Source organism: Hippoglossus hippoglossus, chromosome 3 (assembly GCF_009819705.1).
Source record: "Hippoglossus hippoglossus isolate fHipHip1 chromosome 3, fHipHip1.pri, whole genome shotgun sequence".
Taxonomy (NCBI): domain Eukaryota; kingdom Metazoa; phylum Chordata; class Actinopteri; order Pleuronectiformes; family Pleuronectidae; genus Hippoglossus; species Hippoglossus hippoglossus.
Window position 1 is genome coordinate 31586296 of NC_047153.1, and position 102574 is coordinate 31688869.

Genomic DNA, 102574 nt, shown 5'->3' on the forward strand with positions numbered 1-102574 from the left:
TGATGTTGTGAACTATAAGTTCATTATGTTTGTTGTTTATTGTGACTCCTGACTTTTATGCTGTGCTTATAAGAAATGCTATCATCATATTTTCACTTGCATTAAAAACATCTAGCAAGCTTGATCGAATGCTTTAACTGACTAAGGATTTGAACTTTTTTATTATTATTATCAGAAAACAAGATAACAATTCATCTTAACATGGAATTCAGACTAAACTATAGCCTGTTATCAGCTAAATCCACGTTTTCTATCATTCTCAGCTTGTTGGCTTTCATTAACCGACTGTGGCTGCTGGGTAAAGAAACACAAGTAATCAAATGTAGCACTGTGGTTGATAAGCCTTTTTCTGGCCACATAAACAAACACACCTGTAAGAACAAGTCACTTTTTAATCCTGTAAATATATTGAATTTACAAATAGTATCCAGTACAGCATTCTCAATGGAATGAGCCATGTATTAAATAGCAATTCAGTTTGTAGGTTTTCTTGTAACAGACTGCCTTAGATTATATAGTTCTTCTTTTACTTTGTCCCTTTATAAGAGGTGGGAAAATGGAAAGAAGCTGTATTTCATTACACTGTACATATGTTGCTGATATTTTGTAGAACTGAAGTGTCAGTTTCATTAATAAAGTATAAAATGCCTGAGGTCACCTGAGAAATAAACACGCATCACACTGTGTTAAATAAGGGCTACCCATGAATACTGAGAAAACATTGAGGACATCAGTGACTTTCAGCCATTTCTCCACCTGTTATGATGGCAAATGCAACAAACGTCCTTTTTCCCACTGATAATGCTTTGGGGGTATTTCTGTCTCTATATCTGTCTATATGTAATGAGACTGATAAGCCTGCCAGTTTCCGCTGACTCTACAGGTTTTACTGTACTCAGATAATCCATATTTGGTCCAACCAACAAACCTGAACATCTATAAAAACCTGGAGCCAAACCACAGATACACAGGTCCACATAGAGGATCACAGGTGAGCTAGGCTGCTAATGTCTACAACAGAGTCAAAGTTTGATTGTTTGGTTTTGATTCAGTTTTTCCACTCAAGAGAAACTCAATGCTTTCTTTTCCTGCAGGTCTGCTAGGAGGTCTAACATGTCTGTTTTCAAGGTCTCAGCTCTGACTCTACTGTTTTTGTCTGCCTGCTGTTGGGCCAGCAATGAGGTAAGCCCATCCAAAGGCCCATTTTATCGCAGTATAGATGTTATTACTCGTTAAAAGATGCATGTTTTAGACATAATTAACATTGAGTTAAACTGCTTGTGAAACTTATGTCTTACTGTCAGTCTCAACCATGATAAGCTTCCTGTGTCACAGAAGAAGCCTCTCATCTGTCAGTCACAAACATTTAGTTAATTCTCTGATTTAAGCTTAAGCCTTTATTTACTAATAAATGAAAGTAAAATGTTTTTTTGACACAGAGTGGCTTTTTTTACATCTCTAGACTGTTGTTTAACTGTACAATAACTTTATGTACTATTATGCAAAGTGGGCATCTCTTAACCTCCTGTCTTTATTACTTTTGATGTGAACGTGCCTCTTTAAGACACATTTTTTGGTTATTTGACTGAGTAAGTTTGTTGACTGTAATTCCATGTTGTTTTTCTAATAACTCAACATGTTTGTTTCTTCTTTCCTATTTGCAGGCAGGTATGTACAATCAGACCTATTGTATTGATATGCACTGTATTAGGACTGTTGTATTTTTCTGCAAAATAAAATTGTGTTGCTGTTGATGATTTCACTGAGCAGAGGAGATTACAGAGGTGGACTCAGGGGAGCTTTCTGTCTCTGAACTTCTAGAAAGAGCCAACAGTAATCTGAGTGAGTGTGAGCTGATGATTTTCATGTAGACTGTTGATGCTTAAATTTCTTCAACTCATTATTTATTAGTGATACTTTAACAGGTTTTTAAGAAATTGTATAATGTTACATGATGTGTTTTAGTCCGCTCCAACAATGATCCCATGCTGATTGGAGGAGACATTGCCATTGGCAGCGAGGCAGAGAAAAATGCTGACCCCTGCACCAGCCGAGGCTGCATGTGGGGCAAGTGGAGTGACGGGAAGGTTACATTCCTTATTACATCACTAATCACTTCTGTGAGTATCAGATGAACTACAGTGTCAAAAGGTTTGAGTGAGATTGACCATAGATCAAACAGTTCATTTACCAGCATCAAACATGTTTGCTGCCAATCATCAACTGTAAACTCCTGCATCACTCTTGTCCTCTGGAGTCATGACTTGAATGACTTTAAAGTGTCCAAACAGCTTTCTTCAGTATACTTTTGAGTAGATCCTTGAAACACGGGTCTGTGTTCAACAACCTTACACATATACCGTATTAGCCCAAATATGAGCACCCTGATGATGAGATACCCAGCCAACGTTTTCTCAACATATAAGTAGGGTTGAGTTTTGAAATTCCTACACAGCCGGTACCTACTGGGTGGTGGACCGAATCATAAAGCAGATTTCCATGCCTCTTTGTGGTGCCTGAGCTACGTACTGAAATAGTTGCCCTGCTTAAAGACATAAACATCACAGCACACGCATGGCTCTGGCAGCACGTAGCCTACTAAATGTAGACAGGTTAGCTTTTATTTAGAATGTGATTATGTTATGTTCATTTGTTAAGAGTTTTGCACTTATTTATTGAGTTAGCTATACTTTAAAGAACAGTTAATATATTAAATTTCAACTTCCAATTAGCCCTAGCATAGCCACTGTTATTGTCAACTGTTGTTTGTGCTTTTAAAATGAAAATACATCTGACACTGTTAAGACACCTGAACCTTTCAAAAGAAACAATTTTGTACCAGTATAAGAAAAAATCCATCCTGAATTAAAGTGAAACATGAATACTTCCATTAGTGCAGAGCATAATTTCCACATAGCTTATAAAAGCATTATACTGTATATATATTGCTGCCACCATGTTCCTCTGTTTTTCTGTGCTGTGGGATGTTAAAACAATGTAATGCTGTGTGGTACCATACTACCAGCCTCCCGAGAGAAGGCCATCATCACCCGTGGACTGCAGTCCTTCTCCTCCTTCTCCTGCATCATCTTCAGGCCCAGCATAAGCAGCGACCGTGACTGGCTAAGCATTGAGTCCAAGAATGGGTGAGAAATTGATATAAATGAAGAGTTTGACTTGAAAGCTGTTGTCAAACTTCACTGATCTTCAACTTATGTCTCATCCTGTCCAGCTGCTACTCCTTTGTTGGACGTACTGGTGGTAAGGCAGGTGGTGTCTCTGGCCCGTAGCGGATGCCTTTACCATGGAACCGTCCAGCATGAGCTGCTCCATGCTCTGGGATTCAACCATGAACAAACCCGCTCTGACAGGGACAAGCACATCAAAGTCCTGCTGCACAATGTTCAGTCTGGTAATGGAGTTATTCATTTTCCCCAATGGTGAGATAGAGAGGGAACTAAGTAAACTGCAGACTGATAAGATCAAATAAACTCAGATATAATGTACACTTCATGAATAAATAACTGGTAAGCAACACCGATGATAGACAATGCTGCCAAGTATACACTGTGGTATTGTACAATCCAGTCAAAGAAACACACATTTTGAGATCAAAGATCAAAGAATCCTAATCATACATGAAACTGATGCTCATTGTTTAACTTCAGGTTTCTAACAAAGATAATCTTCGACCTTTTTCATTTTTAGGAATGGAGCACAACTTCAGGAAGATTGCCACCCTCAACCAGGGCACTCCCTACGATTACAACTCAGTCATGCAGTACCACAGGTGAGAACAACTGGCTGAACATCAGCCCTGTCATGTTTTATCATACATGTGTGTGTGTGTGTGTGTGTGCAGCACATGCTGTTTAACTACCTAACTGCTGCTGTCTTGTTGTAGGACTGCCTTCTCTAAGAACAACCAGCCCACCATGGTCCCAATCCCTAACTCCAATGTGTCCTTTGGCAACGCCAGGGAGATGAGCCGCAATGACATTGCCAGGCTCAACACGCTCTACAAGTGCTGTGAGTGTCCACATGCATAGTGCCAGTCTCCAGTTTGTGTTGAATACTTTTCAACATGTTGCACACTCTTACTTATAAAAGTGCTAAGTAGAACCATAAAGGGTTCTTTGTCTTGTCCACAGGAGAACCCATTTTTGTTCCTGGTAGAATATTTTTAGAAAGGTGCAATCTAGAACCCTTTCAAAGGTTTCTACCAAGAACACATTGTAAAAGGTTATACCTAGAACCATCTATGAAAGGTTCAACCCAAAACCACCTAAGTGAGGTTCTACAGATAACCTTTCTATGGTGTCATGGCTCCACTAAGAACCCTCGCTTGAGGTTCCTTTTTAATCAAGAATTTCAGGTGGAACCCAAACATGGGGTTCTATGATGCCCCTTTTTATTCAGAAGGTTTAATCTGGAATCCACCCCAGTGGCTCAGAAAGATATGTTTTTTTAAGGGTTTTACGTCTAACCCTCTTTTCAGAGGTATCGAAAAGGTTGGCATATTCTACAGATTAGGCCAAAATCTACTGAATCCCATATATTTATGTTCATTCATCACTTAAACCTTTTTACAATAACCAATGTTTTGATTAAGAAAATATGTCTAAGTCTTTGAACACTGGTTGATAAGAAGGGGAGACTCTGATAAACTGATAACCACATTTATTTACTTAATAATCGATGGTGTTGGATCATGAATTGAGATCGTTCCACTTTAACACTGATGTCCTGGCTGTGTGTCTCAGATATGCACTAGACTCCGCAGATCCTCCGTATTTTCTCCAGAGGAAGTGCATGTGAGAACACAAATGTCGGAGTGAGATGCTCTACATGTTTCTACAGCCTTTCTCCACCTGACCTCCTAGTATAAAGTCCATAGAAATCCAGGAGAAGTTGATGTGAGAACACAGCAGGGAATCCCCGCTGGATTCACCGCAAGCGAGTGATGTCAAGAGAGTTTGTGGTGATAAGAGCTAACAACGGTGTCGGAGTGCTTTAAATATATCATGTGATCTATGCAGCGGAATTAAAACGTCACTTGCTGCCTCTGCTTTTTTGTTTTACAGGAAGCCTGCCCAGATGTTCTGTAGACCTGTAGACACCAGAACAACATTCAATCATCACCTAATAAATGTATTATGACTGAATCACGGCAGACTGGTTTCATTCTTTCATAGCATCCTTTTTGTTTGCTTTAACTAAATGAGGCACATTCATTCAATCATCTATTCTTTCATAACACCAACTGGATGCTTTTCTAGCATGATCTCACATGAAATGTTGACATTATCATATCTCAAGTTGATAGATGAAATTCAGAGGAACATATTCGAATTTTTTGGTTGAAAAGAGGGGAGAGAAGAGAGAGAGAGATGGGGGGAGGGGGAGGTGAGGGGGAGAGAGAGGAGAGAGATACCAGGAACACTTGTGCAGCAGTGTAAAGACGGTATTGATAATTAATGATAGCAGCAATACTTCATATAATAATGAATTCATAATAAGTATTATTATTAATAAGAAGAAGAATGACAACAATAATAACAATAATTATGATGATAATAACAATATTGATAATAATAATAGTTGTTATCCTGCAACTCAGGAGGCAGAGATACCTGTGAAGAGAGAGAGAAAGAGAGAGAGAGATTATGGGAGGAAAAATACATAGTTAGTGATATGTAGTAAAATAAATAAATGAATGAATGAATGTGGGGGCAGAGAGACAGAGAGTAGGTGAGAAGTGCTCAGTGCATGATGGGAGTTCCCCCAGCAGTATAATATTTGATGATCAATATTGTCGAATGCTGCACTTTGCAAGTTCTAACAGGACGAGAACAGACACAAATCCTTGATCTAACACTATTAGAAGGTCATTAGTGACTTTTGCCAAGGCTGTCTCCGTGCTGTGATTAGCTCTAAACCCCGACTGAAAGTCTTCATATACATTACTTTCCTGGAGAAACTCACACAGCTGATTGGCTACAACCTTTACAAGCATTTTAGACAGGAAGGGGAGGTTAGATATCGGTCTGTAGTTGGCTAAAAACTCCAGATCCAGGGTGGGTTTTTTGAGAAGGGGTTTGATTACAGCTAGTTTAAATATCCTGATGATAATTAGAGATTGATTGTGTTTAGTAATGTACTATCAATTAGGGGCAGAATTTCTTTAAGTAATTATGTGGGAATGGGATCTAAGATAGAAGTTATGGGTTTAGAAGATAATATTATTTTGGTCAGCTGATCAAGGGTGATCAGAGAGAAGCTGTCTAAATAATTGGTAAGATTCTCAGCTGTTCCTGAGATTTCTATTCTTGATAGGGTATTAGTGTCAACTGAAGGCAGGAGATGGTTGATTTTATTTCTAATAGTTAGAATTTTATCATTAAAGAAGTTCATAAAGATATTGCTATTTAGGGATCGAGGAATACTGGGTTCGATGGAGCTGTGACTCTCTGTCAGCCTGGCTACAGTGCTGAGGAGAAACCTGGGGTTGTTTTTATTGTCTTCTATTAATGTGGAGTAGTAGGCAGCTCTTGCTTTGTGGAGGGCCTTCTTATATGCTTTAACACTATTCTTCCAGGCTAGGTGATTTTCAACACAATTGTTGGAGCACCACTTCCTTTCGAGTTTTCTTGATTCTTGTTTTAATTCATGTGTGTTGGAATTATACCAGGGAGCTAATTTATTATGTTTAACACATGTCATTTTTAGAGGCGCTATTGAGTCTAATGTTAATCGTAATAACTTTACAGAGCTATCAACAAGATGGTCAATCTCAGTGGAGCTAGGGTTTTTAAAGAATTCGTTGGTTATATCGACGGATAATATGGGTTTAAATGTAATTGGAATCATTTTCTTAAATTTAGCTACAGCACTATCAGGTAGACATCTAGAAAAGGAGTTTTTTATTAGTGGCATATATTCTGATAATGACAAATCTAAGTTTATTAAATTGTGGTGCCCTTGGGCTCCAGAAACTGTCCCGACAACGCCATCTCCCGCTAAGGGGCAGGAGGAAGCCTTAAAACCCTTACTCCTTATCAGTTAATGTGGCAATGCTCTGTGACTTCCCCAAACAGGAATGATGCTAACGAGGCAAACTGTGATTAATTAACTTTATTCTAGCAGTATCAAAATGATTTAAAATACCAGAGGCATGAGGTAAATAACAATATAACAGACATTTGTATTCATTGGAGTTTACCTTCTTCCTTGTGATAAGGTCGGGTCTGCTGGGGCACACCTTCCTACCCGACAACTGTGGGAGACAGAAAGGAGGAGACAGCGAGCCTACGACAACAACATGCACTATACCATAAAATAAATAATAAAAAGTTCATGCAGTATTGAGGTTTGAAAATACACATCACTACAAGATTGTCCCCCAGTGCAACCTCACCACAGGACGGAGACATTGTGTCGATATGGACCCGGCCTTTTACAGTATCCTCTACAGAGAGGAGGAGAACAGACTTGTTACAGGCAATCACGAATAAAGAAAATAAATTAACCAACACGGGCACACCCTGGTGCCTGTGTTGTTCATGAAGGCTTTTTAGAAGTTCCTGGTGAAGGCATGTGGGCAGAAGTAGTTGAGTATACAACTCACCATGTGGGGTAGTGGCCTGCCTATACAGCAGGCCGTCCTTTTCTTGGATATGATTCCGAAGCTGGACATCCTCTGGGAGTTGTATGCGCTGTTCCTTATTGGGTAGCCTTCCTATTCTCCAGAAAGAAAGAAAAACTTTCAGAATCGGGTCCACGTTCTGCAGAGTCTTCAGTTTAGCCCCGGATCGACTGGGAAATACCCCAATTTGATGCTGTGATACCACCTCCGGGCCCTGAGGATCCTGTTTAATCTCTGCAGTGCTCCCAGTCTGATGGCCAGGCTCTACATGTTTTTCTGTCTGATCACTGTATTGGCGGGAAAGAGAGTCAGCATTGCCATTATTTTTTCCTGGTCGATAATGCACTGTAAAATCAAAGCTGCAAGTTCGGCCATCCAGCGTTGTTCAGTGGCACCAAGCTTAAGGGTTTAAAAGTGACTTAGGGGGTTATTATCAGTATACACCATGGACTTACTGCCTAGCAAATATTCTCTGAATTTCTCTGATATTGCCCATTTCAGTGCTAGAAATTCTAATTTCATAGAGCTGTAATTCTCCATGTTGCGCTCGGAACCTCGCAATGAATGGCTGGCATAGGCCACTGGTTTCAACTGGCCCTGCTGGTCTTGTGAAAGGACAGCCCCCAACCCCTGATGACTAGCATCAACATCCAAGACAAGAGGCTTGATGAAGTCAGCAAAAGCTAAAATAGGTGCACTTGTGAGCATCTTCTTTAAATCACTAAAGCTTTTCTCACACACCTCCTTCCACATCTTGGGCAGGACTGCAGCTGGCCTTGTTCTGCTTTGCTTGTGTAGCCGGAGGCCAATCGGCTTGTTGCTCCCTCACTGCGAGCTAAACACTCAACAAAATCACGACTGTTTGCTGTCCTGGCTCCTAAATGGTGGAATGAGCCCCCCAATGACATCAGGACAGCAGAAAGTCTACACATCTTCCACCGCAAACTAAAAACACACCTCTTCCGACAATACCTTGAATAAAAGTTAACGCCATGTCACGTGAACCATGTCACAGGAGCCAGTTATCTAGATTCCCAAAAAATGATGGTCTGATAGAATCGGATTACAGATAGGGATATAGTAGGCCTTTCCAACATTGCCATGCACAATTAGTGAGCACGGCGCTACCATTGATTATCCTTTAATTTGAGGAGAAACCTTCATCGTACAAATAAGTGTCACAAGAAGCATTTCCTAGGGATTGGCCTGCAGAAACTTGGCAGTAGCACATCTTGTAATGTCGTGACAGTAGATCTTATTGGTGTGTTATCGGGTATGTGGATACATTTACTGGTTTATCGTTAAAGAAGGTGGATCTGGCGGAACAAACCAAGGGGACGCAGCTGGCATTCCCCATGAAGGCTACAGTAGTCATCCAAAGTGAGAGTGTAAAGGTGCAGTTTGGGGAAGACAAAGAAAAACAAGTCATATCGCACAGGATGCCTGAAGCCCAACAAAAACAGACTGGCCTGGGAGATTGGCTTGAACAGTCCAAAAAAGAAATCCGTACTAAGAGTTATCAGTCAGCGGGAGATCGCTGTCATCATTATTCCAGCTCCAAGGTTCCCAGGGGGTTCTTACAAACAATTCTCTTTTCTTAACATTAGTGGTGAGCGTGCCATTCTCAAGATTACAGAACTTGAGCCAAATGATAGGAAAAACAAATATTACAGTCATCAATAGGAGGAAAAGAACAGTTCCTCTAATGCCACACAGGCCCGGCTGACTGAAGGGATGCCAGGGAGGTCGGCGTTCCATCGTCGTCCACCGGAGGTATGTGTATTATGTGATTCCCCGAAGCAGCTCTTACCAACAGCTGTGCTGGTCAACGCTGCCCCATCTTCACTGATCCTATGTTTTAATTATTCAGTGTGGGTGCACCGGGTTGATGGTCTGGTTCTGGAACTCTCTTGCAGTGACTGGCATGAATCCACGTTGTCCTTTCAGCGACCTTTACTGCTGTTTGTGTACGGTCTGGTACGGTCCTGTCCAGCGTCTATGTCGCCAACTTTTCCTCCTAAGATCTTTCACTACCACCCAGTTACCGGGCTTCAGGTCATGGAGTGGTCCAGGGAGTGGGTAGGGTAGGGAGTGCATCTTTAACATGCTTGTGGATGGCAGATAAAGCAGAAGAGAGGTTTGTACAATAACACAACATTTCATCATCGCAGAGAGTTGTTGAGGGAAATTGCCTTCTTTTTTAGTGTGCCATTTTCTCTTTCCACCGCTCCACCACTGGCTGGGTGGTAGGCACAATGTTGTCTCAAATCAATGCTCAAATATTTACTTAATGGTTTTAGTGGTTTCACTAACAAATGGAGTTCCGTTGTCACTGCTGATTTTACTTGGGATTCCCCATCTGGGAATAAGTTCAGTGATCAACGGTTTAGCTACGGCACCTGTGTCTTGTTTAGATGTGGGGAAAACTTCAACCCATTTAGAAAACATGTCAACTATAACCAAGCAATACTTTTTCCCTTCACTTGATGTTAGTTCAATAAAATCCATCTGTAGATGGTCAAATGGTCTGTCAGGTGGAGGATGTGCAGCCTGTGTGGCCTGCATTCCTCTACCAATGTTGTTTGTAGCACAAATCATGCATGCGTGACAGAATTTCTGAGAGTAGATAGAAAACCCCTTTGTGAACCAGTGTTGTGAAATTGCAGCCAACATCGATCCTTTCGAAACATGATCCATCCCATGCGTTAACTTTGCATAATAGGGAAACAGATATTTTGGCAGACAAGGTTTCTTATCAGGGCCCACCCACACCCCATCTGTGTATGTGCACGCTCATCCGCTGTGGCTCTAAGTTGGAGTTCCTTCAAGTCAGCCATGGGGGTGGTTGGGTCGACCTGTAAGAGAATGAGTGAGACAGGTAGTGGCTGGCGAGCAGTTGCTCTTGCTGCTGCATCCGCTCTGGCATTACCTTGTGATACTGGGTCATTATTAGAAGTGTGAGCATCACATTTACATACTGCAACCTGTTTGGGGAGGAGGACAGCATCAAGCATCAGAGACACTAGAGCATGATGTGCAATTGGTTTGTCTGATGATGTAAGGAATTGTCTGTGTTTCCAAATCGTGCCAAAATCATGTACTACACCAAATGCATATCTACTGTCAGTGTAGATTTTCACCCTTTTCCCCTTAGCCAATTTGCATGCTTAAATGAGAGCAGTGAGCTCTGCTGCTTGTGCAGACAGAGAAGCAGGGAGTGGTCGTGCAATCAATGTATCAAGTGCTGTTACCACAGAGAAACCAATTTGAGTTGCTCCTGTGTCTGAATTGCGAGATGCTGATCCATCCACAAACTGTTCAAAGTCTGGATGCTGCAAAGGTGTTTCCTGTAAGTCTGGTCTGGGGGAACAAACTTCAGTTATTGTTACTACACAGTTGTGTTGTTCACCATCTCCTTCTGTTGGAAGAAGAGTAGCTGGGTTTAGAACATTACATCTTTTCACAGTGATGTTTGGCATTTCCAACAGAATAACATGATAACGAAGCCAGCGTGCAGCAGACAAATGAGATGTCTTTTGTTCTAACAAAATCATAGACACAGCATGTGGGACCAGCAGGGTGAGTGGGGAGTATCCTACTACATCCCTGGATGCCATTACAGCCTTCTCTGTAGCTGCTACAGCTCTAAGACAAGTAAGGAGGCTTGTATCAACAGGATCAAGTTTGGCTGAGAAAAATGCCACAGGTCTCTGTTTGCCACCATGTTCTTGGAGTAGCACTGATGTCATGTAGCCCCCCTTCTAGTCAACTGCCTGTGTGAAAGGTCGGTCAGGATTCGGTAGTCCAAAAGTCGGGGTCGTTTGTAAGGTCAGTTTCAAGTTAGCGAAAGCTTTCTCTGCGTCATCAGTCCATGTCACTTTACTATATGCTTGTAGGCCTTGCCCGTGTGCGATTGCGTTGAGGGGCTCCTCGAGGACAGCATAGTTAGGAATAAATGATCTGCAATACGAGCACATTCCCAGGAATGACATGACTTGTTTCTTTGTGACAGGTTTTGAAATATTTTTAATTGCTGTTACTCTCTTAGGGGAGAGGGATTTGCCCTCTGCTGTGATCACATGCCCTAAAAATGAAAGTTGTTCTTTTACAAACTGCAGTTTTTCAGGCTTGCCTTGTGGCCTTCTGCAGCTAGATGTTTTAAGAGAGCCACAGTATCCTTTTCACATTGTTCTTTAGTTGGAGCACAAATCATTAAATCGTCAACATATTGTAAAAGTGCACCTCCTGGTGTTATCTCTAATGAGCTTAAGCTTTCTTTTAGTGCCTGGTTGTAAATGGTTGGTGATTCACAATACCCCTGACATAGGCGTGTGAATATATAACTGTCTCTGTTAAACTCAAACGCAAACCAATATTGGCTGTCTTTATCAATTTGAACGCTGAAAAATGAATTTGCCAGAACAACAACAGAGAACCATTTACTATCCGGCGGAACTTGTGAAAGGATTGTATAAGGATTTGGAACTGACAGAGCGCGCTGTTGTACTGCAACATTGACAGCTTTCAAATCTTGAACGAATCACCAATCATCAGGTTGTGATTCATTACAAACTTTCTTGACCGGAAGAGTGCGCACCGGTGAATCCTTGCAAGGAACAATTACACCTGCCTTCAATAGAGAGTTGAAAACTGGTGTAATACCATCGATGGCTTCCTGTTTCAGTGGATATTGTGATTGATGTGGTCTGTAGTCAGATTTTGGTTTGATGATCACAGGTTCCATGTTTCGAATTAAACCCACATCATGATTGCCTTGAGCCCAAAGTGTTTTAGGGACCTCTTTTAGAGCTGGGTGTGTTTCTGAAATGTTTTTTTGTATTATGTAAATATGCATGTGCATATTGGGTGTCTGAATGTGTGTCTGGTACCAGTTGAACAGTACTGAATGTGTGAACAACAGATGTAAATCGTTTTCTATACTGTTGGGACCTGGTATTTGTGAACTACAGTTTGGCCTACATGTGTAGTCAAAAGCCTAAGGCCGCATGTCCTTTGTTCTGGAGAAAACTAGAGCCTCCAGAACTCAGTCTCCCAGGGTGACTCAACGTCACACAGAGGTGTGAAAACCGACCGGAGACACAAGTGTCAACCACTACTACTACCCTGGGCCCCATGACCTATGAGGTCACCAAGCCAATATAAGGCCAGGTCTCCCCTCTCTTCTGTCTCTTTCCATGCACCTCTCTGAGAGGAGCACACCGCTCTTCTTCGATTCCTCAACTCAACGCAACCCTCCGAGAGGAGCTCAAAGGTGCAGCTTCCACTCACCTCAACAAGGAAACCTCCTCCAATCCAAGCTCTACCAACCTTCAAGCAGCGACACGATGTCCTGCTGGAGAACTTCAAACAGCAACTGAGCTGCACCGCACAACAGAACCACAAAGGCAGGAATCACAAAACCAGCAAGACGACTTCACAGAACTTCGAACAGCACAGCAACCTTTTTTCCCTGTCCATGGACGGGTAACACAACTGGGCTTAATAATTATACTAGGCTAAGCAAAGACTGTTTATTCGATCCCTTGTGATGTTTATAAGTTTGATTTGTGTTGCTGTGATATTTTGGTTACAAGTTATCTGAAAGTTAATGTTAGTTATGCTCTTCAGTCTTTCCTTGCATGCATCTAGTAACTTTCTCTAATTTGGCACCAACACAGACACACGCATATCTCTGACCCCCGATACATGTCGTAAACATTCCAAAGGGGGGTCGTTATCTTTGGAGTGGCCAGCCGCCATTTTGGAAGCACGCTCACTCACACAGACACACAGAGACACAGACACACACACACACACATATACTCACATACACATCTTTGTTTAGTAAGTACACCATTAGTAATTTGTGTTTTTATACTTTATTACCTTCATAATAAATGTTTTTCTTTCACAAATGTTTTTTCATTAATGTTGCATAAGTGAATTTTGCCAACCTCTACACTGTCAAGAACTCTATATCCTTCAACTTAGCTAACTATCTATATGGTAATTTTGGTAATAGTTATTAATGTAATTGTTAATCAGAATTCCAAATTTGTAGTTAGTACTTTTATGAGACTTAATCAATAAATTGGCTATCTTTTCCCTTCCTTTGAAGGGTGGTGCCCCGACGTAACTTTAATCAATTCAAGTTATTATTTAATATTCATATTTTTAAGATTCATATTCAATATTTTATTTTGATAACCAAATTTATTGAATGCCGAAAGGCACACCATTTTATGGTATCACGTTTAATGCATTATTGCACAACAACACACTTGGATTATACTGAACCATAGGATCTGATGTCTTTTCCCAAATGTCAGCATTGACACATTTTTGTATCCATGGCCCCAAGTCTTGCCATTCATCATTTTTGTGCTTTGACAGCAAGACATGTGGGTGTGAACCAGGAACGTCAAAAAAGGAAGCAGCCTCTGAACATCTGTGAAGGAACTGAGAGGGTGACTTATTTTCTGGTACAACTTTCTTTCCAACTTTCTCTAAACCATCTTTTTTTCAAAACCTGCATCTTTCCCTTCGTGTAAGTGTGCAGTGCAGTGTAAATCTTCTGGATGAATATATGTGGTGTCTATTCTTAGTGTGACTGAATGTGCCTTATCCACTAGATCAGTGTTGATGGATGTGACAACAGATTAACAGAGCTTCCACTCATATGCATAGAACAGTGAATCAGCATTATACTTAATGAATGTTTAAATATGTGGTGGATCCAGATCAGCCGTTTGGACCACTACGACTCCTGATGGGGTGGAAACGAGAGAAATGCCCACAAGACACATTACATCTCTTCCCATCAAATTAATTGGACAACATGAGGATAGCAAATATTAACACTTGAATTTTCCTGTGACGCTATCACTACATATTAACGGAGTCGTGAATTTTTCAACCACGGTGCTTCCTGAAGCCCCCACAGATCTAGCAAATCGTCCACTCATCTTAGGAGGTGTGTCAAACATATTATTCTTGATGACCACTCAAAGGGCTTTACAGTACAGTTTTTGTCATTTACCTATTCACACACATATTCATATAGTGCATACAGCCCAAGGACATTTAAGGACAAGTATTTCTGTAGTATTGAGACAGGCCCTTGGCAGGAATTATCAAACTATCTTTACACTATCACAAAATCTCTGCTGGTAGTCATAGATAGCACAGATGTTGGATGTTTCCTTGACTACTCCTTTTTTTTTGCTGCCTACAGTATAGTTGTATTAACGAAAATAAACCATGTAGTAACAATCATGTAGTGATTCATGTAGCCAGTTTTTAAATGTACACCACAAATTGTTTTCCAAAAAAACACATTATTTTGTTTCAAATTATAAATTGGCTTTATGGGACCCCTACAGATAAGGATTTGAATAACTTGATAAAGTGCATTAATACACACATTGTAAAATATTAATCAGTGCAATGAAACAGTTATATGATTTTTTTAAATTTGTTGTTGTTTATTTGTTTCACTATTCATTATTTAAACCTACACTTGGGTCCACTATTTAACTGCCACATAACATTAAGTTAACAAAGACTCAACACATTTAAACTAGCTTTGCAATGCCATTTAACACAGAGTCATTGAACCAGGGTTTTTCAACCTTGAATTAATTTGTTAACCGCAAGTTATATCAGAGTGGTCCTTCTGAATTCAATTCCTTAAATTTTGTCAGAGTGCACACCTCAAGCGTTTATGCTGCTGCTAAGTTTATTGGATTTCACTATTATCCTCACCCAGTTCACATTTGTCATCAGTCTTTTTAAGCAAAGCAATGCAGAATTATTTTTGCGTTTCGTTATTTTGCAATATCAGACTCTACCAAGGAATGGTAAACTTTCAATTTAGACATAATACTGGATGCTGACAACTGGCAACCTTTTTCGTGCCTACTTCTCACCATTACAGTTGTTGCGGTTAAGACAAATTGGACCCACGTGCAGACGTCAAGGTGAGCTGGTTTACAACAAAAAAGCAGGCTTGCAAGCAGACAAGTATTAGGTGCTGGAATACAGAAACAAACAGCAAAAACCCAATCTGGAAGTAGGAACACAAGGAAAACTCAATGGAACAAAAGCCAAAACATGAACAGAATCTGAGGCAGAGGAAATTTAATCAACATGTGATTTGGCAGAGAAAAGGAGACTTCCCTAGTGAGTGGAAGATGATAGAACCCATGTAAAACTAATTAGGTCAGGGCAAGCAATCACACAGGAAAATTACAAAAAGAAAAATCATAATGGAAATGAAGAACAAAAAGAAGATAATTTCTTTAAAAGATTGTGACAATAGTTTGTAATGACTGGGAACCTGGTTGTCCAAATAATCTCCTTTCCTGACCACTAGTCCTTGACCATGATGGTATACGTGACAGGGTCCAGGAAAGATGAGAAGGAGAAGCTGTGAGGAGTTAGGAAAGGAGAACCAAGGTGCAGCGACAATCCGATAGACTCACATTTGGCTTTTTTTAAATACAACATTATTTATAAAAGAAGATACGTACAAAATGTACAGTGCTAAAGGCTTTGTGCTGTCAGTTATAAAGTTTACTGTTTAAAACAGAATGACATGAGTATTTACAGCATTGGTTAGAATAAACAGTTTGTATTATAATTAGTGGTGCACCGATGTATCGGCCGTATATCGGTAGCGGCCGATATTCGCCTCGTTTACTGCCATCGGCGTATCGGTAATAAACTTGACTTTCACCGATAACATTGGCCGATATTCATTGGTATGTTTTCTGCAGCCTGCCAATCTGGCATCCAGATTATGGTACACTGACGCCGGGTTTACACCGGGCGCTGAAGCGCCGCGCCGCGCCAAGGAAAGCCAGGCGCCTCCCATCCACCCCCCTGTTAAACCTTTGTGCGGTTCACATGGGTTGCGATGCGCCGCGCCAGCGCCCTTCACCGATGGTTTCGGCGTGCGAGCGAGCGTATCGCGCCAGGAAACAGACTGAAAAATGATTTTAAACGATATAAATGACATATTTGATATGATATAAATGATCAAATATGCATCCCATACTTTGTATTTCCCTTCTGTTGTCCTGGAGTTTTAATTTTCCCAATTTTCCCAATCACATAATTAAATGTCCCCCTCTGCCCATCCACTACAGCCACACAAGCAGTCATATAGATAAAAAGAGAGAGAGGGGGGGCTAAAGGCTTGCTTGGAGAATACGTCATTTACCCCCGACACCCGACATTGAACGGGTTACATACAACAACAAGCGGAGAATCACGGGCTGACCGACGCGGAGAAATGCGGGTCAGGTGTGAACAGCCAGGCGGCTGCGCGCTTGAGAATAACGCTGCGCGGCGCGGGGCGGCGCTTCAGCGCCCGGTGTAAACCCGGCGTTACACACCAAGAAGGCCACATGCAAGTAATAAACAAATATCGGTATCGGCCAAGAATTTCCATATCGGTGCATCCCTAATTATAATGGAAGGTAAATGAATTGATGAATTATTGTAATGGTAAAGTATCTGAGTAGACATTTTGCAGTCTTGTTGTTATCATAGTCCACGATCAGCAGCCCCCACGATCAGGATCCACCATCACAATCCGCAGCCGTGGCCCTGGATCTGCGGACGATAAGGCAAAGGGACTCCAGGGAAGAAGTCAAGTCAGTAACATGTATTGATGAGATATTCATTTCTTTGATGTGATAAGGCAGGACAAGAGGAAGGAGAAGCTGGGAAGAGAAGCTCCATGTGTCATGTGTCCTTCGACATTCTAGACCTATAGCATCATAACTAAGAGCAGGTCCAAGACAAACCTGAACCAGCTCTAACTATAAGCTTTATCATAAAGGAAGGTTTTAAGCCTACTCTTAAACGTACAGATGGTGTCTGCCTCCTGAACTGAAAGTGGGAGATGATTCCACAGGAGAGGAGCTTGATAGCTGAAAGCTCTGGCTCCTACTCTACTTTTAGAGACTTTAGGGACGACAAGTAAGCCTGAATTCTGGGAGCGCTGTGTTCTAGTGGGGTGATATGGTACTATGAGCTCTTTAAGGTGTGATAGTGCCATATTATTAAGGGCCTTCACAAGATTTCACAAGAAGCCAGTGTCATGAAGCTAATACAGGAGAAATGTGTTATTCACATAACCTAACCCTGTCAGTCTGTTTCTGTGTGCCACTACATGTACATATTTTAACCTGGAAAGATTAAAGTGATGTACCAGCATTAAACTTAACAGGATTTGAATTTTTATTATTATCAGAAATCAAGATAAAAACTCATCTTAACATGGAATTCAGAGTAAACTATAGCCTGTTATCTAAGATCAAACTGAGGACATCAGTGACTTTCAGCCATTTCTCCACCTGTTATGATGGCAAATGCAACAAACGTCATTTTTCCCACTGATAATGCTTTGGGGGTATTTCTGTCTCTATATCTGTCTATATGTAATGAGACTGATAAGCCTGCCAGTTCTGCTGACTCTACAGGTTTTACTATACTCAGATAATCCATATTTGGTCCAACCAACAAACCTGAACATCTATAAAAACCTGGAGCCAAACTGTTGAGCAATTTTTGACCATCCTCACACATTACTGTATATGCCACTATATATTATGTATATTATCTATATTGTCTATTAAATCCGTACAGGAGAATAGCACCTGCCTAATTCCACAGATACTCCCTTCTCTCTTTAAGCAGTACACAAGGTCAGGTTATAGATAAAGGGCCAACCAACAGTACATTGTAGTGTCTACGCTCATGGACTTTCATATCTAACTGAAATGCCCCAGACAGAGAGACACCAACTTCAACTCTCACCAACTTTAATTCTTTTGCGTATTTCACCAGTGGCAAGATGTAAGGACACAATGGGATTTAGTTATGCATACTTTAGATTTAACTATCCAATAGGATGTGAACACCTACATGTAACATAGAGAGTGACAGCAATTCTAGCCTTTCATGGATGTGCTGTTAGCATGGGTGACGCAAGTTGAGGAAGATATATGTGGATGCTGTGGGAGACATCTTCAGACTTGGGGGTGACAATTGCTCATGTTACTCTGTTAGCGTTTGTATATTGTTTCACCTTCTGGTCTCCTTGATGCATCAAGTCTACATTAAAATCGTCTCAATAATATATCAGCTGCTGCCTGAGTTCTCCTTTCACCAGCTTCCAGAAAACTTCCATAACCCACCTGAACCGTTTCAAAAGAAACAATTTCGTACCAGTAGCAGAAAAAGCCCAAACAACACCCAACCCTACACATTAGTCTTCAGCGAATTCAGAGCCTGCACTTTCAGAGTCTGTACATGTAACCGAATGTGGTAGCATCTCTCAGTCAGTACAAACACTCCCATGGCAGCATAAGAGTCGACCACAGCAAGACACTGCAGAAGATATGAACGCAGCCCACAAACCTCTGAAAACCTTAGCCTAACCTGCACCTCAAGTGAGTGAGAATCTATCTAATTTACCAGCCAGTCAAGCTCCTACAGCAACTTTATCTGCCAGTCAAGTGCCCGAAGTTCTTCTACCTGCCAGCCAAGTGCCCCCAGCTCAAGCAACTTTCAGTCATACGCTGCCTTTCTATGCACACTCCAACCAACTGTCTTCAGCTCCTGCGCTTACTAACCAAGCCCATTTAGTCTAAGCATCTTCCAGGCCTATAACCACAGTGCATTTTAGTAAACATCCTGTAGCCTATGAAACCCCAAGCCAAATGCCACTGACCCATGTGCATTCTAGTCAAGTGCCAATAACTCATGCACAGCATATTCATCTACCTCCTCTCCAAACACCACTAGCTTCTTTACAATCAGCTCCTTGACCTTCAACCCACGCTGCCCAAATCCCACTTCATGTTTACCCATACCAGCCTGTATATCCAACCCCGCCTGCATCTTCATCACAGCCTGCTCCTACAATCTATCCTGAAACTTCCCAAAGTTCCCCCTGGTAACGCAGATAGCTTCCACAAGTTTGCGGTAAGAGTGAGATCCATTGTGGGTATGTAACAGTCCCTATGTCAAGAAGGAGCAGCAAAACTTGGCTGCGCATCACTCGTCCAACGTTTGTTCAGCAAATTACCAGCTGAATTTGTAGCCAACTATGCAAGATATGCATGTGCAGTTCATCCAAATGCCCATTATACTATAGTCAATTTCTTGCTATGGCTCCAAGGAGAAGCAGAGTGCCAAGCAGTGGCGGCCCAGATCTCAAACTTCCAAATGGGCAACTCCCAATTCCCCATCATTAGCTACCATACTGCATGTACCTCGGGCTTCCAAAGGAGCCCAAGGTATAATTGCTCGAGACAAGGCCAGACCTAAATTCAACTTTTCATGTTTCTATTGTCAGTCTCCTGATCATTCCATGACTCATTATGAGAAACTGAAAGAACTAAGTACAGAAAAAGTGGCAAAATGGATTAAAGAGGAAGGAAGATGCTGGAGATGTGGAAGGTCACATATGGCCGCAAACTGTGACCTGAGGAAACCCTGCCCTGAATGCAATGGAAAGCATTTGGAAATTTTACATGATGTGAATAAGCAAGCTCCTGCATTTAAAGTGCTATATATGAATCCTCAAAGTAAGTCCCCCAAAGTTCTACTTAAAGTGGTTAAAGTTAAACTGAGTAATGAGTACCGTACCCTTGATACCTACGCCATCTTAGACGATGGCTCAGAGCGCACTATTTTACTGCCCTCAATGCCAGGTAGGTCAGTCACCTTAAAAATAGCTGCAGCATCAAACCCAGAGAGAACATACAATAGAGGGGGGCATTTACCTGACCAAAGGAAGGCCTGAAGCATTACTTCTTAACCTAGAGGATGCATTAATATAAATCATCAATTATACCATCCTTCCTACCCTTCCTCCATCCCTTCATCAACCTCACTACTAATAAATGTCCATTCTACAGTCAGGGGGTTGCAATAACATTTATATTTGTATTTAGTTGGGATGATGATGTTGTGAAAAATAAGTTCATTATGTGTGTTGTTTACTGTTTCTCCTGACTTTTATGCTGTCCTTATAAGAAATGCTATCATCATATTTTCACTTGCATTAAAAACTTGATCGAATGCTAAAACTGATTAAAGCGGCATATTCAATCAATCAATCAATTACATTTAATTGTGTAGCCCATATTCACAAATCACAATTTGTCTCATAGGCTTTATCAAGGTGTGACATCCTCTGCCCTTTATCCTCAACAAGAGTAATGAAAAACTACAAAAAAGGTCGGATAGAAGTGCAATAGATGCCACGTGTAATGGAGAACATCAGAAAAATAAGTGGATTTACAGCATTAGTTAGAATAAACTGTTTGTAGCATAATGGAAGGTAAATTAATTGATGAATTATCGTCCATAATGGTCGAGTATCTCAGGAGACATATTGTATATCAAGCAGTCTTGTTGTAATCATAGTCTACAATCAGCAGCCACCAGGATCAGGATCCACCGCCACTATCCACAATCAGATGCCAACACGATACAGGATCCGCCATTACTATCACGATCAGCCAGGACAATACAAGATCCACCATTACGATCGCGATCTCTGGTTCGCGATCCACTATCATAACCCACGATGTGGCCGCAGCTACGGTCCTGGATCTGCAAACGATAAAGCACAGGAACTCCAGGGAAGAAGTCAAGTCAATAACATGTATTGATGAGACATTGATTTCTTTAATATGATAAAGAAGGAGAAGAGGAAAGAGAAGGTCCATGTGTCCCCCCACATTCTAGTCCTATAGCAGCATAACTAAGAGCAGGTCCAAGACAAACATTAACCAGCTCTAACTATCATCTAACATGGAATTCAGAGTAAATTATAGCCTGTTATCAGCTAAATTCATGTTTTTTTTTCATTCTCACCTTGTTGGCCTTCATTAACAGAACTGAGTGTCGCTGCTGGGTAAAGAAACATAAGTAATCAAATGTAAATGTTTACAAATAGCATCCAATACAGCATTCTTAATGGAATGAGCCATGTATTAAATAGCAATTCAGTTTGTAGGTTTTCTTGTAACAGACTGCCTTAGATTATATAGTTCTTCTTTTACTTTGTCCCTTTATAAGAGGTGGAAAAATGGAAAGAAGCTGTATTTCATTACACTGTACATATGTTGCTGATATTTTGTAGAACTGAAGTGTCAGTTTCATTAATAAAGTATAAAATACCTGAGGTCACCTGAGAAATAAACACGCATCACACTGTGTTAAATAAGGGCTACCCATGAATACTGAGAAAACATTGAGGACATCAGTGACTTTCAGCCATTTCTCCACCTGTTATGATGGCAAATGCAACAAACGTCCTTTTTCCCACTGATAATGCTTTGGGGGTATTTCTGTCTCTATATCTGTCTATATGTAATGAGACTGATAAGCCTGCCAGTTCCGCTGACTCTACAGGTTTTACTGTACTCAGATAATCCATATTTGGTCCAACCAACAAACCTGAACATCTATAAAAACCTGGAGCCAAACCACAGATACACAGGTCCACATAGAGGATCACAGGTGAGCTAGGCTGCTAATGTCTACAACAGAGTCAAAGTTTGATTGTTTGGTTTTGATTCAGTTTTTCCACTCAAGAGAAACTCAATGCTTTCTTTTTCCTGCAGGTCTGCTAGGAGGTCTAACATGTCTGTTTTCAAGGTCTCAGCTCTGACTCTACTGTTTTTGTCTGCCTGCTGTTGGGCCAGCAATGAGGTAAGCCCATCCAAAGGCCCATTTTATCGCAGTATAGATGTTATTACTCGTTAAAAGATGCATGTTTTAGACATAATTAACATTGAGTTAAACTGCTTGTGAAACTTATGTCTTACTGTCAGTCTCAACCATGATAAGCTTCCTGTGTCACAGAAGAAGCCTCTCATCTGTCAGTCACAAACATTTAGTTAATTCTCTGATTTAAGCTTAAGCCTTTATTTACTAATAAATGAAAGTAAAATGTTTTTTTGACACAGAGTGGCTTTTTTTACATCTCTAGACTGTTGTTTAACTGTACAATAACTTTATGTACTATTATGCAAAGTGGGCATCTCTTAACCTCCTGTCTTTATTACTTTTGATGTGAACGTGCCTCTTTAAGACACATTTTTTGGTTATTTGACTGAGTAAGTTTGTTGACTGTAATTCCATGTTGTTTTTCTAATAACTCAACATGTTTGTTTCTTCTTTCCTATTTGCAGGCAGGTATGTACAATCAGACCTATTGTATTGATATGCACTGTATTAGGACTGTTGTATTTTTCTGCAAAATAAAATTGTGTTGCTGTTGATGATTTCACTGAGCAGAGGAGATTACAGAGGTGGACTCAGGGGAGCTTTCTGTCTCTGAACTTCTAGAAAGAGCCAACAGTAATCTGAGTGAGTGTGAGCTGATGATTTTCATGTAGACTGTTGATGCTTAAATTTCTTCAACGCATTATTTATTAGTGATACTTTAACAGGTTTTTAAGAAATTGTATAATGTTACATGATGTGTTTTAGTCCGCTCCAACAATGATCCCATGCTGATTGGAGGAGACATTGCCATTGGCAGCGAGGCAGAGAAAAATGCTGACCCCTGCACCAGCCGAGGCTGCATGTGGGGCAAGTGGAGTGACGGGAAGGTCTACATTCCTTATTACATCACTAATCACTTCTGTGAGTATCAGATGAACTACAGTGTCAAAAGGTTTGAGTGAGATTGACCATAGATCAAACAGTTCATTTACCAGCATCAAACATGTTTGCTGCCAATCATCAACTGTAAACTCCTGCATCACTCTTGTCCTCTGGAGTCATGACTTGAATGACTTTAAAGTGTCCAAACAGCTTTCTTCAGTATACTTTTGAGTAGATCCTTGAAACACGGGTCTGTGTTCAACAACCTTACACATATACCGTATTAGCCCAAATATGAGCACCCTGATGATGAGATACCCAGCCAACGTTTTCTCAACATATAAGTAGGGTTGAGTTTTGAAATTCCTACACAGCCGGTACCTACTGGGTGGTGGACCGAATCATAAAGCAGATTTCCATGCCTCTTTGTGGTGCCTGAGCTACGTACTGAAATAGTTGCCCTGCTTAAAGACATAAACATCACAGCACACGCATGGCTCTGGCAGCACGTAGCCTACTAAATGTAGACAGGTTAGCTTTTATTTAGAATGTGATTATGTTATGTTCATTTGTTAAGAGTTTTGCACTTATTTATTGAGTTAGCTATACTTTAAAGAACAGTTAATATATTAAATTTCAACTTCCAATTAGCCCTAGCATAGCCACTGTTATTGTCAACTGTTGTTTGTGCTTTTAAAATGAAAATACATCTGACACTGTTAAGACACCTGAACCTTTCAAAAGAAACAATTTTGTACCAGTATAAGAAAAAATCCATCCTGAATTAAAGTGAAACATGAATACTTCCATTAGTGCAGAGCATAATTTCCACATAGCTTATAAAAGCATTATACTGTATATATATTGCTGCCACCATGTTCCTCTGTTTTTCTGTGCTGTGGGATGTTAAAACAATGTAATGCTGTGTGGTACCATACTACCAGCCTCCCGAGAGAAGGCCATCATCACCCGTGGACTGCAGTCCTTCTCCTCCTTCTCCTGCATCATCTTCAGGCCCAGCATAAGCAGCGACCGTGACTGGCTAAGCATTGAGTCCAAGAATGGGTGAGAAATTGATATAAATGAAGAGTTTGACTTGAAAGCTGTTGTCAAACTTCACTGATCTTCAACTTATGTCTCATCCTGTCCAGCTGCTACTCCTTTGTTGGACGTACTGGTGGTAAGCAGGTGGTGTCTCTGGCCCGTAGCGGATGCCTTTACCATGGAACCGTCCAGCATGAGCTGCTCCATGCTCTGGGATTCAACCATGAACAAACCCGCTCTGACAGGGACAAGCACATCAAAGTCCTGCTGCACAATGTTCAGTCTGGTAATGGAGTTATTCATTTTCCCCAATGGTGAGATAGAGAGGGAACTAAGTAAACTGCAGACTGATAAGATCAAATAAACTCAGATATAATGTACACTTCATGAATAAATAACTGGTAAGCAACACCGATGATAGACAATGCTGCCAAGTATACACTGTGGTATTGTACAATCCAGTCAAAGAAACACACATTTTGAGATCAAAGATCAAAGAATCCTAATCATACATGAAACTGATGCTCATTGTTTAACTTCAGGTTTCTAACAAAGATAATCTTCGACCTTTTTCATTTTTAGGAATGGAGCACAACTTCAGGAAGATTGCCACCCTCAACCAGGGCACTCCCTACGATTACAACTCAGTCATGCAGTACCACAGGTGAGAACAACTGGCTGAACATCAGCCCTGTCATGTTTTATCATACGTGTGTGTGTGTGTGTGTGTGCAGCACATGCTGTTTAACTACCTAACTGCTGCTGTCTTGTTGTAGGACTGCCTTCTCTAAGAACAACCAGCCCACCATGGTCCCAATCCCTAACTCCAATGTGTCCTTTGGCAACGCCAGGGAGATGAGCCGCAATGACATTGCCAGGCTCAACACGCTCTACAAGTGCTGTGAGTGTCCACATGCATAGTGCCAGTCTCCAGTTTGTGTTGAATACTCTTCAACATGTTGCACACTCTTACTTATAAAAGTGCTAAGTAGAACCATAAAGGGTTCTTTGTCTTGTCCACAGGAGAACCCATTTTTGTTCCTGGTAGAATATTTTTAGAAAGGTGCAATCTAGAACCCTTTCAAAGGTTTCTACCAAGAACACATTGTAAAAGGTTATACCTAGAACCATCTATGAAAGGTTCAACCCAAAACCACCTAAGTGAGGTTCTACAGATAACCTTTCTATGGTGTCATGGCTCCACTAAGAACCCTCGCTTGAGGTTCCTTTTTAAATCAAGAATTTCAGGTGGAACCCAAACATGGGGTTCTATGATGCCCCTTTTTATTCAGAAGGTTTAATCTGGAATCCACCCCAGTGGCTCAGAAAGATATGTTTTTTTAAGGGTTTTACGTCTAACCCTCTTTTCAGAGGTATCGAAAAGGTTGGCATATTCTACAGATTAGGCCAAAATTTACTGAATCCCATATATTTATGTTCATTCATCACTTAAACCTTTTTACAATAACCAATGTTTTGATTAAGAAAATATGTCTAAGTCTTTGAACACTGGTTGATAAGAAGGGGAGACTCTGATAAACTGATAACCACATTTATTTACTTAATAATCGATGGTGTTGGATCATGAATTGAGATCATTCCACTTTAACACTGATGTCCTGGCTGTGCGTCTCAGATATGCACTAGACTCCGCAGATCCTCCGTATTTTCTCCAGAGGAAGTGCATGTGAGAACACAAATGTCGGAGTGAGATGCTCCACATGTTTCTACAGCCTTTCTCCACCTGACCTCCTAGTATAAAGTCCATAGAAATCCAGGAGAAGTTGATGTGAGAACACAGCAGGGAATCCCCGCTGGATTCACCGCAAGCGAGTGATGTCAAGAGAGTTTGTGGTGATAAGAGCTAACAACGGTGTCGGAGTGCTTTAAATATATCACGTGATCTATGCAGCGGAATTAAAACGTCACTTGCTGCCTCTGCTTTTTTGTTTTACAGGAAGCCTGCCCAGATGTTCTGTAGACCTGTAGACACCAGAACAACATTCAATCATCACCTAATAAATGTATTATGACTGAATCACGGCAGACTGCTTTCATTCATTCATAGCATCCTTTTTGTTTGCTTTAACTAAATGAGGCACATTCATTCAATCATCTATTCTTTCATAACACCAACTGGATGCTTTTCTAGCATGATCTCACATGAAATGTTGACATTATCATATCTCAAGTTGATAGATGAAATTCAGAGGAACATATTAGAATTTGTTCCTATAAAACACAAAGGGGGTTGTAAAATGAAAACAAGACTTCTTCTCACAGGAATTAAGGTTGTCCAAATAAAACGGCCACATTGGCTTATCTTTATCATTTCCCCATTTCTTTTAGATGGTGGGACATTCTGCTCCTACTTGTCTTGTCTTAGGCCATGATGCTTGGCCACAATGACACATAACAGCTACCTGTGAATCCTTTACCCTGACTTTACCCTGACATAGACCAGAATATGTTTTTGTTACATGTGATTGGCTTTTGTGATTCCCTGTACTTGATTTACATAATACCCAAGACATTTTTTTAGCTTAAAGAAATTTCCACTCTATAAAATGATATCTCAGCGAAGGGTTTATAAAATGGTTTTCAAACACATATCCTCTACTTCTCTTTCAGAGGGTGCTGCTTTTAAAAAACCTTTCTCATGGTTCCAATGTTGCAATTCACAATGTGGTAGAATGCACAACAATTAATTCAGGATTCACATTCAGTTCAAATGAATTTTAAGATTATATAGATTACACATCTAATCAACACATTACATTAATCCATCCATTATCTATACCGCTTATCCTTTAAGGGTGGCTGGAGCAAATCCTGGTTGACATCAGGCAAGAGGCTTGCCAGTGTATTGCGGGGCTGACATACAGAGACATACACACTCACATCCACATGTAAGGGCAACTTAGAGTCTCCAATTAACCCAATCCGCATGTTTTTTGACTGCCAGAGTAAATGTAAATGATCTGTATTTATTTGTGCTTTTATAGTCTTGATGACCACTCAAAGGGCTTTACAGTACAGGTTTTGTCATTTACCTATTCACACACATATTCATATAGTGCATACAGCCCAAGGACATGTATTGTATTGTATTGACATGTACAAGTGTTTCTGTAGTATTGAGATTGGCCCTTGGCAGGAATTATCAAACTATCTTTACACTTCCACAAAGTCTGTGCTGGTAGTCATAGATAGCACAGATGTTGGATGTTTCCCTGACTAATCTTTTTTTTCTTGCTGCCTTCAGTATAGTTGTATTAACGACAATAAACCATGTAGTAACAATCATGTATTAATGTATTCATGTCATTCATGTAGCCAGTTTCTAAATGTACACCACAAGTTGTTTTCCAAAAAAAAAGATATTATTATCTCTCAAATTATAAATTGGCTTTATGGGACCCCTACAGATAAGGATTTGAATAACTTGATGAAGTGCATTAATACACACATTGTTCCATATTAATCAGTGCATTGAGACAGTCATATGATTTTTTGTTGTTGTTGTTGGCTATTTTTTTCACCATTCATTATTTTAACCATCATCATCATCATGAGGTTGCATGCTGTGGGAAGTGCAGAGGTTGATTAGGTTTTTCAGACATAGGCGTGATCTGGATGCAAAGCTGCTGAACCTCCTTGGAGACTTTACATGTCCGGTAAATGTCTCTGGACTGCTGATGAAGACGAGGGGTGTGTTTGCAGCTTAATGGTCCATTCACTCTTTCATATTGTGCACTAAGACTTTTTCAGGACACCACTTCACCAGCCACTGCATCTCCTCAATGCAGGCTTTTTAATATGGTAGAATGTCAGACTCAATGTGTTGAACACAGGTGGGGAAAACAGGAGTAGCAAAATATTTATTAACACAAAGCAGGATGAATGGACAAAACTGAATGAATGTGGTTTTATGTCATAGTCCCTGGTTTCTATGATGCCCCTGCTCTAATGGCTGGCTGATTGGGGCTGAATAAGCAGAGGCAGGGTGAATGGCGGCTGATGGATAAAGCAAGAATCTTGAAAAAATACTGTTTTGGAAATAAATCAGGCAGGTAAAAAAAAACAAGGCAGAGATCCACAGATACAATAACTGGTCTTCAGGTTGGTTGAATCATTTCACCACTATGTTCTGATTTAGAGGTAGTACTGTCACTTTCACGTTATTTAACCTTTATGTTATCATTGTGAGTGTTTATTTTAAGTTCTGCCAGTGAGTGAGTTCTGCCTGTAAACGCTAGATGGCAGTACCGTTATAATCAGACGCAACATAGGCGCTGTGGGCTCCTCGGCCGCAAGAAGAACGAGAAGAGTTTCCTGTCTCCCCTGGCTCTCCAAAGATGGCGGACACGTGTGGCCAAGTATTGCTGGGATCAGGGCTCACCGTCCTCTCCCAGCCTCTGATGTACATCAAAGTCCTGATCCAGGTACGAGGGGAAATATTCGTGCTAACGTGCAAACGTTCCAGGAGCTACTTTAATAACTGTTTGCTCGCCATTGTAAATCCCATATAACTCAACTAGCCAGTAAGCTAGCAAGAGGAGAGTATCAAACTCCATCGAAAATACCGCAGTTTAATGTTGGCTCGCTTATCGTTAAAAGCACGTACAATGCAGAGCATCACCACCACATACTGTTCAATTCAGCATCTTTGTGAAAAGCAGCAGCACAAGTTCTGATACAAATTCTAACTACATTATCGCTGCGGCTATTGTCCCAATGACCTTCTGTTTCCAAAACACTCTGTAGTGGGCGGAAGCGACGCGGCTGAACCCATTCTTGAAGTTCACACCGAAATGCAGTGCTGCGTCTTTTAATGTGTGTATGCACAATGTTGAGCAGCAATCAATCGCCCCGTGACATATTCACGGAAACGGTTTCATTGTGTCTAGCGAGTCAAAGCGTAATAGTTGCTAGAGATGAGAGCTAGTTAGCCGACAGTTTAGCAGCTCCGTCTTGCTGTCTGACCTCACAGCCTCAGTGTGGCTGCTGCCGCTTTTGAAGACATTATGATGTGATTTGTACTGTCCACTCACAGTGGGTCACAGTGAAAGGTCCGGGATCAGTTCATTTCCCTTCGCTAGCTTTTATTTGTATGAACAGTTGTCTTATTAGTCTGCGGTTTGCCTTCTGTCTCTATGCATCTTAGCCGTTAATCCTACATAGCGATACATTTTTTTTAATCTCTCTTTAAGAGCCTTGTATTTGGGGACCTGCAGGCCTCTCTCACCTTTGGCCCACTAAACTAGCTAACAGTAGCATCTTAAAGCAAACGTATGGAATGAACTTACAAAGTGAACTAAACAGAGAGGGGGAAGTGGAGAGTCACAGTGTGCGGAGATGTGATGAAGGTGCATTCAAAGAGCAGCTACACTGATCTCTTACTGTACATGTCTTTCACTTGTTCCTATGGTTTGTGTTGGTAGGTAGGACATGAGCCGCTCCCTCCCACCATGGGCAGGAACTTGTTTGGCAGACAAGTTTACCAGCTCCCTGGACTGTTTGCTTATGGTGAGTCTGACTCTCGAGGCCTTTCCACAATTGGAATCAGTATTTGTATTTCTTACAATTCTTCTAAGAAGGCAGTAGTAGATCTGTTTAATGTCCCTCCATTGTTATTTTATTGGAATGTAATCTTGTGCTACTATAGCCTTTACTTTAAATGTACCAATTTGGTTATGAAAATGTTAGAGATGTGAACTAGTTGGATTTTAATTACACTTTAATTGATAGTCTCTGTGGGATTAATATAATTTGACCATAAGGCTAACTTGTAAAATTCCTATCATATTTATGAAATGTGCTGCATATCAGAACTAGTTGGGTTGGTTTGTGCAGAAATGAGAACCTTCAGACATTCTTCCCCATGTAAGAATTTTTTTCGTTGGAATGTAACTGGATGTCAGTAGGAATATGAAGCTCCTATAAGTAAATATTTGTACAGTAATGACAAAAGGTCATGGAAGTCTCTTGAGTTGTAATTTCCCTAAATGGTGCCGCGTGGAGTTTTCTCTAAAAAAATATTTGTGTAAATTCTGTGTTTCACCCTGAATTGTCCGGAGATACGTGCAGTTTGCCGGTTGTCTTGTTTTTAAACTATGTCTTGTTTGGGTGGAAAAGCTAAGTGGTTTATTTTAACCAATGTTATTTTAACCAACAATGAATAAATTATTAATTTGTAATGACAAGAAATGCTTATACCTGCAGTTCAGTTCAGTTAGAGTCTCACACAAAGTGATTTTAAACAAAGTTAAATGTAAATCATATGATAACATGAATAGAATAGAAAGGAAACACTCAATATAAGTTTTGTAGTTATTGTGTATTTACAACCCCAACTCAGAAAAAGTTGGGACGGTATGGAAAATGCAAAAAAAAGAGACAGCAGTTATTTCAAAATTTTATTTGACTTGTATTTCATTGCAGACAGTATGAACATAAGATATTTTATGTTTTGTCTGGTCAACTTCATTTTATTTGTAAATATACATCCATTCCTCCCAATTTAGGGCTAGTAATCAGGTAGAATGACAAAAAAATGAAGTGATTTGAAATAGGAGATGTCAACAGGTGATTGTAATCCTGATTTGATACAAAAGCAGCATCCAGGAAAAGGCCTAGCTCATTAGAAGTAAAGATGGGCCGAGGATCGCCAGTGTGCCAACAAATGTGTGAGAAAATTATGTCAATCTTTAAAAACACTGTTCCTCAAAGAAGGATAGGAAGAGATTTGGATATTTCATCCTCTACGGTGCATGGTAAATGGTTTTGTATTTATATAGCGCTTATCTAGTCTTGATGACCACTCAAAGCTCGATGCATAACATCATTAAAAGATTCAAAGAATCTGGAGGAATTTCAGTGCATGAAGAGCAAGGGCGCAAGCCTAAGCTGACTAACCGTGCTCTCCGATCCCTCAGACGACACTGCATCAAGAACCGTCATTTATCTAAAAGCAATATAACCACATGGGCTCAGGATTACTTTGGCAAACCTTTGTCAAGCACTACAATACGTAGTTACATCCACAAATGCCAGTTAAAACTTTACTGTGCCAAAATGAAGCCTTATGTTAACCGTGTCCAGAAGCGCCGTCGTCTTCTCTGGGCTCGAAGGCATCTGGGATGGACCATGACACTGTGGAAACGTGTATTGTGGTCAGACGAGTCAGTATTTCAGGTATTTTTTTGGAAGAAATGGACTCTGTGTACTCCAGACCAAAGATGAAAAGGACCATCCAGGCTGTTATCAGCAAGAAAGCCAGGGTCTGTCTGGTATGGGGTTGTGTCAGTGCCCTTGTTAAAGGTAACTTACACTTCTGTGATGACACCATTAATGCCGAAAAGTACATAGAGATTTTGGAGCAGCATCTGCTGCCTTCAAGACGACATCTTTTCCAGAGACATCCATGCATATTGCAACAAGACAATGTAAAACCACATTGTGCACACATTACAAAGGCATGGCTGCTGAAGAAGAGGGTGGGGGTGCTGGACGGGGGTGCTGGACTGGCCTGCGTGCAGTCCAGACTTGGCCATAACAGGGAATATGTGGCATACCTTAAGACTTGTTTGCAGGAAGAATGGGACAAAATGACACCTGAAATGCTTCATCACTTGGTGTCCTGTGTCCCTAAACGTCTTTTAAGTGTTGTGAAAAGGAATGGCAACATTACAAAGTGGTAAATGCTTTACCGTCCCAACTTCTTTTGAAATATGTTGCAAGAATCCAAATTTAAATACATTTTGAAAAAAAGAATACAATTCATGAGGTCAAACATCAAATAATGTGCTTTTGTTTTTATTGTAATACAGGTCAAAGATCATTTATAAATCACTGTTCTCTGTTTTAATTTTAAATGCAACATACCGTCCCAACTTTTTCTGATTTGGGGTTGTATTTATTGTGATAAACTCTCCCTCTGTTTATTAGAGGTTTGTTTTAAAATTAGAATGGACTCATGGAAAGTCTGGTACATTAAAACCACCTCACTGATCAAATATCTGCTGCTATTTATCATTTCTTACTTTAATGAAACTCTGTTGTCCCTGTCAGGATCCCTTTAGAATGATGAGTCTGATTGGCCAGGTTTTGATCTGCGTCCTCAAACTAAACCTGCTTTTGAGCAAATTTGCAGTACAATGTAATTTACCGTGGCAATTTACCCAGATAAGTGGTAAACCTGTAGTTACCGCAATAACCACAAATACTGTTTGGTAGTACAGGCCTCTGATCATCCAATGATAATGCACATGTGAGTTTATTAGTCTATTTAACTGACTTTCAAATCGCTGGCAAGTTTTTATGGCACATCTGATCATTGTTAGTGTTGAATTGTGAATGTTGATAAACCTTCACTTGAGCACTTGAGGACACTACACAGAATGCCAGGATAATGTTGTCATTAACATTCTTGAAAATCTGCAATTTAAATCAGTGCAAATGTGTCCTTCATTATGACGAGTTAGCTATTTTGAGCTAATTTCAGCTCTCAGTATTATCATAGTGTACTATCATGTCAGTGGACCAGGAAGAAAGAAAACAACATGCTTAAAGATGTGAGAGCCAATTGGAAAATGGTTCTAAGAAATGTAACTGACAGGTACTGTGCTGATCGTGTAAAACGAGTGGTCTAGTATCTGTTAGGTACTCTCAGCATTGCAGTTAACTTTAAATTTTTAAGTTTGTTCATAACCGCATTAAAGTGCATTGATACACAAATTGTGTACTTGTGTACCAGTCCAAGAAATAGAGATATACAACACTTTGTGTTGTATATCTCTTACAGTGACAGCACAGATCTTAGGTCACAGTTTTTATCTAACTAAAATGTCATCATTGTTTTTTAACTACCTTTCTTACATCCTTCTATTTTCTGAATCTTTTAGCAAAACACATAATCCAAATTGATGGAAAAGTGGGGCTCTTCAAAGGACTTGGTCCAAGGCTCTGTGCAGGCACCATTGGCACTGTTGTGCACAGCAAAGTTCTGCAGGTAGGTCTGACTACATTGAGTTCTCCATGCATATATGTTATTATACCCACAGCTTGTTCCTCAGATTAATACAGGGATTCAATGATTGTATAGTGCAACTGGTATTGCCTGAAAACAATTTCTTAAACTTTAAAATTCTCAGTAATTCAGGTCTGTACTCCTGGTGTATGTCACACATGCACTTAACAACTTGTGGAGAGGACTCATTTGACTATATCACTGTTTCCCATATCTCTAGGCCAGTGGATTCTGACCCACTGAAATGTCCGATTTGCACTCATCTCAATAATGAGGGATTCATGCACTATAACTCAACATGAATGAGTGGTCTTGCTGAATGCTGACAGTCTGAAAGTGTTACTCTTCTGTTTTGCCACACATGAGTAAGGATGGCCACTGAAACCAGCTATTAACCGGCCTCAGGGATAAATTATTAAAAATAGTATTGATAAGTTTACACTTCTGCTCTCACTATTGGAACAATTCTGAATAAAAGATATCCTATCTATGTTTAATATATTCATGAGTTTTCTCTCTCCTTAACATTGTAATTAATGTTTTTTTTAATAGGAAGTATGAGATTGAGGGCGAAAACTAATTGTTTTTTAGTTTAATATTTGTATTAATACTGATTTATGTAGATTCTTTTCTCCATTAATGACTTAAAGCTCATGGATCAAGTGTATTGAGGATTATAGTTTAACTGTGGGAAAAAAGGTCTTTGCTCTAGAGGCATGGTTCAAAAGTGTTAAATTAAGTGTCTTAATTACACTTTGGCGTCTTTGATGTAGCCCGGCATTAACCATTCCATTTTAAAAGTAATGTTTGTGCTCACCTTGGTGGATTAAACTGATAGTGGTGGATTTGCCAGGAAGTAAGAGAGCACACTTCTATAAAGAGGAAACAGATCATCTCTGTGTCTGTGTGTGTAACAAGGATAGGTTGTGTACCCTCATTAGGGATGTCACGATACCCAAAATTTGGTTGTTGATACCAATACCATGAAACTTCCATGATTCTCGATACCCAATTCGATACCAAGGCAAAAAACAAAACAATAAATCCCATTTACTTTACTACACACACTCTGTCGGGTCTAGTTGGTACTGCTGGGACTTGGCTTACTTTTGAGCTGCAGAAAGAGCTGTTGCTGTTAAACTAGATGGTGAGAAAGTTAAGCAGATTGCATTTGAAAGATGCAAGATGAGGCAAGAATATGAAACGGAGATGGAAAAGATGAGACGCACTGAGAAATTAAAATTAGATTTTATGCAGGAAAAGCTGAATTGAATGAGAGAAATTTCCAAGACTCCTGCTCCTCCCTGTCAGTTTGTCCTGTGTGTACGTGGGTTTCCTGGTGGGAGGAGCTGGACCCAGTGTCCACAGTCTATAAAGTGTGGCCTTCACTAACAGTCTCTCCTTGCCCATTTCCTTCTCTGCAGGCACCGGTTGGTTATGTTGCAGCCTTAGTTGTCTTCAGTTGGATTATTACCCTTTGGTTTACATGCAACACATGTTCACTCACACACACACACCCGACACTACTGATGGCTCACACTCCACTTGGATTAATCAATATACTTTTGTTGGTGTGTCTGCCGTTTTGTGCTGGCCTTATGAGCCGGGTTGCAACACCACATTTTGCTTTGGCTTGAATATGTTGTGTTCATTTCTAGGATTGCTAGTCTGTTACATTATTGAATGTCACTCAATACAGACCATGAGTTTGATGGGCCTTTTAATGAATTATAACTGTAGGCAAATTCAGTGTATTTTGTGCAAGAAGCAGCTCAATATGCAATATGGCAACACAAATAGAAGTGGGTGTAATGTGTACTATTTGAGATTAGATTCCACATGTGTGTTGCTTGATGTTTACACCTGACAAACTACTGACTATAGCCTGGATAGTCTTTGGTGTCTTCACATCTGGATTTATTTGGTTAAGCAAACATTCAGGATGCATTTTAGTAGTGTGAATGGGTATGTATGTATCTAAATATAACTCACCAACTGTTATTTCACAAGTTTTAAAAATGTGAACTGCTTATGTCTTACAGAAATGTCAGGAACAAGGCACATCTCAGGTAAGATGTTTTTTTCTTCATCATTTGAACGCCTCGCATCTCACTGTGTAGCGGAGTGATGTGTGGGGAGTGAGCTGTCTGATGTGAAAGGGATGCACATGGAAAAAGCTCTAATACATTTAGTATATTTGATGTCGCCCGCCCCTAGGTGCAAGTAAACCTCTAACTTGGTACATTGTTAGATTGTCATGACCCTAACCCTATTTTGTTGGATGATATTTTGTTCCAGAAATTATTGCGTCAAATTATATTACTGTCATAATTTTAACACCATTATATACCACTGGTATAATGATATTATAGCTAAATCATGCAAGTACAGTTTTTCAAAAAGCAAATTCTTAAAGAAAAATTACAATAAGAAATGTTAAGATATCTTTAATACATAAAACATGAACAAAATTCACTGTGTGTGTGTGAGTGTGAGTGTGTGTGTGTGTGGGGGTGGGGCATGTGTGTGTGATTGTAAACTCTGCAGATGAGAAAGAGCCGATTCGTCTTGATCAAATACAGACCGATAGATAGATAATCATAAGGTTTGTCTCTATCCAGGTACTGGGCAGCCAGCAGAAGGCGGTGGAGGGCTCCCTTCAGCATGTTGTTAACGAGGTAAGATCCTTGTACAGACATGATGAGATGTTGCAGGCAAGAAACACACCAAGACAAAGATTGAACTATTTGGACTCAGTCCTCTGTCTGGAGGTTACCAAGCACATCTCATCACCTGCCCAATACCATCCCAACAGCATGATGCATCTTCCTTGCTTCCCTGTGTGGATGTTTTAGGGTCAGGGAAACTGGTCAGTGTTGAGGAAAGCAGAACGCAGCAAAGGATCGAATTAGCCTTTATGAAAACCTGGTCCACAGTGCACAGGACCTCAGTCTCGGCTAAAGGTTCACCTTACAACTGGACAGGACCAGGGACAGGGACAACTATGAATGTCACCTATACCTATTTTACACCTAAATAAACGGGTATACTCAGATATTTTTAAATACGGCTAAACAAACTGACTTCTTGCCAAAAGAGGAGTTTGCCTTTCTTTTTTCCCCCCCAGGTGCTTAACACACCGAAAGCCGAAGCCAGTCTCACCTAGCTGTCTTGCCAAATTAGCATGTTCACCTGGGTGTCACCTGTCCATCACTGCAAATCTGAGCCGGAGTCAGTAATAACCTAAATTTGACCCGAAAGTGGATGCTTGTCTAATCTAGGGCTGCACAATATATCGAAAATGTATCATCATCGCGATATCAACATGTGCGATGTACATATCGCAAAAGACTGCTTGACCTTTGATAAATGGTGTTCAAAATGGTATCTATATGGTGTGTAGTCATAACTACTACAAATGTGCATAGTCACACAATGGTGAATAAGATGTAAACCACTGGCTAGAAAACCTGGATGTAAATAATACACCATTTATGGTATTTAAAACACATGACACATAACAAGGATACAGTGTTTTAGTGAGAAATACTGCATGTGAAAAGAACTTGTTTGTGTATAGGGAACCTCCAGAGGGCACCTTTTACCTTTTTGTATGTGAAATGGCTTTGCAAAAACAACATAACCTTTCATTATTACATTAAATATGAGTTAATTATTTTCCGATATATTATACATAACATTTTTAGTTTTAAGTGTTACTGACAAATGCATTTTGTCTCCACAGACAACTAAAGAAATGATCGCTCGTTCCTGTGCCACGATTGTCACACATCCCTTTCATGGTATGTCATGAATATGTGCAACAGCTCAAACAGATGCTTTTACCTGACTCACTTCAACTGTGTTCATTAGATGTCTAGGGTTGTATGAAAGCAATGATGTGGTTTCAGTTGAGACATTCAGGTGTTTTCTTTCTTTATGTTAGCATACGTATCTGTGTGGGTAGATATTTCTTATGTCAGTATGTTTTCCTTGACTTGTGTTACAGTGATTACTTTGCGGTGTATGGTCCAGTTTATTGGGAGAGAAACAAAATACAGGTAATGTTTTGACATTGTAGACAAATGTCACAATGAGAGGAGCCAAATTTGAAAGATCTTTTCATCTCTCCATCTGTTCCCAGTGGTGTGTTTGACTCCATCATCACAGTCTACAGAGAAGAAGGCGTACTGGGCTTCTTTGCGTAAGTTTGACACTCGTATTTCTCTTTCTCTTCTTTAATGGTGAACCTTAAGTTGAGTCCAGTGAGTCAGTACAAAAGCTCAGTATGTCCCATCAACCTGGTTTTTATATTCCAGTAACACAAGCAGGGAGCCATGCACAGCTCCACTAAGTCCCCATCTTCAGTAGTCGTCGATGTAAACAGACAGTTTTGCCAGAGATGTCATTGTAATAACATTGTTGAGATCTTAAAGAAACCAATGCTATTCTTTTATCGCTACTATGCTAACACGAGCGTGCTTGCAATCTTTTTTTAAAATTTTTTTTTTAAGGTTGTTGTGAAAAAAGTGACCATAAAATATTGAAATGATATTAAACTAAGATATTTCAATCATTATTGTAATTTTGAAATCTTTATTAATGGAGAAAATACAACAGGGGTTAGGCCTAAGTCCACCTACAGTGTTAATTTGGGGTCTTTTCATACATATTTGGACCGTGAAGTTATTTTTGATACAGTTTTTAGCAGCTCTGTCAGTAATGTGCTGCTCCTCTCTGTGTCTCCATCATTCGCGCTGTGCACTGTCTACTGCATCAAACCAAATTGAGCGCACCGCCATCTCCTCCAGCTCTACATACATTTAGCGTCAAATCTCGGTTTTGAAATTCTCTGAAATTTTCTCTCTATTGTCTAATTATTCTCTTCTTCCGACAATGATTCCTTGACGGAAAACCTGTCAATGATCTGAATATCTTTAATTTATTATCTACGGCAGTAGGCTCCATCTGATGGGCCAAATATATTGACAGGCCCGTGGAACATTATTTACTGCAGTCTTTTGCGATACGTATACATCACGCACATTGATATCGCGATGACGATAGATTTTTGCAGGTGTATTAGATTATATTCGACCCCATTTAGACCCTGTATTAATATCCGTCCTGAGTGATCTGATCACAAATGATCCGAGCTAAGTACTCATCTGAGTGCGTCCTGATCCGATCACTGAAACCACATTCGGAGGTGCTCTGGGATGGATGTGGCCACATTCTTTTTCCTATGTGAATATCGGGAGAATGCATATGGGCCACATATGAAGCACTGCCGACTCAGCTGATGTCCTCTGACCTGCTACAGTTTCACAATAAAAAGAAAGTATTATCAGTATTTTTTGTATTTCTCAGTGCCCATATGTTGTTTGTATATCAACACTGACCAATGCATAATGTTCTTTCTCTCGCCAACACACACTACGCTACCCACACAATGTCATTGGACACATCTGTAAACTCAGACTGGGTTAAAACAACCTAATTTGGTCTTCGCGAACAAACATTCCACACATTATTATTTGCATATTGAGTGGGGAAGTCACATTAGATCTCAAGTTGTCACATTCAGGACACATTTTAATGCCAAATGTGAACACATGAGATAGATGGGATGAATATAAATGAACCTGGCAGGTCTCATTACATGGCCAGAAAGCCTGAGAAAGGGAAACCGGATCAGTGGTTTACTAAATTGTAACCTAAACTTTGTCTGATGTGATCTTGTATCCAGTATGTAAGATTCTTTGATCAGATATTATGTTGCTTTTTTTTTTTACCCTAGTGGTTTGATTCCTCGCCTGCTCGGTGATGTGCTGTCCCTGTGGATTTGCAACCTACTGGCACACCTCATCAATACATACGCCATTGATGACTCGGTATGCTGCTTCTTGTATATCACAGTTCATTTAGGGGTTCTGTATTCTGTAGGGGTTAGGTTTAAGGACTTGATTGCCTTGTGATCAAACTGTCAGGTAGCACTTGGAGTAATAGGGCTGTCGTGAAGGGTAAATGCACAAACACTTCCCACTAATACAGGAGATAAAACAAAGTAACCTTCTGTGCTGGAGGATTGACTAGAAAACTTAATTCAAAACTTAATTTCAAAGGACATGTGCCATTAATTTAATGACTCACATTCTCCTGTTGAATTTCCATTAATATCAGATCAATAAAGTTGATAAAAACTTATAGTTTTGTAAATGATAAATGGTCTGTATTTTTAGAGTACTTTTCCAGTCTTAACCACTCAAAGTGCTTTATAATATAAGTGGCATTAATGCACAGATTTAAGGCTGCAAAAATATATAGTAAATAATTACATGAAATATATATAGCCTTATATATTAGGGCTATCAAACGATACAACATTTTAGTCAGATTAATCACAGGGTAGCTATTAATCACCATTTCTAAATGTGTTTTTTTAATTGATGACAAATCCAAATGATAGTTAAGATTGAAAAATAAAATCAAACTAAAACATACCACACCATAATTAAGTTTGGCTGTCTCTTTGCTATTCCTCTGAGCAATCATAGGATGATGTTATTTAGAAAATTGATTTATCAAACTTTTTTTTCAACTTTTTTTGTTCCAGTATTATATTCTTTCATAGGGCCCAAACTTTCTAGCGGTGCCCCTGGCTATACACTCTACTGACTCACATGAGTGGAACAGCCTGTGATTTATATTTTTTACTTTGATTTTCTGTGTTGTTTTGAATCCAGTCCTCATTTGGTTGATGATTTTGGTTTCCATTGACTGTTATTACATTATTTTGGTATAAAAAATTATCCAATGTACATCATCCATGATTTTCAACATGAATATATATAACAGTGAATCTGTTCCTCTGCTCAGATGAGTCACACAGGCGAAATTAAGAACTGCTCCCAGGCTGTAACAGGGGTGAGTCTGACACACGGGCATGATCTTAGTCCATCTGTTTGAAGCTTGTTTGGTCATGTTCCTCCTCTGCTCTTTCTTTCAGTTCTTTGCCAGTATGCTCACATACCCTTTTGTTTTGGTGTCAAACCTCATGGCTGTCAATAACTGCGGGTGAGTACACGTTATTTGTAAATCCTCACAAGTGTCCGATCAAACAGAGTAACGCCTGGCTGTTCACACCGGACCGGCATTTCTCCGCACCGGTCAGCCCGCGATTCTGCTTTCTCCGCTGGTTGTTGTATGCTCCGTTCAATGTTCTGGGGTAAATGATGATGGTCTTCAAAAGTGCCCCCCCTCTGTAGACAACCATGCCAGGATGCTTTGTTGTTAGAGGAGCAGTTAAGTTCAGTAATGTTGCTGCTATACACTAATTCAATTAAGTGCATCGTGTATCTTCAAAGAGGGGGGGGATGCGACGTGTAAAAATAATTATATAGGGTTGTCGTGAAAATAAATGACCATAATACATTGAAACGATATTAAACTAAGATATTACAATTATTATCGTAATTTTTAAATCCTTATTAATATTAATGAAGAAAATACTACATTTGTGGGTCTATCTCCCATCTTGCCGGTGATTCACAAGGTATTCTGGGAAATTCTCATAGCCCTCGGTTTGAAGTGTGGGTCTGAATAATCTCAGCCCGAACACTTGGCCCTCCCCCTCCGTCCCAATAGGGACAGCCTTCCCCTACATGCGAACGTGCAAACGGAGGGGAAGGGCTAAGGGGTAGGGAGAAAGGGTGACATGGGATTGGGCCTTACATTTCCACTGTTCTTCAGGCTTGCTGGAGGCCTGCCTCCCTATGCATCAATATATCCCACCTGGGTGGACTGCTGGAGACATCTAAGCAGAGAGGTAACTGCATCATATATCAAACAGCTGGATAGAGATGTTCCAGATGTAGCCATCACATAAATCACTGCATGTTGTCATCTTCAGTACTTTTCACATTGTACATGGTTTTCACTTTACAATTTTAATGTTCAGAAGTCTAAATTAAAGCTCATCACATTAGACAAACTCTAAGAAGATAAAAGTTGTTAATTTAGCTTCTGTAATGATGTTTTTGGAACTTGTGTTTTTATGCAGTACAGTATAACCACAGGTGGTCCAGGAATTCAAATTTAATAGTATTTCCCTTATGTACAGACCAGATCTTTTATGTGATAGTGCTTTCACACCTAATCTGTTTTGGTGTGTCATCATTTGTTTGAATATTTATAGAGTTATGGTGTTATCATGTCAGCTGTAGTCCTGACTACAGTGAACTCTGTGATATCAGAGAAGGATAATGAAAATCAAGTCTTGGTCAGTTGTGAAGTTCACCCACGAAGGGATGGGTTTCTGGACTAGGGTATTCTATCCAGAAATGTACAACTTCAAGGCACTGTCTGATTAAAAGGCTCAAATCAACTAATCAAATCAACAAATGGAATGATGGTGGAACCAGTCACAATTCAGACCACTGAGTTACTTTAAAGTTTATGATACATTAATGTAACTATGTATTAGATACACTCAGTTATCCAAATGTGGTGTTAAAAGGCCCGTTGATCTCCTCATATGCCTTCACCAAGTTATTTTTTCATGATTTACAGACCTGAAACTGATTGGCCTTTAGTATACATGTACACTGTAACATCATCCCCACTAAACACTTGTTTCCTCTCTTCATTCCAGGGCAACATGAGCAGAGGAAACAGTTTATTTTTTCGGAAACGTCCGGCAGGAAAGATGTATGCAATTGAACAGAAGAGATTTTTTTGAAGCCTCAAGAGAACTAAGCTGAACATGGCTGTGATAATGAAACAGAAAAAAATCAACAATGCCTGAACTCGTGTTGGACAGTCGGCACGTCATTCTTTGTATGCACTTGTTTACTCTGAGGTTTTTTTTTTTTCCTAAAACTGGCCACCATGTGATAAAAGAAAAAATATATAGTTTCCAGTTTACCTCCAGCAGGTTGTTTTATTAATAGAAATGTATTAACTGATTGAAACTGCAGGCTCATAATACAGTGAGATGGATCAGGATCTCTTCCTTTGAAACCCACATGTAGTAAAAAATGATGGGAGGATGACTTGTAGTTGCAAACAACCCATACATACTGCATACTGTTATGACAGACCAATGTGTTAGTAACCCCCATGTTTTTAATATCTATCGTGATCTATCAATAATAACTCCTCTTCCTCCGTGTGATGGGATTTGATTGTTGAAAAAAAAAAAAGCACTTCAGTCTGCATGTGGTAATGTCTAAAAATTCACACTAATGATCAAGTGGGACCTCTTGTCATGTGGTATTGTCTTCTTGTGTTAGTTATTCTAAAGCTCATTGCTGGATGGGCTTGTAATGCTTATGAAAAGGAGGTGAAAAACTCTGAGGTGGAGGTTTTCCAGGAGCATGTGTTCTTGTACAGGGGCATGGAGAAGAGCCTATACTGACCAAAATCTGACACTGAACACTCAAGTGCTGGTATCAACTCATCCTGACTGACCAAATAAAAAAACAGCTTTTGGACCTTGCTTCTCTTGTAAAGGTGTTTGATGTAGATTTTGGAAGACTATAAAAACCAGGGTACTATGTGGAGAGCTGCTTGGGTACAGATGTTCAATGAGCTGAAGGACTGGGGAGGTTCTGTTTCTTACGGTCAACAGAGCCAACCATGAGTGTCAACAAAACCTGTATCCAAATACACAGTCACTTTTATTCACACGTTACAATTTTCACTTGGATGATTTTGTAGATATGTTGATAAGAGACATTGTTACACCCAGCCTCATCCTTTAATCAGTATACTACAGAATAAATGCTCTATTTATATTATTTATATATATATTTAGATTTTCTAGTCTTGATGACCACTCAAAGTGGTTCATAGTACAGTATTGCCATACACACAGCTGAGACACAGCCCTTCATTTTTGACATGTTGTCTTCCTTGTTATTTTAGCCTGATAAACCAGTGCTTATGCTGCCCCAGATCACAAACTGGTTTTGAAACTGATAACTGCATGTCTGGGACCACTGATCTGATTGTTTATTCTGGCCCGCTTGGCTTCCGCCTCCTGCAGCTGTTTCCTGTGTTCAGTTCAGCACCAGTGTGGACCAGTACCAGTGGAAAAACAAGTTATTGGTATGTTTGGGGTCATTTCTGTTTTTCACTGTTCCCTCAGGAATTAAAACCTTTCCATGTGACTGTGTAATTATGCATCCATGAACTAGAATCAAAGGTGTGTGTGTGTGTGTGTGTGTGTGCGTGTGCGCGCGCGCGCGTGCAGCAGCAGCACGTTACAAATGAGCTTTTTGCCTGTAGTTTTACATTAAAATGACATCATGTCGTGATATTGTTTTAGTTGAGTGGCATCAATTAACATTGTGGAAGCTGTTGCCCTATTACATTACATTTAGCTGATGCTTTAATCCAAAGCAATTTACAATAAGTGCAATCAACCATGAGGGTACAGAACAAGAATCAAGGAAGTACAATTTTCTTCAAGAAAGTGAAACTACAAAGTGCTATAAGTAAGTGCTACTAAATTGTAACTTTAAAAAAAATTATTTAATGTTTTTATTCAAGGTATATTCGGAAGAGACTTTTTAGTCTGCGGTGGAAGATGTGTAGACTTTCTGCTGACCTGATGAGGGAGCAACAAGCCGATTGGCAAAGCGGAGTGAACGGGCTGGGGTGTAAGGTTCCGAATAAAGAATATAGTTTTAAATACATTTAAAAAGCACATTTTAAATTGAATTTGATTTGTATTCATTACATGATGCATTGACTACACATACCTGCTAGTAAAATTATCAACTATCTAATATACCTTTTATTTATAGCCTCATAGAAAAAAATGTGCTGTCCAAAGATGCACTGTATGAATGTTTGTAAATAGGTGAATGGCAAGTGCTTTGAATGGTCATCAAGATTAGAAAATCCCTACATAAATAGACCATTTACCATATTATGCAGGGACCTTGACACACACGGCAATGGGGTGGAACCTGAACCATGTTTGTTGGGTGGAAATAAAAAAACAAGTTCATAATATACATGAAACATATGAACATATAAAATATCAAGATTTATTGAAATATAGCACTATAATTGTACATGTTATGTTTGTGCATGGTCTCTAAGTTTAATGGAAGTATATCCAAGTTTGTGAAATGAAAGTCTCTGTGGCTGGCAGCAATATAACGAATTAATTCAATGTTTATAATGAAAACCAACAATCAGTGAGCACCTTACTGCTGGAGGCTCTCCTCTCAGAATGATGGGTTATACATAAACCATGATCAGTGTTTGGTTAAACCTGTCCCTTCCATCATAAGTTTCATGAGGACAAATGAGTAGTCTCATGTTTATACATTGTGTTGGCTGAGCTTCCAGAATCTTCTGCATGCTTGTTTCCGCTGTGCTGATCGTTGATATGTTGAGTCATGTCCTTGCGGTTGAATGATGTGTGACCACACTGCACACACGTGTAGCATCCTTTAGTGTGCTCCCAAAGGATGCGTCTGTTGCACACCATACCTAGCATAAGAAAGGACAAATTGATTTCTGAACAAAGGAATCATTTCAAATTAAAGATATTCTTTCATCATGACCTATGAGCCCCTTCATATATCAAAGAGCTCATAACACCATATTTTTCAAATACATCACTTCGCTCCCAAAACACAGGCTCTCTTGTGGTTCTAAGAATCTGTAAGAGTAGAATGGGAGGTAGAGCCTACAGCTACCAGGCTCCTCTCCTGTGGAACCAGCTCCCACTTCTATTACTAAAGGGATAGTTCAGTGAAAAATGAAAATTCACTCTATCTACTCATAACTACTCTTCTTTGACAGACAACACGAACAACCAATGATAATGAGAACAGCGCAGCACCAAACCAATCTTCTGGCTGGAATAGAGTTACAGCCAAGTCAAGTTAGGTGACGCACGCAGCACAGAGTGTAGGAGAAGGAGCAGTACACGTGCTAATGTTTGGGCTCCTGCATAGAAGTGAACGACTCATTGATACAGTCACTTATCATAATTGATCAATGTTTTCTGCTACATTCATTGTTTTAGCAGGTCTGGTCGTCCTGTGTCAGAGTCTCTGTCAGAGTCTGCTTCCTCCTCACTCCTCCTCTGACCTGCGCTCACTTCACACTTTAACAATAAACACCATCACTGATGGTGGACACAGTGAGTTTTTAGGACAGTTACAGGACTGACCTTTACTTTTATGAGAGTTTATGAGACACATGTTTATGAGTTTATGAGTTTATGAGACACATGTTTGAACCTGCTACACAACACGAGACGTAACGTGGCGCACACAACCAGGACATCAGGGTTAAAGTGACGGAACGATCCGGAGTCATGATCCGACATCATCGATTAATAACTATTTTACAATATAGGACTAGATGGTGAATATCCCATGTTATTGTCTGTATGTGAAGAGGGACAGAGAGGAGCGGACACACACACACACTCCTGCAGGCAGAAGTTTCCTCCGGCAGGTTGTGAGGTAAAGCAGGGTTTTAACTTCTTTGTTGCAGAAGAAGCGAAGCCCCGTTTATCCAGGAACATAAATATAAATTCAGCAGGTTTTTATAAAAATCTGTTCTACGTGTGAGTGATTAGAAAACATCAGAGGAGCAGAGTCACTTGTTGACCTTCAGAGTAATGCGCCTCACTGCAGAGGAGCTGATTTAAGATAAGATCCTTACACCAGGAAAATTCTGTTGTTACAGCAGCAGACAGTTCAGAATGAGATAAGAGAATAAATAAATAAAACAAATTGAATTTTTTTAATTCAATAAAAAAAAAATGCTGAGTAAGTACATTATGTTCACCTTTTCACTGTAGGGGTTTGTATGAAATGTTTTAATTGAAGTGCAGTGGCACAGGATGATTGTACAAGCAACTAAAAATCAGTTTTCAGCATAAGAAAAAATGTTTGTACATAAGAACATTGTACATAAAGTAGGGCTGCACCTATCGATTAATCTAGCAAATATTGTTTCGAGTAATATAACTATTTTTTATATAATACAATATATTAATCTACATTTAGCTGTCCAACAACAAAATACATGAAAACCAAAGTAAAATTCAAGTAACCTTCTGGAGGAATATAAACACTGTAAATTCAAGTTAGTAGCCTAGTAGTTTTATCAATGTCTGTATGATGTCAGAAACTGACAAACTAAAAAATTAAATAAAGTACAATTCAATAATATTTCAACCACGTTTATTAATTTTCACACTGAACTGGAGGGTACTCTAATAATAAAATAACATTTATTTTCTTGTTTCAAGTAAAATAAGGTTGTCCTTTAAAACAAAATAAAGAGCTTTTGAAAAAGGCATCTTAAAATAAAGTGCAGATTTAATCCTTTTCTGTGTTGAGAATCCTGTCTATTATTTTGAAATTGGCTATTCTACACTTTTACTTTAAGTACATGATTAGGGCATGGTATTGCCACTGATTTACCAAATCAATATATATATATATATATATATATATATATATATATATATATATATATATATATATATATATATATATATATAAATAAATAAATAAATAACAGTCTCTCAGAGCTGAAACATAATGGTTACAGAACTGCTCCTGGTCTCTCTCCCCTCTTTTTCCACCTACCTCTCCTCCCTTCCCCATTTTTCTCCGCTCACCCCAACCGGTCGAGGCAGATGGCCTTGTGTAACTGGAGCGGGTAAGAGGCCGTCACCACATGCATCCCAGACAACCTCCGAATAAAAATGTAAAGCCTTATATTATAGCACTTTTTGTGGACAATGTGTTACAGTTGCCCGATAAGACAATGTAGCAACGGTGACGTACTGGACTGATTCCAAAAGAGTACATTCCACACACACCCATACACATCAATTCTAGCTCTGCCTCCTCCAGACCAAATTCTAATGCTTCAAGTGATCACGTTTGTCCGGAGTCAAATTCATTACTAAGAGCAGTTGATCTCTTTTTCTCAGCTGACATCTCTGACTCGCTACAGTTCAATTGATTTGTTTGTCACTACAATATCAACACTGATCATCACATAATAATAGATACTTTTCTTAATGAGTTCAATCTTTCATCAGAGCAGCGCGCGCATTCGTCAGCCGTCCCGCTCACTCTTTACCTCTCTCTCTCGCAATGACACACAGTGTGATCGGACGTGTATAAACTCAGACCGGTTAAAAACCACAGAATCCGTAAACTTAGTTGTTGTATGTCGAGCTAGAGGAGATGGCGGCGCGGTTGATGCAGTGCACAGCGTGAATGATGGCGACACAGACAGGAGCAGTGAACTACTGACAGAGCTGCTAAAAAACTGTATCAAAAATAACTTCACGGCCCAAACATGCATGAAAAGACCCAAAATGAACACTGTAAGTGGACTTAGTGGAGCTGGGCATGCCTACCTGGGTGCGCCTTCTCCTTCGGGCTGTGGAGTCCTGTGATATCTGTGTCCGTAGCCAGGGACTATTTATATTTATTTATCGCAAGTCATATCGTCATTGCGTTATTCAACTATTATCTATAATCATATATCGCATGTTTTCCTAATATCGTGCAGCCCTAGTCCAAGCCACCTTTGAACTGTTTTTTTTGTCTGGACTCCACTGAAAAATCATTAAGTCCTGACCAAACAAGGTAGGTGAGGAGAAGACTCACCTTGATTCTTCTTCCAGATTGCTGAGGACCCAGGAGGAGAGTACGGGGTTGATACAGGAGCATGGTGGACAGGCTCAGGAGACCTGCTCTGTGTCTGGTTCTGACCCTGGGCATCAGAGAGGTCTGGGGCTGCTGATGGGCCATCCATGTTTAGAGATAGAGGCAGATTACAGGCTACATTTTTGAGCAAAGGCTGGGGAACTGCCTCTGTGAGTAGTTGAGAAGGGGGGGTTTCTGGGTGAGATGAGAAAGGGGGACTTAGGAGAGCAGCAGAGTCTGGCAGAGGAACAGCAATGTGGAAGGAACCCTCTTGGTTTGGGATTTGAGAGGACGGCTGCAGGGGTGTAGACATTGAATCCTTCCACTGGGGTTTCTGGTCCATGGAAATGGAGGCCACGTTTGGGTTGATCACGGTAGCAGGCTGAGGGGGCGTCTGTTCAGCTGGCTTTGTTTTGCCCCGTGGTACTTTGGAGCAGGTGTGCAGGTGAGTCAGGAGGCCACGGTAGGATCGCAACTTTGTGCGACAGCTCTCACACCTTCATAAAAGGGAGGCAATGTTACATGACTAAGGATATTTTACTAACGTGTACATGCATCTCAGCTGCGAGTAAAAAAAAAGACCCACTCACAAGTAGAAGATGTTGGGTTTGTGATGATGTCTCATGTGTTCCATCAGTTTCTGCATGTTAGGGAAGGAACCACTGCAGCCGACGGTGGAGCACAGCAAGATCTTCCCTAAAGAGAGCACAGTGTTCCCCTAGTGTCATGTGTTGCACCACATCTTACAGCTCCTCTTCACACCCGGACCAAAATTTATAGCCAGTAAAAATTAGGGTTAGGTACCGTTCACATTTGAACCAATAATGGTGCCGGTACCTAGAATTCAGTACCTTTACCCAACACTACTATTTTTCGTAACTTTACTCTCTCTGTACAACAACAAAAATGTCCGACCATGGTTTTTCCTGCAGCAAATTTCGAGCCACCTCCATAAGCACAATGGATACCGCTTATAGTGATCACGTTTGTGCCATTATAAACTAACTTAGGTGAAAATTTTACCAATTTTCCAATATTAACATTATAATCACTCATAATGCTGTTACTTTTATATAGGGGATATCATACTGATACACATGGAGCTGGAAAAAAACTTGGTTAACAGAAATGATAGGTGAACAATTTCTCTGTGACCTATACTTTCGTTAGCCCAAATCTCCCTAAAAGGGATAGTTCACCCAAACATTTTAATTCACTCATTATCTACTCACCACTATGTCATTTATATATAAATATATATAAGTACATTCGCTGGTTCCCTTTGGTGTCCCCTCTAGGAATGGCTCTTGAGAAATTTCTGTTTATCGTCTCCCACAGTGAGATGAAAGATCCGCCCCTGCCTGCCCTGGACAAATACTTCATAACGCAAGAGAAATAATCCTCTGTGACATAAATACTCATTTAACGCCAGCGTGTCTTTTCGCTGCCCACAACATAACAGAGAATCTCACCAGGGAGAGACTGAGCGGGGATTTCATGGTCCTGGATGTGACGGTCCAGGGTGCCGGTGTCTGTGTACACTCTCTTACAGCCGGGATACGGGCACGACGTCCTCTTGTTCCCTGAAAGAAATGAACGGTACTTGAACATGTCGCACGTAAGTGCATTAATAATACAACTGTAGGATAACAAATTATATTAAATTCACGACAAAACTTGACATTGTAGTTAGCATGCTAACTCGCTCGCCGGCTAGCTTCGTCACATCGCTTCTGTTGTTAATTACGTTAGCATGAAAGCGCGTGATGACTTCGGCGTGAATCTGTTTTATCTGAGCTTAAGTACAAACCTCCACTTTCCTTTTCAGATGCCTGCAACACTGTGCTGCCTGAAGACATTACAGTCGTAGAGTAGGTGCTCAGAAGTGACGACGATGGAGGAAGGTTAGTAAAGGACTACAGGAGCCAGAATGCACTGCGAACACAATCCTGCACGTACATACACTTCTTCTTCTTCTTCTTCTTCTTCTTCTCGGTTTACTGGCAGATTGCAAACAAATTAAGGTGCATACCGCCACCTACTGTACAAGTGTGTTTAACATCACATCACGTTACTTAACAAATTTCTCAAATTCTACCTATCAGCCCAGTGTCTTAAAAAAGTAGCGAGTACCTCCTGTCTCTAATTCCCTCTCCTTCTGTCCTCATCAAATTGTCTCTTGTAGATTGTATACTTTTTAAAACAGCCGCTGAGTCTGTGCCTAATACCACCCTGTCCGGTCTGACCTCCTACACCCACTGTAACCCAATAATGGCTGCTGTTATCTCTGCTGTGAATACAGATAGATGCTTGAATATTCTTTTGGAGATTGATATTTGGAACTCAGGGATAAACACGGCAATTCCTACGTAATTTGTCCTATGTGCTTTATACTGCAATCTGTCCACTTTTTGTAAATATCACTTTGCTGCTGCCCCTTAAACAATGCAGCCGTAGTTTATTAAAGACCTCATGCATGCCCTATAGATGTTTATTAATGCTTGTTTTCCTGCACCCCAGTCAAAGCCAGCCACTGCTCGTAACAGGTTTAAAACTTTTTAACATTTTGTCTCTAGATGGTTGATATACTTTCCATGTATATTTGTTATCAAGCAGGATACTTAAACTCATTTACCCTCTCCAGCTGACCATATAATGTTAGCTTCTCAGCATTTATTAGTGAACATCATGTAACAAGACCTGCTTGTTGATAGCTTGATGTATGTAAGCTAGGACCATTTTTCCACTTTCCTTATTGCTTTTCCTATAATTTCTAATACATGTGAGACATTTCTTCCCCTCATCCAGATAGTCCCATCATCTGCATATAATACAGATTGGATGCATGGTTCTTGGATGCAAGATTGCACTCCACAGAGGGACACAATTTTCTATTTCTAAGTCCCCTGATACCTCTGCTCCAAGCTTTGATATTCTATTCTATATTTATTTTATTTTAGTCGATATTTTTTTGCTTGTGTAATTTTCTGAGCATTGCTAGAAGAGAGCCTGTGACCCAAGCATTTCATTGCCAGCGACTGTTAAATGTAATTGTTGTGCATATGACAATAAACTCTTGAATCTTGAATCTTCACTCATATTTTCCTATCAGTTAAAAAGTCCTTAACCCAGTTATACATTGTTACAATACCCATACTGATCATTACTCAATAAACTTACATATATGTAAGTATGATTGCCTTTTTCCAACACTTTGGCATAACTGAACTAATCACTAGCTGCCCGAACCTTGCATAGCACAGCTGCTGGAGCTGTATATACACTACCTTGAGCTATTTTAAGTTCACACATTGTTATGTAGTACAGAGCTGTCTGGTCCTCCTCTCTCTTCTCCCTCACATTCTTATTTTCTCTGAGAACACATTCTTTCTGCTGTCTGTGGATAACATGAAGGTGTACCCCACTATGTACTGCAGCAAATACACACCTTTTTTCTCTGTCTGACACAGCAAGCCTGTCACCATTTGATCATTCCCATTCCCCCAAATAGGCTTTCTTTTTTACACCAGAGGTGAATAAATCCCTGCACCTGATTGGATTAGGATGTGGCAAAATGAATGGTGATTGGCTATTGTTAGTGAAAGATATAACGGTATTAAAAGTGACTCCAGGGCGGATCTGGGCCCATCTCGGGTGGGAAAATATCTTTTTAAATATAACGAGTTATTAGATGTTATGCTTAAGTTTGGACCATCAAGTTTTGTTAGCATAAGCTCACATGTGCGAACCCGCACATGTAGATGATGGTCCAGATTTACAAGAGACATTTTCAAAGTGGAGTTTTTATTTATCTCATGCCAAGTACACAGTTACACTTAAAGTTCATACAATAATGATACACAATTGTTTGCACTCTTGTGTTTTGTGCAGAATAATCTACTTATTGCATTGAATTAGGAAAAAAAAATCACTTATCGCATGAGCGGTCTCATGAGGGACCTGCTAGACTTTTTTAAAGGTGACTTTGTGCACAGAAATTTCTCATGCCTTAGATTACCTTAGATGTATACCCTACACATACATACTCAGGCTGTTTGACAGCAAAACTGTTAACATGCTCACTCTGTTCTTGATGGTGTAGATTCGGAGTATGGGGCATCCATGTTAAATGTCCTAACTATAGGCCTAACACAATACATAAATCCCTTACATTTGTCAAGCATTATAAATACCTGTGTCATTACTTTGTCAAAGTACTTTGGAGGAAATAATATTTATACATTTCATGCAATTATTTTAAACCCAATTCACTTGAGAATGAAGTCATACAAAGACATGCAAAACATGTATAATCCACAGAGTCGCCAGTAACACGATTGAAACAAAACTTTAATTACATTCACACCAAAATGCACACACGCAAAACACACAAATTGTAAAAATTGATTGTGTTCTTTTTTTGGCCGATGTCTATCTGCTGACAAATAAACAAGCAAACTGACAAAAACTTTACCTCCTTGGTGATAAATAAAAAGACATATTTATATTAATTTATTTAATAGTGATGTCTTTTGTTAAGGTGCAACAGCATCCTTTAGCTTGAAGTCATGTACCACAAACAATATCATTGAGCCACTTTAGTAAACAGCACTCTTGTAATGTAGCAGAAATCCTGACCATGGTAAAGAGTAAAACAGAGAATCAATATGATTTATTCTTACTATTCAATTCATTTTCATTTGTATTGCGCACTTTACATAGTAAGGTCAAGACCTTAAAATATGCTACAGAAACTCAACAGTTCCCATTGTGGAGTGAAAAAAATCCCTTTTAAGGGGGAGAAACCTTTATCAGAACCACACTCAGTATGGGACGCCATCTGCCTCGACCGGTTGGGGTGAGTGGAGAAAAATTGGGGAGGTGGGTGGAAAGGAGGGAGAGAAGAGAGAGAGGAGGAAGTCGAAGCGAGGGGGAAAGAGAGTTCAGGACCAGTTGTGATTCTTTCAAGGCTGAAGTGATTCTGTTTCAAATGAATCAAATCAAAACTGACATTTTTGTAATGCCAGAGATACTCCACTCGAACCCAATAATTTGTATTTTTCACTCTAGAGGATTTCTGTAAGATGAAAGGGTTATATATGTATTTCTCTGCATTAGTGCCCCACAGTGTTTCTAGGTCTGTGTATGGTTTCTGTCCAACCACTGTCTCCAACTCCCTCATATATGTTCAGACTGAATGAGAAGCAAATGTTAAAGATGCCATCATTGCTTACGAAGTCATTGCAAAGACACAAATTGAGACAAATATACACCAATATTTTTAAGGTAGCCCACACTTAGGAGAAAACACATCTGCACCATTTCATGTTTCGGCATGAATGACATTTTTGTTGAAGGTCCTGTGATCCCTGTAGTAAATGATACTAGTTTTTAATAAAGCTTGCTTTGTAAAAACTGGTCAAATGATTTCTGACAAGTTGAAGCGAGGAACCAAAACATTTTACTACAATACTTCCGCTTTCAAAGGTTGACACACTGTGTCAAGTTTGTTTCAAGTGTGACATCACTTAATGGCCATGATCATGTCTCACGCTCACCATAGGTTTCCCCCATTTAAGCCATGTATAGATTAAGTTATTTTGTTTTTCTTTACATGTTTTCGAAATTTATGCTTTGGATTGAACTATATAAATAAAACGTCTGTGGTCTCTTTTTAAGTCACTCTGATCAGACTTCCCAACAGAACCAAATAATTAAACCAGAGGTGAAGTTGTAAGTAAAACAAGATAAAAAAGGGCTGAAAAGGTCAGTCTTTAGTTCACATGCTCATCAGTGTCTGTGAATGGGTAAATGGAAAAATTGTACTGCAAAGTGCTGGTTATCAAGACTGGAAAAGTGCAAAACATTTATCATTCAATACAAGTGATTTTTTTAGCTCTGTTCGGGGTACTATCAGCTAGATGTTGTCTTCACATTGCAGAGCACATTTTAGGAGAGCTGGTCTCTGCGTTTGCCTTCTGTCTGATGCACTCTGAAAGATTAAAACAAAGGATACAGGATATCATGCATCTGCACACTCCACAACCACCACCACCTCCCAGACAGTAACACACACGAACTGGATCAGAAGAAAAACTGCAACTTTATAGTTCTTGATCTATGCATGGAGTAGGTTCAAATCACACAGTATGTGGCACTTGTATAAAATTGATGAATAATTAAATGCACTAAAGGACAGGAAGAACAAAAACAGTTTGAAGGGCTCACCTGCCAGGTCTGTGCGAGAGATCTCCACCAGCCCCTCATAGAGGCCTTTGATTGGGTTCTCCCCTGCCACCCCAACACCATGGAGCCAGATTAACAACATGCGGTGACCATGCTCTTTAAAGCTTTTCATACCTACAAGGTTAAATCAGAATTAAAATACATACCATTATGTTAGAAGAAAAAAATTCAAGTTAATAATTATCTGACAGAATCAGGGAGGTTACTGCATTTGCATATTTAAAAGGTTGTACATATTGAATGTCCCAAAATATCACAAGGTGTACCTCGGTTGTCTTTGAACATAGTTGCGTTGCTTTTCCACAGGAAGAGATACAAACAGTGCATAATAAAGTATTTCCAAACTAGATAAAAAAATTTAGTTTCGGTTGGTAGACTCAGTACAACACATATGTATGGAGATTGTGTCCTCAAGTATATTTATCCTTGTTTACTTTCTCCTTGTACCTTAATTTGATTACTCAGGGAACATTTGTTATTTGTACAAGCTTCAGGTCTGAGCTTTGAACATGGCACCATAGCATGTTAGAAGTGTTCATTCAGTATGTGTACTAACAAATCTTTAAACTGAACCCGTTACATTGAGTCACCAATGTCACTGAACACTGTCACTGAGCACAGTAACTACTGTCAGCTCCTTGTCAGTCATAATGATAAAACAATCATCATTCAATAGATCTGTCATAACAGGCTGCCGAGTCATGCGCAGAGTTAATCGTCAGTAGGGATGTGTCTAGATATGCTGTACATACTATAGTGCCAACCCAGTCTCATCTAAAAACATGTAATAGCTACGTTGGTCCACTGGGCAAAACGTAGGCATCTCACAACTTGGCTTCTGAAGTTGCTATGGTGGTTGCTCTAGACACTGCCATGCTGTAAACCACGTCGTAGCCTGTTGTTTGAATAATCATCCGTTCGTTGTGTCGTTGAGTGCACAGTTCATGCCTATAATAAGTCTCTCCCAAGCAAGGTATACATGGAGACACAACCAGATGCATTGCAGCAACAATAGAAACAAAGAGCACTGCTACCAATGCCTTGCCATCAAAAACCCCAAACGCAGTCCAAAGGACAACTTTTGTCTGTGAGGGGGAACAGGGACAGAAAGGGCCTCCTCCACTGACCAGGAGTGGTTAGTTGGAGGAAGCCTGAGACTGGGAGATATTGGTGGACGTGGGCCAGCGGCTTACAGTCCCATCACATATTGTCACTACCAGCCTAAGACCTGACCTGATACTCTGGTCCAACACCCTGCGCGTCCTCTACTTCGTAGAATTGTCAGTACCCTAGGAGGATAATGTTGATGAAGCGAATGAGATCTGATCAACCTGTGGTGGGCCTGCCTTAGAAGAGAGTGTCTTGTGATTAAAAGGCCGAAACACCTGATGACGCTAAGGTACACAACTGAAGACATGTCCCTAACATCCACTGGTGGTCACTAACATCTGATTACATCAACTGGTGGTCACTAACATCTGATTACATCAACTGGTGGTAGGCATTAATTAGTGTAGCAGAACGTACATTACGTATTCTCCATATTTTCCTATGTAAAAAAAGGGAAAGTGTTTAGTTTAAAAAGGCATAGAGGTAAGGATGTCTGATCTACTGAGCGACCACATGGCTTCCATAGTGCTGCTATACAAGCCAGTAGCCAGTCAGATTTACCTTTAGCCTCAGCGTACCCTCAAGTTCGGCCTGTATCATTGATTACAGGCCCAAAACACTTGATGGTGCTAAGGTGCACAGTTATGTTCTTAACATCCGCTGGTGGCCACTAACACCTGCTAACATCTACTGCTAGTTGATAACCTAAATTGTGCATAACACCTTCAAATGTACAAGGGATATTCAACACCTCGTCCTATATTCTCAACTTTATTTTATTAGGACTGCAATGTTGCTTATCGTTGCTATGGTGGTTGCTACTGACTCTGCAATTGCATAGTCACGTCTTGTTTGAATCATCGTTCATGCGTTGTGTCGTTCAGTGAGTCCATACAGGACGCCTTAAGCCATCTTTCTCTTACGCACCTGTCTTACGAAATAGATGTGCAAAGTGTTCCTCTGTTATGTATAATGATGACCCCATCAAACATCATGTTAGCATTCATTTGTTTTAGAAAAGGGCGATGTGGTACAGGTCAGTGGCCGCCAACACGAGACTCCACAAACAAGAAGAATGGCCCTTTACTCCTCAACAGGAAAAGGAGGGGCGAGGGAGATGATAAGTTGGACACACCTGTGAGCCAGAGGGTGAGGGAAAATCAAACAAAGGCAGCATGGAGTGGAAACATGTGAAGTGAGAGTAACTGTAGGAAGGAGATCACAAAAAAGTAGTTTCTGGAAAGTTGATCCAAGAACCGGCTGGATTTATTTCACAATCGTCCTGGACCATGAGGCAAGAAAGCTGATCCCTGGAGCCTGAAGTGGATTTAAAAAAAACATCTGACCTGCTCGGATTGGAACGTGATTCCCTCTTTCCTGGATGAACCAAACAAGCTAAGTCTCCCTATTGAAACTCTCCTGGCTTCACCGAATTCCCTTGGCCTCTAGAAACTTCACCCCTCATCTTCCCTCTACCTGGAGATTAAAGGACCGCCATAAAGAACACACATTTCCCTCACTTTACCTTTTCATTGGATCCTAACTCCCCTCTCCGACAAACACACACACACATCCCTCTTTACAAATCAAATTATGAACTTAATGCCATATTATATACAAACAGTTTTTTTCCTGAACACTCTCCCCACACACACAATCTCACACTTCATCTGAACTCGGACTATACTCACCATGAACTCTTAATGGAAACTTCTTCCATATGTTTATTTAATGGATGGTTAATTGTTCTTATTTGGAAATGAATTTGTTTGCTATAGATTACTGGATATTTTGGTCAATATGAGTTCTTTGTCTGTTTATTAATCATACCTATTTGATTTGATTGTTAACTTGATTGAATAATTCAATTGAAGCGAAGGTTGTTGGTCGGGCTGCCTTGGTCGACCGGGGTCGAGCAGGCTGTACCGGTAATGATCCTTCCGCAGGTTCACCTTCAGAAGCGTTGTTACGACTTTTACTTCCTCTAGATAGTCAAGTTTGATCGTCTTCTCGGCGCTCCGCCAGGTTATACTGTGGTCTATTAGTGTTCTTAGGCAGACACAAGAGGCACTTGTTTATTCTGTTGTGTTGGTTCTTTGTTGTCCCTAGAAGTTCAGATGCACTAGTCCATTACTATTTGAACCTCAGTATCTGGGGTTCTAAATTTGTAAAATTATACAGTATATCTATATTTTTGTTATAATTTTTCAGTCAGTTGAAATAAACCCTGAAGAGAACAATTGTTGGTTGTTTTGTGTCTGTAAAGACTATAAAAAGCACTTTGCATTTATAATTTTGGTACTTGTACTTTTACTTTTGATACTTAAGTACATTTCAACACCAGATACTTTTGATACTTAAGTACATTTAATATGAGCTACTTTAAGACTTTGACTCAAGTCATTTTCTTACGGGTGACTTTAACTTTTACCGGAGTCACTTTCAGGTAAGATATCTGTACTTTTACTCAAGTATGGCTTTCAAGTACTTTATACACCACTGATTGTGACAGATGGACAACCCGAACACATAATGCCTCTGGCCACTAGCTACCGCCGAGGCATAAAAATGTTTGTGTAGTAGACTTGATTTTATTGGTGTTACATTGGTAATCTTGTACGGATACACTAACATTTTTTATTTCACATTCTAGATGGCAATAAACTGAGACATCAACTCAGGAAAAAGATTTCTGTAGAAAAGAGGTTACCATCACTGAATACAATGAATGAGTGAGTTTTTTTTTAATCAGAAATCATTTCTGTGACATTACATTAAAAGATCTCCAGTATAAGCAAATATGTTATGAATTGGTCTACATCCAAATGTGAGGCTGTCCCACACCACATGGAGTTAAGATATAGTCCAGGTATGAACAGTTGATGGTGTTGAGGTATGTAGGCTTGCATATTTCAGAAAATCGTCTTCCTTGAATTTAAAACCTGAAATCACAGCAAGAAATCTCCAGATTTTTTTTTTACATATATTTATATTGTTTGTATTATATTTCCCTCAATGATGTACTTGAACTTCTTGAAAAGCTCTATATAAATAAGATGTATTATTGTTTTTTCATTGTCCTCTAGTATATGTTTTCCTAAAGGTCACAGTAAATACAGAAACAACGGTATGGTTCAGGTGACAATTGTCAATACGTGGAAGGTGAAGGTCATTTCCATGAGCTCAAGAGACACATAATGTGACTTAGTAGCACATATTTTTGGTCCTCCTAAAACATGCACCCACTAGGTACTAGGCACTAGGGGCTGCATTGGGGCTTAGGTGAAGGGAGCTGCAATGTTAAAAATCAAAGGGAAGACTGTGATATTGTTACGCAGACGACACCCAGCTGTACATGTCTATGAAGCCTGATGAATCTAATCACTTAGTTCAACTTCAGGATTGTGTCAAGAACATCAAGGCCTGGATGTCCCAGAACGTCTTACTTCTAAATTCAGACTAAACTGAGGTCATTGTAATTGGAGCTCAACATCTCAGAGAAACACTGTCTGACCAGATAGTCTCCTTGGATGGTGTTAGTTTGGCCCCTAGCTCCACTGTGAGGAACCTTGGAGTTATGTTTGACCAGGACATGTCATTTGACCCACATTTAAAACAAGTCTCTATAGACAGCTTTCTTCCACCTGCGCAATATCAGGAAAATTAGGAACATCCTGTCTCAGAAGGAAGCTGAGAAACTAGTCCATGCATTTGTTACCTCTAGACTGGATTACTGTAATTCTTTATTATCAGGATGTCCCAGTAAGTCTGTTAAAAGCCTCCACTTGGTCCAAAGTCGGAGTCGCGATGCATCTAAGAGAAATGTCCACAGCTCTAGTGCTCAGCATGTGCACAGCATTCAGGGCCTCAGTTATTGCAGCACAGGCTTAATTTTTGTTAAAACATCGTCACTCCGGAGGGCACGCTACCGACATTTTTTTATTTTGTGGCTTCCTCCTCCGACGCCTTCAATTTCTGCTGTTGTGAGATTCTTGTGTTTTTTACCTTTTGGGGCCGTCTCTCATAACTTCAACTGTTGAGCACACCGCTCTCTTCATGACAAACGTATGTCCTTACATGGAGAAATAGAGGCTTGGCGGTATGCAAATTGCAGAGAGCGTAATCGCGCCTGTCAATTTAGAATGATTCTGATTCACAAACATACGCATGGTAGTGAGAACCAAATCGGCTGGTGCGCACATGTCATGAATCCGGCGGCGATTTTGCGCACGCACTTATTTTCTGCGGAGAGCAAGAATATTTCTGCGCACATATTAGTAAATGAGGCCCAATGATCTGAATATCTTTAATTTATTATCTAGGGCAGCAGGGCTCCATCTGATTGGCCAAATATTTTGACATGCAGAGTGTGAATACATGGCACATTGAACACCATTTATCGCAGTCCAAGCAGTCTTTTGCGTATATCGTGCATGTTGATATCGCGATGACGGTAAATTTTAGATATATTGTGCAGCCCTAGTGCCTGTGCTTTAAAACCCATACGCATGATCTCAGTTGTTTCCCCGTTCTAAAGCTAAATAAGGTTTGCTTCCATCTAGTGGTTAATTTTTTCCAACAAGCTGACCAGTTGTTGGAGTGGAAGTCGACTGTTAATCGATTAGTTGTTGTAGCTCTAGATTGACACACCCAGTATCTTAGCGTTTGCAGTAGGGTCCCATGATCTCCATGATGCATGTGCTGAATGTGGCATCTATTGCACTTCTGTCCGTCCTGGGAGAGGGATCCCTCACATGTGGCTCTCTCTGAGGTTTCTACGTTCTTTTTACCCTGTTAAAAGGGTTTTTGGTGGTTTTTCCTTAATCTTGTTGAGGGTTAAGGGCAGAGGATGTCACACCTTGTTAAAGCCCTATGAGACTAATTGTGATTTGTGAATATGGGCTATACAAATAACAATTTGATTGATTGGATGCATAGCTTAGGTAGGAGTATTAGGATGTTCACTGACAATTGATTATCAAATTGTGCAACAATTCTAACATTATTATATGAGGTCAGATTGAGAGTAAGTTTACACTTAGGTGCTTTGCATTGACCATTTATGGTTGAATGTGGGCGTGTAGAGGGCGGGATAGAAGAGGGTGTCTTGTGATTAAAAGGCTGAAACACCTGATGACGCTAAGGTACACAACTGAAGACATGTCCCTAACATCCGCTGGTGGTCACTAACATCTGATTACATCAACTGGTGGTAGGCATTAATTAGTGTAGCAGAACGTACATTACGTATTCTCCATCTTTTCCTATGTAAAAAAAGGGGAAAGTGTTTAGTTTAATGAATTGTGTTTTCCATTACTACAACTCTCTATATTGTCTATAATTCTTAAGGTCTCGGCCTTACTATGGAAAGTGCCTTGAGATTATATATGTTATGATCTGGCCCTAGTCAAATAAAATTGAATTGAATTGAAGCAGGTGGACATAAAGTAGTTAAATGTCACCCACTTCTGGCATTCCCATGTAAATGAATCAACTTCTGTCTGAAGCTCCATAATCAAGTACAGACATGAGTTGGTTTGAACTTACAGCTGCCAGATTCATGTATTATAAGAGACTCAGCCACTGCTGGGAAGCTTTTGAGGAAAAACACGACACAAGGGTTTTTAATGATCTAGAATCTACCTGTTAAAACTGATGCTCAGTGCATCTGCATGTGCATAGCTCACCTGTCCACTGTTGTTCTATAGCTCGTATATGTGCATCACTGAAGTCCCATTGCTGAGCCAGAATCTTCCATTCCCCGCGGCAGAGGTGCTTAGTGGCCAAGGTCCACACGACAGAGCGGAGGTGCTGTGTCTCTGGTTGGTGGTCCTGCTTGAAGCTCAGAGGCCTCCCCACCCAGGAATCCTGATCACTCTCCATATGATCCTGAAGTGGAAGCCAATTTGCATATAGGTATACAGTACATGTGGTACACATACTGTACAAAGCATTTGAAGTTACACAAACATTACAATCTATCAACAGTAACAATCCCAGCACACAACATCATATCCAAATGGTTATGGTTGCTTTAGAATAGCGTGCCCTTTGATTTACAGAAGTGAAGGTAACAGATAAACAGATACCCTAACCCTAACCCTACTGCAGGATAAATAAATAATTTTACCATCAACTTCCTAATATCACAAACATATCCTAATCTTCAGCTAATACAGTAGTATGTGTAGGTAACAAATCTCATACCACAGCCAAATCACAATTTTGGTACAAAGCCATCATGAAAAGGGCTGCTGCAGTCTGAACTAAATCTTGATAGAGGCTTTGTTTTGTATGCAGTCCTTACTGAAAAGTGTGCTTCACATCACTCAGTTGGTACTCTATAATTCTTTTGAAAAAAACTAAAGCTCTAAGAAGAGAAAGCATTTTATGTTTTGTGTTGTTCTATTTAATTAAGTTATTCTAGGTGATTCATTGCAAATCCACACCCAGTGATGATAAACTCACCTTCTCCCATTTATAGAAACGGTCGGCTTTGATGATCATGTCAACCAGGATGACATGGTTTCCTCTAGCTGCCACCTCCAGACAGGATTTCCCCTGCTGCGTATAATCATTATTAATCATCATATAATCATCTGTGCTAAGCTCAGGCAAAAAATAAGAAAATAAAAAAAAGAATCAATCAACTCAACCTTATTATATTTACAAGAGGAAGAGAAAAAAGGTGAAAAAAAACTGTTGGCCCTAGACCTGTTGATGATCAGATTCAGGGGCAGCCACCAGCAGCAAGGGGCTAATGCAAAACTTTCAAGATGACATCCTATGACACTTGAGGATGGCAGAGTTTTCAAAGGTGCAGATTGTCCCCAGAGAGGCTAAGGGAAAAAGGGAGATGAGCAGCGTGTGCGCTGTGATTTTATTGAGGACCGCAGTCTTTGTTATTTCCTGACTGCCTATTAAAGGACATACAAAATTAACTATTCAAAAACTAGAAAGTAAGATGAAAGATCCAAACATCTGCTGTGGATGTCTCAAGAAATAACTACCACAAATGGAGCAACGCCTGCGAGTTAGTGCAGACAGCCAACTCGAGCTGCGCTGCTCCAATCATGTGACATACATCACATGACATACTTCACTCTCCTCAATCATCAATAATACACACCCACACCTTATCAGGTGGTCTATTTAAACAGAGAAAACCTCCCATCACTCCTTTGCTTGCCCCGCTGCTGCCGCAGTATTGCTGCCAGTTGCTTCAGCCCCTCCACCACCCCAGCCTCCACCTGTAGGCTCCAACGGGGGTTATAAGTATTTGCTCATCACTCCCATCATATCTATGTAATCATATGGGGGAGTGATGAAGTTGGAGCTTAGACACCAAACACTAACATGTTCTACTGTTGCAATAAACATTTGAAGGTGAGTTGTCGGACTGAACTACCAAATAACTTACTTTAAAATGTTTTGGGGGGTATCAAATGTCAAAAGTAATTACAAGAATAACAGTAACAGGTAATAAACCCAAACACATGAAATGTAACTAACTACACTGACTTAAGTACTATATTTGTACAATGTACAATTTATTGATTTCACATTAGGTTACATTATACTTCAACCTCACTATATTTCAGAGTGAAATATTATTTTCATATTTTTACTTCACTAGATTTATCTGACAGCTGTAGTTACTGGCCATGTTGCTGATAACAAAAAGGTGATGTGTTTATGAGATATGCTGCACTATCGCAGTATAAACAACACAGTAAAAACAGAAAGTATATTATTAAGTATATTACGCAGTTCACATGGGCTCGCCAGGTGGTGCGGTGTCACCTGTGAAATGTTTTGTATGAGCAGTTCTTGAGACCCTGATCCTGACCCCCCTCGACATCATCAGTAACTTTGAGAACCCAGTGACATCACAGAATGATACTGTGAATCATCCGATCTTGATGGTGGATCATGATCGTGGTGGCTGCTGACCATGGACTATGATTACAACAAGACTGCTTGATACAATATTTCTCCTCAGATACTCGACCATTACTGACAATAATCCATCAATTCATTGACCTTCCATTATGTTACAAAGTGTTTATTCTAATCAATCTTGCAAATACCCTTATCTTTATGATGTTCTTCATTACACGTGGCATCTATTGCACTTCTGTCCGTCCTGGGAGAGGGATCCCTCACATGTGGCTCTCTCTGCGGTTCCTACGTTCTTTTTACCCTGTTAAAGTTAGTTTTTTTTGTAGTTTTTCCTTACTCTTGTTGAGGGTTGAGGGCAGAGGATGTCACACCTTGTTAAAGCCCTATGAGACAAATTGTGATTTGTGAATATGGGCTATACAAATAAAATTTGATTGATTGATTGAATAGAACAAAGTACCCCATCAAAGTATTTTTTGTAACAATGCCACAAAGGCATCACCCTATCATTGTATGATCATGCTACATGCAACACTGATGCAAATCATCTGCGATATCATCAGTGAAATCACATTTTTAATTAATGACAGGCACATTTTGAAGGGGAAATTAGTCCAACTTCTAGACCTATTAGAACCCATTACCCCATCACACTGAAAAAACTGTAAATCGTGACCTTTGAAAAGCTTTATTCTGTCCTTATTGTATGTATGTGTTGTGTGGTACCTTGTCAGTCAAATTAAGGTTCATCCCTGAAATCAGCATCATCTCAGCCAGGTCCTGCCAGCCATGTTCTGCTGCTATGTGCAAAGCGGTCTGCTGTCTCTGTGAACCACATGAGATAGATCTGTTAGGTAATGTCATTCCAAAGTAGCCTTGCTAAAGAATAGCGCTGATCACTTCGGATTGGATAACTCAGGATGCATGTTCATACCTGGTCTGTAAGGGTCTTAGTTTTCCCCATTGTAAATAATGTTTTGACATGTGAAGAAATTTGGGATAAATTCCCTGATTTGCATATTTCTTTTGGATATGATACCCTCATTAGCATGTTCATTTAGTTTGAATTGTGATTCTGACTAGTTATGAAAGAAGTTATAGATATCCTTAATATAATGAATACAGTTTCCACAAGTTACATTTAAGAAATGCAATTCTAGATATATGAAATTATATTCTTAATTATCAATATCATCAGGCATTTAATTTTGTATATACATAGAATTGCATTAATGAAATCTGTAACTTGCCACTAGTAAGAATTTCAAGTTGACATTTAAAATTTGCATTTTGGCTAGTGAGAATTGACCATCATTAAGTAGAATTGCTAAAAGTCAAAATTACATTGGATATGGCATTATAACACATCGAAGTTGTTAAGTACAGACATCTATGATTCAGTTTGAGTAGTAGTCACTGGAATAAGTTGTAATTAAGTTAAAGATATCTATTAAGCTAAAGATAACTGACTGAGGGCATTTTCATAATTTATAAACAAATTGTTAATATCAAGAATTAACATTGTGACCAGTGAAACTGTGCTTTATAACAGACAAATAAGTTGTAAGGAAGGGGCATTCCACCAATTAAGATTATTTTTGCCTAGCCTGGAAAGAGAGCTTAATAGAAGAAAGCCGACTGAAATGCCAAAACCTCCTATTATTCATCATTACTAGAAGAAAACAAGAACAACCTTGATGGTTCCTCTTTAGAACTTTAGCCAGGCTGACAGAGAGTCATAGCTCTTCTCAGCCACTTAAACCTTTAACTCTTTGCAGTAATAATTTCTTGAACTGAACTTAATCGTCCATTATGTTCCCAAATGAAACTGGACATAGCCAGTGTGTGCATTGTTGCCAAATTTGGTCGCTTATTATTTTAAATAATCTGCAATATCGTAAAACTTTCCATAACATTAACTGCACAGGCTTACGAATAACTGAGCATCATCAACTTTTGTATAGCTTAGCTAGGCTAGCACGCTGAGGTTCTGTGTGTTCCCTGGAGTACTTTAATAAAGCTGAGAACTACAAACTGCCATCCTGTCTCCAATTATATGTCCCAGCAGTATAATGCATTAGAAGATCCAACTAACACAGTAGCATGTGTCTGGAAACAATTTCTATCAACTGTGACTGTACTTGAGCACCAAGCATCACTGATGTAAACATAATGTAAGGTGGAGACGGGCTTCTCTTAAGATGTGGCATGAAGGACCAACTTCTTTTCAAGTGACTTAAAAAAACAGAAGCCCAAAGTCGTGGCCTTAACAACTCTGACTAAAGGTCAAGCATCTGTTTACCGACCAACTCAAGACAGTAGACCCGATGATCACACCGCTGTGCCAGGCTTTAGACTACCTACCTAATTAACATATGAACACAGAAATACTGAAATAAATAAATATAGAAATACAGAAATAAATGAACAAGTGAGTGAGACGGAGAAAGGGAGAGAAACAGAGGAGTGAGACGGAGAAAGTTGAGAAACAGGAGTGAGACAGAGAAAGTTGAGAAACAGGAGTGAGACGGAGAAAGTTGAGAAACAGGAGTGAGACGGAGAAAGTTGAGAAACAGGAGTGAGACGGAGAAAGGGAGAGAAACAGGAGTGAGACGGAGAAAGGGAGAGAAACAGAGGAGTGAGACGGAGAAAGGGAGAGAAACAGGAGTGAGACGGAGGAAGAGAGAGAAACAGAGGAGTGAGACGGAGAAAGGGAGAGAAACAGGAGTGAGACGGAGAAAGGGAGAGAAACAGAGGAGTGAGCCGGAGAAAGTTGAGAAACAGGAGTGAGACGGAGAAAGGGAGAGAAACAGGAGTGAGACGGAGGAAGGGAGAGAAACAGAGGAGTGAGACGGAGAAAGGGAGAGAAACAGGAGTGAGACGGAGGAAGGGAGAGAAACAGAGGAGTGAGACGGAGAAAGGGAGAGAAACAGGAGTGAGACGGAGAAAGGGAGAGAAACAGGAGTGAGACGGAGGAAGAGAGAGAAACAGAGGAGTGAGACGGAGAAAGGGAGAGAAACAGGAGTGAGACGGAGAAAGGGAGAGAAACAGAGGAGTGAGCCGGAGAAAGTTGAGAAACAGGAGTGAGACGGAGAAAGGGAGAGAAACAGGAGTGAGACGGAGGAAGGGAGAGAAACAGAGGAGTGAGACGGAGAAAGGGAGAGAAACAGGAGTGAGACGGAGGAAGGGAGAGAAACAGAGGAGTGAGACGGAGAAAGGGAGAGAAACAGGAGTGAGATGGAGAAAGGGAGAGAAACAGAGGAGTGAGCCGGAGAAAGTTGAGAAACAGGAGTGAGACGGAGAAAGTTGAGAAACAGGAGTGAGACGGAGAAAGGGAGAGAAACAGAGGAGTGAGCCGGAGAAAGTGGAGAAACAGGAGTGAGACGGAGAAAGGGAGAGAAACAGAGGAGTGAGACGGAGAAAGGGAGAGAAACAGGAGTGAGACGGAGAAAGGGAGAGAAACAGAGGAGTGAGACGGAGAAAGGGAGAGAAACAGAGGAGTGAGACGGAGAAAGGGAGAGAAACAGGAGTGAGACGGAGAAAGGGAGAGAAACAGACGAACAAAGTGGGGGAGTTGGATATAAGAGGGGAAGAAAGTGATTCTAAAACTGTTCAATTGTTAAGATGTGTTGAGATTTATTATCTGTAAAATTGGTTGAGACTTTTGAGTCAAGATGTGAAACAGAAAAAGGGAAATTCAAGCTTTTGCTCCCTTTATTTTATTTTTCTGAAGTTAAGCCCTTTATTTGAACATGCACAATTTTCACATTTTATTTATTTTCTCTTATTTTGAAATGCAGCCCTACTTTTATTTAGTTAATGAGAGAACATTATACATATCTGCAATCATACATATATGTTCAGTTCTATGTTACGTGACAATAAATATTGTCAAAGTTTTTGAATCGTACTGAATTCATTTGATTTGACAGTCAGGTATTTAGTACATGCAGATGTTGATACAACTACTAGGCTACTTAAATATATATCACACTAAATAGTTAGACATTATGATCTTCCGGACCTTTGCTTCAAGAAATTTTCTCCAACTGGACCTCTTTAAATTTTAGTTGAATACCCCTGCTCTAGACCCTGCACCCTAATGCCTTTCATAGCCATCTTTGGGGATTTTTAACCATGTTATCCTGACAACATCTCTGCCCACTTTCAAGCAGTTTATGGACTGTAAGACAAGGGAAAACAAAACACTGGACTTGCTATATGTATAACATCAAAGAAGCATACAGCTCCAGAGTTCTCCCTCCCCTTGGCAGATCAGATGTCAACCTGGTCTACCTCAAGCTCCTCTACATTCTTGCAGTTCCACAGTAACTAGTGATCACCAGAACTCGAGGAGGAAGGTCTCATGAAGCTGATCAGACTCTACAGGGCTGAGCTGAGGTGAATGACTGGGATGTTTTATGTAATGCACATGGGGAGGATATAGAGACAGTAAGCTGGGGAAGCAGGGTGAAGGAAGCTGGCACTAACAGACTCAGCAAGCTCATCAGGAAAGCTGCCTCTGTCCTGGGGGCTGAACTTGAGTCTCTGGTTGAGTGACAGATAGGAGGATGCTGAGGAAACTACTCCGTATGCCTCTCAATCCCATGCATGCTATACTGCTGACACACCCCAGCACCTTCAGAAGTAGACTGAGACTACAGAGGAGCAGCGCAGAACGCCAGAGGAAGTCTTTTCTTTCTGTGTCCATCAAACTGTACTACTCGTCTCCCTTCTGCAGGGACTACCACGGATAATCGGACACTTAGAAATAACACCAGCAACATCTACAATAGAAGTTGTTTTTCCTTTTTTCATGAGCAAGATTACCACTAATGTGCAATAATACCATTCACATGCAGTACTACTGTTTTTTTCAACATCATATTTCAATATGTGCAATATTCAATATCATGTGCTATATCCCATATTATTTACTCTTATTTTATGCTTATCTTATTCTCGTCCCTATTTATATTTACCATTAGGCACTGGTACTGCATTACTCGGTTATTATTATTTTCAGTTTATATTTTTAGAATTAATTCTTTATTGTTTTATTCACTGTATTCTATTCTATTCTATATTGTATTCTTACTCTTATCTTGCTATTATCATTATTATTGTGTGAACCAGTGCAGCTGGAGGTGCTTGTACTCACACTGTCAGTGAGGTCGAGGTCACAATCAGCATCTATCAGCAGCCGTAGAACCTCAGTGTGATTGTTGAACACAGCCATGTGGAGTGGCGTGTTCTGTTGCTGAATAAAACACAATGATAAAGAAAAAGGTTCTTTTTTAGGAAAAGATAAATGGTAGCACTTTACTATCAACTCCCCTCTTTATCATTTACAATACGGACATATACATGTAGTGTATACATTTACTGTATGCATGCACCAGTTTGAAATCTAAAACTGGCAACTTTGAAAACTAATGTGTTATACACAGATCTTGCCACTAACTAATAACACTATTGAACAAATCCCCTATATTTATCACACACTTTAATTTATATAATCTAAACCATTTTAATTATAAATAACTAAACCTATAGGTTCAGTGTATGTGCTCCATCATTTAAAACCAAATTTAAAATCTTTACAAATGCTCTACAGCAGTGATCGCGATCAGCTGGTGGATGCAGAACATATTGTTGAACTGACAAGCTAAATATTGTGCATTGAACAGATTTTGTAAATATTAATTGATATTAATGTGAATATTGTGCATTGAATAGATAAAGTTGCATAACTGCCTTTTGTTGTGTATATGTATGCTCTTCATTAAGCCTTAAACATAAATTAGGTATCACGGTGGTAGATCTCAGCTTACATTTCAAATTAAAAAGTGATCTTGGGCTCGAAAAGGTGCGTTATCACTGCTCTACAGCATTGATTCAATCATAATTCTGCATACACATTACATAACCAAAGTCCTGAAGTGTCAACAATAATTAAATGGGACATTTTGTGATGGAGGTTTTACATTGTGGGTGCTTGTGGCTCATTAGAGGGTCGTCCACTAACCAGAGGGTCAGCAGTTCCATCCTAGTCTCCCTCATTTTGTGTGCCAAAGTGTATGAACGTGTGTGTGAATGGGTGAAGTGCAAAACTGTACTGTGAAGCACTTTGAGTGGTCATCAAGACTAGTAAATAAATATGGATCATTACATGGAGGCTGTGATTATGGAGGAAGAGCAGTTCAACCACTATTAAGTGGTTGGATCCCCTATTCCTCCAGTCTAATACTGAACCATAAATAGCCCCTGATGGCTGTGCCATTACTGTGTGAATCGGATGTATGTGTGATAGAGAATAATTTTGTGAATGTGACTTGTGAAAACCAGGTGTATGTTTACCCCCCACCACAATGCCAAAAAACTAAGGGAAAAAGTCAGAGGCACCTGGAAATGCCAACAAAGCCAGCCCCGTTGTGCAGGGTTCACAAGACCATCTGGAGCCAAACAGCTCTGGGAATTTCACTTTCATCTCTAGGAGCTGTGTCTGGGTGACTACCTGAGGCTGACTAGTGGCCGGATTGATCACCCTCTAGCTCGGATCTGCGCCAGGATCTGAGTCCAGCGAGTACAAATATTCCAACTTGAGTGATAGATGCGAATGAAGCGAATGACACAAATTTTGCGCAGCATTTGATGTGATCAAACCATTTCGCTAACATTCACACCTATGTTCCGTTTAGAGTCTCCAATTACCCTAACCCCAATATGCAAGTCTTTGGACAATGGGAGGAAGTCAGAGTACAAGGAGTAAACACACCCAAACACAGAGGGCAAACATGCAAACTCCACATAGAAAGGCCCCAGCCAAACCTTGAACCTTATTGCAGTGCTAACCACTGTACCACTTTGCCGCCTCCATGTTGTCCAATTCTGCCTTTGAATGCTCTCTAGATAAAACTAAAACTGAAAAACAAATGCTGCAAAGATTTACACATTCTTACCATTTTTTAAACTAAAAAGAAACAAGTCCCATAGAGTTGAGATTACTTACATTGTCTATGGCATTGAAATTGATTCCTGCATCCAGAAGTAAACTGGCCTCTCTGTCAAAGCCATGCTGAGCTACGTAATGGAGAGCATTCATATTCTTCTGCAGATAGATGGAAACAAAGGTTTACATTTTCACAGCATCAAAACATTTCCTCAATAATCTCTTGAGTTTGTTCTACGTGATATAAAGTATGACATTAATGGAAAAAAACGTACATTAGTTTGTGCATTTACATTACAGCTGGACTCCAAGAGCAGTTTGACACATTCATAGTGACCTCCATCAGCTGCAAGGTGAAATGCTGTGAGACCGTCCTAAAATATAACAAGTATATTTCAGTCAGTACTCCGCACTGAGTACATTCCAAGCCACAGTAGACCAAGAAGTTCAACAGAGATGCAAGTATCTTGTTGATACATGACGTACTAGTGTGCTTTGAGGTTAATTTCATTTATTTATGAAACAAGACTCTGACCAGCACCTATCTTCTGTCTATCAAACCACTACAGCCTAACCCCTTAACTACAGATCAGAGGGTTTAGTATGCCTTCTACTTTAGTATTTATATGGTATTCATACAGTGAAACCTTTTGCATGTCTTAAAACAGGGGTGAGGAACCTCTAGCCTCCATAAATGGTCCACAAGATAGTTTGATCAGGATCACAAAGCAATTCATAAATGAGATAAAGATAAATCATTTAAAATAATAAACAAACATGCCTATAATTGGTTTCTGTCAGGTCTCGGTCTTGGTGAACAAAACACACACATAGCTGTTAAATGTCAAGCATTGTATCGACGTACATTATCTCAAGGCACTTTACAGAGTAGAGACTTTACAATATTATGGACAAACCGACAGTTCCCACAAAGAGCAAGCACTGGGCGACTGTGAAGAGAAAAACTGTGAAGCTGTCAAATTTGCTCATGTTTTGAATGGTTGGTTGGACAAAACAAGTAAATTGAAAGTATATAATTGGGCTTTAATAATGTGATGAATTATTTGTACTGAATTCTGTCATTTTACAAACCAAGAGATACAAGAAAGTAGTATAAAATAGGATAAAACTGCTTTGTGATGTTCCCATATATTCACCTCATACTGTCATCATCTTTGTTGACATTATTACCTTAAACAATACTCAGATGAATTTAATTCCTCCACAGACAAAAACTGTAATATTTGATGGTGGAAGAAAACACTGGGCTTTGTGCAAGTACCACAGGAACTCAAACTGATTTTTTCTTAAGTTGTGTTTACGAGTGATTTAGGAGAACTTGCCTCATTCACCAATTTACTCAGAATTTGAGTTTGCTTACAGGTACGAACATTATTTATGAGTGGTCCAGACTTATTCCGCTGTTAGTCAGATCAAGTTTTCACTAATGGATTGTATATTTCATCACTTTAAAGCAAGTGTAAATAAATATATAAAGTACACCATACCATTATGTTGACATCATTCAGTTTGACTCTATAATTTGAATTATAATAGAATTCTAAATTCAGTAATGAACCTACTAAATATCAAGATGTCCAAGGGAGCGTAAAACACTTGATGGATGACTTATTATTAAGTAACTTGTCAACTGTTAATTCACTGATTGAATTTTACTTTTTTCTCCAGGTGATTGATGTTGTGCTTAAACTCTTGCCTCACAAACGTTGCTTTTCACTCAATAGTTTTGACTTTGGCCCTTCCTTCTGTTCCTAGGCGAGTATATAATATAAAGACCCACAGGCCTCATTCCATACCAACAAGACTGTGCCTAAATATATCTATATATATCCCTTTATTCAGATGGACAAGACAGGGCTGCCCTCATCCCCCATGCTTTTTGATGTCGCCATTGAGCCCCTCGCATGCATCCTAAGAAATGATGTTGGCATAAAGGGTATTGCTAGAGCTGGACAAATACAGAAACTTTCATTATATGCCAACATCCTCCTCCTTTTTTTCAGACCCCAATAACGAAAAAGCTCAAAAAAGAATCACGATATAAAATTAATATGACAGTAGAATTTTTCCAATAAACGACAAAGCGAGTCATATTTAATTTGTTACTTGCCCATTCACAATCAGTAGAGACAAATTTACTTATCTAGGAGTGACTGTAACAAAAATGTATGGGGACTTATTTCAACTGAATTTTAAACCAGCCTTTATAAAGGCCAAGCAGGATATGGAGTGTTGGTCGACTCTTTCCCTGTCACTAGCAGGAAGAATTCATTCAGTTAAAATGACGACCATGCCTAGAATTCTATTAACCATTCCAATATTTAGTCCCAAGTCTTTTTTAGAGAACTTGATAAAATGAAATGTTTGTATATTTGGGAGAATAAGATACCATGTAAAATAAAGGAGTTCTTCAAAAGGCAGAGGGAGGATGGAGGGCTGGCCATGCCAAATTCCATGCATTGTTAATGGGTCACCAACATCTTGAACCTAAGTTTTTATTCAGGTGCACCAGCATATAATTGAGGTTAACCTTTTGGCGCTGCAATAATATATCTATTATACCTTTTTTTTTACAGTTCCCATTTATATTGGTAATTTCTTGGCTGGGTATCACCACTGATTTCAGAAACTGTGCAAGGAAACCTCCTACTTGATGCATTATTGAAAAGGTATTAAGGTAGGCCTGTGACAATAATATGTTTTGTCGGACAATATTTTGTCCCGGAAATTATTGTGATAACTGGATTGGATGGTTATGATTTAGATGAGCTTTTAGCTTTGTATTGTATTAGGTTAGTATTCCAGAATTTCCTCTAAGATTTTGTGTGTGTGTTTGTGTGCTTGCTTGTCACATTTTCAATGTCCCGTCAATGTGAAACTCAGATGCAAATCCTAGCTGCCCAGTATCCTGCCACAACAGCCGGTGCATGGGCACTCAGAGGAATCCTCCCCTGAAATGTTACCCTCCTATCAGGTGGAGAATGTGGTTCAGCCTGATGTTCTCTCTCTCTATGCTCAAAATTCCTCTTTTGGAAGTTATGAGCAGTCTGATGGCGCTGCTGGGCTAGAGCAGCCTAAATCCACACAATTTGAGGGGAGTCTTCCTGAGCATATGCTCAGGAGGGCATGGAACATCCCTAGTGGCGCACCTTAGTTCAAAGCAGGTTGCTGGAGACTGGCTAAGATCCAGTATGCTCCCGAAACAGGAATGGGGGATATGCCTCCAGTTGAGCGGGAGATGGCAGCCTTAATGTCTCTGGGTCCAGAGCGGGTAACTGCTAATCCAGTAGGCGGCAGCATAGGCAGTGTGAGGACGCAGCATCTGGTCCATGAGACGTTGGAAGGTGGCTGGGGCCCCGAACAACTCAAATGGGAGTCTCACAAATTGGTACAAACCATACGGAGTAGAAAAAGCCGTCTTTTTCTTGGTCTCTGGAGACATGGGGAATCTGCCAGTAGCCCTTGATCAAATCCAGTGTCGTGAAAAACGAGCGGTGCCTAGCTGATCCAGCAGTTCCTCGACCCGGGGCTTTGGGTATGCATCAAATCGTGAAACATTATTCACCTTGCGATAATCCACACAGAACCGAATAGACCAATCCTTCTTCAGCACAAGAACTATGGGGCTACTACAGACACTGTGGGATTCTTCTATTACCCCCATCTCCAGCATGGCATCCAATTCCTTCTGAACCACCTTTCTTTTGTGTTCAGGTAACCGATAGGGCCATGACCGCGCTGTCACGCCCGGGTGAGTTTCGACATGGTGCTGTATGAGGTTAGTGCGGCCTGGCAGAGGGGAGAACACATCCACAAAGCGCTGCTGCAACCTGGCAACATCTGCTCTCTGGGACGGTGAGAGATGGTCATCCACAAGGAGTGAGGTTGGATTATTGGAGTGAGGTACTTCAGGTCCTAACTCATCTCTCTCCAATACCGAGTTCACTAGATAGACAGGTACCGCCTCTCTCCATGCTTTGAGGAGGTTGAGGTGGTAAATTTGTGTTGCCCCGCCCCTGTCAGAACGCACAACCTCGTAGTCTACCTCGCCCACTCGTCGTGTGACCACAAGGGGACCGTGCCACTTGGCAAGAAATTTCGTGCTGGAGCAAATTGTCTTAGTCTAGTTCCTTTGTTGTACAGGTGTTGTCGACGTCCCAGGGCCTTGAGCAAATTATCACGTAACAACTGACCCAGTGTGTGAAGCTTTGCTCTCAGGTCCAGGACGTATCCCAATTTCGGTCGTCCTCGTGTTCAAACTTAGATAGAATCAGGCCATAATCCGGTTAAGTGATTTGTCGTACCCCATGTGACCGGCCATCAGGTTGAAGTGAGTCACCTGGAAAACCATTTCCCGACGGCTTTTTGGAACCAACAGCTGGGTAAATTCCTCTGCTGTCTGAGTGTCATGACTCACTCTATACAGTCTGGCCCTTATCAATGAAGAATGGCAATATGTCTGTGGTGCACATGGGACACAGAGCAAAGTTTCAAATATTTATTATGAAGCACACACACGCTTCACCACTTCGCACCACTGTGCATCTTAAAGCCCACGCTTAATGTCCATGTGAGTGTGTGTCAGTCAGCAGCTCCCTCTTAGTCCGGCTTTCATCTAACCGTGCAGCGCATGTGGCCTTTTCAAAGCTTCTGGATTATACTTGGATAAGAAAATGCACCTCGACACAGTTGGTGGTTGTTCTACACAACAGACATGGCATGTCAAGTTATTTTAGTAGGCTGAATATTGAATAATATCGCAATGAACAAAAGTGTTCCATTGTCTGATCTAGCACCAGCAGAAAACATGGCATTGCAACATCACCCATTATGGCAAGGAGTTCCTTGAAAATCCCTGTTTTTTTATGTGCTTTTCATATTGAAACATTAATTTATTTTAGTGACAATGTGATCCACAGGTGACAACATTAACAGCACTGCTTTTTGTCAGTTGGATCTAACGTATAATGTTTGTACAAACTCACTCTACAAATATATGTCAGGGAAATTTAGGATAATAATACAAACAGATTCTTGCATGAGGCCCATTGTTCACCATCACTTACAGGAAACAGCATACCATGGTTACAAGCACAATTGAAGAGAAGCTTGTGTAAAATTAAAACAGGTAGTATAGACAAAATACAAAAAGACACAACCTGTATAATTAAGTTAGAAAGTTTGGCATCAGTCTACTGCAGTCCACTCACTATATTCCTCTCATCGACGTCAACTCCAGTCTCCAGAATCTTGTGTAGGACCTCTGTGTGCCCACGCTTCACTGCTAAATGCATGGCTGTGTTTTCTTCCTGCAGTCCAGACATAACAGACACCCATCTTGAGACAACTTCCTCTGCATGTATTTACCAAAACATGTGGAAATGGGCTGTTAACACCTTACTACTGTTTTCTAAAAACAAAGGGAGAAGTGAGCAGTTTCTTTACACATCAACCTCCTCAGTGTGTTGAGCTGAAATCAGCTCAACACACACATCAACTTTTTTTTTTCTCCACTTTCCCAGGGAATAATTCATTAATCTCGATGAAAACAAATAAGACATAATTAGGTGACTGATGTGTGCAATTTTCTGTGGCGTGATTGAATTCAAAGAGACTTGGTGGAGTTATGTGCTCTACTGAGTGCCAGTTAATTATTCAAAATGTATTCAGTTGAATTCATGAATATTTAACACAGATAAATATAAAAGTAGAATTTTTACAATTCTGCCTTTCACACCAGAAGTGATGCTGAATATTATTGTTTCCCCACTATGCATGTGCCCAAGTGTCCTTGGGCAATATACAGAGAGACTCAACGGCAGCGCTCAGGTGGCCACCCAACAAACTTCCTTACCCAGAACACAGACTCCCTTTCACTACACCATCTCACAATGCACAGGGACACTTCCTCAACACTTGTGAACTGAAACCATGCTGCAGCATCTGAGCTGAGGCCGAAGGGGACAACCACAAGACCGCATCATGGCTCACAAGCCCGCTGGTGGAAGAGACCTGAAAGTTTGGCTGAGAAGTGTGAGTAACCCATAACCTCCATCGTCAGATAGTCTGCCTACACATAGATAAATGAGGCATACAATGTTTCTGCCATGACGATGTTCAGCACCTGTAAATGTCTCTGTCTCAGTTCAATTAAGACAAATGATCAAAATGATCAGGCAACGAATTTGGCTTGCGATTTGATCCAATTGTCGATCGCTACTTTAGTTTACATGGTAGAGGTCATGTTCAACTAGTCTTAGACTTTAACAATGTGTTTTAACTTGTTTAACTCTAGCTTGTTATATTATCTGTTGTGTGAAATCTTCATTTTAAAAGGAACTAAAGCTGTCGAATAAATGGGCTATAAAATACAATAATTCCCTCTGAAATATATCAGAGTGGAAGTATGAGGTAGCATAATGTGGAAATACAAGACTTACATGTTGTGAAATAAAAAAATTATATTTGAGATTTACTGTATTACTGTATTGTAATACTATGACATTGTGTAGTCATGATCTGATAACGATCACTGCTCTACAGGTCAATTTGTATGAAACGAAACATCCCATCTTGACTGGCATAGTGGCAATTTCAGTTTTATCATGTGATGATATTATCATATCTGTTTTACCTTAGCCAAGCAGTAGTGGAAAAATATTTGTTTTTGAGTCAGTTGCTGGAAGTAGATCCTGGTTAATGATATTTGTTTATGATTTAAACACTCTGAAATGTTTGTCCAAGGTGGGGTCATGGCAGCCTAATGATTAAAGACTGAAATATAAAATTAAATAATGAATATGTTATTAGAAAACAACTGTTTTCTTGTGATTAAATCAGCCCAGTGTGTCTGCTTTTGATTTGAGCACAACTACTGATTTGATAATGTGTGTGTGTGTGTGTGTGTGTGTGTGTGTGTGTGTGTGTGTGTGTGTGTGTGTGTGTGTGTATGTGTGTGTGTGTGTGTGTGTGTGTGTGTGTGTGTGTGTGTACCTTGTCCTTCAAACCATGGGAGCAACCCATTCCAATCAGATACTCCACCACTTCAAGTTGTCCATGTTCAGCAGCCAGATGAAGAGCTGTCTTCCCTGACTGGTCAGAGAGACAGGTTATACACAGTAGCTGCTATACATGCAGTATACTGTCCTGTGTATACACCAATTGAGACCTGCAGCACTGTAAGAAATAATAGAAACACATGTCAGAGTAACCTTGTCCACTCTATCCAGACAGATGTCTTCAAGGTCCTCCATGATAAACTCCAATACTCTGATGTGGCCTCGCTGAGCAGCACAGTGCAGCATACTTAGACCATCCTACAACACACACACACACACACTCACTGTGAGATATCGATGAGACAGAAACCTCATACTTTTATTAAATTGTACATCTTACTTTGTTTTCGCAGTTGAGCTTTGCTCCACAGGACACCAGGATCTGTAAGATTTTTAGGTGACCAAACCAGGATGCCAGAAGCAGTGCATTCATGCCAAACTGTAAACAAACATTTATAACATTTTATACATTGTTTAACATTGTTTATCTTAAAGGGGACATTGTATGCCCATTTTACCACAAGTTGATATGGTTCCTTGGGGTCTTAATGAAATGTCTGTAACATACTTTGGTCAAAATACCACAAGGATCATTTAAAACAGCACCCTTTTTACCCTGTATAAAACAGCCCTCCACAGAGTGACCTGTTTTGAGTGCCTGTTCCTTTAAATGCTAATGAGCCAGCTCCCCCTCCCCCCTCTCCCCCCATGATTTTAAACGATATAAATTACATATTTTATATGATATAAATTATCAAATATGCATCCCATACTTTGTATTCCCCTTCTGTTGTCCTGGAGTTTTAATTTTCCCAATCACATAATTAAATGTCCCCCTCTGCCCATCCACTACAAGCACACAAGCAGACAGACAGAGAGAGAAAGAGAGGGGTGGGGGGGGGCTATGAAGACCATCATTTACCCCCGAACCCCGACATTCAACGGGTACAACAACAAGCGGAGAAAGCAGAATCGCGGGCTGACCTTATATATACAGTCTATGGGGCTGACCAGCGCGGAGAAATGCACGTCCCGTGTGAACAGCCAGGCGGCTGCGCGCTTGAGAACGGCGCTGCGCTGCCTCGCAGCGGCGCTTCCGCGTCCGGTGTAAACCTGGCATAACGAGTGGGGGGGCTCTGTGTGTTTGTGCCAGTGTTACAGTAGTGCTGAACACTGCGGAAGTCTTCCACACTGCTGGCTGTGTAGGGAGACTTCCAGTGCATTGTTACGACACAAAACCCAGGAAGCTCATTCGAGTCACTCAAGCAGGACGTTTCTGACTTAGAGGAACCATACCAAAACGCACGAGTGTTTTTTTCCCAGAGTTTTGGGGTTGGTAGACATGCCAGATACCCACATTAACCTGTAGAAGCACTAACAAAGTGGAATTTGCATGCTATGTCCCCTTTAATGTATCTGAGTAGACACTTCCTGTGTCTACTGTGTGGCATTGGAGAACGTCCATGATACATGCAATATGCTGCTGTGAATCAAGTATAGACCATGGGACAATGTGTATGTAAGTAATAAAAACTCCCTGTTCTGTCCAGAGCAGGTTAAGTTGGAGATAAGGGGTCACCTTGGGCACCATAACTGCCACTCTACGCTTGGGTAATGAGTCCTGGCAGCAGGTTTTCTATGTGCTTAGGGGATCTACACAAGCAGCACTGCTGGCTTTGGACTTTCTTGTTCCTAACCACGCCTTGTTGGATTTTGCCCGTGGCAGACTGCAGTTGTGGGACACAATTATTCCTGATACTGGTTACTGAGTGCTGTAATGTTACTGGCTTCACTGCCCTGAACCTACCCCCCCTCAGTGAAATGATAGTTCCTGTCAGTGTATCTCCAGCCGGGCCCGTTGACCAGCTACCAGACTTTGTGGGATATTTAGCACCCAATCTCCAGCAGAATAGTGAGTTTGTCGTGGCTCACACTGTGACACTGGTGAAAAATGGGGTCACTGCAGCCCGTGTCTTAAACCCTACAGACAGAGTTATTGTGCTAAGAGAAGGCATGCATTTGTCGGCCGTTGAATTGGAGCTGGTACCACTCCCTCGGACCCCAGCGGAGACGGTCTCCACCATCTCATCCACGGATGTGCCTTTTGTGTCTCTGAGGGAGTCCCCAACTAATCAGCAGGGGAGGGCACAGTTGATGGAGCTGCTGGAGGAATATAGGGAGATATTTAATACATCGAAGGGGGTGATTGGCAAATGCAGGCTCATTGAACATCACATAAAATCCGGTGATCATCCATCCCTGCGACAGCGTGCATATCGCACCTCACCAGAAAAGAGGGAGGCGATAGATAGGCAGGTTACGGCCCTGTTAGCTGACGGTGTGATAGAGGAGAGCTGCAGCCCCTTGGCCTCACCCATCATTCTGGTGAAAAAAAGAATAGAGAGTGGAGGTTTTGTATTGACTATCACCGCTTAAACAGCGTAACAGTGAGAGACTGCCACCCCCTTCCCAGGGTGGATGACTCATTGGATGCATTAGCAGGCTCCATGTGGTGTAGCACGTTGGACTTTTCTAATGGCTACTGGCAAGTTGAGGTCGCTGAGGATGACAGGGAGAAAACTGCCTTTACAACAGGGTCGGGCCTCTACCAGTGGCGTTCGATGTCGATGGGTCTCACCAACTCGCCTGCAACATTTCAGTGCATGATGGAGCTTGTGCTTACAGGGCTCCCATGGCACATGTGTATGGTGTATCTCGATGATGTGTTGATATACAGCCCCACCTTTGAGTAATCCTAAGAAGTGCCATCTGGCTCGAGATCATGTGGTGTTCCTGAGGCATGTTGTGTCTCGCCATGGCCTGCAGCCAGACCCACAAAACATGACAAGGTCAGAACGTGATCTACTCCACAGACTCCAACTGAAGTGAGGGCATTTGTGGGCCTTTGCTCTTACTATAGAAACTTTGTTAGGGACTTTGCCCAGCGTGCGGCTCCTCTGTAAAGACACACCTTTCCAATGGACAGTCGAGTGTGATGCAGCCTTTGTGTATCTTAAAGGGGTGCTCTTATCTGCTCTGGTTGTCACCATGCCTGATTTCAACTGCCCCTTTAAAGTGTATACGGATGCCTCCATGGACGCTGTGGGGGCCATATTGGCACAGGACAGGGATGGATTGGAGAGAGTGGTAGTGTATGCCGGTCAGTCGCTGCCACCGAAAGACGCTGGTTCACTTTTGACAAGGAGCTGTGGGCTGTAGTTTGGGCCGTACATCAGTTCAGACACTACATTGGATCGGCTGCTTTCACTATCATAACGGATCATAAGCCTCTGTTGGGCCTCCGAGGCATGTCAATTGACCATGACCCCACAGGGAAAAGAGCGAGATGGATACTGGAGCTGGACCCTTTCAACTGGGCCATACAGCACAAGGCTGGACAACGGCATACTAATGCGGATGCTCTATCACGTCGACCTCAGGATCATAAGCATGACACAGTGAGGAACACCACAAGGGACACATCTGGCCAAGTGAATGTCGTGGACTTGGACAGGCAGTCGAGCGATTCCAGGATAGGCAATTCACCGTCTCAGTCACCCTTGCAAAACCCCCAGATCCCTAGTTCCACCACAAGGGGGCAGCATGAGGAAATGGACAGCGAGTCAGATGGTGAGAGGGTCTCGACCACCGTGTGGCAGATGAGAGGGAGCTCTCGGTGGCTTCGTAAACTTTGGACTGAATATCCTCATCTTTCTCTGGTGAATGGAGTGCTCTGTCGGTCAGTGAATTCCTCTCTCACAGGGGCACTCAGTAGCAGGTGGTTGTGGCCTCCTCGTTTATCCCTGATGTGCTGCAGCACCTTCATGGAGACCCTGCATCAGCACATTTTTCTGCAGAGCAGGTTTGGGAATGAGCGAGGCAATCACGTTACTGGCCCTGTATGTTTAAGGATGTTCGGCAGTGGTATGAGCAGTGCGTCCCCTGTCAGACCCGCAGGGACCCTGTCCCTAAGAATCGGGCGCCGATGGGGGGGGTCCCAAGCTACGTGTCCCGGTGGATGTGTTAGTGTCTCCTCAGGCGGTGAATTTGGACTTGCCTTTGTCTCACGCTGACTTCGTAGCCTCTCTGGTAAGGAGGCTGGAAACTGCTTTTGGCAGCGCCAGGCAGTTTAGTACCAGTGCTCATGAGACACAGAAACTGTATTATGATGGGACTGTTCGTGGTTTTATTTTGGAAGGTTGGTGGGTATTTCCTGTTATAAGCAGGTGTAGGTTGGGACTCTTGTTTTGAATGGGTTCTAACGGAAGTGTGTTCTGGTCTGTGAAAAGAGAATTGACGAGTGAAGGAAAATAAACGGGTGTGTTGTCCTGATTCAATAAGCATCTTTCTTGTCCTTTTTCGGCTGATGCCTGACAGTATAAGAGAAGGAAACGCGCGGCTACAATTATAACACCGCTGCTTCAGGATCAGACAGACGCACATTAAAGGTCCGGTCGTCCTGTGTCTCTGTCTCTCTGTCTATTTCCTCCTCACTCCCTCTACCCTGCGCTCACTTTACACTTTAACAATAAACACCATCACTGATCACAAGTTATTAGGACACGTACAGAACTGATGTTTACTTTGTGTTTGTTTGATTCACTCCAGAGTTTATGAGACACATTTACGTTTAAACATGCTACACAACACGAGACGTAACGTGACGCGCAGTCAGGACATACGGGTTAAAGTGACGGAACGATCTGAAGACATTAATCGACATCATCGATTAATAACCAAATAGGGACAGATACGAACACACTCACACACACACACTCTTGCAGACAGAAGAGTTCCTCCCGCAGATTACGACTAAACGCGGTGTTTTAACTGCATTGTTGCAGAAGAAGCGACGCCCCGTTTATCCATAAACATTAATATGAATTCAGCAGGTTTTTATAGAGATGATGAGGATGAAAGGGCGTCAATTTCATAGTTTGTTATACATTTGGTTAATGCATGAATAAATGAAATTATTGCTGTCTATCTACTATTTTTTTTTTAATAAATGGAGTTTTAATATACTATGCATTTAGTTAAAAGGGTGTGTGTTTACATTTTCTAGGACAGCCGGGCCTTCATCATCTGTGCATAGGCATGGTCTGAGGAAGCTCTAAATTTATTCGCAAAGTACGAACAAATTTAGGTACGAACATATTGATGAATCCCAGATTTATTATTGCTTAAACCGTGCGTACGCACGGTTTAAGCACAGATTTGTGTGTACGCACTGTTAGTAAATGAAGCCCATTATTATGTCGTGGTCATGTAATATATTTTTCGCCAAATGTCAGCGGGGGGCTCCGTAATATACACATTCACACAATCAGCTGTTCTTCCTAACTTTAGCAGCTGTAACTGTGTTTCCTTTAGCCTGGATAATGAGTTTGTTTTCCTACTATTTTTATTATATAACAGTTTGATCCTCTCTGTTAAATATGCGTTTCTGCTGCCAGTTCACTTGACCTAGTGTGTGATTCGTCATATACAGTAAACAACACCCGTTTTATGTGCACGAGCTCAGATCTTGATGAGGAAAACCTGGATTGACTTATCGAGTTGATAACCAGCTTCATGTGACCGCTTAGCCTGACTGTGATTGTTAGGTTAAGTCCAGCTGGGTCTCGGAAAGATATCCTGGGTACGTTCAACTTGCTTTGTAGCACAGGCCCCAGGTTTTATACATGCAGGAGAAACCTCAAAGAGATGCTACTTCATTGTAATTTTCTAGGGGACACCCTCAAGCAATTATGCTACGCCATTACCCAAGACACCACTTGTTATTGATGTGTATCATTTTCAAGAGTTTTTAAGCACTCCTAGCCATACACATTCACACGTAGACTTTAAAGGGGGCTTGAGCCCCTGCCCTTTTTCTTCCTCGAGAGAAGGTGCCCTCTTTCTGGGGTGCTTTTTTATTTTTATTTAATTGTTTTTTAATAAATTACTATTATACTGTTTGTGCACAGGTTCCCTGTCAACAAATATATTGATTAAATATAAAATTTAAATATCAGGTCGGGAGATTAGACTTAGTCTCTACCCTCCCTCCCTCCATGTCTCCTGCACAGTAGATGCATCGCGAAGTCGACAAACAACATGAATCGATTATGTTCCATCTCTGCTTCGATGCAGAGACGGAACATAATCGATTCATGTTGTTTTTAGTGATGTCCCGTCGCTGAATAATTCGGCGGGGGACCATTGATACAGTAAAGACTGTTATCAGAGTTTGTCCTTTTAAGCCTTAGGTGCAGCACACAGGTCTAAACTGAATGAATGTCAAATCAGTGTGAAGAGCACTGACCACTGTCATAGACTTACTGTTGTAATCTGATTTATGAATTGAAAACCTTATTTTGTAAATTACAGCACACTTGTAATAACAGTAACAGTCTATAATACTTTATAAAGCACTTTCTAAATAAAAGTTCATATTTGACTAATTTTATTAACTAATATTAACTGATAAAAACGCAGCCATGTGCAGAAATATAGGAAATTGTGAATGTGATACATTGAAATACATCAAGATGCATCGTTGTTTCCTTTGTTGTTGTCTGCTCTTGTGATAAACAAAATAAATAATAATTTATAAATAATTATGAGGAGTGCCCTTTTTCTCACTTGAGCCCCTTCCCCCGAAAACGTCTGTGCACGTCCCTGCTCCTAGCCATCCAAAAATGCCCAAAAATATATTAGGGGCTATATGGAACTGTAGCGCCATGCCTATAGTGGCCAATAGTGAAATCAAATTAAAGTACTTATTAGTTTGAACATTAGTGCGAAGTTTTCTGAGTTTCTGTGCATCCTAAAGGCTTCAGATTTGTGTTTGAAATATGAAAATTGACCCTAAAATTACTAGCTTCCTTTCTGGCAAAATTGTTTTTGAAAAATATGTAGTATGTACTTAATGATATGAGCGATGATTAATGTCATCGTCTGTGCTTGCGCCCTAATAAAAATAAATATAGCTGAAAGTGGCAATGATCAGGGTCCAAGCAGCCTGCAACCACTTGGATATCACATGTTGCTACATTGCATACAAATGATGTTGACACCTATGGCTTTGAAGTTTGGACCCTTGGTTTTCAAACCTTCTCAGATCTTATGGCATAGATATCCCTTGTGTAAAACCTATTTTGTCTATTGTCTATTTAGAGTTTAAATTCTTATAACAGTTCAAATGTTTGTGTGGAGATTCTGAAGACTAAAATAACATATTTCTGAAGGAAATGGGAGTATCATAAGATATTTGGAGACTCTGAATCCAATACTGAGCCAAACTAACAAGCAAGATGAATACACCTACCACAACAAAAATATAAAGGTAAGCAACAGGCATTTGATTTAAATACTGTAAATACTTATTTTAAAATACTGCTATTAGGAAGACACAGGAGCAATGGCAAATATTTTTTTAAGAAATCTTAACAGCAATATTTACACATCTTGAGACAACAAAAAATACAACTCAAAGAAAATTTTAAATATTACATTATACATTATACAAGACTCAAACATCAGAAATATGTCAATCTGTAAGGCAGCTACATATACTGTAAGTCTGCCATATCAAAAGGGTGAATGAATTTCCAGAAATACAACCCCACACATTTGTGTACGTACAATGTCCCTCTCATCGACTTCAGTATCAAGGTCCAGAAGGAGTCGAAGAGCCTGTTCATTCCCAGCTCCTGCCGCCCAATGTAGTGCTTTACGGTCTACCTGTGCAAAGGCAGACAGACAGACCAACAGACAGAGAGACAGACATGGCTTCACAGTTCATGCACACCTCAGATACTGGCTATTTAAAAATGAGCCTTGAAATTATGCTCATCATCTGCACCTATTAGCAGGTAGCAGCACCTGTTCAGTGACACCTCAGCCCTCTGTTTACATGTGACCTTTTTCACTGGTTACATATAGCTTGTTCTTTGCCTATAATAGCAGTTCCACAATAGCTGTAACTAATTGCATTTAAGGGTGGACTCATAAGTCATACCAGTGACTGCACTTCCACAGTACCTTCAACAGCTGTGTCCAATTTTGCCATATTAATGTACTGTCTCTGCAATGTCAGTTAAAGTATCTGCTGTCAAAAGGTACAGAAGCGTAATGCTGCCACGCCAGTATTAAGTTTATAACGTGAAATATTGAAATATTGTAATAACAAGATATATTCATGTTGTTACATGGAATATTCACATTATAACAACATCTAAATGTATAATGTTACAACATCATACATTTCACCTTGTAAAGTAAAACTCAAGTTTGAATGATGAAAATATCTATATAAATATGGCTCAGATGGCCTAATAAATCTGATATCATGCTTGGGCTGAGACATGGCAAGATGCTGCTGTTCCTGAACAATACACTGCCATAAAATGGAAGAATTTAATCCGGCCCTCTGGTAGTAGTCATTTCATCAGCTAGAGGGGCAGTGATGGCTCTATGGATGGAATTAATCTACACCCTCTCAGCAGACATCCAAGTTAGGTATATATCTTATATGCAATTTCTCCCTCTTTGCATCTTTAAAGGGGACATAGCATGCCCATTTTACCACAAGTTGATATGGTTCCTTGGGGTCTTAATGAAATGTCTGTAACATACTTTGGTCAAAATACCACAAGGATCATTTAAAACAGCACCCTTTTTACCCTGTATAAAACAGCCCTCCACAGAGTGACCTGTTTTGAGTGCCTGTTCCTTTAAATGCTAATGAGCCAGCTCCCCCCTCCCCCCTCTCCCCCCATGATTTTAAACGATATAAATTACATATTTTATATGATATAAATTATCAAATATGCATCCCATACTTTGTATTCCCCTTCTGTTGTCCTGGAGTTTTAATTTTCCCAATCACATAATTAAATGTCCCCCTCTGCCCATCCACTACAAGCACACAAGCAGACAGACAGAGAGAGAAAGAGAGGGGGGGGCTATGAAGACCATCATTTACCCCCGAACTCCGACATTCAACGGGTACAACAACAAGCGGAGAAAGCAGAATCGCGGGCTGACCTTATATATACAGTCTATGGGGCTGACCAGCGGAGAAATGCACGTCCCGTGTGAACAGCCAGGCGGCTGCGTGCTGGAGAACGGCGCTGCGCTGCCTCGCAGCGGCGCTTCCGCGTCCGGTGTTAACCCGGCGTAACTACTGTAACCCGGCGTAACGAGTGGGGGGGCTCTGTGTGTTTGTGCCAGTTACAGTAGAGCTGAACACTGCGGAAGTCTTCCACACTGCTGGCTGTGTGGCGCTGACACAAATTCCAGCTCACGCATGGGAGAGCGAGCGGTTGCGCCCGAGCAGCTGCTGCAGCCTCCCAGTCCCAACGATCCAGACAAATGCCACATGTGAGTGAATCGCGGGCTGACCAGCGGAGAAATTCTCGTCCCATGTGAACAGCCAGGCGGCTGCGCGCTTGGGAACGGCACTGCGCTGCCTCGCAGCCTCGCTGCCTCCGGTGTAAACCCGGCGTAATGAGTGTGGGGGGACGGGGGGTGAGGTGGGGGGTGGGCCAAGACCATGTAGGGAGACTTCCAGTACCTTGTTACGACACAAAACCCAGGAAGCTCAATCGAGTCACTCAAGCATGACGTTTCTGACTTAGAGGAACTATAACAAAACGCGCGAGTGTTTTTTTCCCAGAGTTTTTGGGTTGGTAGACATGCCAGATACCCACATTAACCTGTAGAAGCACTAACAAAGTGGAATTTGCATGCTATGTCCCCTTTAACATCCCCAGTGAACTTTGAGTCACAACATAGCAGCTACTGAAATGGTGTAGCATCATGCAAACACAGAGAGGATCAGTAAAGAGACACATATAGGGACAATAAAAACCCAAAGGATCATGAGAATGTAAACACTAAGAAGGAGGATTTGAAAATGCATGGGGCTGTATATTGAAGGAGGACTGAGTCCGACTCTCTGAAAGGGGAAAAATTACACTACTTCCAGAGGGTCGGCTCATTCTTCCTTCTTAGTAAAATATCCACTACACTATATCGGGAAAATATTTTTAATTCAGATGCTCAACTGAGAAACTGCATAACAGAGAGTCTGAGATGAGTGAGAATTTGAATTTAAAGCTGTAAATTGGGCTTAAAATGAATGACCTGTCAAAACATGACATTTTAGCTGACGTTCACCAGTCATTGAAAAGTTAAATCCCCTAAGGAGACAACAAGTACTGAGTACTGGAGTAGTCATTCTGCACTAAGACCTTTTTCACAGCAGGTAATGTGACATTTAATAGTAGGACAATAATTAATAACATTAAAAGATGCACAAATTACAGAGAAGAAGATGAGAAGCTCTTGAATGAAGTCTGCATTGATTGTGAGTTTCATCTAATAACAAGGTTGCTGTGAAAACACATGCTGTGTTTGAAAGCAATGACTGGCAAGGCCCAGAAAGGTGGACATGTTTGTCTGTCGGCAAGCTTACTTTATTTTTGGCCTTGATGTCCACACCCTTCTTGATCAGTTCCTGCATTTTCCCTGTGTTATTAATCTTTACGGCATCATGGAACTCCTTCTCTGACAACAGCACTGTGAGGAATGGCAAACAAAAAGGGGGTTAAACATTCAAAGTTGTTTCTGCATGCCAGTGAAAAGCCACAACAGAACCTGATTTGCCTTGTATTTGATGTATAAGACTTGAACATTACACCTGTGTATTATGGGCTGTAGTGATATGAAGCGCTAAACATTAATACATTGCACCTTGAAGATACATATAGAAAGCATTGTACAGCTGTGCAAGTCATTGCATGTTGCATGATAATCATAACATATATTATCTCAAGGCACTTTACATAAGGTTAGGTCCTTACAATATTATACAATCTAAGAAAAACTGGTTCTTCAAAAGTGCTCTGGAGAACTTTTGAGTGCTCTGGGGAACCTTTTCTCGCTAAAGAACCTTTTTTTGCTGTTTATGGTTCTTTGTGGAGCTGAATTCAAGAGAAGAGTTCTTCAAAACACATGGAACCACCCTTGGTTCTTGGAAGAACCTTTTCATGTTAAATCACTTTTTTGGAGAGAAGAAGAATGTAACGTCGCCATTTTGTCTGTTTCCCGCCCTCTGGTCTGGAGCTGGAGATCTACAGTCAAGGTAAATTCAGTCAATCAATGTGATGACATTATTTATCTGTGGTGGAGTCTTAGTTAACTGAGACGTGAATGACAGAATGACGTGAAGGCTATGACCGATACACAATTCAACAAATAATAAAGTGTGCTGAATTAGTTGCTTTCTCCATGTTTAAGGCTAAGTGTATGATTAATTCCCCACAATAGTTGATAGTATTACTGATACTATTTACTATATATTTCGTGTTTGGGCAGATTTTAAAGGTTAAACTTATGTGGGAGAACAGCAAATTCATATTGTATTATAATAAGATCAATTCTAATGTTATATTTTACAATTATATTGTTTATAATAATTATCAGTGTGATTTCTTGCCAGATTTGCTCAAACTGTGTAATGAACTAGTCCGGAAGTTATTACTACCACTGCAGACCATGAAGGAGCGTGAAGCTCTGCACTGCTGTTTGACCTGCAGTCTGCACAGCTGCATCAGTTAACAAGAAAGGGTAAGTAATCATTTGAAAAACAAAATTATATGTATATTAATTAATTTACATGTATTGTTCCATGGCATGTGTTATTGAGAATATCACCGTTGTCTTTTACAATGTCTTTGCTTTTTTCAGGCCAGATTGTCAATGCTGTAGTACTCTTCCTACCATCAGTCTTCAAAGGGGACGCACAACAGCTGTTTATTGAATATTCTGTCTCGCGTTCTGTAATTATTTTGAGTTTTGTGTTGTTCGAATTATTCAAACATAACATTTATTCTACTTTAGGGTTTCAAATTCATGTTTTAAAAGTCATGGATGATGTGCTTAATAATACTTCTGTTTTCTAATTCATCAGAATCTGATCAATCAGCCTCCTTGCCTAACTGTATGGAAAGGTCTATTGAGCTTCCTTAAAAAAAATGGACTGGGAATTCTTAAAGTTAATGCTATTTTATACTACATTTCATGTAGATTCATTAGGGCCTGAGCACCGATGGTGCAGGGGCTGGAACGGTCCATAGCACTCAAGGTGCCGGAGACAAATGGTTTTTGTGCAGATAACTTTGCTGTGGAAAAGTATTTTTGAGGAACTTAGGATGCTTTAAAAGGATCTATTTAGCAGTGGGGGCAGGCCGACTAGCTTAAACTTTGTCTCATTTTCGGACAATGCAGTGTGTCAGACTATTCTTTTATTATGTATTTTACAGAATCCAGTATATCTGGCACCAACATGTGTTATGAGTGACTGCATGAAACAATTCCCTCCTACAGAGCAGGCTTTCACTGTGAAGATGGATGGCGTTTAGATGCTCCTTGATGATGGCAGCGTGGACATCTCCCTTGGCCTGGCTGCTGCCTTTGTATTCTATCATATCTTCCATGTTGAGTACCCCACAAACTTGAGAAAGACAATGCCCAGTGGTGTCCTGGATGGTTACTTACACTCAAAAAAATGATTCTTTGAATTTACTTAAAAAAATCATGGAAAGTATTTCCACATTATTAAATGGGTTTCTTTCAGTATTAAGCAATTCTGTTGGTCTAACATAATGTTCTTAGGTTGGGTTAGTGTCATTTCTTACAGTTGATTCAATTTAGTTAGTTGAATTAGATCCAACTTGATTTAATAGTTAGTTGAATTAGGTCTAACTTAATTTAATAGAGTTGATCCAACTGATTTCAAATTAATAAAATTGAATCTATTAAATGGAGTTAATCTATCCCAAAAAAATTAAGTTGGCCCAACAGAATTGCTTAGTGCCAAAAGAAAGCCATTAAATCACATGGAAATACTTTCCATGATTTAATTAAATCAATTCAAACCATAGCTTTTAAGTGCAAACAATGTGAACAGTAACAAAACAAAATTAAATGTTTAAAAGGCTGGAAACAAGAAAAGACAAACTGTGGATGAGGCAATCAAATTGTATTTCTTCAAAAACACAAACTTCAACACTTTCAGGTGCTTGTAAACAACATAAATAAAATATTTTCTCTTAATATCAACACATTGCTTCCCTTATTATTCAAAGTGCAAAAGGAAAGAATGTTAACACTTTCAGGTGCTTGTAAATATAAAAAATATACTTTCCCATTTTTGAGAAATTGAAAAAACAGCACATTGCAAGTCCAAACAGAATGGATCTTGGTATTAACAAAATAAAGAAGCAAATCTACAAAAGTAGAGTGATTTAGTGAACAGTAAAGTGCTGTTAAGAAATGGGGCAGTCTAGTAGCCATCACATATTACAGGATTCCATTAGAATTATCGTGGCCGAGGGAATGGTCAGAGATGGAAAGTTTTGGAAAGATCTGATTCAACAAATTTCTAAATTGTTTTAAAATGATCGGGGAACCCCCTGACCGTATATGAGCCGATCAAGCTTACGATTGATCTGTACCCCACTCAATCAGGACTGACAATGTCGCAGACCAGATTTTTCTGTCGATTGTTGGGAGGGGCCAGGGCATAAATTTGACAAGAACCTTGCAGTGTGAGGCCAGCATTAGACTCACATTCCCCTTGAAACATTTCACATTCCACTTAAACATCAGTTCAACATATTTAGAATGTTAACAGTGAACAATTACATCAGAAACAGAGGTTCAATGAATTCTAGAGCCTGCTCAGTGTCAAGACATAAACAAAACACTGCTTCACTTATTTTTAAAGTGCCAACAAAATGTTACTTTACCTTGGTAAAAAAACAAAAAACATTTCACAGTTAGGGACATTTTGACATAAAAGCCAACAGTGGGCAATCTAAAACATTGTCGAAGAAAAAACAATTTACTTTAGATAATCATTGAAAACCTTCTTACAGTCTGAGTATTTTAACTTCAATTATGTTGTATGATTGAACGCGATTTTTACAGATTTTCAGTCACCTATATAAAGCAATCACAAGGTGTTTTTCCTAAGGTGAGGATGAGCTCAGTCATGTACCTTGTGTGGTTATTAACGGGAAAGCAATGTTTTGAGAGCTTGCACTTTTGCGGAAAGTTTGTTTCCATCTAGCTTCATAATGATCTTCTGGAGAGCTTCAAAGGTGTATTTTAGCTCTCTGGGGTAGCTCAGGTTTAGAGCATACACGAGTGCAAGCAACATTGCCACTGCAAAAGGCACATACCTCAACTCATCCAACACCTTTACACCCTCCAGAAGAATTCCGACATCCTCTGGATTCTCACTGGGCCCTGCACCGTGGTGTCGAATGACAAAGACTCCAAAGACCGTCTCTGCCATAGCCGCCAGACTGCTTTCATCATCGCTCTGTAATTAAGACAAAAATGTATTAATAAGAGAAATAATGTTTCATTTATGTGCATTATATTCCATATTTTACGTGTCATTTTTACACTATTGATGTAAAACAGCTTTCACCAACTATCTACAAATAATCAAAGTAAATACATTCCAAATGTTTTTGGAGCTGATATTTTGAAAGTTTTAAGGGCAATGTGAATTCAAAGGAAAATTAACCATGATCATCCCCAGTGAAGATTAAGTTAAATCAACATACCAGGTACTCTCTCACCAGCTTCTCTGGATCTTCATTCAAGTAGACGCAAAGACTTTTCAGTATGCATTCTCTTTTGACATCAATGCTGTCAGTCTAAGTATGCAGATTAGAGAGAATGAGAAAAAAAGAAAAAACACATTAGGAAAACCATCTTGACCAACCAGCATAGTTGTTTTCACACACCTGATGCAAGATTCACAGGTCATCACAACATGAAAAGCCTTTAGAAGCTAGAGTAGATGTGTACGCAGTAATTATTATAAATATGAGTATATAACATGAGTCACTTTTCCATTATCATACCTCAGTCATGGGTACCATGATGCTTCTGATCTGTCTCCCTTGAACTCCGCCTTTCTTGGCAAACACCTTGATTAGGTCTGCAGAGTGAGCATCCAGCTCAGAGAAGAACCTTGACTCTAAATGGATAGTTGTGATTCTCTTGAATTCCACACACACCTACAAATTGAGAAAAAGACAAAAAAAAACCACAAAATTAAGTTTGGCTATTTTGATTTCACTGGTACATGTTTGATTTAGCAGGTCAGACTGAAAATACATGTGTCTATCAATATTAGTTTTCTCCATACAAATTCCACTGTCAGAGCCATTGAATCCTAACCAGAGTCTGCCAATAGGTCTCTCTATATAGCTCACACTGTAAAAAGTAAAAGGGGATGTTCCTTCACACAGTCATTTACTTACCTCATGCACATGGAAGAGAGCCGGCCACCTCGTTTTGAAATCAGCTATCATTGGTGCCTCCCGAACTACTTCTTGCCTCCTGTAAGCAAAGGTCTTGTCCATCATTTTCATCACATTCTCCTCATTGTTTCTTTTCTTTACTTCTGAGAGGAGGGCCACTCTTAGTCCTTCTTGTGTCTCGGCTGTTTCACCAGACGGATAGGCAGGGCAGTAATTCACTTCTGCTTTTTTTGGCCTCTTCACACCATAGGCAGGACTGCATTTGCCATCAGGTTTGTGTGTTAGGGCATTTACTGTGACTTCTGGGCAGCCAAGCCGCCTGAGCTTTGTTCGGTAGTTACCAAGTTTATATTTCAAGCTTGTCTTCCAGCCGCCAAATCCAGTGACTGAGCCTGGCTCTTTCAAACATGGATGTGCTGATACAAGAGCTTCAGCTACCTCCTCAAACTCACGGTCGGAGAGGTACACTTTGTACTTGACAATAGTTTCAGTTAAGCCATCAAGAATGGCTGATTTAAGTTGGGTATCAGGACTTAACAAAGTTCCAGTTTCTTTAAAAGCAGTGTTAGCCCTTTCCAGCTGCAGCTCAGCATCATAGGAGAACCGGGGAACATTGAAGCTAATGGGCCATCCAGAGGATCTTGAGGAAGTGGACTCCGGTGAAGACAGTATATCTGCATCATGTGAGCTAACAGAAGAAAGGGACGACGAGTCATCTGGAGATCGAAAGGTGGCAGCAGCAGCTGGGTAGGGAGGGGGCAGAGAGCCATCATGCTGGACAGATGCAATGGAATTAAATATGACCTTGATGGTACTTTTGTCCTGGACATCTGACATTGAGAGCAAGTTGGTGAATTCATTCCCAAACTTATAATCCATGAATTGAAGTCTGAAGTCCCCTTCTACTCCACACTGCTGCTTTATTTGGTGTGCAAGGTCACTGATAGACTCTGGTATCCCGCCTGGAAGGATCAATCTCTGGGAATTATTTTCTCCCAGAATGATTCGGAGCTTCACTAGATCAGCCATTTCACCGAAGTCTGCAAATGAGGAAAGAGAAGATTAGGCTAAAATGTTTCAACAAAAATTGGTCAGAACTTCAAAAAACAATGCTAGAACAAAGCCATTTGACATTTTTTATATAAAGATTAACATACCTTATGTGATATGTCTTTTTAATGTCACCATTCTGAGAGGTCCAACAAAGTAGTCGGCCAAAGGGTAGTCATCAGCCAGTTCACCAAGCTCAATCAGAACTGTTTCTCTGGCTGGACATGCACTCAGCTCAAAGGCTCTGAAATGTTCCCTGTACCATCCAAAAAGCCTTCTTATGATGAAACACAGTTTCTCCTGCACAACACAAATCTGAACTATCTCTCCGAAATCAGGCAGGCCACTTGAAGACCCATGAGCAACTATCATTCCATTTCTGAAATTTACACCTTTGCTTGACACACACTTAGTAAGGTGGACTTCAGTCGTACCAGGGAATTTCTGCTCAATAGTCTGAACTACTTCTTGTTTCAAAACATCGACAGAAACGGTTGAGACATTTGTTACCTCTAGGGCATTTTTTTCAAAACTACACGATCTCAAATGATGTGAAATCATGAGCTGATGCTTAACAGCGAGCGAGAGGGGCACATTTTTAAAGCAATTGGTGTGTCGTGCAACCTGCTTAAAAAAACTGTGCTTAGCCTCAAATCGCATGGTCCAGTGTGCCACAAGAGGACCAAACATCCTGATCAGCTGGGGATAGTGCTCCAAATAATGATGTTTTGGAAGGAGCTGCAGGTCAGGGAACAGTTCTTGGTATTTTTGTCTGTGCTCTGAAATTTTGCCCTCAAGATAGGCAATGGACTCATCTGTGTGTGCTGGAACAACGACAAGCTCTACAATGTCTTTCAAGTCCAACAGTATTTGCCACACCATTTCACCCTCAGGCACCAGATGACCAACTATGAATGGGAGTAGTCGCAACAGAGCCCAGTTTTCATGAGCATTCCCACCAATTGTTTTCCTTGTTGAAAACATCTGTGGGATCACATGTGGCTTGTTGGTCTTGTCTCCCCACTTGTAAGGGAAATGCAAGATGGACTGGTTGAGGGTTTCAAGACTGAAATATCTTTTTGATATCAGCAATGCCAAGCACCGTGCAAGCTCTACCGGCACTATGCCCTCGAAAACATCATGCATAAGATCTGGGGGATAACCTGTGTGAACACTGAAGTGGGAAAGAGTTTTGGTGATAACACAATGGTTTTTCACTCCAAAACAACTTGCACCGTTCTCCAGAGCTGATTTCACATGAGAGTCATGGAGTTCCTTTGTTCGGAGACTAAATGCACCCGACTTTACATCTTTTGTTTGGATGTCTTTTCTTGTTCCTGTGCAAAATCGACAGATATACCCACCAGAAAAGCTCTCGTTGAAACCAGCTAAACTGTGAGCACCCAGGTTATCTGCTGCAACAACCTGAATCGTTCCTTTAAGAAATTTTCCGAGCAATGGAATGAAAACTCCCTCTTCTTCCAGAGTTTTCATATCTCGAAGCAGAGGGTGTAAGACACTGTCAAAACCATGCTTTTTCACATCATCAGATTTACACAGGACTGCCAAGTAAATTGAGGAAAGTGATGAATGTGAACCTGGAGGCAAATTACTCAAGGTCCAGTAGATTCCACAAAGCTTATGTTTCCTGCGTGAAGTACCCAGGGGATTGCAGATCTCAAAGTCATCTATATATAAAGTTATCAAAATTCTCAACTCATCCCCGGACAGAAAACTGTTCTCCTGGAAGTGAGAACCATCCTGAGAAGATTTGTAAGTTTGCTGCTCAGTATGCTGCCTATTAGTCTGCTGTGCTTTGTGGTTTTCAACTACCCTGTCCACAACATCGCTTCGATCAAAGAGCTGCTGCAAAGACTTCAGTACAGGCACATATTGAAAACTTCGTTTTTCCTTGGCATCAAGTATGTACTCAATGGGCTCTACAACCTTAAAGTGTTTTTTATAATATTGGTTGCGAAGATAAGATGTGCTCAGTGGACCATCTTTCCCTATGGCTTTGAGCAAGGGGTTAGATGTGCACAGAGCAGTGGCTACTTCAGTTAACACATCTATATCAGTTGTGGTACTATGTTTCTGAAATACAGTCTCAAGAACGTTAATGGAGAGAGGCAATGTTGCTGAACTTGACAAGTAATGCAATTCCTCTAAAAACTCATCCAGTTTTCTGCCTGGCACATGTGCAAAATGCTCCAACTTGAGCAATGCTGCAGCAAAATTTTGCTCAATTACTTCAGGCAAGTTCTTGTTTAAATCCACATCACTACTTGCACATACAGGGTCTGCTTCAACTGCAGAGTAATCTAGATGATATGCATCTTCCTCTGGACTATCAGAGGAAACTGGATTGGTTGTAACTACACCTGGCTTGAAATTTTTCAAGGTATGTGGGTTGTGCTTTCTGTTTTTGTGAGAGTGAAAGGTTCCATATACATTTGTTTTAAAACTGCAACCCATAAACATACAAGTAACAGTTTCATTACTCTTCAAATGAGTGCCAATGTGTATGAAATAATCCTTTTCAGTAGATAGACTTCTGCAAGTGCATAACATACATCTGAATGTTGACAGTTCCAGCAGCTCCTGGGAATTTTGTTTAGGATGGACTCTACTTAAATGAATATGCATAGCATTCCATGTCTTAAAAGTACATGGGCAGTTTGTGTGTGGGCATGGGTAGCGCTGCCTTTGACGGTGCTGTAGTCTAAGATGTTTCAGTAGGTCATATCTAGAAGATATAGATTTGCTACACAGCTTACAATTCCACATTTGCCCCACCCAAAAAAAACCCACATCAAATTTTTTACGATGGACCTGCAGTCTAAATGACCTACAAATGGACAAAGGTTTCTGCTGCTCTAGCTAACAAAAAAAAACAGGGTTAGAATTTGGTAGATATACTTATATAAAGAAACTTTATGATGGCCCCCTTTACCTGCAACAGACACGGGTGCAGTCGGATAGGACGCTCTTGTGGTCGGACAGCAGTCACAGCAGACTTTGGCATTCACAAATTTCTGTAATAAATTTAGAGAGATTGATCAGTTAACATGAAGTTATCATTAAATAATTAGAAAAACATCCACACGCGCACAAACACACACACACAGGCGAGAGCTAGATGCAGAGGTAGAAAAGGGTGAGTGTAAGGAGGAGATAGGGAGAAATGGAAACAGACGAAGGGAGGAAGAGAGAGACAGAAATGCTAATGCAAAGCAGAAGAAAATAGAAATACTTAAACATACTACATAGACATTTTATTTTACAAGGCAAGTAACTGTTCCTGTATAGTTATTTTAATTCTATCAGCAGGTTGAATAACACAGCAGGAGCTGGCAACAATGATCCATCTGATTCACCATTAAAACAGAGAAGAAAAAGAGAAGAGCTGATGTGTAGTTTTGCTGACAACATTTCAGTGTCATATTCTCTGGTTAAACGTGTTCAGATGCATTAGTAAATTTTGTTTGCTAATGGATCATAGAGGCTGGAAAGATAAAAACGGGAAAAACGTGACATTATACAGATGTAGACCAATTCCAGTATATAGAACACAATGTTGCTAGCTAACGCAGCGTTTGTGGACGTCCCATTTCACGTGTTTGCATGAATGAGTCACGTGCAGCGCCATGCTCAACTCGTATTTATATCAACTCGTTAACTAGTCACACTGTCCCAATGCGCTAACGTTACTCTATTTCTGCCAGCAAATGTTCCTTCGTGATAAAGTAAGCCGAGTGTAGCCGTAATGGAGCTCTGCTCACCTGTACCGGTGTTCAGACACGCCGCGTCTTCTCTGCTGTAGCCGCTGATTTATCACATTTCTTTTGTTCCCTTCTCACACGATTTAACGTTATTCTTCAGTTCAATGCTTGTATAAAAGTATTTGAGTATCTATTTTTAAAGCTATAGAAGCACAACTAGCAACACAAAGCACCGTGTTAACTCGCCATGTGTGACGGACGACTTTCTAAGTTTGATTAAAAACCCGCTAACACCGAGTAACAAATAAACTGCTGCGTTCTAATACTGTGGAAAATTAATAGACTAACAGCTGATAAGATTTCTGAACAATATTTCGCTCGCATATGATTGGATGGAAAATGATTTTCCCTTACCTTTTCCATGCGCCTGACGAAAACCACCGGTAACGTACCTGACTTCCGGTATTTTTTCTTCTCGCGATGTCTCATCGAGGTGTGTTCTCGCGAAGATTGCCGTGCTTCTTGCGCAGAAACTCGCACATATCAGTTCATATCAACGTGATTGAATCTTATTAAAGCGAAGTTGTTGAATATTTCGCAAATCCAACGCAATGTTATCACGTTCATCTTGCAAACATGAAATTATATCATACAAAATACACTTTGCATTCAAGTAAATTGGACAGGCAGCCAATATCCATTTTTTGAGTGTAGATGTTCAACCATACATGTTTAACTTGATGTTGCTTTTACATATTTTGTAATGAAAAGCTAAAACTGTCATTCTGATCACCAACACAATGGGATAAATGCTGTTGTCAAGGTAAGGTCTCTATTTTCATTGTGAGGTTGAACTACTAATTCAAATGTTACTCTTAAAAATAAAATACTGGACTGAATTGCTTTTACAATTTCATTTGTTCAAATCATTTTAATTTCATCACTTATGTGCTGTTGTTTTTCTAAGGGAAAAACTTGATGGGTTTTCCCGAGGAGCAAGAATTTGGTTTAAGCAGGTAGATTTCAAAATAACTGGTTTTAGTTTTCAAAAAAATACAATTGTAGATTTTCAACAAACTCTTGCTGAGTTCTATCAATCTTCCTGATTATGTATGTTTGTATGTATGTATGTATGTATGTATGTATGTATGTATGTATGTATGTGTGTATGTATTTATAGTATGTGTGGATGGATGGATGGATGGATGGATGGATATAGATAGATAGATAGATAGATAGATGGATACTTTATTGATCCAGAGGGAAATTTTGTTTAGTTAGTTTAGTTCTCTTTGGGTTTTCTAAAGCATCCAATTGAACTGGTTCTTCAGGGAACCTATAAACAAACGGTTCTTTGTGGAACCTTAAATTTTAGTTATTTCAAGAACCCAATTAGGATCTTTAAAGAACTCGTTGAAAAATGGTTCTTTGAAGAACCAATCATTAAAAGGTTCTTTGCAGAACCTAAAAAGGTTCCCCTATGGCATCACAGCGGAGAACCACTTTTGGTTCTAACTAGAACTTTTTTTTAAGAGTGTAGAGAAACCTAACTGTTCCCAGTTTTATTATTATTATTATTATTTATAAAAAATTAGAATAATAATAACAACAACAATAATAATAACAATAATCATAATAATAATTTTATGATTAATAATATCATTCTTATTATTATCCTTCACATGGTGCGTTGTCATTTACTTCCACGTTAACACTACTATTCCATTGGGCGATTTCCCCCAAAAATCAAGCACAAATATATTGTGCATAAAAGATGTTTGCTGGTTTTTGATGCAGTTCCTCGCGTTGGTGTAGTAGTCAGCTCGTCTTGCACTGAGGAAACTTAAAGTTCCTTCGCTCTTGTCTCACTTTTATATGCCCCTTATATGCGAAGGGACCGTGTTTGGTTATTGTTCGATTAACAGAACAAGAATATTGTTGTTCAGAAATGGTGTCTAGCATTTTATTCACAACACAAGGCATACAGCCTACTGTGCGAACCAATAGTGGAATACAGGCCACATACATGGCTTTTGTATAACGTTTTTCCCGAAGTGGTCACCACGGACATCTTAAGAGCGCGCGCTCTCTTTGGCATCGTTACTTACAGAAATCGTCCTCAGACACCAGGTCGTCCTCCATGTTTTCGGTGTATCGGGGGCTCCTCTCCTATCTCACATCTGGCTTGCTGCTGTGATGTACAGTCGCTGAACAGTTACATACACAACCATCAAGCCCCACATAATAACACTGAATATACACTTCCGGCCATCACCTTCAAAATAATGGGGTTAATCCTTAATAAAAGCTTTAGCTAAAACAGGATAGTTCTATTAACAGAAAGTCACTTTAAAGTAAATGGAGTAAACGCAGAAAACGTTCCGTAAACATTAAGCGCATTTCCATAGAACCCAGCGTTCAGGTGTGTGTGTGTGTGTGTGTGTGTGTGTGTGTGTGTGTGTGTGTGTGTGTGTGTGTGTGTGTGTGTGTGTGTGTGTGTGTGTGTGTGTGTGTGTGTGTCGGTATCAGCGTCGCCATACATGCACGCTGTAATCTCCTCCAGTCAGCGTGTACACACAAACTAATGGGAACGATACTTGTAAGTGATGCCCCGGACGTAATACGATGTATTCAGAGTCTATAATATTGTGTCTGTGACATTGAGCGTAATTCTCTTTTCCTGTTTTAGTACTTGTTGTCAAGACAATAAGGACGGCGTGGGTCTCTGCTTTATTTTAATGAATTGAAGGTATGGCATAATGATGTGTTTTATGTTTGTAAATGTTTGGAAACATTTTGATAAAGTTGTTTAATAATTGTGTGACCTAATATGACATGTTTGTTTCATAGGGCTGCCTTGAGGCAGGATATTTACGGTCACTGTTTTTTCCCACATTAAGATTTCATTTAGATTATTTGGCCTTGTTTAGAATTAGTTTTCTTTCTGATTCATTTGTTTGATTTCTGGTTTCTTTGTTTTATTTTATTTTGTTCTTTGTTCTATGGGTAATGTGCAATATGGTTGACGGGTACTGTGCAATCCTGGTGTAATGGCTTGAATATTGGTGAGTTATTGGCTCTGTAAACTAGAGGCCCTCTTCTGTTATTTCATTGTATAATATCGCTTGCAGTGATAATCCACTGGTGCAATCACACCAGTGTTAGGATTCTTAAAGTGTGCTGTGCTTGTTTTATGCATGATAATTTAGCTTTGTTAAATTGGGTCTTGAGCCTTTAACTTCTCTCTTTTTAAACTGTTATTTATATCAAGTACAGGCCAGTACTCCCTACTTTGCACACGATGCTGTGCTGTTTGATCAGTCTTTTTAAATCATTTGTCTGACTTGAATAAATTGTCCATTTCTGGAATCATCAGCCTCCCGTCCCGTTTATTCTGGATATATGTGGTGAACCCGATTGGCATTCAACTGTCACCCCAAACTTTTGACCACTACATAAAGAGCAAAATGGTAAATTACCTATTTATACAGCGCTTTTCTAGTTGATGAGCACTCAAAGTGCTTTACAGTAGGGGACAACGGGGTAAGTCGAGCCAGTGGCTACGATGAGCCACCCCCTGTATCTAGGTAACCAAAAAAAAATAGTAATCATGTGACCACAAATTAACGAAGTGTAGTCCACATGTTTGATCACTGTTACAAGTGTTACAATGTTAATGTTATAAATACCTTGTTGACTAATGGTAAGTTTAAGTCACACAAACATGCTGTGCGTACACAAAAGTACATGTACGCATACATTCTTTCTGTAGCACACAAAGATCCCTTCCCTAAAATGTTTAAGTAACATGTTGAACAACAGTAAACAAATATATGGTTTTACTTTGAGTATATGTTTTGGCCTTTGTTAAATTGATGGCATTAACAAAGTTGTTTGATTTTGTGTTTTTAATGGTGGCACCTTTTACCCTTAGAGGGCTCAATTTACCACATCGCTATAATCAGCTTACCCCCACCTTGGGGTAAATTGTGCTAAAGGACCAACTTTTTTTGATGGGTCATTGTTCTGAAACCAATTATTCAACCAATAATTTCCATGGGTACACAACAACCTGAGGTGATTGCAGGTATTCTATGTATTTTACCCACAGGGAAAAGTGAATCTAGAAAATGTGAAAAATGCCCATCGCAATTACCAATAAACTCAATGTCAAACCCCCAGTTTTTATCGAATTTAACTACCCCATCTCCAAAACCTAAGAAATCTCACTCTTTGGGAAGCTAATACATAAATTTCAGTTTTAAAATTAATGTAATATGAATATATAAATAATTGCCAGATTATATCAATCAATATCTGCTAAGAGCCTGTCCACTATTTGTAAAAAATAGTCTGCAATTTATCTATAGGGAAATCAATAGATAGTTCTCAATGAATTGGAGTGAATTGAGCTAAATAGCTGTAGGATGACTTTGCCCATATCATGGTTGCATTCTGCTAATGTGTGCTGATTGGTCAATTAGGGATTTAAGATCTACTGTGGTCTATAACTGTGACCTTCCTCTATGGCACTCAGAGTCTAATGAAGTGAATGAAGTTGAATGATTATATAAGGTAGGACCAGGAAGGTGATGATTGACCTACAAGTTAGCAGGTTTCATTTACATTTTAAAAATAGATATTTCTTAAAGACAACAAATCTAAACATAAATGATACCAAACCCACAGTAAAACATAACAGACAATATAGTGGAACAAATGTTTTCTTTCAACAACAAATCTTTGGGATGCTTTCTAAAGGTGCAATTAAATACATAAAACTCTGACAAATAGTTTCCCTTTCTTTATTTAGGAGACAGAAATTTGTATCCAAGAGTACAAAATGATATCAAACGTTAAAAAATATTCTTACATGCCCTAAATGGCATGGCATTATTTTAAAAAGGGTTAAAACGACCATTATGTCTTAACAAAGCACTGGACAAAAAAGAGGGAAATTTCTCAGCTGTGAGAAACATATCTGATAAGCAGATATTTTTATTAAAACAAATTTTTGTAAAATTGAATAGTAAGAGAGATTATCAATGGGCAAAATGCCTGCTACAAGCTCTTTGTTCTGTATTATGTACAATATCAGCATGAAAAAATCA

General features: G+C 40.2%; 5 protein-coding genes and 1 pseudogene across 12 annotated transcripts; 3 read left to right on the top strand and 3 right to left on the bottom strand.

Moving 5' to 3' along the window:
• The first annotated feature begins 962 nt into the window (after positions 1-962).
• Positions 963-5165, top strand: LOC117759439 (annotated as a pseudogene).
• A 16998-nt stretch (positions 5166-22163) lies between these two features.
• LOC117759438 (low choriolytic enzyme-like) lies at positions 22164-26366 on the top strand. Of its 2 annotated transcripts, none has more exons than XM_034581575.1 (9): positions 22164-22192; positions 22297-22387; positions 22975-23044; positions 23168-23323; positions 24229-24349; positions 24436-24614; positions 24911-24992; positions 25105-25229; positions 26286-26366. In XM_034581575.1, coding segments are annotated over exons 2-9 (807 nt in total). In that variant the 5' UTR covers positions 22164-22192; positions 22297-22315; the 3' UTR covers positions 26288-26366. The 2 variants fall into 2 exon arrangements, with proteins under 2 accessions (XP_034437466.1, XP_034437464.1); XM_034581573.1 differs by having other exon boundaries at positions 22297-22384; positions 22969-23044.
• Positions 26367-28632: 2266 nt separating this feature from the next.
• On the top strand, positions 28633-42859 carry mtch2 (mitochondrial carrier homolog 2). Its single transcript, XM_034581571.1, has 13 exons — positions 28633-28773; positions 29773-29857; positions 33235-33341; positions 35402-35428; positions 35981-36037; positions 37105-37162; positions 37369-37420; positions 37504-37563; positions 39160-39253; positions 40239-40286; positions 40369-40436; positions 41112-41187; positions 42013-42859. Exons 1-13 carry the CDS (start codon positions 28687-28689, stop codon positions 42097-42099), a joined length of 906 nt encoding a protein of 301 aa, XP_034437462.1. The 5' UTR covers positions 28633-28686; the 3' UTR covers positions 42100-42859.
• Positions 42860-44397: 1538 nt separating this feature from the next.
• znf414 (zinc finger protein 414) lies at positions 44398-50022 on the bottom strand. 2 transcript variants are annotated; one of them, XM_034581561.1, is made up of 5 exons: positions 49878-50022; positions 49540-49650; positions 48658-48763; positions 48029-48564; positions 44398-44867 (listed from the first exon to the last, which is right to left on the bottom strand). In XM_034581561.1, exons 1-5 carry the CDS (start codon positions 49924-49926, stop codon positions 44668-44670), a joined length of 1002 nt encoding a protein of 333 aa, XP_034437452.1. In that variant the 5' UTR covers positions 49927-50022; the 3' UTR covers positions 44398-44667. The 2 variants fall into 2 exon arrangements, with proteins under 2 accessions (XP_034437452.1, XP_034437454.1); XM_034581563.1 differs by having other exon boundaries at positions 48658-48758; positions 49878-49898.
• A 3904-nt stretch (positions 50023-53926) lies between these two features.
• Positions 53927-99701, bottom strand: ankdd1a (ankyrin repeat and death domain containing 1A). 5 transcript variants are annotated; one of them, XM_034581546.1, is made up of 15 exons: positions 99572-99701; positions 87822-87925; positions 84986-85084; positions 77697-77795; positions 77510-77614; positions 77292-77390; positions 75509-75607; positions 70553-70651; positions 70338-70436; positions 68487-68585; positions 64052-64150; positions 61892-61984; positions 61111-61291; positions 54296-54427; positions 53927-54059 (listed from the first exon to the last, which is right to left on the bottom strand). In XM_034581546.1, exons 1-15 carry the CDS (start codon positions 99603-99605, stop codon positions 53998-54000), a joined length of 1503 nt encoding a protein of 500 aa, XP_034437437.1. In that variant the 5' UTR covers positions 99606-99701; the 3' UTR covers positions 53927-53997. The 5 variants fall into 5 exon arrangements, with proteins under 5 accessions (XP_034437437.1, XP_034437436.1, XP_034437440.1 ...); XM_034581545.1 differs by having other exon boundaries at positions 61892-61987; XM_034581549.1 differs by having other exon boundaries at positions 61892-61987; positions 84986-85080; positions 99572-99589.
• LOC117759420 lies at positions 89944-96212 on the bottom strand. 2 transcript variants are annotated; one of them, XM_034581542.1, is made up of 5 exons: positions 93849-96212; positions 92692-93731; positions 92290-92445; positions 91987-92079; positions 89944-91736 (listed from the first exon to the last, which is right to left on the bottom strand). In XM_034581542.1, the coding sequence occupies exons 2-5, from the start codon at positions 93718-93720 to the stop codon at positions 91422-91424; spliced, it is 1593 nt and encodes a 530-aa protein (XP_034437433.1). In that variant the 5' UTR covers positions 93721-93731; positions 93849-96212; the 3' UTR covers positions 89944-91421. The 2 variants fall into 2 exon arrangements, with proteins under 2 accessions (XP_034437433.1, XP_034437434.1); XM_034581543.1 differs by lacking the exon at positions 93849-96212 and having other exon boundaries at positions 90945-90987; positions 91710-91736; positions 92692-93842.
• Positions 99702-102574: the final 2873 nt, after the last annotated feature.

Coding starts and splice junctions, on each gene's coding strand:
- LOC117759420 (XM_034581542.1), bottom strand. CDS start 93,720: ATGGCTGATCTAGTGAAGCTCCGAATCATTCTGGGAGAAAATAATTCC. Junction 92,446..92,691: donor CTCTCTTCCATGTGCATGAG/GTAAGTAAATGA, acceptor CTCAATTTGTAG/GTGTGTGTGGAATTCAAGAG. Junction 91,737..91,986: donor AGCTGGTGAGAGAGTACCTG/GTATGTTGATTT, acceptor TCTTAATTACAG/AGCGATGATGAAAGCAGTCT.
- LOC117759438 (XM_034581573.1), top strand. CDS start 22,316: ATGTCTGTTTTCAAGGTCTCAGCTCTGACTCTACTGTTTTTGTCTGCC. Junction 22,385..22,968: donor GCTGTTGGGCCAGCAATGAG/GTAAGCCCATCC, acceptor TGATTTCACTGA/GCAGAGGAGATTACAGAGGT. Junction 24,615..24,910: donor GCTGCACAATGTTCAGTCTG/GTAATGGAGTTA, acceptor TTTCATTTTTAG/GAATGGAGCACAACTTCAGG.
- znf414 (XM_034581561.1), bottom strand. CDS start 49,926: ATGTCTTCAGGCAGCACAGTGTTGCAGGCATCTGAAAAGGAAAGTGGA. Junction 48,764..49,539: donor CCCCGCTCAGTCTCTCCCTG/GTGAGATTCTCT, acceptor TGCTCTCTTTAG/GGAAGATCTTGCTGTGCTCC. Junction 48,565..48,657: donor AAACCCAACATCTTCTACTT/GTGAGTGGGTCT, acceptor CCTTTTATGAAG/GTGTGAGAGCTGTCGCACAA.
- ankdd1a (XM_034581545.1), bottom strand. CDS start 99,605: ATGGAGGACGACCTGGTGTCTGAGGACGATTTCT. Junction 70,437..70,552: donor ATGTAAATGCACAAACTAAT/GTACGTTTTTTT, acceptor ATCTATCTGCAG/AAGAATATGAATGCTCTCCA. Junction 54,428..61,110: donor TATAGAACAACAGTGGACAG/GTGAGCTATGCA, acceptor TTAACCTTGTAG/GTATGAAAAGCTTTAAAGAG.
- mtch2 (XM_034581571.1), top strand. CDS start 28,687: ATGGCGGACACGTGTGGCCAAGTATTGCTGGGATCAGGGCTCACCGTC. Junction 28,774..29,772: donor ACATCAAAGTCCTGATCCAG/GTACGAGGGGAA, acceptor TTGTGTTGGTAG/GTAGGACATGAGCCGCTCCC. Junction 39,254..40,238: donor CATACGCCATTGATGACTCG/GTATGCTGCTTC, acceptor TCCTCTGCTCAG/ATGAGTCACACAGGCGAAAT.